General features: G+C 41.2%; 8 protein-coding genes across 13 annotated transcripts in view; 5 read left to right on the plus strand and 3 right to left on the minus strand.

The window, feature by feature from the left end:
• The first annotated feature begins 2,719 nt into the window (after positions 1–2,719).
• arhgap17a (Rho GTPase activating protein 17a) lies at positions 2,720–36,545 on the plus strand. Of its 2 annotated transcripts, XM_085361265.1 has the most exons (21): positions 2,720–3,230; positions 11,572–11,611; positions 19,291–19,395; positions 19,601–19,633; positions 20,062–20,138; positions 21,121–21,232; positions 21,800–21,876; positions 22,048–22,165; positions 22,840–22,908; positions 23,083–23,164; positions 24,738–24,865; positions 27,158–27,269; positions 27,554–27,635; positions 28,044–28,124; positions 28,217–28,330; positions 28,542–28,633; positions 29,918–30,065; positions 30,269–30,547; positions 31,369–31,514; positions 31,988–32,527; positions 34,179–36,545. In XM_085361265.1, exons 1-21 carry the CDS (start codon positions 3,178–3,180, stop codon positions 34,340–34,342), a joined length of 2,652 nt encoding a protein of 883 aa, XP_085217391.1. In that variant the 5' UTR covers positions 2,720–3,177; the 3' UTR covers positions 34,343–36,545. The 2 variants fall into 2 exon arrangements, with proteins under 2 accessions (XP_085217391.1, XP_085217392.1); XM_085361266.1 differs by lacking the exon at positions 30,269–30,547.
• Positions 36,546–40,099: 3,554 nt separating this feature from the next.
• Positions 40,100–75,458, minus strand: grid2ipb (glutamate receptor, ionotropic, delta 2 (Grid2) interacting protein, b). 3 transcript variants are annotated; one of them, XM_085360483.1, is made up of 26 exons: positions 75,374–75,458; positions 74,454–74,707; positions 73,964–74,293; positions 71,215–71,369; positions 59,977–60,258; positions 57,052–57,137; positions 55,427–55,496; positions 52,469–52,621; positions 52,181–52,336; positions 51,598–51,749; positions 51,311–51,445; positions 50,195–50,280; positions 49,810–49,933; positions 49,024–49,325; positions 48,162–48,206; positions 46,389–47,132; positions 45,235–45,387; positions 44,747–44,834; positions 44,212–44,301; positions 42,672–42,868; positions 42,432–42,587; positions 42,261–42,347; positions 42,046–42,175; positions 41,779–41,897; positions 40,540–40,704; positions 40,100–40,239 (listed from the first exon to the last, which is right to left on the minus strand). In XM_085360483.1, the coding sequence occupies exons 1-26, from the start codon at positions 75,456–75,458 to the stop codon at positions 40,168–40,170; spliced, it is 4,416 nt and encodes a 1,471-aa protein (XP_085216609.1). In that variant the 3' UTR covers positions 40,100–40,167. The 3 variants fall into 3 exon arrangements, with proteins under 3 accessions (XP_085216609.1, XP_085216611.1, XP_085216610.1); XM_085360485.1 differs by lacking the exons at positions 74,454–74,707; positions 75,374–75,458 and having other exon boundaries at positions 44,212–44,289; XM_085360484.1 differs by lacking the exons at positions 48,162–48,206; positions 74,454–74,707; positions 75,374–75,458 and having other exon boundaries at positions 44,212–44,289.
• A 3,957-nt stretch (positions 75,459–79,415) lies between these two features.
• On the plus strand, positions 79,416–81,399 carry zdhhc4 (zDHHC palmitoyltransferase 4). Of its 2 annotated transcripts, none has more exons than XM_085360486.1 (7): positions 79,416–79,536; positions 79,802–79,931; positions 80,071–80,144; positions 80,225–80,403; positions 80,494–80,619; positions 80,720–80,964; positions 81,062–81,399. In XM_085360486.1, the coding sequence occupies exons 2-7, from the start codon at positions 79,809–79,811 to the stop codon at positions 81,359–81,361; spliced, it is 1,047 nt and encodes a 348-aa protein (XP_085216612.1). In that variant the 5' UTR covers positions 79,416–79,536; positions 79,802–79,808; the 3' UTR covers positions 81,362–81,399. The 2 variants fall into 2 exon arrangements, with proteins under 2 accessions (XP_085216612.1, XP_085216613.1); XM_085360487.1 differs by having other exon boundaries at positions 79,416–79,531.
• A 24,837-nt stretch (positions 81,400–106,236) lies between these two features.
• On the plus strand, positions 106,237–108,355 carry pgp (phosphoglycolate phosphatase). Its single transcript, XM_085360489.1, has 2 exons — positions 106,237–107,025; positions 107,335–108,355. Exons 1-2 carry the CDS (start codon positions 106,431–106,433, stop codon positions 107,658–107,660), a joined length of 921 nt encoding a protein of 306 aa, XP_085216615.1. The 5' UTR covers positions 106,237–106,430; the 3' UTR covers positions 107,661–108,355.
• A 1,935-nt stretch (positions 108,356–110,290) lies between these two features.
• Positions 110,291–113,636, plus strand: bricd5 (BRICHOS domain containing 5). The gene is made up of 6 exons (XM_085360490.1): positions 110,291–110,344; positions 110,538–110,675; positions 110,753–110,902; positions 110,995–111,102; positions 112,272–112,422; positions 113,542–113,636. Exons 1-6 carry the CDS (start codon positions 110,291–110,293, stop codon positions 113,634–113,636), a joined length of 696 nt encoding a protein of 231 aa, XP_085216616.1.
• A 421-nt stretch (positions 113,637–114,057) lies between these two features.
• mlst8 (MTOR associated protein, LST8 homolog (S. cerevisiae)) lies at positions 114,058–117,545 on the minus strand. 2 transcript variants are annotated; one of them, XM_085360492.1, is made up of 9 exons: positions 117,433–117,545; positions 117,107–117,254; positions 116,108–116,159; positions 115,855–116,017; positions 115,700–115,775; positions 115,444–115,596; positions 115,203–115,327; positions 114,955–115,118; positions 114,058–114,629 (listed from the first exon to the last, which is right to left on the minus strand). In XM_085360492.1, exons 1-9 carry the CDS (start codon positions 117,543–117,545, stop codon positions 114,511–114,513), a joined length of 1,113 nt encoding a protein of 370 aa, XP_085216618.1. In that variant the 3' UTR covers positions 114,058–114,510. The 2 variants fall into 2 exon arrangements, with proteins under 2 accessions (XP_085216618.1, XP_085216617.1); XM_085360491.1 differs by lacking the exon at positions 117,433–117,545 and adding an exon at positions 117,350–117,416.
• Positions 117,546–120,463: 2,918 nt separating this feature from the next.
• LOC146626373 (voltage-dependent T-type calcium channel subunit alpha-1I-like) lies at positions 120,464–137,486 on the plus strand. The gene is made up of 32 exons (XM_085360493.1): positions 120,464–120,600; positions 120,793–120,895; positions 121,898–122,034; positions 122,210–122,298; positions 123,793–123,952; positions 124,816–125,101; positions 125,304–125,396; positions 125,595–125,752; positions 126,022–126,064; positions 126,155–126,280; positions 126,513–126,661; positions 126,989–127,174; positions 127,766–127,883; positions 128,318–128,473; positions 128,587–128,661; positions 128,783–128,899; positions 129,009–129,094; positions 130,031–130,154; positions 130,582–130,650; positions 130,801–130,985; positions 131,131–131,257; positions 131,473–131,598; positions 132,079–132,168; positions 133,021–133,186; positions 133,323–133,471; positions 133,598–133,707; positions 133,798–133,931; positions 134,046–134,104; positions 134,246–134,324; positions 134,587–134,708; positions 134,861–135,019; positions 137,379–137,486. Exons 1-32 carry the CDS (start codon positions 120,464–120,466, stop codon positions 137,484–137,486), a joined length of 4,026 nt encoding a protein of 1,341 aa, XP_085216619.1.
• Positions 137,487–142,264: 4,778 nt separating this feature from the next.
• meiob (meiosis specific with OB-fold) overlaps positions 142,265–142,675 on the minus strand; it is a 6,962-nt gene continuing 6,551 nt past the window's right edge. Inside the window, exons 13-14 of the mRNA XM_085360494.1 lie at positions 142,462–142,548; positions 142,265–142,381 (exon numbers count right to left, since the gene is read on the minus strand). Coding sequence (XP_085216620.1) covers positions 142,265–142,381; positions 142,462–142,548 — 204 coding nt within the window. The remainder of the gene's footprint in view (positions 142,382–142,461; positions 142,549–142,675) is intronic.

Below are 142,675 nucleotides of genomic sequence, written 5' to 3' on the forward strand. Positions count from 1 at the left end.
CCACGTTAAAGTCAGTCTCACTGAGGACACCGAATGTCACTCAGATGATCAGACAATTAATCCTTTTGAATTCTGCACAGGAAGATAACAAAGTGTACAGCTGCTGAGATCATGAGACAAAGACTGTAATAAGCAGCTGTGAGGTTTGCATTAAACAGTCTGATACTGTCAGAGTGATTTCCGAACAATCCACATGACTGCATTAATGAACAGCTGAGTGGCAAATCTTTAAAATCCACAGTTTCGATCTTACAGAAGCGTAATGCATTTGGCTCTTGGCATAAGTCTTTTGGAGCCATTTCACTGGTGTCGGTTACTTGAGTTGAATGGCATTAAGGGTGAATATATAGCCTTTTTTATTGCTGCATAGCAAAAAGGATGTGGGCTCCATTCCCAGACTTGGTGATGCCAATGCTTCCTGTAAAATCCATCTCTTTCTGTGTATTGTCATTGCTTTCGTTTTATTTATTTATTTATTAGAAAGAACATCTTTTGTGTTCATTCTTGGTGGGTTTGACATAAATTTGAGATCATTAAACCCTGGAAGCCACGTTAAAAGAGTAGATCTTTATCAGTTGAATGAAATTCCTAATTATTATTAACATAAAGCCACATAAAAAGTCTGTAATATCAACAGCTTTGAAAGTGTCTTTTGCAGCAGCTGCATACCCTGCTCCCATTTTTTTCACTTCCAAGCTGTTTAGTCACTGGTCTTTGTGGAAAGTCCCATCTTTACTTGCATTTTTTCCTTATCTTTTTGTTTTATAATGTGCCTAATTTCTTTTGTTTCAGGTCAGTGAAACTTTTTTATTGTATTTTTGACTGGCTTAGGTCAGAATATATTCAAATGGTAATATGTTTTTTTCTTTAGATTTTAGTGACTTGTCGTTTAGGAAAGCAGCAAACCAAAGGCTCTTATCTGTCCTGCCAGTTTAAATTAAGTCTTTTTTTCCTTTGCTTAAATACAATGAGTCTGGAGACTTTTATTAGATTTTGCATAGTGAATTTTTGGTGGTGTGACTGTAGTTAATGATGTGGTCCATCTTCATGTTAAAGAAAAGGAACATTACTGGAGTCAAAGTTCATTACTGGAACTTAAAACAAATTCCTATAGTTTTAAGTTTTACAGTAGAACAAATTATCGGCCAAAAAAATACACTGCGTGAATGAGCATATAGAGGGCTTTCAAGCCTGCAGGAAACATAAAGCAGGAAATATTTACAAATTCACAAACAAGCTAACAAAGTTAAATCTACAGTTGTGTGAAACAAAGAAGGTTTTTAAGCACACCCTCAACTACTTCTGTTGGAATTAAGAGGGTCAGAAGGAGCCAGCTGCTAATGCACTTGATTCATTGGCCATTAGCAAGTGTGAGCACCTCTGTTTTGGCAGTTTGTAGGTCTGGAGCATTCAGGTGCATTAACATAATACCACAAGAGAGCACATTTACTCCGAGGTCAAACCGTGCAATGCTCAGAGAAACTGAAAAACAAAAACCCTTGAGCTACATCTTAGACTCTGCAGGCTTCAGTAACTCATTAAATATTAAAGTTCATGACAGTACAATTAGAAAAAAACAAGTATGACTTGTTTGGAAAGGTTGCCATGAGCCCTTTCTACCCCCCCCCCCCCCAAGAAAACAAACAAACAAACAAACATGGAAGCATGGTTTAGGTTTCCAAAGTTGCATCTGAACAAACCACAAGACTTTTGGAACAAGGCAAGAACAAAGTGGAGATGTCTGGCCATAATGCACAGTGCCGTGTTTGGCAAAACCCGAACAAGCACAAAAACACCTCAGACCAGCTTTCAAGCACGGTGGTGGAGGGGCGATTTGGGCTTGTTTTATAGACACAGGATCTGGGAGCCTTGCAGTCATTTAGTCGGCCGTGAACTCCTCTGTACATGCAAATATCTGGAGTCAAATATGAGCTCCAACAGAAAGACTGAAACAGGAAGGAAAGGTGCTGCAATCACTCAGCCTGACTGAAGTGCTGTGGCGGGATCTCAAGAGAGCTGAGCATAAGAAACAGCCTGCAAACCTCAATAAACTGAAACAACACTGTAAAGAGGTTTGGGCCAAACCTCCCCAACAAATATGCAAGAGACTGATAAACTCACACAGAAAGCAAACACCTGAAATTACTGCTCCTAAAGGTAGCTCTACAAGCTACCTTTACAATCACTTGCACTTAGTTTTTCACAGAACTGACTGAAGAAAGAAAGCTTCCTTTTTCACACCACTGTAGATACTATTTTTTAAACCATTTTAAGCTGCTGGGAAGAGGAAAGAAGGTTGAACAAAATGAATGTGGTTCTATGTGGAAACCCTGTGAGCAAACTCCTAGATGCTTTATATTAACTAGATCCACAAGGTTTAAGTGCATTCAACCCATTTGAGCTAAAACCAAAAATGTGTCTGTTTTTTTTAATTTTCACTATATTAGTGATATTATATGATAGTGATAAATATATTGCTAGAAGCCCTTTGTACCCCCCCTTCCCCCATTTTCCACTATACTAATATTAGTGATAGAAATGAAAAACAAAAACAAACAAACATCCTGGTGTTTTAGTTTAGGAGGGCATTGTTTTGAGTAGGTTTCTCCTGGCAGTGTCCAGGTGGAGGTGGTGCTGCCTGGCAGATGCTGGCCGTGCACTTACGTTACTTCCTGCCGCTGTGTGTGTGTGTGTTGGCAGTGGCAGAGGTGAGGTGCTGCTGCTGCGCATTCAGCTCTCAGTCATCTGCTGTGCTCTGGTGGAAAAAAGCGGCCGACGGATTATCCAGCTCCCCTAACAGTGTTAGCTATTCGGCTAACAGACAAGCCAGCAACCGAGAGGAGCCATGAAAAGCCGCCGGAGCCGGTGAAAGTTAGCCACGGGTTACTTTGGGACTTTAATGCACGCAAGGATACCAAAAAGGAGGTTCGCGGGTCATGCCGTCGCCCCCAGCGGGAACTTTTGCCTAGAATTTCCACTTGGGAAGGGCTAGCTCGGGGGGCTAGCTCGGCTACGAACTATTTTTAATTGGCTTTGGGCTCAATGGCTCTCGCTTGTTTTTCCCTGTCATAGCGACAGCTTGGAAAATTGGGAGAGGCCCCCTTGTGAAGTTCATGACAAACCAAAGGCCGGTTTTGAAGCTTAACTTCGGACGACTAAACTGGCAAGGGAGCGAAAATGAAGAAGCAGTTCAATCGGATGAAACAGCTCGCCAATCAAACAGTCGGCAGGCAAGTATTGTGTTCAGCTCCGAAGCTTTACAGGCGAACTAGCAGACACACTTTTCTTCTAGCTGTTCTGAGCAGCTTTCTAAAGCTTGTTGGACCGGAATTTAACTCTTAACCTTATTGTAAATTAACACCAACTTGTTTGGTAGCAGTTCTGACTGTGAAATTCAAAGAAAGAGAGTCACATGAACTGATATTAATTTAAAAAAACCTAATAAAAGGAAAGGCTACACTGGCAAGTAGAGCAGGTTTCATGAATGAATCGTTTGACAACCAGACTGAAGGATGAAAAACTCTTAAGGCTGAACTGATTTAGCAGCTTTTCAAATTGTTTTTTTGGTAAGTGCTTATGTAGAAGAGGGTGAAGATTTCAAACCTGGCCATTTATTATTAGAGCATTAAAAAACAGTTATAAAAGATACTGGGTTTCCTACCATATCAGCTGTTAGTCATATAAAATGATAAGAGTCTGTGTCTGATATCTCATGAACACTATACTGATTATGTCTGTGACAAAGGGGTTAAACCTTTGCTGTCTAGTCCATGTCTTTTCCTGCTTGCCCCCGTGCAGCTGAGTGTAGGCATCAAATTCAAGCGCTGTGCTGACTCTAAAGCCTATGAGACCGTGGCAGTGGCTTTATGTGCCGCCTCCACTTTTATTTTTGGGTTGTTTTACAGTTAAAAATAGCCCTCTTTTATTCTTGACGGAGCCCTTCACTCAATAATGGGTCTGAAAATCAGTGTTTTAGCTCATCTCTCTTTAACACAACGCTCTTCTGGTTGATTGGCTGACCCTTGCAAACAGAAAGTTTGAGCAGCTGCTTCAGCGCTGGCATCCAGAGCTGTGTGGCTGAGATCACTCCAGAAGTGATATCCTCAATTATTAAAACTGTCTGAAATGGAGCTTTAAAGCAGTCCAAAGCCTGAGATATGGTTTAATATTCACATCCGTCATTGTAATCATATATAAAGGAAAGAAAACAGAGAAGAGCATAGCAAATCTCCTTTCGTCATTCCTTTGAATTTGAGGCGTGCGGCAGTGTTGAGGCTAGATCCGTTCTTAGAAAAAATAAGTAAGGGTTTATTTTGTCGTGTGTGGACCTGTCGGCAAGTGCTTTTATGTTTCTGTGTGATGACACATGCTGTCCCTGTGTAACTGGATATCTAAAGCTGGCGATAAGCTCAGCCTTGTGAAAACATGAGGGTGAGACATGTCAAAGGATCTTTTCACCCTCAGAGGTTTTTCTCATGATGTCAGGTGTTATGGGTATGCACCTTAGGCAGATATTGGGCACAGCCAACAGTGGATGGTACCAGATAAAAGACCCTAACAGGTGGGTTCAAGGATTTTTTATTTTATTTTTTTACAATGGTTAACAGTGGTTTAAAAAATAGAATATATAAGTTGCAAAATCCAAACTCAAAGCGATTTAATTTCAGTTTTATTTCTATTGTACTGTTTTATATGATTTATATATCAGTCAGGCAGTGCAGATATAGGATGACAGATGTGTGTTATACACTTTGCCTAATTTAGAAATAATTTGTGTAGTTTGGACTTGTAACATTTATAAGTAATAAATCGACCAACTAATCAGCAGTAAATGAAAATGCACATGAGCAGACAGGGCTGGCAGAAAATAAGTTGTTGGCAGCTTTGTTAAGTTGCGGTTATTAGTGTGTTGATGCGCATTCTGTGTTTACTTTAGCAACAGCAGCACTGACATGGAGGTCTATGGAGATATTCTGCTCCTAAAGCCAAAAACTCAGGACCAGGAGAAGCAGGACAGCTGGAATACTCATAATTCCCTGTCTGCACTCAGCAGCAGTAAATTAGAAGTGGAGAGAGTGTAATGCAGAAAACAGACACGTGTGTGCATGCAGTAGTTACTTGCTCTTATGTATGCACAAGTAGGGTTAATCCCTCATACACTCATATGCACGGCCTTCTGAGTGAGTGGTCTGTCAGCGGTTGGATTTGGAGCAAAGCGAGCATGCTCTGTTTCGTCCATTATGTTTGTGGCTGCTTGAGTCTGCAAAAAGCCTGGGAGTGCAAAAGGCCGTCTCGGCCGGCCCCCCTGGGTTCCTGTGATTGTGCGAAGGCAGAACACTGTGTCCAGCGAGCAGCCGCTCTGAGGAAATCTCTCCTTCTACAAACAGGAAGCTGCGTCCCAGAGCCACGCTTTCTAAAGAAGAAGGAGAGAGAGTTTCGGGAGAACTGATGTTGAATCAAGACAGTGAAACAGAAAGATAGCGGCATGTGATTCATGTTGGGGATTTTATTTTCTCCTCTCCTTTTAGATTACTGTGGCTTGCTGTCAATGAACTTTCTGACCCTTTGTCTATCTTTGTTTGCGGCAGGTAATGTGCTCAGATAGTGACACCTTTGGAGGAGATAACTTGGCAATAGGAAGTTATAGACTATGACTGCTGTCTGCATTAAAATGAACGCTCACAGACCTTGAATGAAGTGAGAATTTTACTCCATATAACTTTCAGTTAATGGGGACTTCATATGCTTTTCCTATTTTTTTTTTTTGCCATACAGTTGATGATCTGCATATTAAACATGAACAAAGCCTCCGGTGAGTTAAAAGTTACAGCTTCAGGCTGCTCTAAACACTTTGTTTCAGATAGTTTTTCTGCTTGTGAGAGAGCGTATATCCTTAATATCTTAGGCACGCATCAAACCCACAAACCTGCCATTCAAAGTTGATGAAAGCATAGCTTAAGATAAGAATTATTTTGAATCGGAGATCTACTCTTGTTAGAGAATAAAGCATAAGGAGCTGGAAATGCACGTCACATGTCTTATCTGTGTTTCATGTCAGTAACTAGAGTGACAGTAACACTTTGGCAATAATGGGTGGTGCTGAAGTGTGAGACAAGCACATGTATGTGTGGGAACTCGGACATAGATGAACCAGAAAAACATCTCAAATGTTTAGAGTTTTTCAAGTTAAGCATGTTGGCACACCCCACTGCCTACCACCTCAACTAAATTTAGATGTGTGTGACATAATCTGGGTTGCAGAGGTAGATTGCCACAGTCACTTGCATCTCGTTTAATTATAGCTGCTTTGTTGTGTGCCTCTATTCTCCCAAGCGTGCGGTCAGCACATTGACAAATACTTTTAAATATCATCCTCTCAGCTTGCACTGTTTTCATCAACGCTTTTATCCTTCTCCCCCATTGTTAATAATTGACTGGCTTTATAAACAACAATATTATATAATCCTCTTTTGATGGTATATCTAACAACATAGCTGAGTGTTATGCAATTTAATCATGCATTGTATTTGAAAGTCCTTGATCGACTTGAAGAGAGGCTCAAGTTGAAAAGAAACTCTCCCTACAGGAATCAACAAAATGTCACCGTAGAGCTAACAAAGATAGGTGACTCTGGGCGTTCCCCCTCCACATTAACAATGGCATGTATCAGCTGGGATGCCTCTGTGGCACTGGTAAGCTATACGTGCAAGGTTAGGCTGCTGTTTCCAAGTGTTGCTTAAAACCAAGCGCTACATCTCAAAGACTGAAAATGACAGTGTACTAACAAGATCACTACCATGTGTCTCAATAATGGTTCCATCATAAAAAAAGTTCAAATAACTTAGAAAACTGCCTGTCACCAGGGGAAAAAACTGGTGGTTGTCAAGTGACTGCACTGAATATTTTTTGCATTTGGTGATTGACTAAAAGTATAGTTGCTTGCTTGGTTGAGTGTGGAGTCAATTCAATTCATATGTTGCCAAATCACAACAGCACTCACATCAAGGCACTTTATATTGAAAAATACAGACCATACAACTTTACAGTGAAAATCCCAACAATCAGACGTCCCTCTTTCAGCAAGCACTTGGCGACAGTGGTAAGGAAAACTCCCTGTTAACAGGATGAAACCTTTAGCAGAACCAGGCTTAGGGAGGATGCAGCCATGTGCCGTGACCAGTTGGGGGTGAGGGGAGGAAGAGATGACGAAATAAAAAGCACACTTTAGAGAGAGCCAGAGCCTAGTAATAACTAATGATTGAATGCAGAGTGGTGTATAAACGCATAATGAGTAAACAACCCAGCGTCCAATTTATCACAAGGTTGTCTGGTCGGAGGTCACCTGTCTCCACCCAGCTGCAGTCTGACTCACACTGATTGCTAATTTGCCGACGCGTTGCAGTCAATCTGAGCCAGTCTGCGCTGAAGAGCACATCTCGTGTGCACACGTGGCTTTGTAGCAGGTGACTCCATCTTATAGCAGTTTAATCGCCGCCTTGATGCACCACAGTCACTTTGAAGATGGCAGCTAATTATGAGTGGTTGCTGCAATTTCAAAGCAACCATTTCAAAGCCAATGAGATGGCACTTCATTGCACACAGCCACAGTAATTACTCTAATAGTAAACATGGAGCTTATTTAAGTTTCAGTTTGACAAAATAATTTTTAAAACTCATTTTCTGCAACTTTCTGTCATATTTGAGACTTTTGAATCAAGAAAATAATTGTTGTTTGCATCCCTTTTACGGTTTTGCACACTGGACTGTAGTTTAATTACCTAGTTATTATTAGAACATTTGGATATGAATATTGGTGGTTAGCTTTATCTTGATCTGTCTCTATACATCTTTGCTGTTCATCCCCATCTTATGCTTCAGGTTAATTTATCGGCTTACGTAATCAGCCACATTAGATGCGCCGTATGAGCTGAGTCACTCCATTATACCTCCAGCTCCTTTCATCTAGGCCCAGTATCCATTACCGTATGCCTTAAGCTGCCAACTGTTGCTGCTGTAAGTGCAGACCCTTTTTGGCTCCTGAGTTTAGTGACTGTGTTGAGTGGCCGGTAACAGCCGCTGTATTGTGTTCACGGCTTTACTTAATCGCTTTCTGCGTTCATAGTAGATCACCATGGTTACCATTCTGAACAAGCAGCATCCACGGCCGTGCAGCGAGGCGCTCTTGTTGTTAAGAAGTCACATGCAGCGCACAGTTGACACACTTTTCTCCAGAGGCTGCTGCTTCAGTGAGGCACGTCGGGGTCAGCTCTATTCACTGTCAGTCAGCTGATGCTGGCAAAACAATTATTGTTTTGTTTGTTGTTTGTCCTCTGATCTGGCTGCACACAGCCTATTTTTGACTCTGTGACACTGCATTTAAAGGTTTAAAGTGTTGCTTTCAGGTGAAATACCAGCGTCTCCACGATTGGGCACGTCATAAACACACCTCACCAGGTTCCTTTGTTCACATCAGCATCAGGAAGCTTAGCTCAGGGATACCAGTCAACTTCTTGTGTTTCTCTTGGCTTGTAAATGGTTTAGTCTGGTTTCGATTCAGCTCATAAATCACACATGTCATTAATTGGGCCAGTTGCAAAATGGATTTAAATGGCATGAATATGGCAGTGAGTTTTTTAAGTGCCTTTCCCGCAGTTTTTGTTGAGGTACCCTAGAAGTGTGGCTACTTCTTATTTTTTATTATTAATATGATCCTTTCTGTTAGCAATCAGAAATATGATGCATATTCTTTCAACCAGCTACATTTAGGCCAGCAACTGGAAATTGCTGATGCAATCGCAGGGCTGTGAGTGCAACACCTCAACCTTTGCATTCATTCAGGTTTTGCAACAGAAAAACAATAAAATGATATATTTAGGGGTTTTTTGTTTCAAAACAGGCAAGGGACCTAAACCAAGGGTGTCTTGCAGCATCTACATGAACAATTGAACAAACTGGTTGGATAGTATGCCCTGTTTAATGATCTGTGAAACTGTAGCGCCACTTGGCCAGCTTAGGCCTCAATCACACAGGCCTGTATTTTCCAACTGGTTGGCAAGTGTTTTCTGGAGGTTGCTGTCAGTCACTGGTTGGAATCAGACACAAAGAGGGTACTGCTCTCAAAACCTCCTTATGATTTCTTTGGTTGCTAACATATTTAATCTAAAATTAAATTAATTAAAATGATTCTAGACATAATCAAGTGGCACAAGGGTGTGATCTGTAGTGTTGCAATGAAGGGAAAAGTACTTGATTTTTAAGATCAGGACCACACCAAGAGCACTCCAGCATGTACACTAGACCAAAACATGGATTGCATATTGTGGTTTTGTAATCACTTTTTGCATGTGTGCACATTACTGTGTGTGTGTGGGGGGGGCGTTTGCATTTTTCCACATCTATGTTGAAGTCTTGTCTGTAGGTTTCTGTGGGTTATTAGATGTTTTACTGTGGCTTTCTTCTGGAGAGCATCTTTCCATTCATCTCAGATTCCAGATTATTCTGGTTTGGAGTCTTTAACTCCCCTAATGAGTCTTTCCTTCGGACCCCAAACCTATGGTCCCTTCTCTGTCAGTCTGTTTCTCCTTGCTCCCTGCCTCTGTGTGGTAACTGAAAGCAGCTGTGTGGAGGTTACCATAGTTCATAGAGAGCAGTTTTTGGAGGAGGGCCCAGGATTTGTTTAGAGCTCAAATCTCCCAAAATTCAGGCAAATGACCGTCTTCAGGTTCTCTCAGTTGGAGGACTGAACCTGCACTTGGAAAAGTTTGCACAATAATTGGGCACAACTGCATCAGTGTAGACTACTTAAATGTCATGCCTCCCTTGCTTGACTCACAACTAGGGATGGGTATCGTTTAGGTTTTATCCGATACCAGTACCAAACCGGTACTTTTGAAATGGTGCCGGTGCTTAAACGGTGCTCGAACCGGTGCTTAAAGAATGGAGAACACACACTTTGTCCAAAAACCTCTCATGTTCAGCTGTTTTTTTTGTAAAAAAAAACAAACAAAAAACAAAAACAATGTTAGCCTTTTCTGCAGCTATAGGGGATTTATGGCATCACTCTTGGCTGGAAGCAGTGCTTAAACAATGGAAACAACACAAACTTTGTCCAAAAACCTCTCATGTTTAGCTGTTTTCCACTTTTTCTTTGGTCATTTTAGCCTTTTTGGCCAGGGTGAAGGGAGCATCTGCCATCAAACAAGAAGACAGCCGCATGTAACTACGACGGTGTTTGCTAGTTCACCTTACGTGCATTAATGTAATAACGTGGTTAGCCTACTCAATGTAAATTACACAGGGACAACATTAAGCTACTCACGCAGAGAAGAACGGCTGCTGCGGCCATCATCATCCGTCGTCATTTCTGCTACACTGGCAGGGCTAGGGGCCAGGACTCTCCTCTTCGGGTTTTGGGGGGATGTTGCTAACTCCGGGTCTGATAACAGACACCACACTCGCAGTAGATGTGCACGGTGTGAGGTCTCGCAGCAATCTATCAAATACAGTGCATTTCTTGGCTTTTAAAAAAAATGCTATGCATCGCCAGGTGTTTCATTGGATTTGAGGTGTTACCTCCTTTGCACAATATCACCTTAAAGCACTTGTTGCAGGCTGCTGAGTTTGCATCTTTTGCTGTGAAGTACAGCCAGACTTTTGGGCATTTTTAATCTGTAGCTCTGCTCTAAAAGAACGTATGTACCTGGGTCCGCCTACTATCCTCGGAAACACAAAATGATTGGCTAGAATTCAAAGTGTATCACAGCTCAGGAAAAAAAAGCACCGAAATAAAGCACCGAAATGTGCGCTGCTTTTTGGTCTGGTTACTACCGTTTATGTCAGAACCATACCGGTACCCATCCCTACTCACAACCATTTATTAGTTCATCCCTAGAAATTCAGATGTTGGCTAAAATACAGCACTTATTCATTGGAAGTATTGCTTGTATGAGCTTAATATAACTATGGCACACAAGGAAAAAAAATAACAATACAGCAGGCAGTAAACTGTCCCTTCTCTCTAACAAGAAGCCACCACCCCGTGTGAAGGCATTAACAAGCAGTCTGAGGTGTGCCTGTGTTTTCCCAGCCTTCTCTCTTTAAGTGAATCTAATCTGTCTGACCTCTTCAAGTCCAACTATTAGTTTGCTATTAATAGTTCAGGCAGAGCAGGGCTGCATGCTGTGCGCATGAAGACATGAGTCTGAGCTCTTGCAGCTTAAGGAAATCAAGGCTTGTTGAGCAAACAAGAAAGAAACTGAAAGAGTAAACAGAAACACACCTTCTGTATTGTTGCTCGTTTTATTCACTTTAAGGACACACTGAAGTTTGAAGAGAAACATGACTTGCTTGACTGCTTGAGCCATGGAAACAAACTAAAAAGATCAACACACTCTTTCAACATTCCCACAGATTCCAAGGGCACAGCTTTGATTTTAATTTAACTGTGGAAGCCAGCGTTTCAGGGTTAACGTCATTTCCCTCAGATATTTTTCAAAGTGTATTGAACCACTTGTCTGCCGTCATCTGTCAGTGCTAATTTGTGCTCTCTTGTTTATTTTTTCTCACCCACAGAGCAGAGAAAACAGAAGTTCTCAGTGATGACCTCCTGCAGGTAAATCATTAACCGGACACTGTAGAGCTCTGACCAGCTCTCAATGTGGGCGTATGTGTCAAGCAGGGGTTGTAGCTGGTTGTGCCATTGTGTCTGTGTTTTGTATGAAATCAGTTTTTATTTACATCTCTACAATTAAAATATTTGGAACAGGTTAATTGATGACATGTTCCTCAATAAGGAACCAGGAGTGCTCTCAAATGCACTGAGTATTGAATCCAGCACTCCACTGTGGTGCTGACACTGAGCTTGAGCTTATCGTCTACTGAAATTTCTAAAGTATTGTGTAGTAGTGTATAACTGATTGTCATTAGTATTAGATGTACAATGCTGTGGAAAAGTCTTGAGTCACTCCTCATTTCTTTATGTTTGACTATAAAAATAAACAATACATGCAGTGCTTTGTTGAAATATCTGATGTATAAGGCTGCTGCCGATTGGGAACCAAAAATTTCCCTTTTGAGTTCATCACCTCTTGCTACCGACTTTAAGTCCTTGAGCCTTTTCTCCCTGTTTCCCTTCCCCACAAATGGCTTCTTGACAGCCAAACTAAAATTGATACCATTTCAGATTCTGCTTTAGCAAACAGTAACTGGATCAACTGAAGGTCCAGATGCCTTTCAGGTCCTCTGTCATTTCTTTGCTGGATTTTGTTCTGTCTCTCAAGGACATGAATTTGCTCTAGATGGTTTTTTACACCTGCCAACTTGTGCAACAAGTTGAAAAAAAAATATGTATCTGAAAATGGGCATCTACAAGGACTGGATAGAAAATGACTGAAACCAAACCAGAAACACTGCAAAACTTTCAGAGGGGCTGGAGAACAGTTGCTTAAGACTTTCTCAGCTTCAGCAGATTAATACTATAAATTTGCCATTCTGTTGCTGCTTCATGCGACAGTTACAGCCACAGTGTAGGACGGATCGCTGTCGTAGGAACTCGATCTCAACAGCAGTCAGACTGTACAATATCCACACAAGATAAATGCTGTATAAAAGCACATGTATATTTTATCATTCCCACTGCACTTTATGTACATTATAAAAAAAAATATTGGTGTATTCTGGCTTTTCTTTTTTTCTATTTAAATTTTTCTAATATAGCTCTAATTCGCCCTTTCTTCCTGTCGCTTGTGCAGCTGTAACAAGTGAATTTCCTCAGTGTGGGATTAAATAAAGTCTATGTTTATGCCAGTTACTTGTCTTGTCTTCTAGGGTAGTCACTGGGAGCACTTTGCTGTTGACTTCTCGGTACTATGAAGTGACGAGCCAGGACATGAATTTCAACCACGGAAGCGTTAATTTTTAACTTAAAGAGTGACTTCACTGAGTACTGTAAAATTTAGCAAAGAGTTGTCATGACAAGTGCTGGGTGAATAACGGTATATCAGTGCATTCATTTGAGTAGTACTTGTGTAACTCATGTGGCTGTTGCTGGTACAGGTGAGAGTCACCAGGCACTCTGAGACACAATATTGTGATTTTTAACATTTTGAGATATGCCGAGTATTGAATAACATATATTATAACATCTGTAGTACTGAATATTGTAATAACGTATATTGCAATTTATCACCTTTTTAAAAACTGCTTTGTCTATATCTGTTTTAAACGATAAGATACAATCATCTCACTTTGGCTAATTTTTGCTGCAAGATAAGATTGTCAAGCACGCCATCACTGTCCATAAATGTCAGTCAGTCTGCAATTGAATGTTGCAGTCGAGTTGGCAATTACATGCAGTCTATTTCTGATAATATAGCAATTAACTGTGATAAGTCTTGAAAATCACGTATCTGTTGCTGCCTACAGAGACAGAAGTTCACAACACCCTCACATTCCAGACACAAGCTGCAGTCGGTCACAGAATATGTAAAAATTCTGTGCAGCCACTGATTTTTGTAGATGCAAGGAGGTTGCTGTCTTGTTTTTACTCATGTGACTGAACAGGTAGGAGACAGCTTTGTTAGGCTAAGTTTGTCCAGTGTTGAATGGTGTTATGATTAAGCTGATTTAATGTTTACTTGGGTAACGTTAATGTGAACGTGCTTGAGATGAGCTCTCTTGTTTGTAATATTTAATTTATTTCATAAAAAAAATTCAAATACTACATTGATACAATATCACCATGCTAAACATTGCGATACTATGATCTATCAATTTCTTTCCACCACCTCATTGCTAGAAAAGTGCTGTGAAGCACATGCAAAGTACTTCTGAACTCTGCGTGCAGAGCAGCAGATATATCTGTCTGCTGCCTCTGAGCTGATCTGAGGCAGACAGCAGGTGGGGCTGGGGCAGAATACTGGCTGCTCAGCAAAGACATTCCAGCAGTGAACATGGTCTCTGTTTTAATGGGAGATGAATATAAACTGTCAAGGAAGCTCGGCTGCCTTTGCGCTACTTCCTGCAAAGAGATGCAATGTCCATCACCCTCCATTATTTTCATTGGTCTCTGCACTGTCACCTTATATTGCTGATTATCTAAACCAACAGTAAATGAGAGATGATGGACGTGAAAATGAAGTGAGCCTCATATGGACAAAATGCACATTTGAGTGACAGCTAGAACATCAGATTCAGAGCCAGCTGGACTTACTATAATTCAAGTGGACAACAGTGGTGACTTTAACCGCTTGGGGTGCTTTTTCACTGAAGAAAGGAAGTTATATTTTTCTGACAATTGACTTTGACCGCTCCTCAAAGACACTGTTGTTCTACGTCTGTCTGGAAATCAGCTGTTGTTTTCCTGGAATCAGTCTCTAGGATCTTTCTGATAAAGAAAAATGGAGTGAGTCACTCAGAGATGGCGACTCAATCACCTTTAATTTCTCCGAAGGCTGCTTTCACTTCTTGTCTTGAAATAGGAATTCTCTGTTTGTTTCTTAGTAAACTTTTGTGTTGTTCTAATGTTTTTGCAGAAGACAGTTTAATTTGTTGTGGTACATCTTCTGTTAATACCCAGTGATAATGTATAATTTCCAAAAATGCTTTTAATCCCACCTACTGTATAGCCACTACAGCAACAAATACTCTGCTTTGGCAGTAGATGTGTTGAGTATTGTTAATTTCTCATTTCTCTCAAGGGCCTTCTGAGCATGACTTAAAACGCTAGTAAGATACATTAGCTAACATAATGATTGTCTATACACTTAATTAATATCCACTGAGGTTCTAATACATACCCTCATAAAAAAACAACAACTTTGTTTGGATGTACTGTATAGAGGTAAGTGTGGCCACATCAAAGCAGTAAGAAAATCCTCATTGCATCTTTGTATCCAAGCAGTGAGTCGAAAGAATTCTCATTCATGTTTTTGTTTTTTTATACTGTCATGTTGCACACCTTGGTGCCCATTTGCAACCACTGTAACTCACTCAAAATGCCACTGGTAGAATATGGATGAACAACAAGTAAAGATAAACCAGTGCTCCAGTTTTTTAGATCCTTAAATAGCTTCCAGTTAAATATCGAGTTTAAGTCTCATTATAGATAGATGTCATAGATGTGTTTGCTTAGTACATCCCCAATAGGAACAAGGACCAGTGATAACAATAATGACCACTGTAAGTCCAGGCAAGTATTCTTAGTAGTTTATTTTGCTCCTGTCCACTCATAAAATCCAGTTAAAGCCTGCATGTTGGCATGGTAACCCATTAGTGTTGACTCAAACCTACATTAGACGAAGGTGGACAGTTTGTTCCTGAGTGTCTGGCTAGAGATAATCGAATTCCCTACGTAATCACTGCTTACTATTAATCTGCTATTGTGCCTATGTTCATGTTTTACTTATTTGTGTCTTTATTAAGTTTGTCTGTAATATATTTGGTTTTAATTAATGGCACTTTGATTAATCTCTTTATGTAATAAGGGATGATGGAAGTACTGTCTGAGAAGCAGCTTAGATTAGAACAAAATAGAATAGAAAAGAATAGCTCTTTATTCGTTATACATGTAGAACAAAATTGTGGTTGCTCAATGCCAACTATGCAGGAATAAAATATAAATGATAAGACAGCAGGCAAAAATAACAAACAGGGGAAATGTACAGAATCAAGAAGAATATATGCAAAGCAAGAGAAAGGCGCAGAATGCAGAACAAAGTGCAGTCAGGTTCAAAAAGTATTTGAGCAAAGACACAATCTTTTTTTTTGCCTCTGTACACCACCACAGTGAGTTTGAAATGAAACATGGTGCGATTGAATTGCAGACTTTCAGAACCATTTTTATATGTAGACCCACATTTCAAAGGCTTCGGATGGATAAAATTCCTTTGGAGTCTGTGACTGTCTGAAGTCAAGAGCCCATGGACGTCACTAAATGCTGTATTTCCTCTCTTGGGATGCTCTGCCAGGTCCTCAGCTGCTGCTTATTTGTGGGCCTTTCTCCATTCTGTTTTGTATTTAATAACTGGAAAGCATGCGCTGTTGGACTGAGATCACATGACTCAGTTGGCTATTGAAAAGAACCCACTTCTTTTCCTTGAGAAACTCTTGCTTTTGCTGTAAGCTTTGGGTCATTACCCATTTGCACTCTGAAGTGTTGTCCAAGCAGTTTTCAGGATTTGAAAGCTGAGCAGAGAGTACAACCCTGTGCACTTCACAATACATCCTGCTACTTCTATCAGCAGTCACATTATCAGTATATCTTAGTGACGTAGTTCCAGTGGCAGCCTTACATGCCTCCACTATGTTTGACAGGTGTTGTGCTATGCTTCAGATCATGAGCTGTTTCTCTCCTTTTCCATCTTTTCAGTTGTCAGTCCAGTACTTGTGGAAACTAACCAACTCTTTACAGTCAGCTTCTTTCTTAGCTCGATTGCCTCAAAGCGGTCCTCTGCTTGATCCTCCGAGGTGGGAAAGAGTCAGCCAGCATTCCTGTGCCAGCTGCCTGCCCATTTCTTCTTCTCTGTATATAGCATCAGTCCACATGGGTACTGCAGAAGTACTTCAGAAATATCGTGTTGCCAGTGTAATAAGTTCGGAGCCACCTGTTTGAACACTTCTCTCATTGATCCCTCCTGCAAACAAAGAATATTTTGTTTCCCATCCAAGGCTTACAGAATAATTCCACCCTTAATGCGTCATCTCAAGCTATTTTTTGCTCTTTCAGGACATGTTCAGACATGTTAACATCATTTCTCTTAGGAACCAATAAATAAACACATCCACTGTCTGTCTTTTTCCTCCCTGTCTGTCCTACATATTATTGGGATTCCCTTTCCTATGACGCATCATGGGATTGACCAAGTATTGACCTCATCACACGGCAGGAGGGGAAAAAAACACGCCCCGCTGCTTTTCAGCTTCTTTTCGGATCTGCCGAGACTCCTCAGGATAATTTATTCTTTCTCTGGCCCCACTTTCTAACAATGTAAGGAAGAAAGTTCCTGCCATGTAATCCAAACATTTCCCATACACCCACACAGGAATTTAGGCCCTTCTAGAGCATAGGGAGGGGAATCCCCTGAATGTTTTTGTACCAGGCACTAAATGAACTGGGTCTAATCACTGTTCCCAAGCCTATAACGCGTGTATCCTTGTGTTCATGTGTGTGTTTTGGTTAGATTGTATTTAAGCCAGCTGTTTTAGGAATGCCGGGGGCCACCATGGGTCGGTACTGACGTAAGAGCACAAGGAGAGGGGAGGGAAGGGGCGGCACACGGAGGCGGATATCTGCTGTGCAGTTCCTGCGTTCCGACTCCGTTCTGTTTTTGGAACACAATTGTGCGGTATTTGGTTTATCCTCCTCCTGAAGTCGCCTCCCTCCATTTCTGCTCGTGTTACCGTCTAGATCTCACTGTTCCCCTTTATAATTTGAACATCTCGTAAGTGCATGTTTAGCGCTTTGAGACATTTATAGAGTTCTGATTTCTCACTTCAGTAGAAACCTGTTCTGTGAAGTTGCTTTCCCATTTTTCACAAGTAAGGCCAACTTTAACCAATCCCTTGCGTTGTCACGCTGTGTTCACCAGGCTTCTAAGTACATGTGAACAGTAACTCGCCATCAGCCCTTCCATTCCATAGCGACAGTCGGCCTAATGTTGACGCTGACCATCGCAGTCAGACACCTGGCACGACAAGCACAGTGAATAGTGACCCTGGGGCATTTCAGTTGGCCTCTGTCCTTCAGCCTGAATAGCTGTAACTTCAATCAATGACAGTATTATATCTGGTGTCAGGCTAAAGGCACAGAGTGGATCTGTGGAGTCAACTGAGTAAACAGGAGAAAGTCTGTGTAATCAAAAAAGCCTTTTCAAAGCCAAAGAGCTGCTCGCCATGGGTCACATCTCGGTGGGCGCTGCTGGGAAGACATTTCCGATGAGTCACGTGTTTCGAAGATAACATTCCAGCGTTGCTCCGCAGGAGCAGGCCTTATCAGTCACGCTTGAACTTTGACCCCTGACCCTGACAAGGCCATCACAAATCATATTTCTGCATGGAGCTGGAGCTCATTAGCCCTCAGCTGGGCGCTCTGCCATGTTGGGTTGTGATGACAAGTTAGTGGGGTTGATGAGATTAATCTAAAGTTCTTTAAAGAGGCTGGTTACACTTTTCCTTTTACAGTGGTTGACACTAGCGTAGTTGATACTACGTTTAGTTTTTGCATAGGCCAGTACAGACAATAACATCAGTGACAGCACTATTAAATTGTCTAACACAGTGGTGGACGTACAGTAACATAAGTGTAATGTATTTGTGACACAGTTCAATGTTCTCTTAGGTAGTGCAGAGACGAGGAAAATAGTTTTGTTGTCTGAGGTCGTGCTGTGCTTCTGGTTACTTGGCATCATATTTCCACGCTATCAGAGGTTGGCTCCGACTGCTTGTCTAGCCGCTGATAGACTTCCTCAGCTTCAGTCTGGGATTTTAACAGAAAACGACACAAATAACTGCTAATCGGTTGAGTTGACAGGTTATGGGCAGGATTCATCACTTTTGCTGCCTAACTGCTGCATAATTATTCTGTTATTAGCCACAGCGGCTATCGGGTATAGTGAATGTTTAGCATTTAACATGTGCACTTTCCAAGTTACCTTAAAGTGTTGCTCAGTGTTGTAAACATACGCTACTTCAGCTGCTAGTGGGGGGCAGAGCTGTGTCAAGTTGTGTATCAACTGCATTTTCTCTCTGTAATCTTCATTGCTGCGTTCCAGTTACCTTGGAAGTTGGGTGTCGGTCACTTCTGAGTTATTTAGCTTGTGGCTCTATATAATGTTAGTGACAGCTAATATCCCTCTCATTGGTTCTGACTGTGATCACTGCAGACCCACCCAGCTGCTGTTTAAACCTTCTGTTTGGGATGGGCAGCCAATCAGAAGATAAATGAAATGTAGGCAGGTAGAGGATGACGTGGTGGCTATGAGTCATGTGAAGTACTCTAAAGGAGTGCCTGAGCCTGGTTCTGCTGGATGTTTCTCCTTCCCACTGTCACCAAACTGCTTGCTCATTGTGTTTTTCTCTGTTGCGTTATTGTACGGTCTACCTTACAATACAAAGCGCCTTGACACGACTGTTGTGGTGATTTGGCGCTTTATAAATAAAAATATGGTTGTCTCCTTTTCTAATTGTGATAAAGTATAACATTTCTTGGGTGTTTGTGTTCTCAGTGTGCTCTTTCTACCTCAGCAAAAAGCTCTTTATTTGCCTAAAATCTCTTCTTGTATGTCTTGTGCACAGATTGAACGGCGCATGGAGCTGGTACGCGTGGTGTCCCACAACACACACAAAAAGATGGTGTCGTGTCTACAGGGACACATCGGTGCAGAGGCAGAGAAGAGACATGTAAGCCATCAAGCTTGTGGCTATAAAACCTGTTAAAGCAAATCAAGCAGCTGTTGCAGGATTTAGCTGTTCCTCCCACACACGTCGGGTTCTTTTTTATTTATATATATTTTTTCCTTGAATGTGTCCACAGTAGGAAGCACAATCTATAATTTCTCTTTTGTTTTGTTTTTCTACCCTACACCACCCAAAATATCCACCTCAGTCTGTACCACGCCTCTATACAGGAAATGGTCAGGTAAAAGCACTTATTCCACTTCTCCAATCCTCAGCACCACTTGCTCCATTTCCCATTTCCAGCATCTGTCATCTTCATTCACTATGCATGACACACTCGGCTTTGGGGATTCTCTCGATTAAAAACAGGATGCTGCACACACATCAGTGTTTATTCGCTGATGTAAATCATATAACTGTAAAAATAAGCTGTCATTTAGCAGAAGTGTCACTTCCTTAGTTTTCGTCTTAAATTGTATTCATGGTCTATTTTTTTCCCTCTTCTGCTCAAAAAGCTCGCTTCCTCTTTCTGAATTTACGCTTGATATGTTCAATGGAAAGTCCTAAACCAGTTTTCCATTGGCTTGACCTTGTATGCATAAGTTCATGTGTTTGTGCACCCGCATCTAATCACTGTTTGCATTTTTTCCTCCACTAAACACACAACAGAAAAAGCTTCCCCTTACGGCACTGTCCCAGGCAATGACTGAAGGTGGAAGCCAGTTGGGAGAAGACTCCTTAATAGGGTGAGTGTGTGATTGATTGACACACCAGAAATCTAATTGCCTTGTCTGGGCAACGGTTGCCGATATAGAGCAGAAGCACCCCAGAGAGTGTGAAATGCAAGGTCTCACATTCAGGGTAAGCGGCCTTCCCGGTTCTGTTTGTCTGTCAGGGGCTTTCAGCAGTTCCCTTACAGAAGAATCAGATCAGCTATTCTGGCGCTCATACGCAGAGTAGTTGAGGATCTAGAAAGTAGATGTCTACAAATCTACACTGCAGCTATGAGTCTGTCTGGAAAGAATAAGGAAGGGGAAGTATGAGAGTCTGCTTGCACATGTGATTCAATCATGCCAACAGTTTTATTGATATCTGGAACTCGCTGTTTCTCGTGTCAAGGCTTATAGGTTTCATATCTGGGAAAACTGCAGCTCAAAACTGATTCACTCGTAGATAAAGTGTCACTAGGTCACTTTGTGCTCCTGGCTTTGAGCGGCTACAAATGATGACATCAGTGACCTGGTTTTGTTCTCAGCTGTTGGCTGTGGACAGATGAAGGCCTGGTTACGCAGACTGTGGTCCTTCTGTGTTGTTATGTAAATTCCATTTTGCAAAGAACACGTGTGATTACACTGGTTACAGAAGACCTAACATCCACATCTGTTAGTGCGGATATGTTAATGAGGCAGGGATAGCTCAGTAGGTAAAGTGGTCGCCCCATGATCGGAAGGTCGGCGGTTCGAATCCACTTAACGGCTACCCTGAGGTACCCCTGAGCAAGGTACCGTCCCTACACACTGCTCCCCGGGCGCCTGCTTAGTGGGCTGCCCACTGCTTCACAGAGTGAATGGGTCAAATGCAGAGAAAAACAAGTAATTTCCCCATGGGGATCAATAAAGTATCCATTATTATTATTATTATTATTATTATTATTATTATTATTATATGTGTGACTTTGCTTGATTTTAACAGGCCTGTCTCGCTCTCTCTTCATGTGCTTGTCAATAGGAAAATGATGGAGGTGTGCGGAGATGCAGAGAATCGTCTGGCATCAGAGCTGATGCAACATGAGCTGCAGATAGAGAAGGACGTTCTGGATCCACTTAGCCAGTTAGCCGAGGTCAGAAACCCTACGCATTAATATTAACTTAATATAAAGGAACTGCTTTTTGAATGGCTAAAATATCAGCTGCACCCATTTCTCCACTTTAACTGGTGTCATTTATACTTTATATGATTAATTTTCTCTTGCTTTGTGCTGCCCAACTCCAAATGAACGAAAGCTTTTTAGTAAAAAGCAGCTAGTTGCTAGAGCAGTGACCCATTATGGTGATTGTCCTGTGTTTTTCGAAACATCCCAGCCCTCATAACACTAGCCAAAGTATCCTTGTCCTAGATACTGAACCCCGAGTTGCTCCTGATCAATTCACTAGAGTGTGAATGTTGGATAGTAAGCACTTAGGCATAGAAAAAGTGCTTGTGTGGATGAGTGAATGAGACGTTTTTTAAAGCTGTTCTGAGTTAGTAACTAGAGTACAATAGTGCTATATAAGAACCAGTCCATTTAACAATTACCATATTTTATTAAACCTCCAATAGTCATGCAGGAAAATCAGTGGCAGTGCCTTGCAGGTCTTCTTCAGAGGTATATTTTCTTAAGCTTGGTGTGTTTTAACCATTCATTTAGGTGGAAATCCCTAACATCCTGAAGCAGAGGAAACAGCTGGCCAAACTGGTGTTGGACTATGATTCTGCCAGAGCAAGGTGTGTCTGAATGTCTTTCTGCTTGTTAGGCGATGCATTCTAAAATACCTGGAACTGCTAACACAGTAGCATAAATCACATTTATTCACAGGCATTAACTTTTTTACAGTGCCCACATTTCAGATTGCCGTCTGCATTTCCTGCTTTTTCCTCTTTTCTTTCCGTATTCAGATGGTTGCAGGCAACCAAGTCAATAATCTCAGGAACAAACACTCAAGCACTGACGGCCAAGGCTGACTTACTCAAGGAAGAGGTGGATGAGGCCATGAACAAAGTGGAGCTTTGCAAGGTAATCTTTATGTGCAAACATACTGATTCATTTCTGCAAGTCTATATCAAGGCAAACTACCAGTCATGTCAAATCATCAAATCAGGACCGTATCGAAGAAATGCCACTTGCAAGGTCATGACCTGATTGATAATGTAACTCAACTGATGCCATTAAATGTAGACTACTTTATTCATGGCTACTTGTTGTGTTTAAGACTACTTAGGCTTAAAAGCAATCACATAGCAGAGTTAAAGTGATCTGAGTAAAAGAAACTGGAAATAGGCCTGGGAGTAAACTCATTAGAGCAACAACTGGACATTCCAAGACCCTTGGAATGGCCGGTTTGCTGACGCATGCAAACTGACTCTGTCCTGTCAGCTCTCTGTGTGTTTGTGTGAATCTACTGAACTGAGTCACTGGTGACTTTAGTGTCATGACTCCATGACGTGTGTTTCTGTCCAGGAAGTACAGAACTTTCTGTAAAACTTAGGATTTATGAGTCGTGCGAAGCTTAACCGGCCACTGACACCTGAACTTGTGCCACCTGAAGCACTTTTCCATTCGAGGGATGACATTAGTAGATATGATCCTCTTTAATAGCCTCACTAATTCCCCTGTTTTCCCTTATAAATGATAACTTAACATCATCTTTATATATCTAACATCATGCCTTTTTGTTTCTTCTACAACAGGATCAGCTTGCTGCCGACATGTACAGTTTTTTCTCAAAAGAAGGCGACTATGCCCACTATTTCGTAACGGTGAGTTCACTGTGTCAACAAGCCAGCGCTGTTGTTGCATGACTTTCCGTGGGAACATTCACAGCTGCAGAGTAGCTGTGGGGCGGATGCTTGGCAAGCTGTTTGTATTTACTTTGCTGTCATGTACTTTACTGCTCTTATTATTCTGCTGTGTGTGTCTCTCTGTTTCTGTAGCTCTTAGAAGCTCAGGCAGATTACCACAGAAAGTCTCTCACTGTTCTGGAGACTGTCTTGCCAACCATCCAGGCTCAGCAAGGTATAAGATATGCAAACATGCTTTAAGCACACACACCTGTTTAGCACAAAATAGTGCAACGTTGTTATGGGGAAAATAAAAGTCACTTTCCCATGCATAACATGTGACGTGACCCTTTTGCTTATTTCTTGGAGGAACCTCCTGTACCTCCTTCCCAGCAGCAACCTCTGTTTTACCCGTTTTTTTGGCTCCCCCTTTTAAATATCTACTTTACATGGAAATTCACTCATATGTGTCCTGACTTGCAATGAGGAGAATCAAGTTTTCATTCTCAGCTGACTCTAGAAATCCAAAACCGCTGCTTTCAGTTACATCCCGCCAATCTCTTTTTCTTCCCCACGTTTTGACATTGTTAAAGGTACAGCGTGTAAAATATCACCACTAGATGGTCAATAGATTACAGATTGCAGTCAACTGAATTCTGTCTTCTTACCTTGTCAGATTCGAGTGCATAATCTTAACGACGCTGGCTGCTCTAGGACAATCACTTGGCCCTGTTTCTATTACTATTTATTATAACATAGTTGAATATTATCAACACTTAGCAATAAATCAGGAATAAAATGAAAATGGATATGTGTTAATTAAATATTTTGGAGTATTTTGCATATTAACTCCATGCCTCTAGCTACGGTGGCCGTTTTAGGACAAACAACTCTGGCTGCCGTTCATCTGTAGTGTGTAGGCGGTCAGTGCGCTGTTTACCTCAGCTGCTCATCCTCGTCTATTCACGGGGAGAGGAGGAGACTGCAAAACTTTGAAAAAGGTATCCAATGCAGTGTGATGAGTCAGGAACGCTCACTTAGCTGTTGTTGTTGAAGATGGCGGGGCTTCCACCAGTCTGTGCCCGCTCCTTTGTATATTTAATGGGTTAATTCTAAGTTCAGTTTTTTGGAAAATGTAATAAATAATCATATTTATGAGTACGGTATTTTTCTTTTCTATTAAATAAACTCTAAAAATGACTGACTATACCTTTAAAGGGGTCCTGACATTAAACAACAGTCCTCGACTCTGAGAATTTTAGGATTGTGATGTCTCCTCTCAGTTTGTTTTCATCTTACGTGCACTCTTTAGCTGTGTCTTGTTCAAGGAGTTTGTTTTTTCTGCATTAAACACACGTGGTCTTACACAGACTAGCCTGGTCTCCCAGCATGTGGCAATGACTCATGAGCTCCACACACACCCACCTGGTTTTGGAGCGCCCCACACCACCCCAAAATTCTTTCCCCGGCCCTCCCTCCTTACTTGCCTTTAAGCTCACGTGCTCACACTCGCTCATAAACACATAAAGATTACAGAACAGTCACTTCTGTTGGCTGAGAGCCTGTGGTTATTATTTGGCGACACCTTGTAGGGGGAGTTTTTTTTTGTTTTGTTTTGTTTTTTTTTAACAAAATGGCCCAAAGGGAAGTTTTTGACCCAGATATCTACCATCCAAACCAGTAACAGGCCTTACTCACACTTATATGTATTTTACAATTATAATAATCTGGTCTTTCATGTGTTTCTAATTCCACTCTTTGCTCCTTTCTTCTCCTCTCTATTTATTATTAACTCTCTTTACATTCAGATTCATGGACGGAAAAGCCGGCGTTTGGCACTGGTTTGGATGAACACCTGAAAAGGAGTGGGAGGGAGATCGCCCTGCCAATAGAGGCTTGTGTCATGATGCTTCTAGAGACGGGCATGAAGGAAGAGGTATGGAAGTTATAGATTGTGGCAGGGAGTGAAGACGAGATACTGATTGAAATTTAAGTGCTTTGGATCATCGAAGTAAGATATACGGTCACCAGATCCTTTCAGTTAAACCTTATTAGTAAGTGGTTGCTTTATGGCCGAGATTCAGTAAGGTGCTCGCAACCTTCCTCAAAGATTTTGGTTCATATTGACATGATAGCATCACATAGTTGCTGCAGATTTCTTGGCTGTGCATCCATGATATGAATCTCCCATTAAACAACATCCCAAACGTGCTCCATTAGATTGCGATCTGGTGACTGTGGGGGTTATTTGAGTACAGTGAAGTCATTGTCACGTTCAAGAAACCAGTTTGACATGATTTGAACTTTGTGGCGTGGAGCATTATCCTGCTGGAAGCAGCTAACAGAAAATGGGTACACCGTGTTCATAAAGGAAGGTCAGCAACAATACTCAAGCTGTGGCATTTAAACAATGTTCAGCTGTACTAAGTGGCCCAAAAATATCCCTCAAACATTACACCACCATCCTGAAACAATGTTTTTTACATCCGATTCACCATCCAAATGTTGCAATAGAAAACAAGACTCATTGGACCAGGCCATGTTTTTCTCTTATGAAATGTAGCCTCTGTGTCCTGTTCTTAGCTGACAGGGGTGGTGCCGAGTGTGGCTTTCTGCAGCTGTAGCTCATCGGGTTCAAGGTTCAGAGATGCTCTTCTGCATGGAGTGGTTGTAATGAGTGGTTATTTGAGTTACTGTTGCTTCTCTGTTAGCATGGTTGTGTCATTCGACTTGTGGCACTGTGGTGGAAAATGCCAGCAGATCAGCAGTTTGTGAAATACTCAGACCAGCCCATCTGCCACTTAAACTGCCTTGATGCTTCATTTGACCTTCAGCGGGTCATCTTAATCATGTCTATGCACATAAATTAATTCATTTGCTGACTTATGATTAGATATTTGCCTTAAGGGGCAGTTGAACAGTGTATAAGGGAGCAGCCCAAAGCAGCTTTAGAAGAATTTCCATTTTTGTCTTGTTGCTGTTTTGCTTGTTTAAAATGTGCTCGTCCGTTTGTTAATATCAGTTGGAAATAGTGCAATAAGGGAGTTGTCATCTAGCATGTAGCATGTATCAGCTGCATAACTACGGTGATTAGTGCTTTGCTGTCTCATAGGGTTGCCAAGTGGCAGCATGCATAATGAGAACAGTAACTGATCGAGACAACTGCCCGTGCAGAACCACAGGAAGTGTTACGACTGTTTGACAGCTGATCTCCAAAGGTGCTGATATGTGATCTAAACCACTCAAGAACGTTATTGGAAAAACGTAGACGCACTGCTCCAGAGAGTGAGCGAGGATTTTGGGATCGGTCTTGTCAACAGCTGCACTTAAGCCAAATAAATAAGAACAGCAATCTTATTAGCATCATACCGCAGTGAACACTTACTATGGTGAGGGCAGTTTCTGTGCTCTTTATCAGACTGGAACCTATCAGGGATGACATATCGCTTTAAGAAAGCACAGACTTCCATGTTGTTCTGCATTTACTCAGTGTGCTCCCGCCAAAGTTTGATTTCTATAAGAGGTTTTAGTACAGCCTCTTTTTAATGCTTTTGATAGGTTGTCGATGCTCGTTTTAGAAATCAATTCTTATCTAGTTTGATGAGCTTATTGGCTTTTACTTTATTACTCGTTTTAACCAGTGAACTAAAAGTAATGCTGGCATTTTAATTAGAAGTGGCATAAACGGCTCGACTGGTCATTGAGAAAATTGAAACTAAGCTTTTAATTGTTTGTTTACACGAACATCTAAGGAGATGGGCAAATTGCAAATGATTTTCCGTAACGCTGTTCCAGAGAAATGGTCGCCATGTTATGATGAACGCGAATAGACATGAAATGTTTACGTCTCTCCACCCTGATACAAATTTAGAATACAATGTGCTGGGACGTGGTCGTCTCCTGTCCATAAATCAGAAGGTTTTGTTTCCCCTGTGATTGTGTAAAAAGGGAGGGAGGAAAGAGGGCAAGTGTTAACTCCAAAGCACATTATTTGTTTCCTGATTCATTCCTCTGTGAGCCCAGTCTGTGTCATTATGGTGTGAAGACAGCCTTTGTTTATGTGTAAAGTAAATAGCTCGCTATGCTGTGACTGGTGGGTGTGTTTGTTTGCCTGCTTTAAGGTTTCATTGTGTGCAGCTGGCAGAGGGAGTATACGTAGTGGATACAGAGTCCGTCTGTAACTGTGTGTGTGTGTGTGTGTGTGTGTGTGTGTGTGTGTGTGTGTCAGGGTCTATTCAGAATTGCAGCAGGGGCATCCAAGTTAAAGAAGCTAAAGGCGGCGCTCGACTGTTCCACTTCACAGCTGGAGGAGTTCTACTCTGACCCCCACGCTGTCGCTGGTACGTTCCAAACCGGCACCGTTCTTCAGCTGTTGTATCTCTTAGTGTAAAATTTGGACCAAAATCTAAAAAGCAAGCAAATATTTGCTGTTTATTATAATTAATGTTTCTTTCAAACTTTGTCTTTTCTTCTTCATATTTCAGTGACAAACTCAGGGATAGTTCAATTTCACTCTTCACGATTCTAACTGATAAATGGCGTAGCGGCTCGATTTTATTTCATCTACATTTTTGCCTGTAATAGTGTTTTTAAATAAAACTATTGTGCACATGTGTGGTTACAGGAGCACTAAAGTCCTACCTGAGGGAACTCCCTGAACCTCTAATGACCTTCCAGCTTTATGATGAATGGATCCAGGCATCCAGGCAAGGCTCTAAATAGTCCTGCTCAATCTATCTTTGCACAGCACATGACAGATTCAAGTTTTACTTGCCATCTGGAGATTACACCAGCAATTATAAAGGACGGAAACTTCAAAAGTTGATAAATAAACATGTAATCAAAGGTTTTTAATATGCTTCTTTAAGTTTCCTGTATAATGTGAGAAGTGAGAATGATGACAAAAACTCTCAAATGAATTTGATTAAAATAAAAGCAGGGTAGTTTATATAAACAATTTTAAATTTGCCATGTGAAACCTATAAATAATTAAATTTTAATGCTTTATTTTGGTGGATTTGAAATACATATTTTTATGTATATTTTTGGCTTCTTATGTCTTCCATAAATAATGAGCTGTGCTGTTATTTATCTACTTTCTTCTATCATTCTAGTGTGTCAGACCCAGACAAACGGCTCCAGGCGCTCTGGGTTGTATGTGATAAACTACCAAAGAACAACAAAAACAACCTGAGGTCAGTCGCTGAAACCTACATAGGGACTGATTTTGCTTTTGTCTGTCACGCAAGACTATTCTCAGCTCTCTGCCCTCCGTGTTTTCTTTTAGGTATCTGGTGAAGTTTTTAGCCAAACTGGCTCAGGAGAGCGAGCAGAACAAAATGACCCCTAGCAACATTTCCATTGTCCTGGGACCCAATTTGCTCTGGGCCAAGACTGAAGGGTGAGCGGGCAAGACAGAATAATCTGTTGCAGCTTACTTGTCAGTCATGTTTAAAACAAGGGAGATGTAACAGTGTCTGGGAGGTCAGAGCCTAGTCTAGGGTGGTGAAGAAAACGTAGAAACGATAGTCTGTTATTTAAGCTTATTTCAGTTCATCCCTCATTATGTCAGAAAGCATCTAATTTTTGCACATCTATGTATGCACACCCAGGAGTCTGGCTGAGATGGCTGCAGCTACCTCTGTGCACGTGGTGGCCATTGTTGAGCCCATTATCCAACATGCTGACTGGTTCTTTCCTGAGGGTAGGTCTTGGGTTTCCTCTATAGCTGCTTATTTTCAGTCTGACCTTATTTACCTTCTTTGAAGCCATTAGTCCTATCAGTATATAAGGCAGTCATGGGGAAGGCAGCTGATATTGATTGCCTTGCAAGGCCGATAATCAGGAGTGAAAGGGGACTGAGATAAGATGACCAAGGTCAAACAGTTTTCGTACTTTAGAGGCTGGCTGGAAGATGTCTTATACATACAAGTTGCTTTAAACACTCACCAAATCCAGTGAACTGAAGAACTAAATGAAAGTAAAACTCCCTCTTACTGTTAATATGTAACAGAGTCAGTAGTTTACATGCTGGGTTAAATAAACACACACGCCCCCACTAATATCTTAGAGAGTCACACCTCGACCAGGTGCTTTTGGTGGATTCCAGAAAATCCCAAAGACTTGTTCATCCAATTCTTGTTTTTTAAAGTCATTAAGGATGGATGGTGTGCATTCATTGCATCCTGGAAAAAAACTGTTTAACAAAATCATGAAAAGCCAGAAATACCATGACATCCATACTGATGTTGGATGTATGTAAAGTTCTGAGGCAGCTGCATATTTGTCTGGGTTGCACAGGCAGGTTAGTTAAAGCCTCTCTTATAGTCTCTGTTGAGGGCCTGTATCTTAGGCAGAGATGATATATTACTAGTGTTGCCATAATTGAGCATCTCTGGTGCACATACAGAGAGGGATGATGAGACAGTGGGAGCTATCACCTCACAATAATAAGGACTTTGGTAAATTGCTGACTCTGTTTGTGGAAACTCCTTTCACAGTCTGTAGACAAACACTTTCAGGCAAATCTTTGATTCTTAATTTCGTTCAGTTAAATTTGAATTGTCTTTTTGAGCAGCTTATGAGAGGTTTTTGGAGCATTCCAGCCTAATGTAAACTGAATAATAGGCTAATGTTTGTGTCAGAATAAACAAAGTAAACATCTGTCATCTGGCAACATCTGCTTCTTCTTACACATAAAAATGAGTGTTTTCTGTGTTTCAGTCTAACAAGCTTGGATAACGACCCGAGACCTCCATGGTCTTGTTCAGTTAGGTTCTCCCTCTATCACAGGTCACAAGCTAGCGTAAAGTAAAGAATGCAAACATGGATTGATTGAACATTCTGTGCATTACAGTGAATAACGTTAAATTTACGTTAAATTGTTCGTTTGCTGTTTTTTTTTTTAACCAAAAGAGGGCGCTATAACACCCACCTGCACTCTTTCTTTATACAGTTTAACCTGTTTTTCTTAACTGTGTTTTTATAGACGTGGAGTTCAATGTTTCTGGCATGTTTGTGATGCCCACACCTGCATCCAACCACAACAATCACTTAGATTATGACTCCGGCACCATTGAAAGGAAGAGACCTGGCAGCATGGTGGGACCAGAGAACGACACAGGACGCAAAGACAAGTAATCCTCCAGAAGTTGCTCGCTGATCACTCTGATTCATTTGTGCCTTTTAATCCAGCTGCTTTCTTATGCTTCTAGATAATGTTGGTGTAAATAATCCGGTCACTTTTCTCGTTATGCTGTGGTGATTCTGCCCTAATCATGAATCTCTTTTGGTGGTTTTTGTTTCTCTCCTTCACCGTCTCCCTGCTATCCCTGTGTAGTACCACTAACAAGCACTCGGACCACACCCTTCGTAGAGGCAGTAACACTTTAGGTAGAAAGCAGCACACTTCACCTGCTTTCCAGCCTCCTTTACCCCCCGTGGAGGCTCAGGGACAGGGACACGGGGCTGGGCAGGTTCCCCAGGCCTCGGCTGAGCCCCAGTCACAAGCTTCACCTGGGGGTTCAGGGTCTGATCCTTTCCAGCAAAGTTTGGCACAGGGTCTTGCTGCTCTTGCAGCTGCTCAGCAGCTTCTAGCCCAGCACACAGAGGAGCTCAGGTAAGAGGTGTTTCCCTGCATCTCTGCTGCTGGTGGCAAAAACGTAGCATGCCTTACAAGCACACATGCATGCTTTTATGTTTTCAGGGTTCGAACTGCAGGAAGACATTAGTGAATTGTCGGTAAACGCACAACGTCAATCTGATTAGTTGCATAAAGTGGAGAGGTTTATTAATGCATGGCTCACTGGCACCTCATAGACATCAGCTCTTCTCTTGGTCACCTTAGTTCAGCTGGTGGTTTCTCTAACAAAACCACAAGTTTTCTTACGCCACCACCAGTTGCAGCTATGCAGACGACTCTAAAATCAGCCCACTGAAATGGCACAACAATGGCCTCTGTCATTCCACTAACAGTCGCTCTCAGGGCCTCTTGACTTCCCATCCCTCTGCTTTCCTCCCCAAATCACTAGAATCAGCAGGAAACTCACACTAACTGGCTCAAACTGCTTTGAAAAGCCTGGACATTGGCGCCTGTTATGCAAAGACTGAACGAGTGTCTTTGATTTAGTTGCTGAAAAGACAACATTCATTTTCAGACAGATGACACTATTCAGCTCAGCTTTTTTGGCTCTACAGACTCCACTGGGAAAGCAAATTTAGATGAGCCTCCCAGATTATATTTGTGGCACATACTATGCAGCACATGAGAGGGGTTTGCTACTACTAAAATAAATCTGATTCTACTTTAATAGCTCTTAAAAACATTCAAGGCTGGATGCTGTTGCATATGTGCTACTCAGTTTCGGCCAACTTGATGGTTTAAAGCTTCTTCTTTTTTTTCTTTTTTTTTGGTGTGTGTGTGTTCTTTCTCTTAAGCAGCCCAAAGCTACGTGACTCTACATCCACCCCAACCCCTGCGCTCCAGAGGAATGGCTCTGGAGGAGGCAGCCAGGCTGCTGGCCAGCTGGGCACTGGAACCCCTGCGGCTGGATCCATGGGGCCCAGTCCACATATGATGCGCAGAGGTAAGAATCTACACCCTAAAGTGGTGCAATAAGTCAGTCATTCATTGCTTAGAAATACTAATTAAATAAAGATCTAAATATGTTTAGGACATCAGTACAGCTTCTGCATGGGTTGAATTCCCATAATTCCTCCCTCTGAATAGCCAGACCCATGCAAACAGACTTTAGGGTGGGACCATCACTGTTTGCATGGCTCTTGGAGATGGTATGAGATTGATGGCTAGTGAAAAATTAAGCCAGTACCCAAGTCCCAAAAAAATACAGTTCCTCTAATGGTCACTTCAGGTTCCAGCAGCTACTCACAATTGATCAGGGAATGCACGTCTTTCCCTCGTGACCTGTGGTTGGCAGAAGGTGCCTAGGCCTGTGGGACTGGGGCCTAGATTTTCTTATACAGATGGATATCGTATGTATACTTTTGGACTTTTATTTATGTTTCCCACCAATAATGGCAGTTTACCTTTTGCTTCCAGGTACCAAGAAGCAGGCTCCTGCTCCTCCCAAACCCACAAACCCTCCACCCAGTCAGCCCTGTAATTCTGTAAACCACTCCTCATCCTCTGTCTCCTCCCAGACTTTCAGTTCCACCCCCAGACCCCTGTCTAGCAACTCGTCCACCTCTGTAACCTCCCCCACCTCACATCCAAGTGCCACACATCGGCGCCATTCGAGTAACCAGCCCCCGATCCAGGCGCCGAGCCATCCACCCCCAGAACCTCCGACGCAGGCCAATCCCTCTGTGCAGCCCACATCCCTCGGCCAGCCCAGCGGAGACCAGCACAGCGCCGACCCCTCACCCCCGGGAACCCCAACCCCTCCAGACACCCCTCCACCCTGCACTAACAGCCAGGATGCAGTTACCCCTCCATCCCCATCTCCATCTCCCTACCAGTCGGGCTCGCTTCCCCGGCCGCGGCCTGTCCCCAAACCACGGAACAGACCCAACATCCCCCCGCCGCCCCAACCCACCACAGTGACCAATGAGACCAACGGGATCTGCACCAAGATGATGGGTGGGTACCGTTTCTTATGTGAAGTGTGTGTAACAGTGTCATTACTAACCTAATACTAATGTACTGTAATTCTAACACTCTTCACTGTAATACCTCTGCAGGTTAAAGACACACTTGTGAGGTTTGTTGATAATTGACACTTGCAGTAGCACTTTTTTTTTTCCTTTTAAATACATATCATCATCACAGCCTGCCGGCTCTTTCACATCCTTTTTTTTTTTTAAACTTTGATGCACGACTGTCCCATGATGTGTGATGGATTTTAGTGAGAAACCCACTTCTGATGTGAAAAGCAGATATTTGATACGGTTGCACTTGCTGCTTCCAGTCGAATGATGAGGAAGAAATCTGCAGATAATATTTGTTCCTCTTGAGATCTTTAAAAAAAGAAAAGAAGAAAATGCTGTGTTTTTAAACACTCAAACTTCAATTCATCAGTTGAGTTGCAAAGTATAGAGGGAATATAGCCTCACTGATCTTTACCCACTTATAGTGGGCCATTCATTCGAGTCATTGAGACACATTTCACCCCATGTTTTCTAAGCACCTCCCACAGGTTGGATTGGATTAATGTCCTCTTCTTCTGTACCATACAGACTTTGCTAGCTACTCCATTATATAAAGAAATACCTGAAGGTGAAACACGAATCATTAAAATCTTTCCACCGAATTTTTTGGCTTATGTTTGTTCACTAACTTTAAAAATGTTGTGTTTTTTCCATTAACACGGAAAGACACCTGAGAGCTTCACACTGATGGACTCGATTAAACTGTTCACTTTATCTTCCACTGCTTCTCAAAAACATGTTTCTAGAAGTGAATGTCTCACTACAGGTAATACGGCAGTCTGGCATCAGAGCTGTCATTGCTCACGAGTCATTTTCATCGGCTGTCACTGTGTAATCACAAACAAAGGGGTTTGAAACTCTGATCAGCTCTTAGCGAGGCTTTCAAACCCTTCACTGTCCGGGAAACTTCAGATTTTCAGAAATATGAAGTGATCCGTGTTGTGGAGTTTTTAAGCTTTTGTATTTTTTTAACTCATGTGCACCTCTAACATGCATGTTTGTGTTTCCAGTATTCAGAATCATGTCCACCCCTCCACCCACCCCCAAAACAGTGTAATGCCCTAGTTTTAATAATTGCATTCAAATGCAAATGAGTTTTCCAGCTAAAATTAAACAGAAACATCTTTCCGGACTTTACATTTTCTCTCTGCTTTCACTGGTTTGTTGCACTGCTGCTTGTCAGTCTCTGTTGCACAGCGCCACCTGCTGGCTGGAGAACTCCTCACTTGCCAAACCTCTGCTCCAGTTTAGTTTTAATCTGCGGAAAATGTGACACAGTTTGACTGCTCTGCAGCAGCTTTAAGTGTTTTCATACGTCGGGCACGTGTTTGCCATTATGGCTGCTGTTTGTCATGTGGGCATTTATCTTTTTGGGATGTTTATGTAGCGTTTTATATGAATTCCTACATGCATGGGAAACCCATTTGCAGTCCCTTGCTAACATAAACAGTAAGTGGAATTATCTGCTTCAGCTGTTACCACACACATCTCCTTTTATCTAAAGATTATTTGCTATTGTGACTAAGCTTACGTGTTTCCTCACCGCAACTAATCTGTCTTCCATGATGTGTCCCGCTTTGTAGATCCGGTGATTCCTTTCAAAGGTTTGAGTCGAGCTTTGGTCCCTGACCTCACGGCAGTAGACCAGCAGCTGCCGACTGCCACCGCCTTCTCCTCCTCCTCCTCCTCCTCCTCGCCGCCTCTTCCTAAAGACTGTGACCTGGAGAGCGAGAGCACTGTCCTATAAGGAGGCGCCTGCCCATATCTGCAGCCCTCGTATAAAAGATGAACCTCTCCAACTGTGCCTGGTCATGAAGGACAACAAACTAATGGTGGCCATCATGGAGGTCAAACAGCTTCCTGTCAGCAAAATACATAAAACATTTCTCCAGTCACATGATTAATCTTTGACATGCTAGTTTATTATATGCGAGCTCTATTAGTATTTTTACCCACTACTACACACACATTTTAACATCACATTATTATAGGGGGTAAGCTAGATGAGTGGCAGTGTGTCTTAGAGCGTTACTACTGGTTGTCTTCACTTTTATAAATGCCATAAGTACAGCTTACAGTCAGTATAGTTATTGATTATATAACACATCTTTAAGCTAAAAGGGGTAAAACATCACTATAAATTAACAGAACTGAGCTGATCCCAGCTCACATCAGCTAAAGGATCTCACACGCAAGCCGCTTTGCAACCCCCAGCTCCTTCGCTTCATTCTGTTTTTAATTTAATTCATACGTGTGAAACAGTGTACTAGGAAATCTAGGAGTGATAGTCATGTAAATGCCAAATTTTTGGTTTATAGTCCACATGCAATTGGTGTTTTCCACTGTTTCTACTGTTGTTTAGTGCAGTTCGTGTGTCTCAGCTGTCATCGGCACTCGCTTCCCGACAGTCTTTTCGACCTCCATGATGTTGCCAGATGTGATTTTTGCAGGGAGACTCGTGATACAAAGCCTTCACCCTGCGACATGTACCGGCCCCTCTGTCTTTACACCGCACTCCCTGCAGATCAAGCTCCAGACAATCGTCAAAGAAGAGCTTAGCAGAAACGAAGGGCAGATGTTGGATCAGCACTGCTGTTAGAGACGGTGTTACGGCAATATAAAAGAACACGGTGGGGTAATGTGGGGCAGCTGCCAAACTACGGACTGATAGGACTCAGTTGTATTTGGTGTGAGGTGGGGGTTTTCTGTGTGTGAGTATTTTTCAGTGTTGAACATGGCCTTAGATCAAGAAATAAATAAGTTGTATTTTTAAAAGGTGGATGGAATAGAAACCAAAACAGTTGAAGTGTAGCTGTGACTGCAGGTTTCCAGTCGTCTCAACACTTAACTTTCCCTTTTCTCCCCCTTTATACTTTTATTTCTTTTTCCTCCTGCCTGTATTTATTTACCAATTTAAAACAAAAATACATTCCCTAGTGGCTTGACATCTTTAATGCAGTCTTTAAATATGCACCATGCCTTATTGGTTCCTCCCAGAACTATGAAATACGCATTTACTGTATGGAGGGGGGGTATTCCCTTCTAGTACCACAGTATTTCTAAGAAGCTGTGTCGGTAGCGGGTATATTTCAGGCCGTGTCCGATAAGAAACTGTGCGCGTCTGCATTGTTCTGCAGAAGTTGTGTATTTAAATATATTTTGGGTTTTCTAAGCAGACGTAGCAGGGGTCGACCTGACCCTCCCAGCCTGAATGCAGTCAGTATTTTTTGCCTTTCTGTTTCTCCAGTCTATCTTAGTGTGCTCTCCGGCGTTCGCCAGGGCATTACACACAGCGGGGCTGAGCGTGAGCGAATGTAGTGAAACATCACCCTGAGCAGAAAGATGCATAAAGAGCTGATTTTGCACTTGAGCGCAGGCCAGACTCATTGAGTGGTTTTCTAGTGAACTCGGTTATAGAGGGCTTGGGTTTTTTCCCCTCTCTCTCTGTCTTTCCCACTGAGCTGAGTGAACACGGTGCTGTGATATCTCAGTAGTGATGTGGTGTTAGATTTTTGCCCGGTCTGTTGTTTTTGGATTTTTTTTTTATTTTAAATGGCTTTGTTGTATTTTCTGTGTAAACTTTGCTTTATTGTTATTATTATTTTTTTGGCCTCTGATAAATGCAGATTTTGGTTCTTAGAGAGCTGACCCAACATGGTACCAGGTGAGAAGGTCTTGGATGCTGGAGTTGCCCTGAAAAGAAGTTGAGTTGTTTTTCAGAGACAATCAAAGCATTATGATCCCCTCCTTTCTCTCTCTGTGCACTCTTGTACCTTGCTGCCTTATCCTTGTGCGTTGAGAGAACAAACAAATGCCATTAAACTAGAAATGATGATAATGATGCTGCATTTTTAAGTTCCATAGTTTTATATGTATGCTGTCTGGTGAGCTTAAATATGGGGGGAAAAAACATGTAATATGAATGCTTTCCTTTCCAAAGAAAATAAAGTATATGAAGAAACTATTTAAATCTGCTCCAGGTTGATTGTCTTGTGCCTCGACTCTTGTCCTGTAACAGCCTTAAAGAATGAGGGTTAAAATATTCCTGTAATATGATTTTAAAAAGGGTGACAAATTGCTAATGTCACTGATTAAAAAGCTTTTTTTTTTTTTGAAATTGCATTAACAAAATGTTACCTATAAACATTTGTTCCTGTTGCCACTGAAGGGCTATATGCAATTATGCTAAAACAATCAGGTTAAACTGAAATAAGATTATTTGGGTCATTAAAATATTTCAGTTGACTGTAGACTGAGCTGTTCACATGACGACCATCCACGCTTTCCACGAGGAGGGTAAGCCACAGAAGCCTGGCCCTTCAGAGTGCTGCCACAGAGGATATTAATGGAAAGATGACTGGAAGGGGAAAGGGTGCACAAGCAACAGGGATGACTGCAGCCCTGAGAGGATTGTTGGAAAAAGTCGATTCAAGAACTTGGGAGACCTTCACGAGGAGTGGATTAGAGCTGGTGTAAGTGCACCAAGAGCCTCCGTCATGCTGCTGTCACGTCCCTAATCTCAAGCCACCAAAGACCAACCAGATGAAGTGTTTTACGTGGGCTAACAAAACCAAACTGTCGCTAAGTTGTTCCCTTTTCAGATGAAAGTACATTTTAAATTGACTAAAGTCTGGAGTAAGAGTGGAGAGGGTACTGTTTCCACAGTCACGTCAGGTGCTGCTGCTGGTGGCGCTCTGTGTTTTATCACGTCCAGAGTAACAGCTGTATATCAGCAGGTCGATTTATGATACTTGATATGCTTTCTTCCTTTTACTGCAGATTAGAATTCAGCAGAGATTTGCACATGGACTGATTCATGTTGATACTTATATATCTGCTATCAGCTGATAATAATGGGCGTTCAACACGTGGGTCACTCTAAACCTATCACCTGAAAGCACAGATAAATCAAACGGCGTTACTTTCAGGCATTTGTTTTTATTTAAAACATTTTAAACATATCCTCCATCTGAAAGCAAACAGAAAGGTAAAATGATCACAAAACATTAGCAACTTTTCATGAAAACATATAAAACAGTTATAAAAGAGAACCAATAAGTTAACCTAGCTAGACTAACAGAAGTGTATTTAAACCTAAATATCCAGGGAGGGTAAATGCTACCAGCTGCACAGCTTTTATACATTAACTGCACCGACATGCAAATGACGGGGACGAGAAACACCGTTACTAGACCTGTAGCAGCTAGGAGTGTATTTTTACAAGGTCACAGTCACCTCGTGAGCCTGACTAAAGCTATGCATTAAGAATAAATAAAACGGTAATTTCCTGGTGACACACTTGGATAAGAAAGTGAACTGGGACTTGGAGGACAGGGGAATACAATTTTTAAAAAAAAGAAAAAAAGAAAGAAATGAGCAGTGCATAGCAAAAAACAATGAATTTACAATTTCAATAGTTCATAAACAGAAATACAACACAGCTACAGGTACACTGTACTGTAGAGGAGTCATGACATCACCATGACAACCAGAAATGCAGGAAATGTCCATTTACAGTGTGTTTTTCCTCCCCGCACCCCCTGTTGACGCGCATTCATCCAGAGGCCGCCCACTTGTTGGAGCAGAGATGCATTCAGAACACTAGAAAGACTCGACAAAGTGCACAACCATTAGCCGTTTGCCAGAAGCAAACAGCTCACGCTTCACAACGAAGCTGGCTTTCACCTTTGAGTACAGCCAACAACAAAAAAGGACACTAATCACCCACATGCTCTGAAACTACAGAATTTGACGATGTGCCGATGGCGGGCCGTAAAAGGTGCAGCATTGTTTGCAAAACGTCACTCAGAACCCTCAAAACAAATGTGCAAATGAATGTGGATTTCACCGAGTCCTCACAGGGAGAACAGCAGTGATGCTGGATGAATACGAGCGGACGTTCACAGGCTTTAGTTCGGGTGCAAATGGGCTGCATTTACTCAGTTGCAGTGACCAGCTGCTGAGGAGTCACAAGGAGACTGCAATTGTTTGGAGACCGGTTGCCTGGTGGGAGGCAACATGTCTCCAAACAATTGCAGTCTGCATCTAATTTATAAACGCAGACAGATTGCATGTTACACTGACTCTGAGTCAGTCTACGCCAGTGTGCGCAACTCATCTGTGTGGTTTCTCTTTGCAGTAGGGAATTCAACTCAACAGTTTGCCAATTGGTTGTATTCTGTTTATCTTCCTGTAAGGTTGCCTAGCACCTATTTGATTTGCAGTTAAATCGCCAACCTGCAGCAACTACGTCACTAGTGGTGGAGGAATTTATGGGCTTCTGGCTGGACTGGGAATACAAGTGGTTAATTTTTGTTTTATGTGAATTTTGACATCAACAGATTTCATGCGATTACCGGCTTGACCCCCTTCAATCGCAAACTGATAGCAGTCAGACTCCATCTTATTGCCGTTTTATTTCCATCCGAGTCTTCAACGCAACAATTCAAAGGCAAAAAATTGATTGCGAGCTGTCATGGTAGAGTGTTTACACTTGACTGACATAACAATGTAACCTTAAAGGATGCAGGCCAAAGAATCCTCTTCAGATCTGTTTGTTTGTTCAAATGACAAATTTGATTTTATCACTGCAAGATGAGTTTTGACATTTTGAGTTATTTTAACACATTTTATAATAATAATAATAATAACAAGAAGAAGAAAAATTAAAATATTAATAAAACTTAAATTTGTAAATTTCTACAATCTTTACGGCCTTGCTTTGCTTCCATAGACATCAGATCCTCAACACTTTAGGACCAGAGCTGGGTGTGTGTGACGTTAACTCGCCTCTATCAGAAGAGAAAAGAAAAAGGATTTTCATCATAGATGTCACAGTAAAGGAAATAAATATGACTACAAGTCATACAATTCATGTTCTAGATTCACAATTTGGACATAAATTGTTTAAAAACTCCTACCGTCTACTATTTCTGAATGTTTAAAATATATCCTGCAGTATGGGAGGCAGTGAGCGCACCATCAAACACTAACACTGAACTACACCTGTCAGTCATCTTGAGTCCAGATAACTGTCATCAGCCTACATTTATGCTTCGTCTTTACAATTTTCAAATATGATCTGATAGAAAATATAAACTTTATATAGTCGTATAATAAACATGTAAATAGTCATACCAGTTGTTGTCGTTGCTTAAACCTCACTTTAATGCAGCATCACAATCAACGGCCTTGAAAGGCTTCCTTCTAACAATCTTTACAAATTTACCAATTAATGCGCATTAAAAAGAGATGTAAATAACGTTGCTAAGTGGCGGGAGTATTGCGTGTGTGCTGTGGAGTTCCTATTGATCTGTGGACACCTGAATAGTCCTGCTCTACCAGCACCTGAAGTAATAGCACTGCTGCACACGGGGCACTCGTTAACTTGTGGTTTATCTACATACAGATACAGCGCATTTCCATTGTGTTTGCTATAGATGACGTGGTCTCTGTTCCCGTTGGTTTGAGTGTCTGTGTGTGATCTTGGCACTTTGGTTATGGAGAGCAGAGTGAAAACTGAGCCAGCCGGCCTTTTCGGTTTGGCCCGACATCTGCCCGCATTTCTTGCTTCTACCAGGCCAAAGGGGAAGACAGTCTGGGGCTTCTGGGGTTTTCCGGAGTCTGGATCTCACTGAGAGCTCTCTGCAAAAGAAAAACCATAATCTCCTCTTATTTATACTCATTTTACCCCATTATTTTCAGATTTAGAGCACATTCATTTATTCCATAAACAGGGCCGCTTTGCAGCTTAATCAGTTTATAGCTGCAGGCAGCCGGTCTGTGTGAGAGCACTGTTTGAATGCCTCATTGTTTAGTAGGTTTGAGTCTGTCACACGCCTGCTGAATATATCCAAAATATGACTGTCACCTTCTGGAACAAGTCAAATTTAGCCTTGCTCATCTATCAACACCTTGACAGAGAACAGTGGAGTAATAGCTCACCTCAAACTTGGATACGAACTCTGAAAAAATGCCAAAGAAGGTCTCTGTGCTGGAGGACTTGCTGTCCTCTCCAAAGTAGGAGGCCACCTTGGAGAATTCCTCCATGGCTCTGGTCTGCAAAGATTCAAGAGACTGGATCGCAGGGTGGCTGTTCTCCAGGAAAGTCTGTGGGCACAAACATACAAATATACAGGGGCTCTTAATGAATGGTGCAACTGGGTGAAGATTTAGAAAACAATTAGTGATGCTGCCATGATGCCCTGATTTCTCTTGTCTCTATATTTACACTCCTCCATGATAATGGATGGGTGCTACAAAATTGTTTGAGGCAAAGCAAGGTGCCACCACCTGTACACTAACAACTCTTTTACTGAAGTAGTCCTGGTTTGGAAATGTTATTGATATCTATTGAGAGTCCAAACAAATATGTCTGGACTTTCCTCTTATACTCCTGGTTACTGACACCTAATAACACGAGCACAGGGAATGTATCGTATTGTTTCTTTGTTGTTTTTCTCCAAATACCCTGCTTTCCTCCCACAGACCGAGGAGCTTGCTTGTTAAATTCGGATTAAATGATGAACTAACCATAGCTGTAGATGTCAGACAGATACAGTGCACAAATAAATGTTTGAATGAGTAGCTTTGTGGTCAATTAGACTGTTGAAGTGCAACATTATCATATTATTTGTGTTTGTGTTACTATCCTAAACAACCAGGAAACGGTTAGCTTAGCAGTGCGAAACGGGCAAGTCATTATGTCGCTTGTTTCAACAATATGGAACCCAGACAACAAAACCAGCTGATTTTGTCAAGTTTTTCCTGAGCTTTTATAATATTTTTTACACTTATATTATAACCTGTATGGTAGTAAACATCAGAGTGCTTGTATTCGATGAGAACTGGACAGGGCCAGCCAAGTGATTCCTTTGCTAAGCTGAAACTGCAAAGACACAAGAGTGTCTCTTTAACTCTTAACCGTTGATAAACATCATTCATTTATTTACAGATTTTACTGTAGGGGTGCATGGTGGAACAGCGGTTAACACTGTCACCTCTCAGTATAAGGGTTCAACCCTGCTGCCCACCTGGGCCTTTGTGTGCATGTTCTCCCTATGACATTAATCTGAGTGTCGTTCCTACTGTTTCAGCTTTGTGATAACATGCAAACTACCCATTGTACACCCTGCGTGTGCTGGAATAGGCTCCAGCCTTGAAAATGGATGGGTTTTATCGTACACTCATGACTGAAGTGAAGTGATCGTCAGGGGTAGACTGGATCTTCTGACAGGCCGCCCTGATGTCCTGCACGGTGGAGTGAAGGTCACTCAGCTCTGTTGTAATGGCCCTCTGGTTCACTGTCACAGGGAAATATTGGAGATGAGGTAACAAACCCATTGAAACTCAAAGGAAATATGCAAATCAAACTGTAACAACAGCATAAAATATGCAAAAGAAGCACACCTGATTCTACTGTATATTAACTATTAACTAAGAGCATTGTACCTTTAGCTGCCAGAGGCACTGTTGTGAGGTCTCTGGGAAAGCTGAGCAGATCTGGGAAGTGTTGGCACAAAGACTTGGCCAAAATGTGGAGAAAGGTGGATTTCCCGTCGACTGTTTTGGTTGTGCTTAGCTAAGAGACAGAAGGAGAAGCGCATGAGCGACTAAACACTGAACTCGAGCTTACCGTGTTGAAGGCACAGACATCCGTGCTGTACCTCAGTTAGGAAGTTGATCTTAAAACTGGTCGTCCTGTTGCTCTTCGGCTGCCCGTTGTTCAGGTAATTTCCCATTGCAAGAACAAACTGTTGGTAAAGTAAAGCCGTAAGTATTCACTGCTAACACAGATATTCACAGATTTATTTTCATTTCGACTGCTCATTTCATACCTCCAGGATCTTGGCTAATTTCTTGCTGCTCCTGAGCTCCACTGAAGCCTTGTAGATGTAATCGTACGCGATCTTCATCTCCTCCGTCCTCTCCTGTAGGGTCGTTTTAAAGTAGAGGCTCCGCAGGCGAGTCTTATAATCAGGCACCATTAGCATCTGAAACACAGACAATGTTAAATCATTTAGTTTTACTCTTTAAAACATGTCTGATCATCTCTGACATTTTTCCCTCACAGTCACCTGGAAAATGAACTGGTCCGGCTCGCTCAGCTTGCCCGGGTCCTGATCAAACTGTTCGTACTGTTTCACCTCTTCTTCGTCTGGGGCATACAGCAGCAGCTGCTTGATGTGGGCCGGCTCCAGCCTGTCGGTGGTCATGTTCATCAACACCTGACGCAGCTCTTCGGGGGAGATTTTCAGATGGGCGATGAGGATGGCTGCAGGGAGGAGGAGGAGGGTGAGTAGGCGGGGGAAAATGTGGAGAATTTATGTACCAAAGAGGATCACTGTGTTCCCGCTCTGCTGACAAACCCTTCATCTGCGTGTCTTTCACTCACATTTATTACCATGTGTCTGTAACATGTAGCTCTGAAACCCAGAGTCACATCATAAACCCGCTAATTAACAGTGAATTAGCAGTGCCGTGACAGAAGACAGAAGTTGCTGTGCCAAAGAGTCCAATCTGGATAACTGCAGAGAAGCAAGGCATCATTTTTAGACTTTTCATTGTCTTGCTATATTGCTACACTGGCCTCTATTGTTACACTGACGTAAGATGACTCTTTGTAATTCTTTGATCAAATTTGGCCAAATCTGATCCACGATCTAAGAAGAACATAAATATACATGTCTTTTTCTTCTTGTAGAGACTCACTCTTTTTCCTTGTGAATGAAACATGAACGACCTGTTGGTACTGTTAGGTTTGCCTACTTCGTGACTTGCTTGCTGTGTAATTATATTGTCCTCAACGTTCCAGCGAATAGGTTCAAGCTACAAACCTATCAGGTACCAGTTAGCACAAAGCAAATCTAGAGAAAAATCAGTCAGAAGGTATAAGGAGAGAGCAATGATCTGTGGCCAAATCCATTTTCTTTAAGGGAGTTATCTCGCTGCTACTTCTGCAGTGCACTTGTTTTCACCTTCATTCCAACCAAGGGAGGTGAAATGGACTCATGATGGTTTATAACTGATATTCCTGAACTTTAACTCACTTGGATCATCCAGTGTTCCTTTAATTTACTTGAACAGTGTAACTGTATCCATTACGGTGGCCCTGAGAGGTCAAATGCAACTTAAAATGCAAGCAGGTAAAAAAAAATGCTGCAAAAGCACAGAGCACACATGGGAAGCTGAATAAGTAGTAGCAGAAGTTTAACAGCTGCAGAGTCAGTGGTAATTTTCAACTCTTGATTCTGTTCCATTATCCTTGTTATGCTAATATATATGTCTGAGTGCGCTCTCACCTGAACCCTGCCCTTCGATGCAGCGTTACTACTTCAGGCTAACATGTTTTTATCAGGTTAATCACTTTATCAGTTAATTTTCATCAAGTTTATCAGCTATATATTATCTTGTGGGCACAATGTGGATTTGATACCTTGTCTAAATAGTGTCTATAATTCCTCTTCCACATCAGTTACGCAGAAAATGTTTGGCCTTCGTTAAGTGATGTTCTTTGTCTTCTACTTGTGCAACGTTTTTGTAACTATAAAAGGTATTTTTGCTGCAGTCTCACATCCTTGATCCTCGACCCTTGTGTCGTGTTTGTGTGGCACTCACAGGCATTGTAGGCTTTCTTATGAGACAGAATCTCCACCACGTCTTTCTTTTTTAAGTTCTCTGGCTGGAAGGCTGGCTCTGGAGGAGAGACTGATAATTTTAACAAACAGTGTAAGGATGCGTTCTCCTGGCACCAGGGGTCAATACGCAAACTAAGTCTAAGAGGCTGAACGTGGCGGGTTGGTGGGTTAATAACACACTCTGCCATTAGAGGCCAATAAAATGATTTTTAATCGGTAACAGCAAGTTGTGTGGTTTGTTTTTTACATAGGCAGATCTGTGTTATTACTGATAATCATGACAGAAAACAAGAGGGGGATATGGTGCCGTATGGAGAATGGATTTGAGGTGCAGGTGAATGAAGCAGCTCCAATGGAGAACATAACTGTGAAGGTACAAACACAACAGGCGACGTCAATAAAGACACACATATATTCAGATGCAATGCAAATGTATCGTTTTAGACACAAAGAGGTTAAGATGACTTGATGTGTATGAATTGATGAAGACGTGACAAAGTTACAAAATCACTCACTGGATCTGCGTTGAGTCCCAAAGTGCAGGTCCAGGTCTAAGTGCTTCACCATGTCGGTGAGCTTGTCATACTCTGAATCCTCCCCGAGCTAAACACAGACAAGGACACACTGTACTCTCCGAAGGCACAGTCAAAATCAGCTTTTTTAACTTATTTCTTTTATGGATGGTGTTCAGATTTTATTCATGTCTGATAGGAATATATGCTGGGATCAAAAAGGCTCAACGTTTTAACATCTAAAAGCAGATCAAGTCTGGCACAGCCTCTGTTTACAAAAACAACATTGTTGCCTTGATGACTCATCGGAGACACATAAGGAGGTTTTTCCAAATATGGATGGAGATATGTAGGAGTAGTGAGAAAACTCACAGTCCGAGTGGGTAGATTCACATGTTGTTTTCTTTTTTTACCGACAGAGCCATACATATACGTATCCGTACAGCCTCTAACCACAGGGTAATGCAAGATAACTGGAGATCACCACTCACCTGACCCCATATTGTTCCCTCAGAGTTCTCCACCTGCTCCCAGCGGAGCCTCTTTACACTCATGTGGTTAACGTCTGAGGCTTGCTGGCCCGGCTTGGGCAGCGGAGGTGGGTCACAAGGAGGAGGTAATGGTGGAGGAGGTGGTGGTGGAGCCTTGAAGATGGAAAAACAGTTACTTAACACTTAAGCCATAGTGTTCTAGTTCAGCACAAAGACAGCAGTTCTCACTACTGAATCATATTCCCACTGTGCGCATGGACCTCACAAGTTTCTTGTATACTCTTTAGCAGTTGTAGACAAAGAAATTATTACTGCTATTATTAGTTATTTAGGGTATGGGTCTGTCGTGGAAAGCAACAGCAAAACCGGGGACAGAGCACGAGGTTAAGCTAGAAAGAGCATGGCAGGAAGTACTGGGGTTGAGATGGGTTGCAAAGTGGCTTACAGCACACTGTGGACAGGATAAAGAAGATTAAAACAAAATAAATAGATTTCCCACTCAGGTCTATAGGAGAATATCAGCTGAACTGTGTTGCAATGAGATCATGTGACCTATCGGGATGAAGTTGATGGTCTGCCTGAATGCTGTTCTCGAGTAATGAAGTCCAATTAAAATCTGGAATCATGTTAAATTCACGAACAGTGTTGGGGGAATTTGGGGTTTTGGTGGAAGAATACAGTCTCAGACTGGTCATGTAGTCCTTTTATTTCTCCTTATCCTCTGACGTCCCACAGGTCAAACCACACAGAGTCAAGGTTGGGCTACACTTAACATACTGAAGGCGTTAACTTTCAAATCAAGCCTCTTAAGTGGTTTTTGGCCTAATAGATCTTCTGTCATAAAAGGCACATTTGGGGATGAAATAGATTTTAAAAAGTTGATTATAGATCAGACGGTACATCAAATCCGAAACTGGCTGCTGGCAAACATGAGCGATGTTAAAAGGTTAAAATGGGGCAAATGATGCAGAATCTTGATTAGCACCAGAGTGTTTAAGTGCTAGTTTGCACCTCTGTTGCTAAGCGCTCTTGGTTGCAGCACTGATGGAGTGAACCTCTTTGTGTTTTCATTTTCTATTTCTGTGTGCTGATGTCTTATTTGTACTTCAAGTAACAAGACAAAAAACAAACAAACCACAAAGTGCAGATGTTACCTGTTTGGAGGTGTGGTGTTCCTGCCTTGTGGTTTCCAAGGTCTTCATGTGACTGGGGAGGGTGGAGTGAGAGGTTGGAGGCTGCGAGAGCAGCGAGGAGCCCGCGTGGCCCTGGCTTTGACATTGGGATGGGCTGTGCTCCTGGAGGGACGGCGGCAGTGGGCCCTGGTAGCTGTGTTGGTGGTGGAGCTGGTGGTGCCTCTGCAGGACGAGCTGGCTCGGCCTCAGCAGCTGCGGGGAGGGCTGCGGGGAGGGCTGGCGGATAGGCTGAGGCTGGCTGAACTGTCGTGGGAGGTAGGTGGGGCGGGAGCGCAAGGTTTTGGTGGAGGTCAGGGTTGTGTGGCCGAGGCGGGTGGTGGGTTGGAAGCGCTGGAGAGTCTTCTCATTTTCGTCTCTGCTTGGGTGCTTTTTGTGTAGGGGAGAGCGGCTGGACAGGATGGTCCTCGGAGGGGGTGGAGGAGGAGGGATGATGGGGTGGTGCGGTTGGAAGGGCATCCGGCTGCGGGGCACGTGCTCGGGTGAGAAGCGCACTGGTGGGAGAGGGTCGGTAAACGGAATGGGAGGGGGTATGAGAGCCTGCAAGGGCGGAGGAGGCGGGGGGCTTTGGGTGGGAGGTGGTGGGATCGGTTCGGATCCAGAGGAGTAGCAGGGAGAGGAGGCCTCGTCGCTGCTGCTGTGATCCTCACTGCCGCTGCTGAGCTGCCGGGGCATGAAGCCGATTTCCTGGTCCTCCTGGAAGCTCATCTGGAGGGAGGAGGAGTGCACCATCAGCCCCGAGAACCACCTTCACCTCCACATAGTCTAGTAAACGGCTAATAAACAGCTTCTACGTTTTAAAATCCAGTCTATTCAAGCTGATTAGGTTATTATTAGGTTCATTACGGCTTTGACGTTTGCTTGAAATGTTGTACTGAAACTTACTCCACTGCCTGTTTATATTTGAACAGAAAAAGCGACACGGGGTGCGATCAGAATGTTTTGGAACTCTGACAATTTATTTTAAAGAAAGGTTTTGTCTTTGTGCACCTCTGGACTACTTCTAATAGTGCTGCTTTTTACGTCCCATTCATCTGTGATTTCTATCTAGACCACAAACGTTGGCTAAAAGCCGACATCTGTGTCAGACTGACCCAGCTTTAATGTCCTGAACCATCTGTGCTGGTGAGAGGTGGGTGTCCGGCTACCACCAGCGAACCAAAAAGCAGTTTTCAGTACATAAAGTCCAAGCTTGCTCAGGAAGGTCAGACTGTTCACACAAACTTCTACTTCAGCTCCATGCAGATCTGGCTCCCTACAACTCTATCTTTTCCCCAGAAATAAAGTTAAAGTTAACTAGTTCACTAAAATCAATGCAGAGGTGCACGAAGATGCAATCTTGAAGGGGTGACTAGCCAAATTCAAGTTTGCTTGTTTAAAAAGGAGATTTTAATTTACAGGTGTAATCCCAAAATATATTTATCACACTTCATAGCAAGTTCAGAAATTCTGCTTTTTTTTTTCTCTCTTTTTGACTTTTAGAATAGAAAATATCTACAAAATAACATCAAATCAAAGTGCTGATCTACAGAATTTAAAACCCATGCACTTAAATATCTCCAAACCTCTATATAAAAACTATGAAAATAACAATACAATATATTATAATATAACATAATGTGAATGGAAAAGAACCGTGACAATGCTATAAAAAGCCCAGTACTTATTCTAAATACAGATTACTAAACAGAAACATGTAGATAAAACTATGATATAACTGAGTATCGTTTTACTTACAGGCACAACTCTTCTTCTGAAACCATGACAACCACCTTGATATATCTGTTCGTGTGACACAAGTGTTCATTGTAGCGTACATTAGAGGTGCTCTAATGTAAACATGCAACACTACAACGTTAATACTTCTCTAAATGTTCAACTTGCTTACTGTTTATTAAGGAGCAAATGCACAAACAACAGATTTTCTCCTTATCATGCTAAATATATAAATCGAGATCACGGTGGTCTAACAGCTTCCACGCCGCAGCGGCGCACATTCTGTGCAACTGAGTCAGACAGGATGACATTTTCCCGTCTGGCCCAATCAATATTGTGGCAGTGAAAGTGAAAGTATGACCAGCATTAGCTTTTATTACAGCATTACTCGCACTCTGCATTGAAATTTAAACTCACTTGTAATTTAAAAGTAATGAATGTAGCAGCTTTAAATGTGAAATATAGACAATAATAATAATCCTGTGATGCATGACGCACGTTAATTGCAGGCACGGCTTCCAGTTATTCCTCTCACTGAACCAGCACCTACAAGAGTCTGAAGGTTTAATCAATGGAGATTTTATACTTGTAGAATGTAAACATTACAGAAGCTAGCTCCTTCTGCATAGGCTGCTGTAGGCTGAATAGTAAGTCACTCACTCTTAAGGTTAGGTCCATAAATTGTTAGACAAGTCTGGTTTAAAATCCACTGTGGGCTAGGGGTCAGGGCTCAACAATGAGAGCGTTCCACTTTTTCTGCTCCTGCTCCAAATAAAGGTAAAACACTTGTAGCATAGTTCTGCCTCTCACAGCTGGCAGCTCAGCGGTGGAATAACTGAAAATCACGTCTTAAGAAACAATAACGCCTGTTTTTCTTCCTCACCTCCTCGTAGTCGTTCTCCCCGGGCACGAAGTCATCCACCAGAGTGACCCGGTGGCCCAGCTGCTCGCTCAGGGAGTCCAGGAACTTGTCTGTGTCTCGGCTGCGTGGCGGCCGGGAGAAGGTGAACAGTTTTTTGCGGTGGGTCAGCACGTTGTGGCCGCTGTCTGAGTGATGAGGGGAGGCCGGGGGGCTCTCCAGACTGACATAAGGGTTGGAGTCTATGCTGCTTTGATGGTGGATTTCATACACGGGAGTGGGAAGAGGCTCCTTCCAAGACAGGGACAGGCCAGATTTACGATTACCTGTAGAGACGCACATTAAAAACGATGGCCTCGATTTATATTTAGGCCACCTTGACGTGAGGATCTTTCCTCTTAGTAAATATCTGACATTCTAGACCATGTAGTCACCAGGAGGATTATTTCTTCTGAGAGGTAACCATTGCAAAATAAATAAAAAAATAAACTGAAAGCTTGTGTGTTTGAGTGGTTGCCATGCCATGTTCACATCAGACTGGCAAAAAAATAGCATCACTTAGCAGCAATTCTGCTTGTTTGCCACCTATAAGGACACATCGTCCACCACAACCCCCCAAATCTCATCATGATGTAAACATGGCATCAGTCACGTGCCACCAAGGCCCAAAACTGATCGGCTTCTATCACTTTGCATGTCATTTTATCTGTTCATTATGCAAATATGGGACCCTGGTGGCTTAAAACAGCAAGATGAAAGCATGTATCTGAAAGCGTGTGGATGCGGTGAGTTTTTAGGAACCCAGAATACCTGTGAGGGTGGGGAGTGTGAGGGGAGAGAGAGGGCTCTCGGGCTCTGGTGAGGAGCCGCACTGCAGTGGAGGCACACTCTTTCCTGCGTACACGTTCTCCAGCTCCGTATACACACCTGTCATCTACAGATGAAGGCATGATCATCTCATTAGCACATTATTGCTGGGCACATTTTCTTTGAAGGTCTGCTGCTTATTAGTGTTTTAATATTTTTTTTTTTTCGGTTAAGCTGCAGACTCACATCTGACCAATTATCAAAGTAATAGTAATGATCAGCAAACCTTCAAATCAAGTGAGACCAGAGAGCACAGAGATCATAGCTAGCGTTCCGTAAATGCCAGTCGCTGAGGAGCTAGGCGCGGGAAAGCTGCGGGTATACCTACATGATTGAGGTCAGGGGACTCGGGGAAGGAGGTTCCATCTCCTGATTGCCTCTCCTCCGGGCTCCCGGATTCATCGATATGAATTCCTAAAGCACAATAAAGCATGAACAGTGACACGTGTTCATCCACCATCCACCTCCAGCCTGGGAGGAGAGCGGATGAAGCAGAGCAGAACAGCGCAGAAGGAGCAAAAAAAGCTCAGGGGGTTAGCAATGGTAATGGAAAACTGGGGAAAAGTAAAGTACCTGAAGCCTGAAACAGCCAGGAAATAAACACTGTTTCAAACTGAGAGGTTGGGGAAGTTTTTAAAAGCAAACGGATGCTGAGAAATGGATGTAATGTATGACCTGGTGATGACTTTTTTTCTTTTTGTTAGTAGCAGTCCTATGTGAGCTCAAACACTTACACACATTCCCACCTGGGACTTGGCCACTGCAAATAAAGCCTCATTACTTATCTCTGATAAGACCTGGATCAATGGGAATTTAGGTAGCGGCGGGTGAATAGTACAGTAACTTCATCAGGAATCCCCATTTACTGTCTCATCGTCGATTTCTCTTGTATGAGTTGTGTTATAACGATGGGAACACAGATTTAAATAAGCACACAGCTTATTAGCAATAACAACCCCATTTAAATCCCTCTTGCTTTACAGATTTCATTAAAGCGGCATTAACATTCTGTGTTGGTCACCTGGGGCAAACAACCTTGTTACGACACCATTTCAGTTCATCCAGCAGTGACGAAGCAACGTTCCCACTCAAGTCTCTCTTTTTTTGCCTCCCGAGGGAAAAAAATCTTCATCTTCATCAGCTAAGTGTTCACCGGCTCTACCTTTAATTGCTAACTTTGTCTTCCAGCTGTCTTTGCGCTGTAGCCTACAGTGGCTTATTAAAGCTTTTACATCAAAGAAAGGTTGCCCGACGACAAGATAAATTGCTTAAAGTGGTTATATTGTAGCAGATGTGTTGCAGGAAGGAGCTCGAAGGCTTTTTAAAACCTTTGTATCAAACCCAGCTGAACAATTTCTGGAATTATAATGATTTTGTGCTAAAGGACAACAGGCTCTCATTGAACATGTTTATCCCGCTGGGACGTTGCCGTGCATAAGCGTACCCATTCCTAGGTGAGTCCCGATGATGCAGTCATCGGAGCTCCTCTCTCGGGCGTTGTTGCGGTACGACGACCCCGTCACCCGCATGGAGCTGCTGCGCCGGTGGTGCTCTGGACCGTTGTCAGGCTCTAATAATGCTGCAAAACACACACACACACACACACACACACACACACACACACAGGGTCAGATTGGCTCTACTTTGCTATTTATATAAAAAGCACGATAAACATCGATAGTACATCATGATAAAAATCCAATTCAACTTCTCATTCGTTTCATGCCTCACCGTTGCTCTTGTAGCCAAGGAAACGAGACAGCTTGCCCTGGCAGCGCTCCTGTTCATCGTAGGTCAGCAGCTGGTAGATGAACTTCCAGATCAGCTGCTTGGCTGGAGTGTCCAACACTGGAAACACGTCCACGATCAGGGTGTCCACGTTCCTGCAAACACACGTGCTCCATATCCACTCACTGTCTTCTTTATATAATTCCTGCTCATGGCTGACTATCATTCAGTGCAAGGGTTTATTTTATATTCTTTGTACCATGTAAAGCTGAAAAAGAGACGCTGGGAGAGAGCAATGAAAAGGGTGGGAGGATAACAAAGATGTCACTTATGGTATGATTTATGTTGTTGGGTGTACGCTGTATGCATATAGAGTTGAATAACAGTGGTATTTTAATCCTGCTGCCTCACATGTTTGCATCATGTGCTGAGCTAATTCATCATCCCGTATCAGAACCTAACTTAAGCTGTAACTTCCTGCTTCCGCTGCTAACCCTTCATTTGCTCAATAATCCATGTCTTCTTTTGCTAACAGATTCCTCTGTAACCCTGTAACCCTCTGCTCCCTGTCCCTTCGCTCACTGACCTGTGCTGGAAGAATGTCTCTAAAGCTTTGCAGACACTGTATCTCTCCTGGATGGTCAGCAGGTGCTCCAGCTGCTGGCTGAAAGTCCGCCCGTGGACTTTGATGCTCGGTGGAAGAATCTCTGCAACCCACTGCAGAGAACTGAGACCAGGAGACCTGGACAGCATGTATGGAGGAAACCAAACATTAATTTTTCCATTCCTACTTACTGAACTAATCCTTCTCCTTCATTCAAAACTAATACACTGCTACAGGCTAGGTCTAGTGTCAGATTTTTGGTGTGCTAACCTAGAGCGTGGCAATGTGGTGGGGGCCAGACTAGAGGATTCATCTGCATCTGTTTGGTCTGAAGAAAAGTCAGATGGACCCTCCTCCACCACGAGAGTGGGCACTGCCCCGCTGCCCTGCAGCATAGACACCACCTTCTCATGGGAGCAGTTCCTAAAGCAAGGGGAACAAAAAGGAGAGACGATGGCTGTTAGCTGTATAATAGAAGGACTGAAGCAATGTGCACAAACCAGCAGAATCACTGTGTTATTATGTAATACTAAGATAAGTATTGAAATTGAAAAATTATGTAAGCAGACATACATAAAAACTACATTTAACAGGATTATATAATAAAAAATATTTTGTTTCAGTCTGCCCAGAAACACTGCTGCTGCTCTAAGACACCTTGCAAGCCACGAGAAGCTTCCCACACTTACTTCTATATTTTGGTACAATATGTGAGAGCATCTTGTTCTTTATGTGATGTACACAGACACTATGAATCCAAATATAAGCCCTGGTAATCACGTACTGCAAAGTTTTAACAAATACACGTTGTTTTTTTTTTACCTTAAAGGTATGAGGACTGCAAAAATAATTGTTTCCATCATTATAACAAATATATCATTTTCCACATTGTTGCAGACGCTTTGTAAACACTAGACTGTAACGTCCAAATCTCTTGTACTTTCTTTTCCTCCTTCTTGCTGGCGAGCACCTCCCACTGTTTTCCTGATCACCTCCTACGGCTGCAGCAGCATGTTATCAGGGAGAGCAGCGAAATTATACATTGCCAATCAAATGAGTACATCAAGCAGCCTGGGAGATGCGCTGTGACTCTTCTTTCACATGGTTATCAGGGTGACAGGATAAGTAGTGCTGTTTCCTCACATGGAAATACTGTCTGATGTATTGCTTGGTATAGTGTATTTGCTGAGCTCGCACATGTACAGTTCAAATTCAGATTTCTTATGTGCACTCCCACACTCACTCACGAGAAGGAGAAGGTCAAGAAGTTGTCAAGTCTACAGAAGAACTACAGTGACTCCCACGAGGAAAGTTCAGTTTACATAAAGGCTGTGATCACGTTCATCAGCCCATGCGCGCATAGGGCACCTGCACACGTGTCAAGGTATGTGAAGGAGCGCTTCATTCACATACCCCTCAGGATGGGCTGTAAGAACCCATTTTTCCTGGAGATGTAATTACTTGAAAATGTGGAGATCTGATTGTCAAATATCCAATAAAAAAGAGCTGAGTACTGTGCAAAAGTCTTGAACCACCAGTCATATTATCATATTTTGCTTAGAAAATGCGAATAGGTACATCATTTTGTTTGCACAGTTTTAATTAGCTTTAAAGTCAATATTTGGTATAACCACGTTTTTAATAAAATCCGACTTTACTTTTCGGTGCTCATTATTAGATCCCCTACTGCAGCTGTAAACATGACAGTCTCCACTGTGTTTTACAGATGGCTACAGACATTCACTCCAGCATCTTGCTTCTGACGTTCTCTACATACTGGCCAAAATCTGATCCAGACCTGTCAAATTTCATCACTCAGACCTGTTACCACTGCTTTTCAGACCAGTTCTTGTCTAATTTGGTATACTTCTGCATTTTCTCCCTGTTTCCCTTCCTTGAGAATGGCTTCTTGACAGCCACCTTTCTTATTATCTTATCTTATCTTATCTTATCTTTCCACTGAGAACCCTTCTGATTGGACATTATGTGTTTTTGTAACAGGCTGCTAGTAACAAAATATCTAAAGATACAATTTAAAATGGATTCTTTGCTTAGTGTAGACACAACACTGATTCATCCCTTCAGTTAGATGGTTTTTTTTAATGCTTGAATGACTCATAGGTCCGTGTTAAGTGGTTCAACATGAAAAAAGTCCCCAAGACCACAAAGAAAATCTGGCTCATTGGCAGCAAAATATAAAGAATGAGGACTGACTCAAGGCTTTTGCTGAGGGCTGATAAAACGTGCTGGTGTAAAAAAAATGCTATCTTTGTGGGTTTTTCAAAACACTAAAAATTCTGCTCATATATAAAGATAACAGGCGATAGATAGTAACAGATATAGTTATGGTACACATCCCTGAACTAAATAATGACTCTAACGAAAACACTGCTGTACGTCCTGACATTGAACTTAATGCCAGAATTTAGCCTGAAAACGGTCACTGTGTAACAAATTTAACAGTAACACCATCATTCGTGCTGTGAGTTGTAGAAATGAAAGATTTCCTGTAAGGTCTTGACTCGTCTTATCTTGTGTTGACTGATCAATAAAGTTAGTGCTGCTGTGCAATATGTAAAAATGCAGGCAACTCCCTCAGAGTGGGGATACTCATATGGATCCTGCTGCTTTAGATCGTTTTATGAAACTCCAGGTAAATCAGAGGAAGAAATCCTGTAAACAGCTGAAAGCAATAAACACTGTTCTCTTACAGACAGCACTCAAGCATGTCTAGGGCTTTCTGTGTTTTCTTTGATATACATATGTTGATTTGCATCAAAGTAAAGAGTCTGATAACTAGACTTTAAATTGTGTGCCAAAAAAACTGTCTATTTAATGTGAGATTTGTTTGGGTAGTGATGAACAGTTACTAAAACCTATGGTCTTGCAGTGCACAGCTGAAGACACAGTCCACAAACTGTTTCTATGATGAAAATCTCATAAAATTCAGCACAGAAACTATGAGCGTCATGTGCTTGTGAAAATATCGAGGAGAATCTACGTCAGAAAAAAATCAGAAGGGTTATGTGTTTGTGATGGATTATCTGGCTCAGTGAGAGCTGTTTTTCAAACTGAGGCAGAATAAATGGCAGCAGATGGCTTCTGCTGGAGAAAGACAAGTGCTGATGTCTAAATATACTGTGTAAGGTCAAGAACTCGGGCAGCAGGGAAAGGCAAAATACTACAAACTACTACTGCTGCTAACAATAATTTCCATTAAAGACAAACCTCATGTCCAGTCCGTTGAGAAAGAGGATACGGTCGCCTGTTTTCAGTCCACATTCCTCGGCAGGACTATCTGAGAGGTCGACAAAGATGGCAGAAAATCAAACATCAATCAGAGACTGAAAAAACCCCCTGAAACCAATCCTTCCAGCTAACGAGGTGCACAGAACAGACGGGCACAACGGGGGGAGAGATGGTGACTAATGTGATGCTGTCAATCTGTGTATGAGATCCAACAAAGCCCATCAACAAACAAGATGAGCTCCATGCTAAATCTTATTACGTAAGGAAACAGTGCTGTCAAAACAATCCCTGGCAGAATAAGTTCTGACTGCACTGTACCCATCGCCTCCTCATCTGTCAGCACACTGCGGATGAGGAGCTGTCATGTCATTTGTTTTTTTTTCTTGTTCTTTTGGATGCAGTAAAGTCTTAATGGGGAAACGGGGTTGTGGCTTCCGGGCTATCGGCAAAGAATCTGTGGTCAGATCACGATGAGAACTATGCCACCCACCTCCACAAGGGCCCACTGAGTCAGTCCGCTCTGGCTGTTTCAGCACATGTTGGTGGGGGATGATGGTGGGCGGGAGCAGTGCCGTCATCGTCAAACACACACACAACGCACACGCACACCGCCTTCCTCACCAAGGAACCTGGCAAATTCCCTCAGCAGTAGCTTCACAGCCTCCTTGTCTGCTAGTTTTGCTTCAAAAAGCAATAACTGTGAATTAAATAACCTTTTACTGCGGGAAACTTAAGAAAGTAATTATGAATATTTCACATAAGCTCTAAGTGGAAATTAGATTTAAAAGCTAGCTTTAATAAAACAAGCAAAAACCACCTGTGAGAGTCGTTCAGCCTTATAGTCACCCTATATGTTGATGCAAGTCTATAAAGGAAAAACATATTAAACCACGGCTGCTTGTAGAAATAGTCGACAATAAGAAAAAGAACAAATGGGAAATCAGCCTAATTGCATGTTTGGCCAGAGTTAGACAAGGAGATCAACAGCTAGGCTGGCTAGATTGCTATCAGGCATTTAACTGCCCACAAAACCCCAAGCTGACAGCTCTAAGATGACGTTTTCTGCATGGCTTAAATATTAACGATGAAACCTGTTGGTAAGTAAGCTCTAGAAGAGATGATTACCACAGCAAGCTGTTTTGTCTTGTCCTCAGTCCCAGAAGCATTTGAGTGCCCTTCATTTGTAAGTATATGACACTAATATATTTGCAGTATGACTTGATGTACAAAGGATTTACTCCTCCACCCTATGACCAGTTAAACTGCACAGGAAGAGCAATAAACAGAATATAAAGTACATCTGTGCGGCACTGACTGACCACAGGTGTACCTGCTGCCGCACAGCACAGCCTGTTAGCATTTCACTAGTGAGTCAGATAAGTCCACTTCCGACAACACTCACAGTCTCTCACACACACACAAACGCCTCCTGATCACCTTCGGCCCCGAGCGGCTGGCACCACAACAGCCTCACCCGCGTAAAATACATCTGCCCCCCTCACCGCCCACAACGCAGAACGGCGCACGAGTGAAAAGCCGCCACACAAAGAGAGGAGGCGTCAGTCAGGACTGCACTGTACTTGGTTTCATTATAGAAGCAGTACCTGGGATGACGGAGTCGACGCAGACGGGAGCGTGACCCCGCAGCGTGAAGCCAAAGTTCTTCTTCCCCCTGTAGACACGGACGATCCTGAGGAAGGGATGCAGGCAGGAAGTGAGATGAGCAGTTCATTCATTCGGATTTAGAGCTCTCTGAAAAACCTTCGTGACTAAATGTTTCTAACAATGAAAAGCTTTGTGCCTGTCTACTGGCCTTCAACTTTCAAAGAGGGTGACACAAACTCTACATGAAGCAGAGCGCATTCATGGCATTTATGTCCAAAGCATTTTTCCTTTGTTCTGAACACTTTCAGCCGACGCTCTCTGCTGAATCACATTTTCGAATTTCTTGTGTTTGCGTGAATCCATCCTCCAAAAGCAGCACCTTTAACTGACTTAAAAACTTTCAATTTGAGCAGTAACCAAAACCTGTAATTTATTTTTTGGGCTTTTTTGATTCCCTCATCACCCATTTAGCCAAAATCTGAACAGTCTAAAACGCAAACAAAGGAAGAAAAAGCTGGAAGTGGAAAATGTGTGGAATTTGTAAAAGTGATCAGTCAAACAAAATCGGACGAGCGAGTTCTCAGTGTTGCTCGTGACGTCATTTAACAGCATTGATGGCTGTGAATGAATGAATGGGAAGCCCAGCTGTCCCTGGAGTGAGCACTCACTCGCTGTTGTTTACAATCCTGCCTGCGCTTCGTTTTTGCTTTTGTCACTTCCTGTAAGTGGGAGTCTGAACAAGCACAGACGTGACCCTCTGTTTGCCTCGATCCAAGCTGACATTTTTCTAACGTAACCCAAATCAGTCCTGCTTGAATGCCAGACATTGTTTTTTGTTTCCGGCTTTAATAAAAAAAATTTGGGACATGTTCAGAATAGCTTTGACATTTTGCTGAATGCGGGGCTCCTCTCTCTCATTCACCCCAGTCGGAAGAATATGCGTCGGAAAACCTCCCGGTGTATCAAAGATGAGGCTCGTTTAGTCTATCCGTGGAGCGTTGCCATGGAGATAACTAAAGGCAACGCTGCTTTGGTATATAAACAGGAGGAAGGCAAAAAAGACAACAAGAGAAAAGAGACAAACCTATTCTTTGATAGCCGTGGTTATACGCTCTTATGTAAGCCAAGCTAAATGCAGAAAGGCACACTGGGTGCTGAATGTGGATTTGTGTGTGTGTTTGAGGGCTGAATAGAAAAAAAGAAGCATCAGCTCTGAGCACACTTGACAAACTAAGTGTCTGTGACTATCAGGCTGCTTGAGGCCTCTCCTCATTCCCTCCGGGCTACACCAGCAGAGCTTCATACACTTATGTATAATTTCACATGACCTCAGCTGAATGCACTCTGAAAAGGTATCAGTCAGTCTGCTGGTACATCAACAACCGTCACATTGTACACACACTATGCAGACAGCTACCACACTATAGTGCTTGATTTTGTGTATCAATAGTCAGTAGAACATTTTGTACAACAATACATCTGGGGGTGGATTTACCCGAAATGTTATGTCGACATCTCTCTCCACCTGTATCCCACTGGTCTATCGATCCCTTTCTCCATCTCCCTACCGAAATGTCACCATGTTTCTCGGTCTATTTCTATCTCCCTGCCTTCAGCCATCTGTCTGTCACTGTTTCTTCACCTCTGCCAATCAGCTTTTGTGGTCGGTTTGTTTGTCTGGCAGGATTACTAATGAAGTTATGGACAGTTTGGCGCAACTTAGAAGCAACTAACTTTCACAGTCTATCTAGATCCACATCCAAAATCTAGTGTTTTTGAAGGGTTTTTTTTGACAACTCCTTAGTATTGCCAGATAACTGGAAATGGGGAAAACTGGGGGACATTGTCCTGATGATGTCAGGAAACCTAAATAATCTCTTGGATTCAGAGGCTCACTTTAATTTATGCAGATTTTCAGTTTTCAGTTATGCAGTCTCTTGAATTCTCTCGTTCCTATATGTTTTATCTATATTTATTTCCTTCTGTCTATATTATTTCGTCTAGATATAGATATATAGACTGCATCTATATCATCACCTCATATCACTCTTTATCACTCCGTTTACCTGTATTCCCCATCTCTCTATTCTCATTGCCATCGATCTCCATCTCTACATCTGTTTACTCCTTACTTCTGTTCGTCTCTTTTTCTGTTGATATCTATATCTATCTCTCTGTTCCCACCTCTAGCTCTGTCTCTCGCTCTCTCTCACTGCTCTATGCATATTTCCAGTTACTGTGGAGACACAACAGTGTTACACAACAGTCTTTTGGGTTTATTCAGTGCATGGAAGGCACCAGCAATGCAGCGCGACTTCTTACTGACACATGATGCCCCTTTAACACAATCAGCTCACTTCCTGCTGCATTGTGCCCGGCCTGTATGATCACATTTGTCATAAAGGGCCACATGTTTTTTAAGACCTCCTGTTGCTGAATACTCAAAGACCCCAGGATTTTATTAGTTAGCTCGCTACAGAGATTTACTGCCACAGTCCTGTGCTGCACCATGTCCACTGTGGTGTTATTAACTGGACAGTCGTGTAATCAAGTGTGTTAGTGGGTGGAGGAAAAGTGTCAAATGGTTAGGGGGGGGGGGGGGTCTACCCCATGTAGGATGGTTGCCAAGAAACAACCAAGAAGATGGTAGAAGATGGTTACAATGTGATGTTTTGTTAAATGAAACAAATACGCAGCTGTGTGTGAACATCTTCGTGCATGCACAGACTTGCTCTAAGTGCAGCTTTATAAAACTCTGAGGAAGAGGAGTTTTAGCACACGTTAACAGATAAAGCAGTCCCTGGATTCTGCTATAATTTTTAAAAGGGACTTCTCGGCTCTTGAATTATGAATTAACAGTTAACAACACTTAAAACAGAGCGAAAGGACTCGTGAAACCTGCTGTGTTTGATATGTGTGCTTACCTCTGATTGGGTCCAATGGGGGGATGCACGGGTATCCCTGAGACGGACTTCCTTAAGCCCCTGTCTCTCTCTGCTTCTCCCCTCCCTCCGGGTTCTCCTCCATCCCTTGGCACTGAGCTGGCCCGTTTGGACCCGCGGTGGCGGTCGGAGTGATCCTCGCTCCGACTGCGACGGATTCTGCCATGCGGCTCGCTGATGCTCTTGCTGCGGCAGAGTCGGTTGATCACGTTCTGGGAGACGGTGTCGTCGAAGCGCTGCCGGTGCTTCTTGGGAATGAAGATTCTGGCCAACATGGCAGCATATGAGGAAAACAAATTGGTTGGTGTTAACTGTTTTTCCATAAGAGTTCCTCTACGAAAAGCAAAGAGATGGGTAGAGGATGGATCTACATCACAGATCCACCTCGATCCATTTTAAAGACACAAATTCCACAATCACGACTCTGAGAGCGATGACAGCCAGTGTTGGAAGAGATTAAAAGTTATGATATACTTCAAACTCTACTGAGAAAATGTTCACAGTCCTAGTCGGCACAGATTCGGCTCAACAGGCTTCCATCTTCATGTCTCAGATCTGAAGAAAAGATGAAAAGGTTTTGACTGAATGGAGAGTCTTTCCCCTGACTGAAAAAGAAAAGAAGTTGAATTTGATGCAATCTTTCTCTGAGGAAATAGACGGTGAAGAAATCGTGGCGTCACTCACTGCTTGCTGGAGTCTTACTGCTGCAGCAGGGGTACCAGAGCCAGAATACAGCATGAGAAAAAGATGTGGGAGTGAGTGAGCAAGGGATTTCTCCTCTCTCTCTCTCTCTCCATACAGCAACTGATTCTCGGTCTTTCCTACACTTCCGTCTACACATCACCTACAACTGAGGCAGGAAGCTGTCATTTCATCCACCTAGGCCCTGACAAGGAAACGCAAAGTGTAACGCACTGGGATAAAATAGGAGCAGGGGCATCAATTACAGTGAAATACTGAGTTAAACTGTATGAAATCACAATGTTTTTTTATTTTGTAATCCAATGTGATTTCCTACTAAACACCTACTGTTTTCATTTAAATATCAATATACAGCTATGACATCGATAAAAGTTATTTTCCTGAAGTCTTACTTTGAGAAAAGTCAAACACTTGAAATGTTATGCTTGTAATATAACATTTTAAACATAAGCAGTCACAGTGACTGATATGTTATAGCAGCTGAACATTGGTAGGGTTAGTCGTCATCACTCATGAGTGATGAGTAACTATCCCCTGTGGAGCCTACAGTTGGTTGCTGGGGTGCTGAAGGGTTTCAAACAGTAGCCGTGCTGGCTTGTCAGATGGAGGGGTGGGACATGCAGCTGGCATCGAGAGTGGGAGCATTTATCTGGTTTATGCTGTAAAAACAATAAGACACATTGCAACAATCCAGAGGGCATGAATTCATTATTTTAACCGCTTACAAACGATGTATCTAACAATGGAATGTTTTTTACATAACCCTAGCCCTAATCCTAGCCAATCAGAATTGAGATTTAATGGTATTATTCTCCCAGAACAAAGAAAATAATCTAATAATCTAAAACTATACATCTGTTTTTCTCCCCCCAAAGAGTTAGGTTTTGCCTTTCTCTAGGGTTATGATCTATGACGACCGATATCGAAAGCTACGTTATCCACACACAATAATAGAAATAAACATTGTGTAACACTTATGAATTAATGTGCATTTAATGAGGTATAAGTATTTGATCACATTTGTTACTTGGTGGAGTAACCATCCTTAGCAAGCACAGCTTTTAGATATTTCTTATAGCTATTGCTAGGTTTGAGCTAAGTTTTCAGATCTCCTCTTTCCTGATCTTCTCCAAATTCTTAATGCTACTTCACCTCGAGACTATGATGTGCTTCTTCTTCTCGAGGGACTCCTTTGTTGTCTTGGCATATGCTTTGGATCAGTGTCCTACTGGACCTGCCCATGATGCGTTTGTCGGGCCCCGGCTGAGTGAAGGAGATTCTTGTCCAAGATTTGTCCATCTTTCCAATTGAGCGATACAGTCATCGTGTAGCTTTGGCAGAAAAACATCCTCAGAGCACAAAGCTTCCACCACCATGACAGTAGGGATGCTGTTCTTTGGGTCACATTCACCCTTCTCTTCACTCCAAACACAATGAGTGGATTGATACAAACCAAGTCAATTTTGTTCTCATGTAACCACATCACATTCTCAGAAGTCTCACCTGAATCATTCAGGTGTTTCTTTGGGGGTTTGTGTTCTTTTTTTTCTTTTTTCTTTTTACAAGTTTGTAAGAATTTGACAATTTTTGCTACGTAGCGTTACAGATACTTTTCGCTGGTACCGAAAACATGTAGAGGTTCTCTTGCTCGTCTTTCTGAGCAGACTGGGAACAAACTAAATATCAAAGAGGGGGATAAGAGTGAACTGTACATGCTGTTTCTTATGGAGTGCTGCAAACAATAGCAGTGACTAAGAGACAAAACAAAACAAGCCCCCACTCACCAGCAAACAAACACACACACACACACACACACACACACACACACACACACACACACACACACACACACACACACACACCAGAAAACAACTATTCATTCAAAAGATTAGAACTGCTGCCAGGAGACAAGACAGCCACCCACACACACATACATGCACACACACTTTCTGGAACTATATTTCTTAAATGTAGATGATCTAACATTAAATGACTGATCATCAGGTTTTATGATATGCATAGCTCCAAAATAAAAAAAACAGTTGGAAAAGTCAATTATCCTAATATTAGGTATACAAAGTAAACAAAGTATCCAAGAAAACTGGAGTAACAGGAACCCCCCTCCCATGTTTATGTGGTTATTCCGATCATTTCTACCTTATAATAGCAGTTGAGCTTAGATTACATACTGAACACGGTGGGAGAAACAGCTCGCATAGCACCGTCCACTCGTTTAAAGTGGATTTTCTATTCATTTCCTTTTTTTTTTTTTCATTAATAGATAATTACATGCTCATACATTTAGGGCGAGAGGTGGGGTACACCCTGGGCAGATCGCCAGTCTGTCACAGGGCTAACGCAGAGACACACAATCATTCACACCTATGTCAGTTAGATTGGATATTCTTAATATGGTGGTCATCACAGATACATACGTTTGTAGCTGTGAGCACAAAAGTTCCTTCAGCTTTTTCTTTACGAGGGGCAGAAAACTGAAATGTAGGGAGTGGGGTAGCTTTTTTTAGTAGATGAATTTAGGGATCCCTCAAAGTCCTTGTATAGAGTCTGACTGTTTGTCTATATAGATAGTTATTTATCCCCACATGAATTCGAGGAGATCTAATTCTATAAGTATGCTAAGGCTACTTTCAGGTTGTCACAGGAGGTTGTCACAGCAGATAGGCTCTGCCTTTTTGATTTGGCAGATTGTTTTAAGCTGATGCCCTTCCTTATGCAACTCCCAGGGGACTTTTGTCTCCCACCACTGGCAGGAATCTATCATTTGTTAGGTGAGTGTGTAAACCACTACACTGTGGAGCTACTCCTTTCAGTACACCAAACCAGCTCATGAGCGGTGAGAACTGGAAAAAACCCCAAAAGAAATCACGCCACCTCTGAGAATTTATTAGCACAAGCACATACTGCCACAAGAAGGCAGCAGCCTACACATCCTGAAAACAATGCATGCTGTATAAAGTCTATTAACACTACGCTTTTTCTCTACTTCTCAAGGACCACATGTGAAGGACGTGTAGAAAATTCAAAGAGCACCAAAAACAACAGCTACCACTGTTCATGTCCACGCGGAGCTAATTAAGCTGCAGCAACAATTCTGACAGCTAAATAAAGCAATTAGGACACTCGTTGGACAGAGAGAGAAGCAACTTCACAGCAGATGTGACTTTTCGCCAGCGTGCATTTAATTATCCATGGCTGCTGAAGTGCTTTATTAGGAGGTATTCAGGAAAATATGCAGCACCTTCAGCCCTGTTCTGTACTTGTAAGTGAGGCAAATAATGAAGACTCACTCACATCCAGAACCTACCGGTCACAGCTGCTGTTAACAACTTGTCAACTAATGAAGAGCTTGTTTTTGAAAAACCTGCCCAAAACATTTTCACTCTTTATAAGCTGTAGAAACAGGCCTGTAGAGATAACAATGATGTCATTAGAGCCTGAACCATTGTCCTTCTGGCCAGTGGTGGTATTTGACACTGTAATAACTACAAAACAGCAGCTGATGTTGACAACCAGTATAAACCCATCAGGCACATTTCAGCGGCAGTCTTTAATGACAGCAGCCGCCTCCAGCAGGAGACGCCACAATCTTCCAAGGTCACAAATAACAACACCAAAAGCATCTACTACCAACGTCCCACTGCAGCTATAGGTGTGGTGTTTGTGCCCCAACCTGTCACAGCTGTTTTGCCAGCATGCACAGGGAGTACACAATCTTATACTAAAGGTAAAATAACTATTTAAGTAGTCTTCAGGAGTAATTTTCCAGGCCTCTTGAAGGACTTTTTGGATGTTTGCTGCTTTCTGATCTCTTCTCTATGTCAAGATGATCCCACACTGCTTCATTAATGCTCAGGTACAGGCTCTGAGGAGGTCAATCCATGACTGATACTCTTCCGCTGCGTGTTTTTCTATCCAGGTACGGTTTTACTGCATTGGTAGTGTTTTCTGGGAGCACTGTCATTGTCAAAGATGGTGCTGGGAAGGGCACGCTCTACTCCATCCGCCAACCAACATCTCTAGGCAGGCTCTCAGGTGGAACCCTCAAGGCGAAAGAGAGGCTGCCCAAGAAACACCTGGAGATGAGACCTCGAGGCAGAAGTAAAAAAGATGGAGCCAACTAGAAAGAATGGCTCAGGACAGAAATCTCTGGAGATCTATCTTTGGCTGCCCTTACCCTGGCAGGGGTGATAGACAGTAGTCGTAGTAGTCATGCTGAAAAATGAAGCTGTTTCCAGACACCTTTCAGATTGCATTGCATGATCTGAAGGCATTTTTTTGCATTCATAATTCCATCAATTTTAACATGAGCTCCAACAATACTGGCTGAAATGCAGCCCCAAACCATGACACAGCCTCCACCATGTTTTACAGATGGGTGTACCCAGGGGTAGGCAACTCCAGGCCTCAAATGCCGGTGTCCTGCAGGTTTTAGGTGTGTGCTTGAACCAACACAGCAGGTTCAAATTGTTAAATTACCTCCTCAACATCTCTTGAAGTTCCCCAGAGGCCTGATAATGAACTAATCATTTGATTCAGGTGTGTTGACCCAGAGTGAGATCTAAAACCTGCAGGACACTGGCACTCGAGGCCTGGAGTTGCCTACCCCTGGTATAGACATTCAGCATTCCTCTCTCCGTACATCCAGTATTAATGATCTGAAGGAATTTGTCAAGGTTTTTGCACAAAAATACACACCAAGATACAACTGTTTTAAACTAAGTGGGCAGGCCGTGTGGGGCCTTGGTAATTCAAACAATTAGCATCTTTTTTCTAGACGCTTCTGTACAAATGCATAAAGAATTCAGACATTTCCAACTTGGTCCAGTGGTTACCTTGCAAAATTTCCCGGGAAAATCGAACCACAACTCCCATTTAAACTGGAGGTTTCTTCCTGTAAGAAGGGACTTTTTACTTCCCACTGTCACCAAGTGCTTGCTCACAGTCTGACTGTTGGAGTTTTTGTGCAGTCTTTACCTCACAATATTAAGCACCTTGAAGCGACTGTTGTTGTCATTTAGCACCACATAAAAAAAAACTGAATTGAATTGGAAAAAATTATTTTTTTTCCCGATTTCAAGGGTGTCACAGAACACATAAGAATAGAGTGATCAGATGAAATCAGCAAAACAAATATTGTACTTCTGACAGCGACATATGTGAAATTTTAAGTGTCAGCTCCTTCCTATAAGCTCTTTGGTCTTTGGTCAGCTGATAGCTGATGCTGTGGAGAAAATGACACTGACTGTGTCATGGCGATGATATCATGTTGTCACTGTGCCTGTGTGGATGCATGTTAACAAGCTAACTGGGAGTTTTAAATTGACTATAGGTGTGACTGCGAGTGTGAATGACTGATTCGTCTCTTTGTTACCCCTCTTTGTAACGGACTGCCCTGAATCTCGCCCAATGACAGCTGACACAAGCTCCAGTCTAGGTTAAAAAAAAGTGGATGGATGGATACTAATTCGCTAAATCGTTAAAACGCTAACAAGCTGCATTATGGGAAATGTGAAATACAAGGTTTAGAGTATGTGAACCATAAAAGTCAGGATTACCTAAGCTCTACTGTATAAGCTTTGAGGTTTTTCCAACATTGCTAAACAACATAGTTTACAGGTGTAATTTTGCACCCATCTGAAACCACACCCAAAAGTGATGTCAAAGTCCACAGGCATGCCTGAGAGTACACTCCCCCATCATCACAGCAAAGTGGGAAATTAAACAGCTGCAGATGCGCAAGATCAATGTTTTCTGGGTGTTTTGAGGTACAGGGCAAAATATTCACAGAAATAGTCTCACCAAAGAAGTTTAAATAAATATGACTTTTCAGAAATATTACTTTTTCCCCTCTAATATAACCTGCCATTTGCAGAAAACTGCACAATCGTGCTTCCAAAAATGTCTTAATCATCAGCCAGGCTCCAGGTTTAGCAACATTATTTTTAAAGGCTTAAAAATCCACATGCTGCAACTTTAAGCGACCTGCCATCCTACACCATTTGTTAAATCTTCTTTGAGGTTTTTTCCTATCTCTTGTTTTAGAGAAGCTTTTAAGCGCTGGTGTGTACCGTCTCTTTGAAACAAATCTGCTCAGTTAAAGATATAGGACACATATTCTTAGCCCGCTGTCACTGTCTCTGCAGACTTTGATCAGGCTGAGGTGTGGATGTATCTGCAGCCTGAGACAGTGTTGCCTGAGCACAGACTACTGGCTACAATAAGCAGACTCCCTAGATATAAATAAATGTTCTCTTAGTGCCGTAGGTGTAGCAGCCCACACAGCCCTTCTCTGCTCTCTGTGCCCGCCTGCTATTTGCCATTTATTCACATCACAGCACTATTATGCCCTCCCATCTCTCACACAGAGATGTGGTACCTGTCTACGCAAGGCTAATCTCTGTTGGTGTGTAGCTGTGGCTATTAGCATCTTTTTATATATATGCAGCTGTTTACCCACCATATAAACACAGCTATCTGTTGCAAACAACAACAACATAATCAAAAGAAGTTTTCCGCGTCAACTCTTGGAAACTAAATGAGCGCTCTGATTTGACCTCATTTATAAAGAACGGAGATCTATAATTATCTGAAGGAGGGTTGTGGAGGAGGAAGCAAGCTGGGAGGAAGGGACAGATTTCTCAGAAGGGAGGAATGACAAGCAGAAAACTACAAAGACCTCATTTCATTTTGAGTGTCCAGATGTGACTCTGATGCAGAGAAGGAAGTTTGGTGCAAAGCCTAAATACATATAGGTTGGATAAGTAAGATGGGCAGATGATGTGATCTGTTAAAGTTAGCAGAGCATCTGCCCTTCTGACCTTTTGAGGGCAGATCATTAAAAACACTGCAGTTTAAAATTAAAGTGTTGCAATCAAACTATGACCACAGTGATGAAAGAAATAGCAATTCCAGATAATTAATATAACATAAATTATTTACAAGGGATATACACTCACCAGCCACTTTATTAGGTATGCCTGTTCAGCTGCTTATAAATAAATACCCAATCAGCCAATCACATGGTAGGAACTCATTACATTTAGGAATGTAGAAATATATTGAATAAGGAACAAATTAGGACATTAGGAAGTAAACTTAGTCTTTGTCATCTTATAAAAACAAAGAGTCTATCTTGGACAATCACTCTAGCACCTCTGCGAGGCTGTTCCTGAGCAGAAATCGCGCTTTAATATCCTCTCACGCTCGAGGTGACGGCGCTAACGCACTAATTCAGCAGGTTCGTGGTAGCATATGTCCGCTATCCAGATAGTGTGTTTGCCATCAAACTGACTGGATAGTCTGAACATAAAAAAGTGAGTGATGATTCAGAGCACAGAAAATAAATGTTGTAAAAGGATCAGAAACTTAATTTAACTTATAATTTCCACGAGGCAAAAAAAAAAAACACACAAAAAGGAAAAAGGCTGCTAGAAAAAAGGCCGTATTTAAAAATACTGCAGAATCCCCCAGAGCCTGCAAGCTGTGCATAAAGGACAAGGCTCAGAAATGCATGAAGACTAATACTCACTGTTCTAGTCGCACAGAAATGCTATCGTGATACACAACGTGGTTCAGAAAAATGCGTGACACTTGTTCATTGATGATCTGGGTTTGCCGTGATTAACAAGGCTGGCCCTGTCAGGGGCCTCGGGGGTCTTATAAAGGCCATCTGCAATGTATGCAGTTCTTAACTGATTATTTCTTTCATGCAAAGAAAACTCTTTCTTTGGTGCCTTTCAGAGGACTTCCTGCATGATACTGAACCGTCGCCCTGCTACAGAAGACCACAGAGACACCAAAGACTCGGGTACTATGTTAAAGAGACTTGAAAGACCACCATCATTCCTTTTTAACCTGTGGAGAATCTGTGAAGCAATCACACTCAGAAAATCTAAAGGTCAGACAGTATACCCTGAGGCAGCTGCTTGCTTGGAAGGCAACTGTCATCCTCAGCTGGATGGTGGTTGAAGTGATATCAAAGAAGTTCATTTAGCGAGAAAAGCTTTCTCTAAACTGAAGAACATTCTGTCATAAAAAAATATAACAGACATCTGTTCATTACGATCACCTGGATCTCTCCAAATAATCAAATGCCATCTGCATTTTGTTTTGTCCCGCAGCTATTTTCATACTATAACATATTTATTGAGTATCGATCTTCTCCGGCAGACTGTTCTGGAGGAACAAACACATTCTGCAAGTGCTTAATCATTTGGAACAAGGTTTACACTAATAGAAGGAGGCAACTTGTTCCACTCTTGACTGTACCCACTTTGTACTTTGTGTTCACTTCATTGAAGACGCTGTACAAGGCTCCTGTGAGGAGCTTTTTTTTTTTTTCATGTACAGAGTACAGTGCAGCAGTAGCTCGGGAATCGTTAGAAACAAGCTCCAGCCTCTGATTCCTGCAGTCAGAACTAAACACCATCATTATCAGCACCACTAACAAAGCAAGATTTGTGCTCAGTGTGCAGCATGATGAGGCAGACTACTGCCTGCGACCACATCTGGATAATTGTTTTTAATGTCTGAATGGCTACAAATGAGAGATTTTTTGACTGATTTATACATTTAGCCGTTAAAAAAATAATAAACAACATAATAAATATTTTCAACTGATTATTTACATAATCTCAGAGTCAAAACGATGGTCCAATTCTAGCACACAGACATTAACTGAACCACACCCTCTGCTCATACATGTGAAAAGAGAGTACACCTTAAAAGCAGAGACTTAGTGATCCTAAGAACACCCAGTCACTTCATACACAGACACGAAAGCGTTGCATTGTTAACTGTGTTGTTAACCACAAACAGTTTTTATCAACCCAAGTGAGACTGCATTACATCAAACTATATGAATAAACTGCCAATGGTCCAAATGAGATTTGTTATCCCCGAAATCAGGGGGATAATGAATTTAAAATCTATCAAACATCAGCAGCAGCTGCAGCAGCAGCCTGTCCTATACTTTAAGGACTGCATTAAACATCCACTCAAGCTCTCACATTATTACACCTGCACAGCCACCAGCAGATGGGAGGTGATAAAAATTCACAACGTCTGCAAAAACACACAAAGAAGCCACATTTCACACAACACTGGAGAATATCAGCAATGAGAGGAGGATATACTCACCCCAGGCAGTTCATTGCTTTAGCTGTCAGCCATAGCTCAATAATCAGCTAAACGTCTGCACAAGTCTAAAAGCAGCAGTGAGCAGAATACTGGGCTCGTGCACTGCTCCTGAGCTGCTCCTCTGTGGGGGATAAAAGGTCTTCTGGGACCTCGGTGCGGCCAGGAGGCCGTCTTCACCAAGTGTCAAGAAAAAAATGGTCACCGCACAGAGAAAGCAGGGAAACAGTCTGAGCGGTATAATGAGAGGACAATCTATCAGTGCTAAACACAAACACCCCTTAAGAGAGAGGGAGAGTGAGGTAAGAGAGCTGGGAGACGGGCAAGGATGGAAGTCCACAGAGAGATGCTATTAATGCTGGTATCGGTCCTTGTAGCAGATAGGAGTGTCCCTCATTGCACAAATACCAACTCTCAGCTTTGGATTATTCATGCCTAATTGAAGGCACTAAAAATCTTGTTGCCTATCTCAGCAGTGACCTCATACAAATGGAAACCCTTCTTACGGTATATTAATATCACGAAAGAGAGTTGAAAGTGGTGTAGTAGTACTGGAGGAAGGAAGCCAGCGTAGTAACAGAATAAAAGCTTCAATTGGCTGGACTTGTGGATGGAGAGGAATCTGTGGACACACTGTCTGGGGATTTATTTTGGCACACAGACAGCCCATAACTAAAGAGTTGTTCACATTTGGTTACCTGGCACAATTCTGTCTGGTAGAAAGCCACCTCCACGCATCTTCAAAAAAGAAAAAAAAACCTGCTGGATGTAGCTCCAGATTTTATTTTAATTTTTTTTTTTTATTTGAAAGGGCTGCAGAGACAGAGAGAGCAGCATGGCTACCAGTAGTTCCACGAAGCGAGTACTCTACTAAATCTGTGAGTGGCTCATCATCACAGGCACCTCCATGCAGTGAATGCAGAACACTTTGCCAATCCTCATTTCCCCCCTAAAACTCTAAGCTCCCAGTTATAGACCCGTCCTTGTCAGTTTAGTCTCTCAGTTTCTCTTTAAATGAAAGTTTAAGAAACTCGGGTGGGTCACTGTGGATTTACCATGTGTTGCAGATGGAACCCACACATTTCTCTAATCTGCAACCAAATGTGCAGGAAAATCCAGTTTACAGTCATCATGAATTCAATCCATGCAGATTATTTCAGTCTCACTAGGACCAAACACGTGCAAATCTCTGTGATGCAACACAAAGAGATGGCCTAGTATGGTAGCGTACTTTAGAGAGCATTTGACGTTTACAGCTCACTCACAAATTGCTTGCATTGTTTGCATCTTTTTGCATCTTCTCCAATGAAGACTAATCTACTTCCTACCTGTGCAATGTGAGCTCAAACCTCTGTCCCCTACCTGATGCTGGAGATGAGCTGTCGATGTTCGTCAGTGGTGAGTATGTCCGGCAGGACAGAAGCTAACCACTCAACTTTCTTCTCTGCGGCGTACTGCTTCAGCACAGCAAAGAGTCTCTCTTTCACTTCGGGATCGTCACCTAAAATCTGGTCGACCTGTTGGAGATTCAAAAGAGGGTAGCTTCTGGTAGAGAGGAGGGTAGTCAGTAAAAGAGGAAAAGCTATGACCTCACTGTTTTTAGCATAGTACCAAACAGAAGTATTTATTTTTGTGTATATTTTATGCTGTAATTTTCATTTCTCTTGTCATTATTTAACCAAAAAGCAGCGTATGAAAAACTAGTACACCCCATGATTCAGTAGCTTGTAGAACCACCTTTAGTAGCAATAAGTTGAAGTAATCATTTACTGTATGATTATCGTTGTGGCATTCATTCATGCATAGCTCTGTTAACTACAGCACTTTTCAGCCAAGATTTTGTAGAGTAAGGGAGATCATTGTTTTTTTGCATGACCCAGTTTGAGACAAGTTTTAGGTGCTGGACAGATGGCCTCACCTTTGACTCTAGAACACTTGTGCTATACAAAGTTCATGGTTGACTCAGTGATTGCAAAGTACGTAGGTCCTGTAGCTGCAAAATAGGCCCAAACCATCACCTGTCCATCACCGTGTTTTGCAGTTGGTATGTGGTGTTTGTACCAATATGTTGTGTTTGTGACGCTATACATTATAGCCAAACATCTCCACTTTGGTCTCTTCTGTCCAAAGCACATTTTTCCAGAAGTCTTATGGTTTGTTGCAGGAGTACTGACAGGGACAAGAAAGCAAGCCTTCAGCTTTCAGGCCAGTCTTCTGTGGAACCAGCTCCAAGTTTGGATTCAGGAGACAGACACAGTCTCTGCTTTTAAGATTAGGTTTGAAACATAGTTAGACTTTGATCATAAACCCTCCCTTAGTTATACTGCAGTAAGCCTAGGCTACTGCAGGCTTCACTGGGTGTTTCTTCTTCACTCACCTTTTTCACTCACTCTGTGTTTATACACTTCTTTGCATTTAATTACTAGTTACTATGAAGTTCTGGCTCTTTTCCACAATGTGTCTTTTGTCCTGACTCCCTCCACTGAACCCCAACTGGTGCTGGGAGATTTTCCTGTTAAATGGAAGTGCTTGCTTATAGGGGAATCAGATTGTTGGAGTTTTCTCTGTATTATTGTGGGGTCTTTACCTTACAATGTAAAGCTTCTTGAGGCAACTGTTGTTGAGATTTGGCGCTAAAGTGAAATTGAATTCAAATGCAACTTTGCAAACTTAAACCATGCTGCCATGTTCTTTTTAGAGACAAGAGGTTTACTCCTCGCAACCCTTCCAAACAAGTCACATTTGTTCAGTCTTAAGTTTAAGATTTAACATGATAAGTGAACCCCGAAGAGTCTGAGATTCCTCTGACCTTGGGGTAAATTTACTGGGATGTCCAATCCTGGGAACTGGCAACTGTCCTGAATGTTCTGTACTTTTGAACAATCTTTCTCGCTGTAGAATTATGTACTTCAAATGCAATGGCCTTATAACCCCTCACAGACTAATGGGTAGCAGCAATTTCTTCTGTTGAGCACCACATTTCACACAACTAGAGCATTCAGGTGTGTTATAACAGACAAGCTACCAAATCTTTTGCTTTTATAGAGGTGTTCATTCTTGCTGATGACTATTTACATCTTTATACTTAGTGAAGCAGTAGAGTACTTAGTTTTTCACACACTGATTCTGGATTTGTTTTTCTTAAACTAATAACAGCATGGTGTAATATTTTATGTGCTGCTTTTTTATTTTAAGTTATGTTTAAATAATTTGATAACCTGGTACAAACCAGAATAATATTTTCATAGTGACCTGACACATAAAGCCTTCAAATTGAAAGAGGGTGTGTTTTCTTTTCCACATGACTGTAAACAGAACGTTGTTGAATTTTGAGTGATTTTATAGAGTTACTATCTGGCCTGTCATAAGAAGGTGGATAACTATAGACTTTCATTCATTCTGGTCTCAAAAACATGTCGACATTCTACATTCGATTACATTAAATATTCATGAAATAGGCACTAAAAACACATACAACTTAAAATTTAAAAAACAAACATTGTTACATGACATCCCCGACCTCATCTGAAGTGTGTACAATTGATTAGTATATATATAAAATGTTGGCAAGTATATAAAAGTAATCCCTTTTAACCCAAAGCTCATATTCTGTTGAGCACCAGGCTTCTCTGATCTTTGACTGTCTAAAGCACTCTGATGATACAAATTTCTTTATATGGTTATCTGCAGTAAGCACACAATATACAGACAGTACAGCTCAGAAGCACTGGGTGCTGCCCTTCATGTGGCTTCTGGAGGTTGGCCAATCATAAGAAAGACAGGTTTTAGTAAGGGAAACCTTGAAAATAAAGGCGCTTGTTTCAGACACGGGACAAATTGAGGGACTTAAGGATAAATAAGGATTTTATTTTAACCATGAATCATGCAAAATTATTCCAGTAGAGGCACAGAAGAAATAAACAGCAACCATAATAGGTCCTTAAATTCATATAAGGTTTTGCAAAACTCTGCTTGGTGCACAGAAATACTTGTTTATTTTTTTGTCAAATAAGCCCTGCCCTCTCCAAAACAGTTGCATGGGAACAAAAAAAACAGCTTAGGCAGAGAATGTTGTCTTTAATTAGAAAATACCTTTTAATGCGAAACCTACCTTCCTGTTGAACTCCAGAGCCTTGTGTTTGCGGTCCAGTCTCGCCCCCTCTCCACCCATCTGACTGTCCTCTATGCTGATGCTCCATTTGTGCCTTGGCCCAAGGCACAGCACTCCCAGGCGGAGTGTCCTCCCCTGGGATGCCTTGATTAGTGCTGCAGCCATCTCGTGCTGCCTGACTGGGATACCGTTCACTTCCATGACATAATCCCCAGCCCTCAGGCCTGCACGGCCAGCTGGAGAACAAGGAGAGCAGTCCTCCACCAGTAGGGGGCAGTCTCCCACAATGGTAAACCCAAAACGACCATCTGGACCTGGCGTGATGTCCATCTGTACGAGACATTTGCCTCAGTGTTTGACCACAGAACATATCCCCCAACAGGTATCCACAATAGTGCAGATCTACTGCTTACTATATTATGACATGCATTTCCACACCCATTAACCTACGCATGCAGTATAGATCTGAAGGATTTGAGAGCTGCATGACCTGCTGTATGCGGGACACCACTCCAATGCTGGGAGGGATGTTCTTCTGAGTCTGGGCGATGGCGATGACAGCTTGAGGACCTAGCGTCGACACATTGTGGCCTTCGATCTCCAGGACCTGGTCCCCTGCCTGCAACCCTGCCAGGTGGGCACTGCTGCCTTCCTCCACTGACAAGATGTAGCTAGGTCCAGCCCCACCAAGGTGGAAGCCAAAATCCTCAGGCCAGCCCTGGTTGGATGTCGGCATGCTGAGGACTTTTAGAAACAGGGAGAAAAGGACAGTGAGGTTTGCTTCAATATGGAGTCTCGTGGTACTTAAAAATACTTACCCACTGTAGCCAGTGGATTCAAGTTCAGCGACATCGCAAGAAAACTCTATGATACAGTCTTTTGTTTTAAAGATATTCAGTTTGTTCTCTGTCTCCTTCCCTGTCTTAGCTGTACATCAAGTGTGGCTCTGTAACCCTCTATGCTGAACCATGACACACTCAGCAGTCCCTGACCTGGTTCATAAACTCTTTCACAGCCAATCAAATTAAAGCATTGAAAGATTGTGACCTTAATTAGCTCAGGAGACAGAAGTTCCTCTTGCTATTTTTTGCACTCAGAGCACATGCATGTCTCTCCTGTCGAACGGTAATTGAATGGAAAAGCAATAACGCGACAGAGCACACCACTGGCTGCATGGATGAACAGGTAAGAGGTTGAATAACAGGATTATTTCCAACCAAATGGGAAAATAGCAGGAAATATAAGGCTTTCAGAACCACCTCTAATGGAACAAGTACAAATTTCACAGCAATGAATTGCTATAAACCCTGTAGCTCAGCTGTAGGCTAATGATGTGCTGCACAGCTTTCCAAAAGCCACAGCGCAGCAGAATTCACAGAGCTGACGAAGACGAAGGTTATAAAGACTTACAGAAATCTTTGGCTGGATACCGAGAGCCCCGTTTGCTCTGGCGGAAAGAGTATCTGCCCTTTTTGTTTTGCAAAAATTTCTTCATCTTGAATGTCAGATACCCGGTGGCCTGCTAGGAGGCTGTTATCCAGTCTTCTCAAGTGTAGTGTTTTTTAAAAAATAATATCCCCACCACCCACAACCCAAAGTCAAAGAGAAAAGGTGACAAACTCAAAATACTGCCCCATTCCTCCTCCCTGAAACCACAGCAGTCTCCTCATGAGCAAAGGGTGAGTGTGCATGAAAAGCAAGTGCAGTCTCTTCCTGTGAGTATGTCAAGGAGTTGGTCCTGCATCTCATCCCTGATTCATCCTAGGGCCAGCCTGCTTGCACAGTGTTAATCAGAAAACTGGGACGCGTGCACCCGCGCACCTCGGTTCCTTAATAATTCTCTCTCCAAAAAGGGTATTGTAAGGCCTCATTTTTCTATAAATACACCCATGTGTCTTTTCCTCCTCCCCCTCCTCTCTTGGCAAGGTGGCTCTCCGTGGGACCGCTCCTGGCCCAGAATCACTCTGCGTCGATGCGAGAAAGCCCGAGGAGCTCTAATTGGAGCGTCTGCATGCCTGTGATTCTCTGCGTACTCTGAAATGGTCGGTCCATTGATAAGGAGCGGGGGCAATTTAAGACTTTAGCCTGTGGGATTAGTGGGATTATCAGCTGAATCTGCTCTCCTCCACCCCCTTGTTATTAATACTGTAGGAACACATGCTCCCCTCCCATATTAGATATTTAGAGTGCCTCTATTGAAGTTTATTTTAGCACTGTGCACACTTTTAGACGTGTATTTATGATGAAATAGGCTAAATGCTGCTCTAGTTCAATTCAATTCAATTGTATTTATATAGAGCCAGATCAGAGCTGAAAACTAAAACTTAAAACTGAAAATTTATGGCGTCAGTGTGCTGATTAAAAATTAGCCCGGTGGATTTATCAGCAGATATCAGCTATTTGCCAACATATCAATATCAACATCAAGAAGGAAAAACCCTTCAACCATGCTATGAGTGCTGATGTTGTGATCTGCAACTTCCCTGTTGGCAACACACGTTTACCAGCAGAGTCGAGCAGAGCATGAAGATCTTGTTGTGACGGTAAAACATGACTATTTTTTAAACTGCAATGCTTTATCTTCTTAGTAAGGACTAATGAATCAATACACATAACAATTGCTAATCCATTTATGTATGTGCGTCTGAAAGAAAAAAAACATATCAGCCAATATATCAGATTTTTTAAATCACCAAATGTTGGCATAGGTCTTAAAAATCCTATATCGAGCAGACTCTAAGCTGCACGTGTGACTATCTGCTTATATCCTTGAACTGAAGCTCACATCAAGTTTTACTTTTACAGTATTACACGTATTTTTTAACTGACATGCATAACAGCTGGAGAGGAAGCTGAGGAAGCGCGCAGGTGGGCTTATTGGAGTGTAAACTGTCATTAGTGCCAAAGCGCACAATAAGGAACAAACAGTTCAGTGCAAACTGAATAATTAAACACAAATGACTGCATCTCCAAACACACTTTTCACTTCAATCAAACTCTCCTCTTACACTTACAGTCTTAAAGACGATTGAGTCGTCTATGACAAGATGCCTGACAGAAAAACTTTAAACCACCTGAAACAATTTATCTTTTGACAAAGAAAATTGTCATTTCAGGTATAAAGCTGCAATTTTGATTTCAAACTGTAACAGCAGATACGCTCGTGGCACTGTAACTTGATTTATCCGACATAAGAGACAATAAAAAATGATTAAGGCCCCCAGCACAGCACATCCAAACATTCAGTACCTGTTTAAGCAGCATTCGGAGATGAGCCTGCGCAGCTCCCGAGTAATGCTCCCCTCTGCAGCTCTGTGAGCTGTAATATGAGTGTTGGGCCATGTCCGCAACAGTATCCACTGACTGGTGTCCTGTGGTGCCTTGATGCATTGTGTGGAGGACTGGATTGCAGAGACAAACAGCAAACAGTTAATGATTTTATTCAGGCACCAAAGTCAAACACTATAGGCCTATATTAACCTCGATGGCGGGTATCAGTCTATAATCAAACCAGATGACAGTAGCTGATATTTGTTTGTCATTGTCGGATCAATTTTTGAACAAAATACATGTTCAAAGCTAGTGTAATGAAGAGTTGAAAGACATTTCTTCATGTCTCTGGCACAAAGGGTGGGATAAAAGCATTGCTCACAGCACTGTAACTTGATTTATCTTATATAACAGTCAATAAAAGATGATTAAAGCACCAGCACAGCGCATCCAGGCATTCAATAAACAAAAGGAAGTTAACTGTTGTTATACTGAAATTATATATTTAAAATTCTCCTTTTTGAAGTTTGTGTGCTAACTTTTAGACAAAACCTTTTATGCTTCAATGCATGTTTTGAAGTCCCAAAAAAGAGAGAGAGAAAGTATAAAATACTCTAATTACTCACATGTATTTTGGACACAGGAAACAAAACATTACTGTTGATGCTATCTCACACTGGATTCCTCAGGTAGCAAAGCTCCAGACATCACCTCTCTCTTTCTTGAACTATAGAAACTGCAGGCAGAAATTCTCTCAATGAAATAGTGAATTAACCAGTAACACATTTAACAGTAAAATCAAGAGTAATGCATTTATAAAACACGTGTATTATTGGCTCTGGCAAAGGCCTCAAAACTTCCAGTTTATACACTGACCAGTCACTTCGTTAAGTACACCTTGGACACCCGTTTGCCTTCAGGGCTGCCTTCATTCTTTGTGGCACACATTCAATATTCCTCCCTTGACACTGCACATGATCCAGCTAGAAGCAGCCATCGTAGAGAGATGCACATGGTTGGCAATAATACTCAGGTGGGATGTGGAATTTAAATTATGCCCATTTGGTAAAGGGGCCTAAAGTGTGCCAAAAAATGCCCCACACACCATTACACCAGCAGCAGCAGCAGCCTGAACCATTAACACAAAGCAGGATGAATCCCTGCTTCATGGTTTTTACTCCAAATTCCAACCTTAACAATTACATGTCAAAGCAGGCTCCAGGCAACATTTTTCCAGTCTTCTGTCCAAGTTTGGTGAGCCTGTGAGAATTCTAGCCTCAGTTTCTTGATCTTAGCTGAGATGGCACCTGGTGTGGTCGCTGCTGTAGCCCATTTTCTTCAAGTGTTGATGTGTTTTGAGTTTAGAGTAACTCTGTGATGAGTTATTTGAGTTTTTATTGCCTTCCTGTTAGCTTTTTCTTTGACATCTAGCATCAACAAGACATTTTCACCCAGAGAACTGATGCTCACCGGATATTGACTCTTTTTTGGTACCATCCTCTGGAAACCCTAGAGATGCTTGTGTGGTGGAAAATCACAGTCAACCAGCAGTTTCTGAAATGCTTGGACCAGCCTGTCCAGCCCCAACAGCAATGCCACATTCATAGTCACTTAAATCACCTTTCACCCTTTTCTGATGCTCAGTTTAGTGAACTTCAGCAGGTCGTCTTGGCTACATCTGCATGGGTAAATGCACTGAGCTGCTGCCATAGGCTGATTTAACATCTGTGTTGACAATGTAGTAACCAGTGAGTGTATGTGGGTAGTGATGTGCATCATAGCTCTCTCTTCTTTTTTAAATAGAAGATGTTTAAGCAAACTTTAGAAATGTCTGAAGCCTGTTTTAGATATTGGGATGGGGATGTAAACTGTCGAAAAATAACAGGATTTTCAATAAAAGAAAGAGCTGGCTGAATGCACTTGTCTTGCACACCTCCTTGTATGGCTATTAATACACGTTTATAACAGGAGACAGGGACTTTTAACGCAAAGTATACTTACAACTTTTAAAATTAATAATCCCCTCTCTTAATCAGCCGAAAAAAACCCAAAAAAACAAAACACACTGTTCATTTATATCAATGTAAAGTAAAAAGGAGTAGGACACATTTCCACTGTCCTCTCACAGCGGGGAGGCTTCGACGTTAGCCCAGCCCATTAGCGATGCTAAGGAAGTAGCATTGTTTACAGGGGCAGGACGTGAGCATGGAGCAAAAGTAAAACTAGAAGCCTCCTAAACCGACTCTGTTGACTTGAGACAAACACTAAAAGGCAGCTATGTGTAACCTCGACTAGATGGTAAGGTGAGAGCGAGCATGAAAATGGGTTTACAAGGAGAAGAAACGAAGACTTGGTTCAGTTTTGCTAACGCTGCAGTGTGGGTACTGAGAGGTTTCAGCGGATGCTAATGTAACTTGTTCACCTGAGTCTTTAACGCGTTTAAAGGAAGTAACTATGACTGAAATTTAACTGTAACAAAGCCTAATTGTTTCTTTTTAAGCTTGCTACCTGCTGTCGGTGAGTTTGTACCGTAAACACCTGTTGTTTGCCTCTCTGCGATGCTGCCAGGTGAGATATGGATTTCCTGACGCTGTTTGGCATTTACGTTGTGGTGGTGCTCACATGCATAGCTCTAGTGTGCAGATACTCCGGCCAGCAACACAGCCCCCTTAATTCACTCTACAGCTTTGCATTAAAGGTAAGAAAAGAGCAGAAACGGGATGAGTATGAAGCTTTTCTTTTCATGCAATTCCAAAGACCGACACTCTGTGGCGCTGTTGTCTCAATATAAAGAAAACGTATCCACTTCACTTACAACTATGTGCTTTTTTTCACAGAGACTTTCATCGATTACTCCAAAGTGGCTGCAGACGTTTTCACAGTGGACTTTGCACAGACTGTTCCATCAGAGGTTTGTAGTTCTCTCTTAGCGTTTACAGAGTTTAATGTTTATTTGAGGCTTGATTCAGTGTTATTTGAATTTGACTGCAGGAGCAACGCGTTCATATACCTGCACATCCTGCTGGAGGGCGCCGTGTATGCAGAGTTCACTTACGAGGTGTTTGGCTTCTGTAGGGAGATGGACACCACTCTGATCAGCCTATCTGTGCCTTATATCCTGTTGGCCATCAAGACCTTCTTCTTCTACCTCTGCATCAAGACAGACCCAGGTTCATTTTAGTTTGACCACATCTTGTTTAAATGTGCGGTGGTGGTGTCAGCAATGGCAGTGTGTTATCTCACTTCTCTCCATCTGTCAGGCACAGTGACAAAGAAGAAAGTTGCCGGTCAGCTGCACATCTATTCGTACGATAGGAGGTTGTTTCACCCGGGAATCATATGTTCGACTTGCCAGCTTGTCAAACCAGCCCGCTCGAAACACTGTAGTGAGTGCTTTTTAATTTGTCAATGTCAGCACCTGAGGTACTGGGAGAAAAAGAAAGGTAGCGTGTCTCAGTGCTGACTGTAACTCCTCCTGTGATTCAGGGGTCTGCAACAGGTGTGTGCAGCGTTTCGACCACCACTGCGTCTGGGTGAACAACTGCATCGGTGCTCAGAACACACGTTACTTCCTGCTTTACCTCTTCAGCATCTGTGCCATGGCGTGCGACATCGCCCTGTTAACGGTGGACATGCTGCTTCATGTCGTGCTGCGCACAGGGCTCCTGGGGGCCAGTTACTTAGATGAGAATGGCCAACGGCAGCCAGCAGGATTTCTGTTTGTCGTGCAGGTACTGCTGACACACTGAATATTGCACACAGCTGTTTTTGATTCTAACTGAAATTGAATTTTAATCATCCGCCCCTCCTCCCACTTTTTTCTTCCAGCATCTCTTCCTTACTTTTCCCCGAATTGTCTTCATGCTGGGCTTCTTACTCTTTGTATTCTTCCTCCTGGCGGGTTACACCATGTTCCATTCCTTTCTTGCTGTTGTGAACCAGACCTCCAATGAGTGGTACAAAAGTCGAGGCTACGTTTGCCAGCACTGCCACCCATCTACAGCGGCCGATATTCTCTGTAGCCCCATCCCAGATCACTCTAAAAGATACTACTACAGCAGGGGGGTCCTCCGAAATCTGAGGGAGATTGTCTTCCCTCCACGGCTTGTTCAGAAAAAAGACAATTGATTGGTTCCATTTACTGTCTACCATAACTACTGTCAACACTACTGGAAAATAAAGTTTATTGGTTTCTTTATGGCCTCTGGTTTGTGAATTGAAGATTGTTTTAATTAACTGTTGCAGCTACAAGTTTACCAAATCAAACACTTAGAGGTAGCTTCTATGATTATGTTTAATCTCAAAGTAGCTGCTGCTTGTGGGATTAATGGGGATGTATTTACACAAGTTATTTTGATGGCTGAGGAGGGTTTTTTTTTTTATGTTATTACATTTAAAAAGAAGTCTTTACATTTAAAGAAAGGAGAAAAAAATGGAATGTAAACTTCAGACCATGAAGAAACAAAAAGTCTTGCAAGTAAAGCTTAATGAAGCACTGCACAGAAATGTTTCACGATGAAAGTCTCATAAACCAGCAAGACGAAGAAAATAAAAATACACAAAACCTGCCCGGTGTAGATATTGTAAATAAGGGCTGGGAAATAATCTTTATTGAAGATCCGCAGCATATTGCAAGCCTGATGACAACAAACAAGCAGAACTGCGACCAGTTAAGAAAAATGTCCTACCAGCTTCAACAAACAGAAGCTATTAATCAGGAGCTCTATGGGAATCTCAAAGACACTGAGAACAAGAATCTGCAGCTTCACCTAAAACTTGATGAAGCCCTGGAGAAAAACAAAGAGTTTCTTCAAGAGAAACAGCAACAGGAAAAAATGCAGAAAAAGACACAAGTTATTCTCCAAGACTTAGAAAGGAAAAATCTACAGCTACACGCATGTTCTAATGAAATGAAGGAGAAAATCATGGAACTAGAAGGAGAAAGGGAAAAACTGATAAAACAACACTCAGGCGCGCAGCACATTTGCAATGAAATGCTAAGCAAGAACTCAGAGCTTGTGGAACTTTCTAACATCATAAAATACAAAATTGATGAAATCCTGAGAAAGAACACAGAGCTCGAGGGACAGAATAAGAACTTAAACTACAAATACAGTGAACTCCTAAAAAAGAGCACAGAGCTTGAGGAACTTCATAACAACTTAAAATACAAAAAGAAGAAAATGCTCAAGGAAAACACAGAGCTCGAGGAAATTAATAACAACTTAAAATACAAAAACAAGAAAATTCTCAGGGAAAACACAGAGCTCGAGGAAATTAATAACAACTTAAAATACAAAAACAAGAAAATGCTCAAGGAAAACACAGAGCTCGAGGAAATTAATAACAACTTAAAATACAAAAACAAGAAAATGCTCAGGGAAAACAGAACTTAATAACAACTTGATGTCCATACCAAGTGCTTCTACTCCAACTGCCTGCAAAATTATTATTTAAAATTATTTGGACAGTTTAAGTGTATTAGTTGACATCAAAGTGACTCTTTAAATTGGCTAACAACAAACGATTCAAACAAGCTAATTTATTTCACATCCAATGAGTCACTTTAAAAATCCCACGACCGGTCGAGGCAGATGGCCGTCCCTCACTGAGCCTGGTTCTGCCGGAGGTTTCTTGCTTTTAAAAGAAAGTTTTTCCTCCCCACTGTCGCCGAGTGCTTGCTCAGGGAATTGTCAGATTATTGGGGTTTTATTTATTTTTTGTCAACTAATACACAACTCGAGGCTCGCAAAATCTCTAGCCCGACGTCCCGGAGCTAGCGATATCTCCGGTCGGGCGACCAAAATCTATCTCAGCCCCGGCGATTTTGCGAGCCCTGCGATCTTATTGGGCATTCCAAATTGATTTTTTTTTTATTCATTAATAAAGTCCTACAAAGATTATATTGTGAATATTGCATTTTTTCATTGTCACACAAATGTGTACATTTTCAGCCTACACTGAACATGTGTGTTTGTCTTCTATTCAAAATCAAACATTTTAGTAGCAACTACTGTATTAAAATATGGCAGAGGTTTTACTCTGATTACACAAACTTTATGTAGGAGTAGGTTATTTGTAAATTTGACCTCTGACCTCACAGAGACACAGGATGACAGGATATGTGATATCAGAATCCACATATATTGGTATATAATCTCCTAAATGTTGCCAATGGCAGTAAGGAACATAGCTCTAAATAACATTATCATCTTTTTGACCCTCACTATCCGGTCGTTCAGTCTGACGTCACTAGCAGTGTCTGGACCTAAACTCCGCTGCAGGTCCATATATCAAACGATCACTATGGCATTACTGAGAGTTGAAAAACTGTCTAAAGTCTTTCATCTTTAATTAAATGATCAGCGTTCTGCTCTACCAGGTGTAACAATTGAGTTTGGCATCCAGGCATCCATGAAAACGGAATTTATGACATTTAACGGAGTTAGCAGGGAGTTAGCTCGCTAGCTTCTATCTAAATACAATATAGCATGTCCTGACTGCGGGGTTTTGGAAACAAATTAAAACTTACAGCTCTGTTATCACTTCCAACATAAATGAAGACAGAAAACATTAGCTTGAAGCTCAAGGTCGTCATTTTATTTCATTTCTTTTTCTGGGCTTACAAACAGGACACACAACATTTAGATAACCATTACACTGAATCTTGGGTCTGTGTTGAGTCTTCCAGCTGCTGACTACAGAAGCTAGATTGACCTTTCAGCATGTTTATAGCGGCTGTGGCTATGTGCTGGTAATGTTACCGTGTGTGAGCAGTCACATTGGCAGCAGACATGTTTCAACAAACTAGTCATATCCCGGCCCTACATTAGCTTGTTTAATAGTTAAGACACTGCAGGTACCACTGTAACCAATACGTCTACTCACCAAAGAATGAGTGAAGCAATATGGATAACAGCAGAGGACAATTTATTTAGGGTCTGATGGCAATTTACCATCGGTGTCCAGCACTTTAAAGGATTGATGGACTGGAGCACATCTGTCCTTAACATACCCTCTTAAACATCAGCTTGACACTGATATATCAAAGGAAACTTAACTGACTTTAAGTGCAAATGTTTCAACCTGAACAACTTAAAACTTCTCTGGGATACAATGTAAACAAAGACAAGAAGAAGAAAAATATTTCCATCAATAGTCACTTCTCCTAACCAGGAGACAAGTGAATATATTATGTAAAGAGTCCTTTTTCTCAGTCCTGGGGTTGTAACACCACAACCTCCTCAGTCCGTAATCAGAGAGTGTCTATTTGACAATAACCAAAATGTCTTTGGATAGTCTTTGTGAATGCAAACAAAAAAAAAAAACCAAGGGTATTAGCTGGCCAGCAAAATAAAGAGAGTGTATGGCACCGAGTGCGGGCGTGTGTGTGAGTACTTCGGTCCAAATAACCAAGGTCCGGATGGATGAAGGGATGGCAGCCGCTTGTCCTTTAATGGCACCAGCGAGACAGCACAGCAGTAAGGCAGCACAGCAGCGAGGCCTCTGGCAGGAGAACGAACAATAGTCTTTTTTTAAGGCTACTGCAGGAGATATTCCCCGCTAGCTCACCCAAGCTTGCTCTCTGGCACAGCTACAAGCCACGTGAGCTCATAACCCTATAGTGACATACGAACTTGGCTACTAACGTCCGCTTAGCATGGCGGCTAATTGTCGAGCTTGCTAGCTTAGCCTCGATTAGCACCTTAATAACCATTACTACACATCACATCATAGCAAACACACGATAACACATGGAATACTATAATATACATACGAAACAGATTTTTACCTGGCAGGAGAATGAACAATAGTCTTTTTTTAAGGCTACTGCAGAAGGAGATATTCCCCGCTAGCTCACCCAAGCTTGCTCTCTGGCAAAGCTACAAGCCATGTGAGCTCATAGCCCCTCCCGCTAGGATGTACTACCACAGTCGACTGTCGTAAAGCAGCCGCAAACCAATAGCAATTAAAAAAACAAAAACAACAACCTCAAAATCATTGAAGAACATTTTATAACACCCAATATAGATATATACATATATACTGAATATCACACAATATCAGATAACCAAATTAACACTGGGTTACACCACCACTTACTACAGACACCGATGCATGTTTGTAATAGTCTGTTAATTTAGACTGAAAGAATATACAAACAATATTAACTCACATTATATATGTTAATTACTAATTTGCTTATCACATAATTTCGGTTACCATTAGCTGACTGGAGCCTAACATTGGCCTTTCATGGTTTTCGATAAACAGCCCACATACCTGTAAAATAACAACACCCCAGTAAAAGTCCACATATATAAAGGGTCTAAACTCTTTCTCACTGGTGTGTTAGCTTTAAAATCGTATTTACTTTCAACTGTAAAACTCCAGATGATAGTAGATTTTCCAAAGCGAGAAACAAAATGGCGGACAGTGCAGCCGATTTTTCCTTTCCAGGGGGCGGAGCTTGAGGAGAAAACGCGACTAACATGTGAGTGAGCGCTTTGTTTAGACCCCAAAATGGCGGATCGGGCCAAAATCCTTTCCACGCCCACCCCCGTGACATCACGCTCCAAAGCCCTATGACATCATATAGATCAAAGGCATGTGATCCATTCAAAAGGTATAAATAGGGGTGAGAACTGCAAACTTTTAGTCAGTTTATTCGCAGCACTCATGTTCGCAGCATTCAAACATAAACCTGAGAAACATTTTGAAACAGTTGGATCATTTACACAGTTGTTTTACTAAGATTCCAACATGTCTCAGAGAAAACACAGCAAAAAACAACAAGCTTACGCTGGCCCTCTGCTCGAGGGTCCATCCATCCAAAGGGCATTAGCTGAAAGTAGGCAGGAAAACCAAAATCTACACAACATGATTGAACAAATCCAGGCAGAGAAAATTCAGCTTGTAGAGAAGTGCAGACACATGGAGGCCCTAAATAACCAGTTGGAAGAAAGGCATAATGAATTTGTCAAGAACCAACGAGAAAAAGAAAATAATCGAAGGCAGCCCAATGTGGATAATATAAATGAGGGCTGGAAAATACTATTTAATCGAGCACAGGAGAAGATTTTAAACTTGATGACAGAAAACAAACACAACCGTGCTGAATTAAGACAAATGTCCCACCTGCTCGAAGAAAAAGAAGATATTAATCAGGAGCTCTGTGGGAAACTCGAAGACACTGAGTTTAAGAACCTGGAGATGGAAGCAAAACTTGATAAAGCCCAGGAAAAAAACAAAGAGTTGCTTCAAGAGAAGAAACAACAGGAAAGAAAGGAGAAAAAAATGGAATGTAAACTTCAGACCATGAAGAAACAAAACAAAGTCTTGCAAGTAAAGCTTAATGAAGCACTGCACAGAAATGCAGAAATGTTTCACGATGAAAGTCTCATAAACCAGCAAGACGAAGAAAATAAAAATACACAAAACCTGCCCAGTGTAGATATTGTAAATAAGGGCTGGGAAATAATCTTTATTGAAGATCCGCAGCATATTGCAAGCCTGATGACAACAAACAAGCAGAACTGCGACCAGTTAAGAAAAATGTCCTACCAGCTTCAACAAACAGAAGCTATTAATCAGGAGCTCTATGGGAATCTCAAAGACACTGAGAACAAGAATCTGCAGCTTCACCTAAAACTTGATGAAGCCCTGGAGAAAAACAAAGAGTTTCTTCAAGAGAAACAGCAACAGGAAAAAATGCAGAAAAAGACACAAGTTATTCTCCAAGACTTAGAAAGGAAAAATCTACAGCTACACGCATGTTCTAATGAAATGAAGGAGAAAATCATGGAACTAGAAGGAGAAAGGGAAAAACTGATAAAACAACACTCAGGCGCGCAGCACATTTGCAATGAAATGCTAAGCAAGAACTCAGAGCTTGTGGAACTTTCTAACATCATAAAATACAAAATTGATGAAATCCTGAGAAAGAACACAGAGCTCGAGGGACAGAATAAGAACTTAAACTACAAATACAGTGAACTCCTAAAAAAGAGCACAGAGCTTGAGGAACTTCATAACAACTTAAAATACAAAAACAAGAAAATGCTCAAGGAAAACACAGAGCTCGAGGAAATTAATAACAACTTAAAATACAAAAAGAAGAAAATGCTCAAGGAAAACACAGAGCTCGAGGAAATTAATAACAACTTAAAATACAAAAAGAAGAAAATGCTCAAGGAAAACACAGAGCTCGAGGAAATTAATAACAACTTAAAATACAAAAAGAAGAAAATGCTCAAGGAAAACACAGAGCTCGAGGAAATTAATAACAACTTAAAATACAAAAAGAAGAAAATGCTCAAGGAAAACACAGAGCTCGAGGAAATTAATAACAACTTAAAATACAAAAAGAAGAAAATGCTCAAGGAAAACAAAGAGCTCGAGGAAATTAATAAGACTTTAAAGTGCAAAAACAATGAAATGCTCAGGGAAAACAAAGAGCTTGAGAAACTTAATAACAACTTAAAGTGCAAAAAAAAATGAAATTCTCAGGAAAAACAGAACTTAATAACAACTTGATGTCCATACCAAGTGCTTCTGACCACTCCAACTGCCTGCAAAATTATTATTTAAAATTATTTGGACAGTTTAAGTGTATTAGTTGACATCAAAGTGACTCTTTAAATTGGCTAACAACAAACGATTCAAACAAGCTAATTTATTTCACATCCAATGAGTCACTTTAAAAATCCCACGACCGGTCGAGGCAGATGGCCGTCCCTCACTGAGCCTGGTTCTGCCGGAGGTTTCTTGCTTTTAAAAGAAAGTTTTTCCTCCCCACTGTCGCCGAGTGCTTGCTCAGAGGGAATTGTCAGATTATTGGGGTTTTATTTATTTATTTGTCAACTAATACACAACTCGAGGCTCGCAAAATCTCTAGCCCGACGTCCCGGAGCTAGCGATATCTCCGGTCGGGCGACCAAAATCTATCTCAGCCCCGGCGATTTTGCGAGCCCTGCGATCTTATTGGGCATTCCAAATTGATTTTTTTTTTATTCATTAATAAAGTCCTAAAAAGATTATATTGTGAATATTGCATGTTTTCATTGTCACACAAATGTGTACATTTTCAGCCTACACTGAAAACAAACTAATCAGTGGGATAAACATAAAAAAATTATTGTAATCGGTTGCACGAAATTAAGTTATGTTTGGTTAACCTTAGTTTTTATGTTATACCTGCACACATTTTTCTGGTAACATGAACATGACTTTGTTATGTTGTTGTTATGTTTTTCATTCCGGTCAAATATTTATAGAAACCACTTGTTTATCAGACATGAACTTTTTGTGTTAATTGTATTGGACTACTATGTGGTATAGTGACAAGATTATTTTATGGTAAGCTTATTTTATTTTATAACAAATTTCTAATATATAATATATAATCTAATATATAATTGAGTGTTCAATAAATAAAACTAAATTAAGGCTGATCTTACTGTATGTACTGTACACTTTCTCTTCAATCAAAGAAATAAGCAAAACATTTTTGAACAATGACCTGTATCTTTGAAAATACTACACAGTTGTAACAATGGACTTTCAATTCAGGCTTCCAAAATATACATGAGTCATATTTGTACAATGCATCTCTTGAAAAACATTCCACAACATTCCTCAAAGTTATCTGCTGTAACCTGAATTCAACATTGTGGGGCCTTATGACATCGCGCTTATGTAAAAAATAGTTTTTTAAATGTAAGAGCCATAAGGTAATATGGCAACAGGGGTGTAATTATTAAAGTGACACAAAGAAGAGACTTAAAATAACATTATAACCCACAGGCACACAACCAAGAGACCTAAACTGATTAGTATTGGCTTGCTTCTATCACTAAACATCACAATCACTATACTAGACGATGCAATCTGTTTGTAGCGGTGCACCTTGGGAAAAAAATTGCAAACTGGTGAAATTGGTGCAAGGCACCATTTCCATTGAGAAAAATGGACATTCAAAGTTTGAATTTTTTTTTTAAACGAGCCATGGCTTGAAAAGTGAAAACTTTACCAGTGCTGGCTTAAAAGAAAGGATGGCACATATTCGAAGAGGTAAACATGTTGTTCCCACATCATAACTGGAAAACTGTTCAATCGTACAGTCTGGTCCTGAAAACCTGGGCCTTCTTTGAAAGGCTGTTCCTTTTGAGCTCCATAACCAGTTTCTATAATACCTCGAAGGTATACTTTTCCAGTGGGTAGGTGAGGTTCAAAGTGTACATTAGTCCAAACAGCATTGCAGCTGCTAGGGTATAGTTATCCAAATCCTGCCAGACTCTCTGACCTTCAAGGATTATCCCGATGTCCTCAGGGGATAATCCTGCCATCTCTTGACTTTATGATGTAAATTCCCATGGTTGTTTCCTTATTAGATCGTTGGATAATGGCTTCATCTGTGGCCTAGAAAATGCAGAATTCCGAAATTTAATTAAACAGAACACCAGTCAAAGAACATTATACCAAATCTTATTTTAATCTGTGTCACTATTCCAAAAAATGTTAACATTAACACATTAGGTGAACAAAAATGGATTCATTACAGCAACTGATTTGAGTCCTCAGAATGCTTAAAAAGGTAATGCATGAAGTGAAATCTCCATGCAAAGAAGCAGAATACTGTCAGAGCATAGAGAGGTGTTCAACTATGAACTCCACACACAGTTCTAATGCAGGTAAAAGAAAAAAAAAAAAAAAACGCACCCATGGTAAATTGTGAAAATCCCAGGTGATTTTCAACATACTCCTGGCATAGAGTGACAAGCAGCATTTTGTTAAAATTATTATTTTCCCTAAAGTGTATACACAAATTAATTTTTTTCTTACCTGGGCCATGGGCTCCAGAATGTTCTGAAGTCTTCTTCCTATTTGTCCTCCTCGCCTTTTGAAGACCTTTATTAGTTTGTCAGATAGCACATCTATCTGCGAGAGTAATCTGGACTGCAGTGGCATGGTGGTAATGCGCTTAAACTCTGCATTTATCTAAAAAGAGAAGTTGTCACATAAAAATGCTGTCAAAATGTCAAATCTCACAAGGTTACATCCACACAAAGTTGTTATTTTTTGTCATATTACTATTTATTAGCTATGGGTCCCATGTTGCTGAGCAGTTCCATAGTTGCCCTTACTTCCATACCACCCAAAGCCTGTTTGCAACCACAGCAGTTGCCTCCTTCTGGCCATTTTGCAGTTCTGCCAAATGACCCAGAAACTACATCTATTATTGTCATATACACATCGAAGTCTTTCATTAATACTTAGTTAAATTAGTTAATTTGACCTTTCCAGAAAATTTACCTTACAGAATGTGAGATAACATATGCAAATCTTCACTAGTAAATAAAATAATGTTATTAAAACCTTAACTGTAACACCTCTACGTAACAGCGCTAGAGAATTGTTCTGAAGCAACACCAATCTGCCCTTCAGCAGGGATAAGCACCATATACCGATACAGAAAAAATAAATTTAACATATTTATATTGTCATTATTTTTATCTCTTTAAGCCCTCCTCTCAGTCTGTCTATAAATCAGTTAAAATAATTTGTTTTTGTGTGTACAGTACATTACATTCACTGCCCCAGAACATGAAATAAAGCCCCACGTCATGCACTTCCTCTCCTAATGAGTACTGCATAGGTGTCATGCCCTAAATAGACCCACTTTAGACCCACTTACTGTTTTCTGTTATTTTGATATGACTGGTTTTAAAAAACTGAACATCCTTCTAAAACAAGTGAAAGGCGTGAGACTTAATTATGTTTAGACCAAAAATATAAATGATTCATGTTGGATATATTTACTGTATTTTTACTAATTTAACAACCTCATCATTGCATTAGTCGCTTTATGCTATAGCATTACGCTTACATTAGCTTGAAGCTCAAGGTCGTCATTTTATTTAATTTCTTTTTCTGGGCTTACAAACAGGACACACAACATTTAGATAACCGTTACACTGAATCTTGGGTCTGTGTTGAGTCTTCCAGCTGCTGACTACAGAAGCTAGACTGACCTTTCAGCATGTTTATAGCGGCTGTGGCTATGTGCTGGTAATGTTACCGTGTGTGAGCAGTCACATTGGCAGCAGACATGTTTCAACAAACTAGTCATATCCCGGCCCTACATTAGCTTGTTTAATGGTTAAGACACTGCAGGTACCACCACTTACTACAGACACCGATGCAAGTTTGTAATAGTCTGTTAATTTAGACTGAAAGAATATACAAACAATATTAACTCACATTATATATGTTAATTACTAATTTGCTTATCGCATAATTTCGGTTACCATTTGCTAACTGGAGCCTAACATTGGCCTTTCATGGTTTTTGATAAACAGCCCAGTAAAAGTCCACATATATAAAGGGTCTACACTCTTTCTCACTGGTGTGTTAGCTTTAAAATCTTATTTACCTTCAACTGTAAAACTCCAGATGATAGTAGATTTTCCAAAGCGAGAAACAAAATGGCGGACAGTGCAGCCGATTTTTCCTTTCCAGGGGGCGGAGCTTGAGGATAAAACACGACTAACATGTGAGTGAGCGCTTTGTTTAGACCCCCAAAATGGCGGATCGGGCCAAAATCCTTTCCACGCCCACCCCCGTGACATCACACTCCAAAGCCCTATGACATCATATAGCGTGCATGCAGATCAAAGGCATGTGATCCATTCGAAAGGTATAAATAGGGGTGAGAACTGCAAACTTTTAGTCAGTTTATTCGCAGCACTCATGTTCGCAGCATTCAAACATAAACCTGAGAAACATTTTGAAACAGTTGGATCATTTACACAGTTGTTTTACTAAGATTCCAACATGTCTCAGAGAAAACACAGCAAAAAACAACAAGCTTACGCTGGCCCTCTGCTCGAGGGTCCATCCATCCAAAGGGCATTAGCTGAAAGTAGGCAGGAAAACCAAAATCTACACAACATGATTGAACAAATCCAGGCAGAGAAAATTCAGCTTGTAGAGAAGTGCAGACACATGGAGGCCCTAAATAACCAGTTGGAAGAAAGGCATAATGAATTTGTCAAGAACCAACGAGAAAAAGAAAATAATCGAAGGCAGCCCAATGTGGATAATATAAATGAGGGCTGGAAAATACTATTTAATCGAGCACAGGAGAAGATTTTAAACTTGATGACAGAAAACAAACACAACCGTGCTGAATTAAGACAAATGTCCCACCTGCTCGAAGAAAAAGAAGATATTAATCAGGAGCTCTGTGGGAAACTCGAAGACACTGAGTTTAAGAACCTGGAGATGGAAGCAAAACTTGATAAAGCCCAGGAAAAAAACAAAGAGTTGCTTCAAGAGAAGAAACAACAGGAAAGAAAGGAGAAAAAAATGGAATGTAAACTTCAGACCATGAAGAAACAAAACAAAGTCTTGCAAGTAAAGCTTAATGAAGCACTGCACAGAAATGCAGAAATGTTTCACGATGAAAGTCTCATAAACCAGCAAGACGAAGAAAATAAAAATACACAAAACCTGCCCAGTGTAGATATTGTAAATAAGGGCTGGGAAATAATCTTTATTGAAGATCCGCAGCATATTGCAAGCCTGATGACAACAAACAAGCAGAACTGCGACCAGTTAAGAAAAATGTCCTACCAGCTTCAACAAACAGAAGCTATTAATCAGGAGCTCTATGGGAATCTCAAAGACACTGAGAACAAGAATCTGCAGCTTCACCTAAAACTTGATGAAGCCCTGGAGAAAAACAAAGAGTTTCTTCAAGAGAAACAGCAACAGGAAAAAATGCAGAAAAAGACACAAGTTATTCTCCAAGACTTAGAAAGGAAAAATCTACAGCTACACGCATGTTCTAATGAAATGAAGGAGAAAATCATGGAACTAGAAGGAGAAAGGGAAAAACTGATAAAACAACACTCAGGCGCGCAGCACATTTGCAATGAAATGCTAAGCAAGAACTCAGAGCTTGTGGAACTTTCTAACATCATAAAATACAAAATTGATGAAATCCTGAGAAAGAACACAGAGCTCGAGGGACAGAATAAGAACTTAAACTACAAATACAGTGAACTCCTAAAAAAGAGCACAGAGCTTGAGGAACTTCATAACAACTTAAAATACAAAAACAAGAAAATGCTCAAGGAAAACACAGAGCTCGAGGAAATTAATAACAACTTAAAATACAAAAAGAAGAAAATGCTCAGGGAAAACACAGAGCTCGAGGAAATTAATAACAACTTAAAATACAAAAAGAAGAAAATGCTCAAGGAAAACACAGAGCTCGAGGAAATTAATAACAACTTAAAATACAAAAACAAGAAAATGCTCAAGGAAAACACAGAGCTCGAGGAAATTAATAACAACTTAAAATACAAAAAGAAGAAAATGCTCAAGGAAAACACAGAGCTCGAGGAAATTAATAACAACTTAAAATACAAAAAGAAGAAAATGCTCAAGGAAAACACAGAGCTCGAGGAAATTAATAACAACTTAAAATACAAAAAGAAGAAAATGCTCAAGGAAAACAAAGAGCTCGAGGAAATTAATAAGACTTTAAAGTGCAAAAACAATGAAATGCTCAGGGAAAACAAAGAGCTTGAGAAACTTAATAACAACTTAAAGTGCAAAAAAAAATGAAATTCTCAGGAAAAACAGAACTTAATAACAACTTGATGTCCATACCAAGTGCTTCTGACCACTCCAACTGCCTGCAAAATTATTATTTAAAATTATTTGGACAGTTTAAGTGTATTAGTTGACATCAAAGTGACTCTTTAAATTGGCTAACAACAAACGATTCAAACAAGCTAATTTATTTCACATCCAATGAGTCACTTTAAAAATCCCACGACCGGTCGAGGCAGATGGCCGTCCCTCACTGAGCCTGGTTCTGCCGGAGGTTTCTTGCTTTTAAAAGAAAGTTTTTCCTCCCCACTGTCGCCGAGTGCTTGCTCAGAGGGAATTGTCAGATTATTGGGGTTTTATTTATTTATTTGTCAACTAATACACAACTCGAGGCTCGCAAAATCTCTAGCCCGACGTCCCGGAGCTAGCGATATCTCCGGTCGGGCGACCAAAATCTATCTCAGCCCCGGCGATTTTGCGAGCCCTGCGATCTTATTGGGCATTCCAAATTGATTTTTTTTTTATTCATTAATAAAGTCCTAAAAAGATTATATTGTGAATATTGCATGTTTTCATTGTCACACAAATGTGTACATTTTCAGCCTACACTGAAAACAAACTAATCAGTGGGATAAACATAAAAAAATTATTGTAATCGGTTGCACGAAATTAAGTTATGTTTGGTTAACCTTAGTTTTTATGTTATACCTGCACACATTTTTCTGGTAACATGAACATGACTTTGTTATGTTGTTGTTATGTTTTTCATTCCGGTCAAATATTTATAGAAACCACTTGTTTATCAGACATGAACTTTTTGTGTTAATTGTATTGGACTACTATGTGGTATAGTGACAAGATTATTTTATGGTAAGCTTATTTTATTTTATAACAAATTTCTAATATATAATATATAATCTAATATATAATTGAGTGTTCAATAAATAAAACTAAATTAAGGCTGATCTTACTGTATGTACTGTACACTTTCTCTTCAATCAAAGAAATAAGCAAAACATTTTTGAACAATGACCTGTATCTTTGAAAATACTACACAGTTGTAACAATGGACTTTCAATTCAGGCTTCCAAAATATACATGAGTCATATTTGTACAATGCATCTCTTGAAAAACATTCCACAACATTCCTCAAAGTTATCTGCTGTAACCTGAATTCAACATTGTGGGGCCTTATGACATCGCGCTTATGTAAAAAATAGTTTTTTAAATGTAAGAGCCATAAGGTAATATGGCAACAGGGGTGTAATTATTAAAGTGACACAAAGAAGAGACTTAAAATAACATTATAACCCACAGGCACACAACCAAGAGACCTAAACTGATTAGTATTGGCTTGCTTCTATCACTAAACATCACAATCACTATACTAGACGATGCAATCTGTTTGTAGCGGTGCACCTTGGGAAAAAAATTGCAAACTGGTGAAATTGGTGCAAGGCACCATTTCCATTGAGAAAAATGGACATTCAAAGTTTGAATTTTTTTTTTAAACGAGCCATGGCTTGAAAAGTGAAAACTTTACCAGTGCTGGCTTAAAAGAAAGGATGGCACATATTCGAAGAGGTAAACATGTTGTTCCCACATCATAACTGGAAAACTGTTCAATCGTACAGTCTGGTCCTGAAAACCTGGGCCTTCTTTGAAAGGCTGTTCCTTTTGAGCTCCATAACCAGTTTCTATAATACCTCGAAGGTATACTTTTCCAGTGGGTAGGTGAGGTTCAAAGTGTACATTAGTCCAAACAGCATTGCAGCTGCTAGGGTATAGTTATCCAAATCCTGCCAGACTCTCTGACCTTCAAGGATTATCCCGATGTCCTCAGGGGATAATCCTGCCATCTCTTGACTTTATGATGTAAATTCCCATGGTTGTTTCCTTATTAGATCGTTGGATAATGGCTTCATCTGTGGCCTAGAAAATGCAGAATTCCGAAATTTAATTAAACAGAACACCAGTCAAAGAACATTATACCAAATCTTATTTTAATCTGTGTCACTATTCCAAAAAATGTTAACATTAACACATTAGGTGAACAAAAATGGATTCATTACAGCAACTGATTTGAGTCCTCAGAATGCTTAAAAAGGTAATGCATGAAGTGAAATCTCCATGCAAAGAAGCAGAATACTGTCAGAGCATAGAGAGGTGTTCAACTATGAACTCCACACACAGTTCTAATGCAGGTAAAAGAAAAAAAAAAAAACGCACCCATGGTAAATTGTGAAAATCCCAGGTGATTTTCAACATACTCCTGGCATAGAGTGACAAGCAGCATTTTGTTAAAATTATTATTTTCCCTAAAGTGTATACACAAATTAATTTTTTTCTTACCTGGGCCGTGGGCTCCAGAATGTTCTGAAGTCTTCTTCCTATTTGTCCTCCTCGCCTTTTGAAGACCTTTATTAGTTTGTCAGATAGCACATCTATCTGCGAGAGTAATCTGGACTGCAGTGGCATGGTGGTAATGCGCTTAAACTCTGCATTTATCTAAAAAGAGAAGTTGTCACATAAAAATGCTGTCAAAATGTCAAATCTCACAAGGTTACATCCACACAAAGTTGTTATTTTTTGTCATATTACTATTTATTAGCTATGGGTCCCATGTTGCTGAGCAGTTCCATAGTTGCCCTTACTTCCATACCACCCAAAGCCTGTTTGCAACCACAGCAGTTGCCTCCTTCTGGCCATTTTGCAGTTCTGCCAAATGACCCAGAAACTACATCTATTATTGTCATATACACATCGAAGTCTTTCATTAATACTTAGTTAAATTAGTTAATTTGACCTTTCCAGAAAATTTACCTTACAGAATGTGAGATAACATATGCAAATCTTCACTAGTAAATAAAATAATGTTATTAAAACCTTAACTGTAACACCTCTACGTAACAGCGCTAGAGAATTGTTCTGAAGCAACACCAATCTGCCCTTCAGCAGGGATAAGCACCATATACCGATACAGAAAAAATAAATTTAACATATTTATATTGTCATTATTTTTATCTCTTTAAGCCCTCCTCTCAGTCTGTCTATAAATCAGTTAAAATAATTTGTTTTTGTGTGTACAGTACATTACATTCACTGCCCCAGAACATGAAATAAAGCCCCACGTCATGCACTTCCTCTCCTAATGAGTACTGCATAGGTGTCATGCCCTAAATAGACCCACTTTAGACCCACTTACTGTTTTCTGTTATTTTGATATGACTGGTTTTAAAAAACTGAACATCCTTCTAAAACAAGTGAAAGGCGTGAGACTTAATTATGTTTAGACCAAAAATATAAATGATTCATGTTGGATATATTTACTGTATTTTTACTAATTTAACAACCTCATCATTGCATTAGTCGCTTTATGCTATAGCATTACGCTTACATTAGCTTGAAGCTCAAGGTCGTCATTTTATTTAATTTCTTTTTCTGGGCTTACAAACAGGACACACAACATTTAGATAACCGTTACACTGAATCTTGGGTCTGTGTTGAGTCTTCCAGCTGCTGACTACAGAAGCTAGACTGACCTTTCAGCATGTTTATAGCGGCTGTGGCTATGTGCTGGTAATGTTACCGTGTGTGAGCAGTCACATTGGCAGCAGACATGTTTCAACAAACTAGTCATATCCCGGCCCTACATTAGCTTGTTTAATGGTTAAGACACTGCAGGTACCACCACTTACTACAGACACCGATGCAAGTTTGTAATAGTCTGTTAATTTAGACTGAAAGAATATACAAACAATATTAACTCACATTATATATGTTAATTACTAATTTGCTTATCGCATAATTTCGGTTACCATTTGCTAACTGGAGCCTAACATTGGCCTTTCATGGTTTTTGATAAACAGCCCAGTAAAAGTCCACATATATAAAGGGTCTACACTCTTTCTCACTGGTGTGTTAGCTTTAAAATCTTATTTACCTTCAACTGTAAAACTCCAGATGATAGTAGATTTTCCAAAGCGAGAAACAAAATGGCGGACAGTGCAGCCGATTTTTCCTTTCCAGGGGGCGGAGCTTGAGGATAAAACACGACTAACATGTGAGTGAGCGCTTTGTTTAGACCCCCAAAATGGCGGATCGGGCCAAAATCCTTTCCACGCCCACCCCCGTGACATCACACTCCAAAGCCCTATGACATCATATAGCGTGCATGCAGATCAAAGGCATGTGATCCATTCGAAAGGTATAAATAGGGGTGAGAACTGCAAACTTTTAGTCAGTTTATTCGCAGCACTCATGTTCGCAGCATTCAAACATAAACCTGAGAAACATTTTGAAACAGTTGGATCATTTACACAGTTGTTTTACTAAGATTCCAACATGTCTCAGAGAAAACACAGCAAAAAACAACAAGCTTACGCTGGCCCTCTGCTCGAGGGTCCATCCATCCAAAGGGCATTAGCTGAAAGTAGGCAGGAAAACCAAAATCTACACAACATGATTGAACAAATCCAGGCAGAGAAAATTCAGCTTGTAGAGAAGTGCAGACACATGGAGGCCCTAAATAACCAGTTGGAAGAAAGGCATAATGAATTTGTCAAGAACCAACGAGAAAAAGAAAATAATCGAAGGCAGCCCAATGTGGATAATATAAATGAGGGCTGGAAAATACTATTTAATCGAGCACAGGAGAAGATTTTAAACTTGATGACAGAAAACAAACACAACCGTGCTGAATTAAGACAAATGTCCCACCTGCTCGAAGAAAAAGAAGATATTAATCAGGAGCTCTGTGGGAAACTCGAAGACACTGAGTTTAAGAACCTGGAGATGGAAGCAAAACTTGATAAAGCCCAGGAAAAAAACAAAGAGTTGCTTCAAGAGAAGAAACAACAGGAAAGAAAGGAGAAAAAAATGGAATGTAAACTTCAGACCATGAAGAAACAAAACAAAGTCTTGCAAGTAAAGCTTAATGAAGCACTGCACAGAAATGCAGAAATGTTTCACGATGAAAGTCTCATAAACCAGCAAGACGAAGAAAATAAAAATACACAAAACCTGCCCAGTGTAGATATTGTAAATAAGGGCTGGGAAATAATCTTTATTGAAGATCCGCAGCATATTGCAAGCCTGATGACAACAAACAAGCAGAACTGCGACCAGTTAAGAAAAATGTCCTACCAGCTTCAACAAACAGAAGCTATTAATCAGGAGCTCTATGGGAATCTCAAAGACACTGAGAACAAGAATCTGCAGCTTCACCTAAAACTTGATGAAGCCCTGGAGAAAAACAAAGAGTTTCTTCAAGAGAAACAGCAACAGGAAAAAATGCAGAAAAAGACACAAGTTATTCTCCAAGACTTAGAAAGGAAAAATCTACAGCTACACGCATGTTCTAATGAAATGAAGGAGAAAATCATGGAACTAGAAGGAGAAAGGGAAAAACTGATAAAACAACACTCAGGCGCGCAGCACATTTGCAATGAAATGCTAAGCAAGAACTCAGAGCTTGTGGAACTTTCTAACATCATAAAATACAAAATTGATGAAATCCTGAGAAAGAACACAGAGCTCGAGGGACAGAATAAGAACTTAAACTACAAATACAGTGAACTCCTAAAAAAGAGCACAGAGCTTGAGGAACTTCATAACAACTTAAAATACAAAAACAAGAAAATGCTCAAGGAAAACACAGAGCTCGAGGAAATTAATAACAACTTAAAATACAAAAAGAAGAAAATGCTCAGGGAAAACACAGAGCTCGAGGAAATTAATAACAACTTAAAATACAAAAAGAAGAAAATGCTCAAGGAAAACACAGAGCTCGAGGAAATTAATAACAACTTAAAATACAAAAAGAAGAAAATGCTCAAGGAAAACAAAGAGCTCGAGGAAATTAATAACAACTTAAAATACAAAAAGAAGAAAATGCTCAAGGAAAACACAGAGCTCGAGGAAATTAATAACAACTTAAAATACAAAAAGAAGAAAATGCTCAAGGAAAACAAAGAGCTCGAGGAAATTAATAAGACTTTAAAGTGCAAAAACAATGAAATGCTCAGGGAAAACAAAGAGCTTGAGAAACTTAATAACAACTTAAAGTGCAAAAAAAAATGAAATTCTCAGGAAAAACAGAACTTAATAACAACTTGATGTCCATACCAAGTGCTTCTGACCACTCCAACTGCCTGCAAAATTATTATTTAAAATTATTTGGACAGTTTAAGTGTATTAGTTGACATCAAAGTGACTCTTTAAATTGGCTAACAACAAACGATTCAAACAAGCTAATTTATTTCACATCCAATGAGTCACTTTAAAAATCCCACGACCGGTCGAGGCAGATGGCCGTCCCTCACTGAGCCTGGTTCTGCCGGAGGTTTCTTGCTTTTAAAAGAAAGTTTTTCCTCCCCACTGTCGCCGAGTGCTTGCTCAGAGGGAATTGTCAGATTATTGGGGTTTTATTTATTTATTTGTCAACTAATACACAACTCGAGGCTCGCAAAATCTCTAGCCCGACGTCCCGGAGCTAGCGATATCTCCGGTCGGGCGACCAAAATCTATCTCAGCCCCGCCCGTCGGGTTATCATATAGCCCGACGGGCGATTTTGCGAGCCCTGCGATCTTATTGGGCATTCCAAATTGATTTTTTTTTTATTCATTAATAAAGTCCTAAAAAGATTATATTGTGAATATTGCATGTTTTCATTGTCACACAAATGTGTACATTTTCAGCCTACACTGAAAACAAACTAATCAGTGGGATAAACATAAAAAAATTATTGTAATCGGTTGCACGAAATTAAGTTATGTTTGGTTAACCTTAGTTTTTATGTTATACCTGCACACATTTTTCTGGTAACATGAACATGACTTTGTTTGTACATTTTCAGCCTACACTGAACATGTGTGTTTGTCTTCTATTCAAAATCAAACATTTTAGTAGCAACTACTGTATTAAAATATGGCAGATGTTTTACTCTGATTACACAAACTTTATGTAGGAGTAGGTTATTTGTAAATTTGACCTCTGACCTCACAGAGATACAGGATGACAGGATATGTGATATTAGAATCCACATATATTGGTATATAATCTCCTAAATGTTGCCAATGGCAGTAAGGAACATAGCTCTAAATAACATTATCATCTTTTTGACCCTCACTATCCGGTCGTTCAGTCTGAGGTCACTAGCCGTGTCTGGACCTAAACTCCGCTGCAGGTCCATATATCAAGCGATCACTATGGCATTACTGAGAGTTGAAAAACTGTCTGTAATGGGGACCAGGGGTTCCATTACCTGGTTGGTATTGTTAATAATAAATTGTTGGATTGGGAATTTAAAATGGGGTAATAAAGAAAACACATTAGTTCTTATGGAGTCTTTTATTAGGTTATTTGACATACAATTAAATTGACAGCTTGTAACAGAAAAGAGACAGTGGGACTGGCCATTAGTGATGGGACGTTCTGTATCGAGGCTTCGGAGCGTGTGTCGAGTAATGGAGGGGGCGTTTCCGCGAAGCGCGTATCGAGGCTTGCTTCATTTATGGGAGGAGCTGAAAATGATGACGTCCGAAGCCTCGCTGCCCGGCTGTACCACGTGACTGGTTCATGAAGTGGTTCGAACTTTGCCGCGAGATATGACAGCGATATAAACCCCTCAGACTTCATTCAAAAATGTGGGTGTTTGATGGAGAGTTGCGGTTAGTGAGAGTTTGGAGACAGTTTGGAGGTTTATGAGAGTGAGGAGAGAAAGTCAGGAGAGAATGGAGCCAGCTAAGAAGAGGAGGATGTCCTCCCCTGTGTGGGAACATTTTGATCTTATTCCTCCCAACAAGGTATGTAAATTTCTACAGAAGATGTATTTTCATGATACTGATGGTGCAATACAATTTATGTTAAGCTGTCTGTACTTTTGTACAAGGTGAAGTGTTTGCTATGTGCCAGGGAGCTGGGATATAACAACAACACCTCATCCATGCTTAGGCACTACAGAGCTTTGCATGAGAATAAGGGGAACACCGATTGTGGAGCAAGACCAGGTGAGCCATCAAATGCAATGATAATATAGCATGCAGTAATGTTACTAAATGATATAACAATATTATACAACTGTTATAAGTTACGTGTGTGATATTTATATTTGTGCTTTATCTTTATTGTCTTTCCTCAGGAGAACAATCTCAAATAGATGAAGACCTGGTTAGCATGGTGATTGAGGACTCCCAGCCATTTAGCATTGTGGAGGACAAAGGATTCAAAAGATTTGTTAAATCATTAAATCCTAGCTATGTTCTCCCCACTAAAAAGGACGTAAAAGCAGTGAAAATTTAGTTTTTACAGAATAAAATGTGAACGGGCAGGACTGAGGCTCAAAGCCTCAGTGTGTAGCTGTCCATACCTCAACGTTACAAAAGCACAACTACTGTCCACACCCCAACCACACCTCACCTCACAGTAAATGATCATTTCCATTTTAAGCATTTCCAAATAATCATTTCCCATACTGCCAGTATAAATATACACAGTATACTTCCATCACTACAATATACATGTTTTACACACTCCTTTTGTTGTTGACATTTACAGGCTGTGTGCAAAATGCCACACTCTTCAAATTCATGCCAGCTATTATTTTTACGTCCAGTAGGTGTCCTGCTAGAGCAAATGAAGCTTCATGAAGCTTCGCGTTGGGGTGAACCAATTGGATGAAAAGCTTCAGTTAGTGATGTGTCCTGTGTGTCGAAGCTTCGAATCGTGCGTCGGGTAATCGCGGGGGCGTTTTTCTGAAGCGCGTATCGAGGCTTGCTTTGATTACGTAGGCAGTGACGTTCGAGGCCTCGCGGGCAGTCCGTACCACGTGACTGATTCAGGGACTGGTTCACCGGTTCGCGCCAGATTCGAAATAACATGGGCAGGAAAACAGCTGATTCCCCATCACACCGTGTTGTGGAATTGGATTACGTACGTGCTACATAGTTACTTGTGCATTTCTTCTTCGATGGAACCAGCAAGGAAGAGATGTTTTTTTTTTTTTTAAATTTTGTCTCTCCTAATAAAGTATGCACACAGTAATAAATATCACAAATGATAAACACCAAAATATAAATAAACAACACTACACATCCTATAATCTGATTTCTGTCTTTTAGTTTATTAAAAAGTGAAGCACCAAACACTAGTTTGTGTCATTATCCAGATGTACATAAGGTTTACACATCATTATAATCAAAGAGCCCGCTTCACTTGAATTGTCCACTTGATGGCGCAGTAGAGCAAATGAATCATCACAATGCTTCGAACCATGAGTCGACCAATTGGATGGAAAGCTTCAGTTCATCATGAGGCTTCATCTCACCATCACTAGCTTCAGTGCTTCATGGGGCTTCATCTGCCCATCACTACTGGCCATCCTACCTGTGTCGGAGAAGAGCCAAAGTTAGAGCTGCTTGCAGTTATCATTTATCAATAACCTAAACATATGTGAAATGAGAACTTGTAAAGGTACTCACCTGTCCTGGTTGCTTCTTGCAGGATGTGGAGCAAAAGAGTGAAAGCGGCTCAATCACCTGTTTAAGAGCTCTTGGAACAGACCAGTGTGCCGGGTTAGGGAGTGTGGTTAAAGAGGGTTTTAATTTAGATAGAAATGGGTGAAGCTTATGTTATTGGTTTGTTTATAGTATGTGTTGGAAATATGTATATGTTTGTGATGTGCTTTAATGTTATTGTACGTGTGTTTGTGTGGAGGGTTATGTGTTCATTTTGATTAGTTAACCCCCATACTTGGGCTATTCCAGATGCTCACCTGAAAAGGTAGAGTATAAAAGGAAGCCATTTTGTTTAGTTGTAGTCAGTGTTTGTGCTGTTATCATGCTCCTTCTTTAATAAAGTGCCAATCCGTCGATGTCTTTTACTCCAGTCTCGCGTCATATTATTGGACAGAACCTATGACCGCCGGCCAAAACTGACACTGTCTAAAGTCTTTCATCTTTAATAAAATGATCAGCGTTCTGCTCTACCAGGTGTAACAACTGAGTTTGGCATCCAGGCATCCATGAAAACGGAATTTATGACATTTAACGGAGTTAGAAGTTAGCAGGGAGTTAGCTCGCTAGCTTCTATCTAAATACAATATAGCATGTCCTGACTGCGGGGTTTTGGAAACAAATTAAAATGTACAGCTCTGTTATCACTTCCAGCATAAATGAAGACAGAAAACTAAACAGCAGTGACGTTTGTAGGGTTACTGAAGTTGGGCTAGCTGGTATATAATGATGTGTTACGTGACCGCTAGCGACACAGCTATGTTAGCATAATATAAACAAGCTAACTTTTTTTCCACTCGATAAAAGTTAACGTGAGTGTTCTCGGTGGTCATGAACAAATGTAATCGCATGGCAGGATGCTGTAAAAGAACCAAACTTCAGCCAGGAGAACAACTGAGATAATCCATCCACAATACGGGGTTAGTCATTCATATACTGCTGCATGGGCTGGGCTGTAGTTACATCCTAAGGTTTTAAAAACTGAGCTTAAATAAATGATTAGCGGTAATAAAAGCCGAGGGAGGTCAACAGTGATCACTGACTGTTTTAGGAGCTTTTTGAGATCAAATAGAAGAAAATACATAACATTAAACATGTTAACAACACAAAAGCCATATTAAACGCAGACTACTTTAGACCCGGAAGTAGGATTCGTCGCGTCATCACTGAACAACCGGATAGTCTGTATGACAAGTCAGAACAAAAGGTCGGAGGTCAAATGTGGCATCAAATCCTAATGCGGTACATTCTTATGTTGACAATATACACCACACTTGTAAGAAAGTTATAAGTTAAATTATAAGGCTTTTTATAAGGTCTTTCTCTATGAAAGCAGTTAAGATCATTATGCAAATACATAGCCTCAGTATATTGGGGTCTGGAATAAAACTAGAATGAATTAAAAATGTGTAATTAATTATTTAAAAATAGAAATACAGAGCATTTTAAACTAAGTCAATGTATATTTTAATTACTTATTTATATATCTAGTGAACTATTTCCTGACATATTCAGTTATTTTGCTACTCATCAGCAGCAGTGCTGTGCATCTTGCAAATTTCGTTATCGAGTAAATTAAGAGCAGTATTGCAGATACCGATACTTTTAACCTATAAAGGGAGCTTATGTAGGGGAGAGCAGTGTGTTATTATTTATGAGCTGAATCATCGTACATTTGCCAAGTTCGGAACACATTTTCATGAACACCAACACAACAATGTTGTAAGTTTAACAACCCACAGTAATATACTAGTTAACACAGTTTTCTTGTGTATTGATACTGTGGATTTTTAGAGACCTGAAATGTAAATGTGCTGTCTTTAAAGGAGTTTGGGTCAGCTTCTGTTGTGTAAGTTTGTTATAGGCTATAAAGACTTGGAATGAAAATATTTTTTAATAAAAAACAAGATTCAATTAAATTATCAACAAAAATTGAATGGACTCTTTGGTGGCTGAAACTCACCGCGCGTGATCACTTGTAATGTAAAGACAGACATGTGACCATTCTGTATCTGCAGGTGAATCAGTGAAGCTACATAAACATTTACATTAGCATAGCTTTCCAGCCATCATGGAAAACCCGGTAAGAACACAGTGGGGGGGTCGCTTGACATTCTAACTTTAAACCGAGGATTTTAAAAGTGTTTGGTGTAGGTTAAAGCAGTGCACCAGTAGGCTACATGTTTGACATCCACCACACAACTTTCACTGAATCACAACAACTGTGGATCGTCATTGATCGTCAGCATCCAGTGTTTTGATTTTTTTTTCTTAAACTTTATTTTATTTATTTATTTATTTATTGTCATTGTCAAGAACAATGAAATTGCGTTTGGGGCTTCCATACAACCCAAAAAAAAGAAGAAAATAATAAATACCCCTTAAAACCCAAGTGTACATATTTAACCCAGTGTGACTCCAATGCAATAAGACAATCCTTAGCAATAATGTTCGTAGAAATTCAGACAAAGACCTGAGAAACATGACAAAATACAACAATGCAACCCATTCAATATTATTGTACTGTGAGATATGATATCAGATATGATAGTTATCTATTTAAGAAAGGGGGAGGGGGGGGCAGGAGGGGGAAGAGAATAAAGATATGATGCACCAATGCAGACCACGATACAAAGTAACATAGCAATTAAAAAAAAATCAGAAGGTGGGTTAGAAAACAAATGTGTTTGCTGATTAAGTTATTCACACCATCATAAAGCACCTGTTCTTCTCATTAAAAAAGAAAAAGAAAAAATATTTTATTACTTTAATTTTATCAAAGCGGAAGTTTGACCGGACTTCTTAGTGTGTGGCTCCTGTCACTTTAAGCCGGTGCGGAAGTAGTCGTTGCATTGATGCAACACTCGGCGGTCAGAAGGTCAGCCTGCCTCTCCGGAGCTCCTCACACAGCACACCAAAACCGGTTGTTTTGACCGGTTATTAACGGTTAACATTTACAACTCGCCTCTTTGACTCCTGACATAGCGCTACTACTTTACTTGAGTAAGTAAGCTTCCCGTTTTTACATTTCTTCACGCTCCGTTCACCGCAGTCTTCCCCGATGTCTGTGTCAAAATGCACCCGGCTGAGTGGAGCTCTGGTGAAGCAGCTACTGGACTCTGTGGACAGCATCCTGTTCGACTGCGACGGCGTCATCTGGCGGGGGGACCAGGCCATTCCCGGAGCGCCTCAAGTCATAAACCTTCTCAAGGAAAAGGGCAAGAGGGTGTTTTTCGTCACTAACAACAGCACCAAGTCCAGGAAAATGTACGCCGATAAAATGACCGCACTCGGCTTCGACGTGACGGAAGATGAAGTGTTCGGGACCGCGTACTGCTGCGCTATGTACCTGAAAACGGTCTGCGAGCTGGAGGGCAAAGTGTACCTGATAGGAAGCAACGCGATGAGGCAGGAGCTGGAGGCGGTGGGGATCCAGCAGACCGGGGTGGGACCCGACCACATCTGCGGAAAGCCGATTGACTGGGCCAACGTGACCTTGGACCCCGAGGTGAAGGCGGTGGTGGTCGGTTTCGATGAGCATTTCAGTTACATGAAATTGAACCGAGCCATGCAGTATCTGACCCAGCAGGGCTGTCTGTTTGTGGGGACCAACAGGGACACCAGGCTGCCCCTGGAAGGAGGCAAGGCCGTCGCAGGTAAACAGTTACTCTGCACTTTGTTCCATTTAACGCATTTTTAAAACCTTTTATTTGCTTTTATTTAGGCCAGATAATCCACAGAACTGTTTTCAGGGTGATGTCAGCACAAGGGATTTATTGTTCAGCCGTGTTTAACCCTAAACAGATGTTAGAACACCTGAATAGAGGCAGTACAGAGGCTTTTAAGTGTATTGGCAACAATTTATTTTCAATTTTTGACTTTCCTGTCAATCTGAACAGACCTGTTCTGTTGGATTAAAGAGTAAACTGTCACCTCACCTACTGACTGTCACTCTTAACCCTCAGGTACCGGCTGTCTGCTTCAGGCCGTTGAGACGGCAGCCCAGCGTGAGGCCCGGACTGTTGGGAAGCCCAACCACTTCATGTTCGACTGTGTGGCCTCCCAGTTTGGTGTGAAAGCCGACCGTTGCCTGATGGTCGGCGACCGTCTGGACACTGACATCTTGCTGGGCTCCAACTGCGGCCTGAAGACCCTTCTAACCCTCACGGGGGTCAGCACTGTGGCAGATGCCGAAGCCCATCAGAAAAGTGGCTGCCCAGAGAGGCAGGGGATGGTGCCGGATTACTATGTGGAGAGCATCGCGGACCTCCTTCCAGCTCTGCAGGGATGAGACTGAGAAACCTGCACAACACTCAGGATCCAGTGTTTTTTGTTTTGTTTTTTTCTTTTAAAAAGGGAATTTTTTTGTTTTGTGTTGTTTTCTGCTGCTTCAGCACTGTAACAGCACTTACCTGCTTGGACAGGAGACTAAAGCTATATATATCTATATTTTATTTTATCTGCTAAACCTAATTTTAATATGTTTTAAGTGATTATTAACAGCGTGAGAACAATAATCCTCAGTATTTTTTCAATGTATTTAAGCGTTGAGTTACGCTGCAAAAATGAGTGTGTTCCTTTTCTTTTTTAAAAAAGAAGATGTCAGTGAACTATAAAGGCCCTCACCAGATATGCAATGTAACCTCTTGAGCAACTACAAGTCAAACTTTGGAAGAGAGGTGAGCACACATGAAGTGTCAACAGTTTAGTAATAAGGTTTACATCATTGTTCCAACGGACAAAAGCAGACTGAAAGGCGCTGAACTTGAGCTTTGTTTGTTCTGTATTCTAAGACCTCAACACAATGTTCCGATATCTGCATTTAGATTCAAGGGATTGTGCAAGAGTAATATTTGGATCCGTCATGTTATTTATTACTTCATAAAACAATCACATTAACATTTTAAAAAAATGTCTGACTTTCCTTAAGGGTAAGTATCATATACAAAAAACACATGTTAAACTCAAAAATAAACTATTTTTACATGATCTACCATACCCTCTGCCTGGTTCATGTTTCTTGTTTTTCAACACATTCACTGATTTCCTGATTATTACTTTTAAAGTTGTTGAAACTTCTTATTTTTGGGTGGTTTTAATTTTCATATAGAAGATACTACAGCAAAATTCATCAGCTTGATAGACTATTGACCAGGACATGTCCTTCAGTGTTCATAGTAAACACGAATTGTTTTCATGCATTTGCACAACATCTCTAAAATGCATGCACAGGGACTAGAAAGAGAGCATATTTCTCCTATCACTGGCTTGAATAATCAGGCCTTATCTTTTGTTGAAGACTTCATAGTACTGTATCACCCCAGTAGAGCACTTCACTCAGACTGGTAGCCTACTTGTGGCTATTTAGAGATAGAATAGGAGGCAGAGCCTCCAACTTCCCGTTTGGGCTCGTGAGATAGACACCCACTCTGCTTTTAAGATTAGACTTAAAACCTTTTTTGATAAAGCTTATAGTTGGGGCTGGATAAGGTGACCCTGAACCCTCCTTTAATTATGCTGCAGTGGTCTAGGCTGCTGGGGGCTCCCATGATGCACTGAGCGTTTCTTTTTCACTCAATGTGTTTATAAATCTTTATTTCACCATTAGTTATTATTAATCTCTGGCTCTCTTTTGCAGTGTGTCAAACTCACAGTGTGTCAACAAAGAACACGTTTTACATGCTGTTTTTAATCTAGGCCTGAACATCAAGTCCATTTATTCTGGCCACTTGTGTGTTCTTTTTTTATTCACTTACGATTTGAATCCTGTTACTGGTTAACATATAAATACAGAAAAATATTTTTTATCATCTTTCTGCACATAGGTTTTCTGTTGTTTTTAACACTGATAATGCCTTTCCCCTTCCCTGGACAGCCATGTAAATTCAATTGTGCATTCTTTTAATGATCACTGTTTTAAATAAGGTAGCTCCTTTTAAAACCAGAAATGCCCCCTCTGCTAAATCCTTACCCTGGATGAGTAACAGTATTAATAATTGATAGCATTCAACAGTGGAACGTTTGGACCAGGCAGACGGTGCGGTAGATGCCTTGATTATTATAATTTACTGCCTTGGCTGACAGCTGGTGTCATTAGTCACAATCTCTGTTCAGTGAGGATTGTGCACAGCTGATATAGATAGACTCCTTTACTCCTGAACCTAACTCCTGTGGATGCTGTTCATACCTTTGAAAAGAAACTCAAGAACCACCTGTGATGGCATGCCTTTAGTTAGTTGTATCTGTTTGTAGCATTTTAGTTGTTGTATCTTATTCTGTAAATCACTTTGTGACCTTGCTTCCTGTAAAGCTCTATATAAACAAACCTTACATACTTACTTCCTCGTTGCTTTAGGTTTAGAGCTTCTCTCAAAGTCCTCAGTCACCTTGAGCTGTCATCGGCTGGATGCAGCACCAGCGGCAGCATATCACCCCTCACCTGACGAGAGAGGCTTCCCAGCCCGTGCCTGCCTTACCTCTTTGTCCATTGTTTGGACTGTTGGGGAGAAGCCAGTTCCTCTCGTGTAAGTGTATGTTGGAGCAAGGGGGAAAAGGAGTGGGGGGACAGGGGCAATAAAGAGATGGATCATGTTAAAGAGGCGTATTAAGCCACATTAGAGAAGACATAAAAAAAAAATGAAGGTAATTTCTGGAAGGCAAAACTTGGAAATTGAGTTTGGCGAGGTTAGGAAGTTTTGGGTGAAGCGTGACTTTTTTTCCCCCGGTTTTTGGGGGGAGGGAATCTGTGAGACCTGAGGAGGGGATGAGGGGAGGGGGAGGTGTGAGGTTTGTGAGGACAAAGAAAAGAGAAGCCGCTCAGGTGTGCCGAGTCTCAGTCCAGTGCTGGTCATGACCACCGCTCCATGCCGGTAGCTACGAGAAGGGAGCAGACCGAGTGAGGAGCCGCCAAGGGACACAGCGATGGTGAGGTGCTGGAAGCGTTCAGAAAACTGCCTGGAGGAAGAAGAGTGCACGGTAAGCGCGTTACAGACAAGATGGAAGATTTGAAATAGCTGGGATATGTTGGTTACTTACAGACCCCACTTTTGTTGTATTACAAGTTTATTGCTGGGTGGGTTCCTGTTCTGCCACAGCCTGGGATTTAAATACCCCAAATAACCATCCAATAGGTTTTTTTAAAGCCTGTTGCTGGTTCATGTGTTCTCAGGATGGGGGCCCTGAGGAGTCCCCTTTGTTCCACTTCCCGCACAAGGCATTCTGGGTCAGCCTCTCAGCCTGCCTGCTCCTGGCCATCCTCGCCCTGGGTTTGACGGGGCACTTCGGGAGGTCTCAGCCTCACACTCAGGTATGACACACACCTTCCCTTATCATGCCCTGGTTTACATTTTCCAACTTCTGATTTACAAATCTCTGTTTTTTCAGCCTTTGCAGACTGTGAGGTTCACTGTTTCAGATCAGACTGGCGCACTTATCAACCAGTCAGCAGTTGTTGACCAGCAGAATGACTTGGTGACCTTCTCTGTGACCTCGTCGCTGAATCAGACGTCCACTGTGCTCTTTGATATAAAACATGTATGTCCAGATGACTTGAATTACTCTGAATAATTAGAAAAAAGGGGGAACATCTGCGAGTTATGATGGGTAAATGTGTTTCTGTGTTTCAGAGTCTGATCTGCTACAAGCCCGTCAGCCAGGAGAGCTGCTTCCTGAGAAAGATGGAGCAGTCAGACTACAAGAATGTGAACTCCGTCCTCCACGAGTCGGCACGCAAGGTAGCGGGCAGGGGATATGTTACATAGTATGGTCTTCCCCACTGCATTACTGCATTACATCAAAGTGCACCAGGCATATTAAGAAAAAGTTGCCCTTTTAGCTCTGCCAGGTGTTTCTAAGGTAGCAGCCGCACTAATGTGTGAACTGGCATTTCAGTGCACTGCACCACTGAGCCAGGACTTGGTGGTTTTGCATGACTTTGTTGGGTACGCTGCACAAAGAGAGAGGTGAAGCGTACAGGGCCTTGAAGAGCCTCATAGTCTGTCTCTGTTACTCCGATGGCTGAATTCCTCAGCACATCTGATCCCCTCAGCCCCCTCGGCGTGCCCGAGGATATTCTTACAGGAGGTTACGGCAGCGAGCCCGAGCCCTGGCCTGGGCACAATGGCCGCTCTGTGTGAGGGCTTTTCAACTTTTAAGGCGCTTCTTTTTGGATTAAAATACAGGTTGATGCATTAAAGGGCCAGCGTGTATCTGCTTGTTGACAAATGCCTGGATCTTGAACACTGACATCCAGTCTTTAAAAAGTTTTCATCTGTGTCATTATCTGATTCTTAATTATGAATTGACAATATGATCAGGTGAATGGTGCTGGCCCTGGCTGAATGGAGACCTTGAGATGAGTTGTGGGACCTTGGAGGTAAACTGAGAGGGACTTCTTATCATCTTTTTACACAATACCCAAGTTCCTCGTCTCAGAAGCTGCTTTTCTGTGATCCTGTCTCATGGTGTCACATATCTCATACAGGCTCTGTGTATTCAAACGTAGCTGCTGTAGCCATTTAATCTATGATATTGGGGCTAGCAGACGTGGCTTGTTTGTGCTGAGGCACAATGGTCTTATTGGTTCTTTTTAACAGAAAAGGAAAACTGGTTGCTGTGTGAGCTACTCGAGCACAACAGGACTTTAAGCGGTTTGTTATCAGAGCCAATCAGAGTTGTAAGAGGCGCAATTACGCACAGTGTTTGGGGTGAATGCGAGCACAAATTCAAAGTTGGCCTCATCAGTGCAGATATCAGGCTAATAGGAGCTCAAGTTTCCATCTTTTTTTCTCGCTTTTTCTCCTTTATGAGTTTAATATGATTCCTCACAGTAATTAAAATACTTTCCGCTGAAAATAAGAACTCTTTGTTGTGGATATTGATACTGCGGTGCTGTCCTCGGCAGAACCAGTTCCAGCTGTCTGGGAATGAGACCCAGAGGCAGATGGAGTTCCTGGGAGTCCTGGCAGCCAGTCAGGTGAATGTGTCCTCGCTGGAGGAGCCTCTCCAGGCCCTGTGTCAGGACAGGTCGGTCCACTGGACCAGGAGGACCGAGGGTGAGGGGGCTGCTTTGGCTCAAACGTCAAATGTTGAGTTAAAAAAGGTTTACAATTATTCTGATAAGGTTTAGAAAACAAAGTTAAACTAGTGAAAAAACAAAGCTGATATATTTTGAATTTTACCTGTTGTCAACAAATCCTCATGTTTTCACTGTGTGACATCTTTTTGCATTATTAGAGGTGGGATATCAATAGTATCAGTATCAATACATCCAAATATCAATAGTATCGATACCAGCTTTAGTATCGGTACTGGATTGATACTTTGTTTCTATCCTATCCTCTATCCTCTCAGTATGTAGCTCACTGAATTGTGGTGAGAAAAGTATTTTTGGGGGATATGAAAGAATATACCTCAAACATGCACCATGAAAAATGTCTGAACCGGTTTGTGTTGACTGTCACACACAGCAACAACAGAAGGTGACCTAAAGTGCTTTAGGAACAGGTACATTTCAAAATACATGACCACGCTCTGGATTTTTGATGAAATGTGTCTTTATTTGGAACAAATAAAAACTGGTTTCACAAGCGCTTCAGATTCGGCTTAAAAAGCAATTTCTGATGCTGTTTGACAAAGCTGCACCAAAGAGCACCGCGGCGTCTTCTACTCTGATGATGATCCCCTTAAATATTCAGAAAACAGTGGAATTTTCTATAACCACCCCAGAACTGTTCCCTACTAGTTTCATAGACTCATTTATGAATCGATTCTTTTTTCCAGACACCTGAGTCACAAATTGGGAGAACAGAACAGAAATTATGCTGAAGTTTTCACACAAGGGCTCATTTGTCAGGGTCACCGGAGCCTGCGCGCAGAGAGGTTTTTCAATTAGCCCTGCGGCCGCTCCTCAACGCTGCAGCGTGTCAGGCTGAAACCTGATTCGTGGCCTAATGTGACCTTTCCACGGGGTGAAAGTCTTTTTATGTACTTTACTGTGTGCTCCCTCAACAGCATGTACGTGAGCCCATTCTGAACACCAAACTAAATCTGGCTGCTTTTAAACCATGAATGATTCATGCAAATGACTGCATTTCTAAATGATTTGTTTTCAAGTGACACTTGAATCTAAATGTGTATTTTTTAATGAGTCACATGACCTCTCATTTTCTCAGGCCCAGGCAAACAGAGGTTGGTCTACTTCTGCATCGACATCTGCTTCCCCAGCAACATCTGCGTGTCCGTGTGCTTCTACTACCTTCCAGAGTGACTCTGCATTCTCTCTCGATCCTCCCGGCAAAAGATCAGGGAAACAAAGTTGTCCTTTTTTTTTTTTTTTTTTTGGCTCCCTCTTCAAGAACAAAAGCAAGCTTTGACTGTTTCCTTTGTGCCATACAGCCACCAGTAAACCATTTTCTTCCTTCCGAGAAAGAATTGAGCTGGAGACGGGCTGTCACAGTTATCGCCAAATCCCCATCATCACTCTCTTCATGTATAATACCCTCTCTGGTGGCACGCTTCAGAGATTAAAGAAGAAAGAACCCCCGCTCCCCCTTTTGTGTTGTAAATGCCTCTAACTGTATGTCCTGTAACGGACTGCTGTGTGTAACCGTTCCTGTTACAACGTGACTGTTTTGTTCTGAGAATAAAAGACACAACCTGTTGGGTATAAAGACATTTCTGTACACCATTTATTCAGCAGTCCTCCTCCACATGACAAAGAACAGAACAGCTATTCAAATAAATCATACATAGCACATGTAAGAGATTAAACAAGTCTGCTGCACACACAAAGCACCTGCGATTAATGTGGTCTTTTTTACAATAAATACAGCGCTCTGTAAAAACAGAGTTTTGCAATTTGAATAAAAAAAAACAAACTATTATGTCTGCCTCGTCATTGACAGATTTCTTTCTGTACGTCTGTGGAAACAAAATAGGTCCATTAAAACAGATTTTAGCTTTACAGATTTTTATTTTGGCTGTGTCGCTCGGCATATGTGCCAGAGATGGCCACTGTGCCCGCTTCCCCGAGTCGATTGTTGTACTGGCGCTGACATACGCGACATGAGTGGCATCCTCATAAGAGTCTTTAGTTCCTGTCTGACAACCTATTATCTCTTCCTTCTGCTTCCTCCTCCTTCTCAGCCGAGCACGCTGTCATTAAAGGCCAGACACACCACGGCCTTCTGGTGGCCGCTGTATTCCCTTTTGATCTCACCAGTTTCCACGCACCACAGGCGAGCCAGGTTGTCTGAGGAGGCTGTGGAGTGAGTGAAAAAGTAGAATTAAAACAAAGCAATGTCTAGCCTTACATGAAAGTGTCTAAAAGTTTAAAAAAAAAATCATAATCTGAGAACAAACTTACAGCCATGTTTAAACCATTTTAAACCCCTTTTACATAATTCCAGATGTAATGGCAGGGCAGGGGTTAGTATGACAAATGAGGACAAAATCAGAAATGAGACGTCCTTTTTATCTTAAAAACAGCCACATTTCAAATCTGCAGCCCTCAGACTGCAATGTTTTACTTTAACAACTCTTATTCAGTTTAGAGATCTGGTGTTGCTGTGTGCTGCTGTATGGACCTGTAACAATATACTGCGAGTCTCCGGAGAAGGCGCAGTCCCACATCCAGCCTCTGGATGTTTCTCCCGGATTATTGCTCTTGATGCTGAGCTCCGTCATCAGTGAGAAATTGGACGTCCTCCAGATCTTACACGTCTGGTCTGCCGAGCAGGTGGCCAGCAGCCTGGAAGCGACGACGAATGCAAAATGTCAAGTCGTATTTTCGGTGGGGAAATGAGGGGTAAATGGGAGAAAAAGGTTCACTCACGTGGAATCGGGGCTGAACTTGCAGCGGAGGGAATAGCGTTTGTGTGCAGGGATCTTGGTCTTGGGAATGAGCTGAGTCACTTCATCCCCGATGCCTCCAGCGAGGTTCCACACATAACAGTTTCCCTGTAAAAGACAGCCGGGGGACGGACGGACAAGGTTTTCATTAATATAACATGCTATAAAAGAGTGAATGTATTATCCTGCGCCACATGTTCTGCAGATTCTTTTAGGCAACTGACCGAGCTGTTGACTGCTGCCATGTAACTCGCATCTGGGTCAATGTGAACTGAATTGATTGAGACCTCCGGCTCTGGAATCAGCTGCTCATTATGGTCTGTCTTCAGATCCCAGATATGGATCACTCCACTCTGGTCTCCAACTATCAACTCTGCCTAAAAAAACATAATGAAATCTTCGGCATTAAGTGCAAATGGGCCAGATAGTAACCAAGAGTACAGCCTCACCTGATTCATCTGTGTGTACTGAGTGTCTCACCTGGTTAGGATGCAAGCACACGCAGTTGATTGGAGCGTTTACTTGGAAGATCCTCTGACACTGCAGATTTCTTGACCTACAAGGCAGGGCAGGGATCAGAGTTTAGTTTGCTGATCATTAAATAAACAAAGACCAGTGAGCTTGTCCTTCAGTACCTCAGATCCCATATGCGAGCCATGCAGTCCTCTCCTCCTGTGTACATCCAGCGTCCATCTTCGTGGAAGCCCACAGATGTGATGTTCTTGCTAACTCCATCGTAATTGATGACCGGGTTGGGGTTGTTGGAGTTCAAGTCGTACATGCGGATATGCTGATAACCTTGAAAGCACAATGCAAACATTACTATGAAGCAAAGTAACATTAAGGTGAGAAATGAGAAAAAGGATTGTGGGGAAAATTGTAACCAACCTGCAGCTGCAATCATACTTCTGTCAGGTGTGACCTCGAGGGAATTTACTTGCTGAGAGTAAATGTTAAGGAAGTGGACAATGTAGGTTGCTGCAATAATATTTTACAGCTCATCAAATTTAAAGGTCAGGGTACTACTGTCAGGTGAACAGATGACATCAGAACGGAGTCTCTGTGGACTATGATGTTCACAGACAAGGTTGTGATCTGTAGTTAAATAAGTGGAAGAGTGTCTGGAGAGAGGAAGAATGAAAGTCAGCAGAAGCAAGACAGAATACATGTGTGAATGAGAGAGAGACAGCCATAACAGTGAAGGTAGCTGAGTTTAGATACCTGAAGTCAACCAACTAAAGTAAAAGACAGTCCACAAGAGATGACAAAGAGTGAGCAGGCAGGCTGGAGAATGTGGGGATGAGTGTCAGAAGGTGGCAAGAGTGAAAGTGAAGGTTTATAAGATGGTAGTGAGACCTGCTATGATGTGTGGTTTAGTGATGGTGACACTGACAAAAAGACATGAGACAGAGCTGGATGTGGCAGAAATGAAGATTTCAAGATTCATTCGGAGTAAAGACAGCGGTTTGGAGACAGGTTAGAGGCAAGGCTGAAATGGTTTGGACATATGCAGAAGAGAGATAGTGTAAAGGAGACCTGTGTAGTGTGAATATGGAGCTGCCAGGCAGGAGGAAAACAAGAAGACCACAGAAGAGATTCTTGGACATGCAGAGGGTTGGTGTGACAAAACAGGAGGCCAGGGACAATGTGAGATGAAGGCAATTAACCCACTGTGGCAAACCCTAAAGGGTTTATAGAAGATCTATAAACACAGAACTAAAACAAAAGCACTTTTTGCGTTCACGTGGATTTTTGTGAGAAGCTATAGATAACATCTGATTAACTTTGAACTTAAAACCTGAGATTTATAAATGGTCATAACCTATAATTATTCAAATATGACAGTACACATTCTGCGTAAGCCTCCATATATCAGGGTAAGGATACTGAGTCCTGGTGCTGGACCGTCCTGGTGCAGATCCCGCTGTGGGCCTGCCAGAAGCGGACAGTGTGGTCGTATCCAGCCGTGGCCAGAATGACCGGGTCGCTACCCACCGTCCCCTGATTCACATTCATGACGAACTCCTGGCGGATACTGCAGGGAAATTCAATTTGCAACAATTAAAGTAAAATACAAAACACAGCTAAAGCACAAAAAACGGTTAAACTGTTAACGTATCATAAGCTAACCTTAGCAAAAGAGGCTAGCCAAACTTATAAGCTGTGCAATAAACAATAAACGCTTCTAGTATGAAACCATTAGATCCCTTAACTGTAACAACACAGCAATAAAATTAAAAGGACAAATTTCTTTAGTTCCCTTTGTTGTTGTTAGTGTTGAAGTCAACCAAGAAGTACGTCTCTTTAACTCGTCCCTTAGAAACATAATAGTGTTTCAAGAGTTCCGGTTTAATCACTAGATCAGTATTGCCCTCTGCTGGTGTGTCCACGAGGAATAGACATGCTGCAATTAAATACAATGATTTTCAAAGAAGTGTACACCAATAATTCATAATATTAATTATGACTAAGCGGATCTCATTATGTAATGTTGCAACATCTTTTAATTTCAGCTTTATCAGCATCGTCTGGAAAGTTGCTTGTGTCAATATGGTGACATCTCAGTCCTAATACTCGGTACTAAAGTAAAAGAAAGTAAATAATAGAAAGTTGAAAAATGCCATTGAGTCAATAGGATTTAAGATGATCGCTTCTATCACTGTATCCTGTGTTATTCTAAGTACTACTAAACTTTTCGTACATTTCAAATGGCAAGGGTTGAATAGAAACATAGCTGGATGTATAGAAACGTGCCAATATGGATACACGATTGTTGCTTAACTAGTAAGGGTTTTTTTCGGTTTATAAAAAATTACACTCCAACCTCGTGACATCATCCTCTGTATGTCCAACCAGTTTCTAGAACCGCTCAGAAAACCCTCACAAATACTGTACTCTGTACCACAATCAACAATAGCTGTAACAGGTATTAACTACACATCTAGTATCAACTTGACAGTTATGAAAGACTCATTATTAACAATGTAAAAACCAAAATGAAACAAAAACTATTGCAAAATGATATAAAACTAAAGACATTATAAATCAAAAATCGTCATGGTATATTGTCATATGATCTACCGTCTGGAATGCATTGATGTACAAAATATAAAATTATTAAGATTGAATTAAGATTGATCATTATCTAAAAATAAAAAAACAAACAACAACATAAAAACTCAGGTGATTAAAAAAAAAATAAACATGAGGCACAATCAACATGCTTACTATTTGTTTTTGTCCTAGTTTAGTATTTATTCCTAATTTTTGCGTCAATTTTTGGTGTTTCTTTGGGGCAGATCTGGTTAGAAAAGTGTTGCCAGTTAAGCAACATTTTGTACAAAAAGTTTAGGTGCTGTAAACTTAAGCTTCAGTCTCCACCTTTTCAGCCAGTACTTTAATGATTAAAATATTAGCTTCAACACACCCGCTATCAATAGTTTCTTGGGCACACATTAAAATATTATAAGATACATTCTAAGAATAAAAAAACTTAAAGGGATGAAATTACTGTTTAATAAAACAGTTCTTGCTCTTCATTGTCATCATCCGGTTTCAGAATGGTTGCTGTTGGTTACAGCTTCACGTCAGAGTTTGGCTCATTTACCTTTGATTGGCCGAAGTGAAGGTGAAGAGGAGAATTCACAATCAGAAACCTGTGAGTCTGTTTGGGGGGAAAATGTAACTTAAGTGTTTTTGAAAATGTAAAAATGAACATTTTCAGAGTTAAGTGTAATAAAGTAGTTTTAAATTTGTTTAAAATAAATTGTAGTACCATAATTAGGGTACAGAAATGTCCCCAAAGCATTGTTGGATTTTCTGTTGATTGATTGATTAATTGATTGATTGAGCTAAATTAGGAAAGGGTTTTCCAAGTTTTACTATTGTATGTTTACTGCTGAACCTGAGGGTAACATGTTTGCAAACTGTTAAATGTTTGTCTCCAGTGCCTATAGTTATTATTTAAAAGAGGCTAGTTAGTTAGCTAGCTAATGCCATACGCAACTCTTTTATCCAAAACCAGTTAGCTAATCCAACCAAATTTGGATAAGTAGAAAACAAATTGAGAGTTTATGATTGTGTGTCGCCTATTCATGTCTATGACAGTGTCATACTAACAGCCCCATCATGTAGCCTCCAATGACTGTAGCTTTAGGCTAATGCGAAGTCACTAAAATGTTAGCATGTCGTCTAAATAAGGTACACTTAAGGTTAATGTGTTGAGTCACTGCTCTTCCGGACATACAACTTAAAACAGTCAAAAGTTGTCAATTCATTTCAGTGAGAACTACAATCATTTTTTTTTTTTTTTTTTACATTTATTTGACAGCTTTCCTAACTCATTGGTTCTGACATGTTGCTAACACTCAGCTATCATTACCCAGGTTGATACTTTACACTTATTTTACATTTCACAGTAACTGGTACAGGTGTCATGCCAAACATTAATCCTATGATTTTATGTGCGCGCGATTATTAGTTTTATTATTATTTGTCTAATATTTTTATTATATTTCCAATTATTAATATAATTAATTAATTCTCCATCTAACACACTGTAAGCACTGTAATAGATTTTTACTGATTAACGTGTTTTGAAAGGATCCTTGCAAATGGCTGTGCGCTATTTCATCTACTCTGTATTCTACATTATAATCAATACAGATCCTTTTGGCCACTGGATTTCTGCTGCACCCTCTGCATTTTTTTATAACTTTCTTCAAAGAGATTTCAAGACATTTTTAATGTCAATGGAAGTTTTTACCTGGATGATATATAAAAGTCACTTTGACAGAAACTGATTGCAGATATGTCTGAGAGCAACAGTTTCTGAAATACTCAGACCAGCTCCTCTGGGGTCAACAATTAGCCACATTCAAAATCACTTAAATCCCCTTTGTTCTCTATTATGATAATCAGTTTAAATTTCCACTGTTATTCTTGACCATGCTTGCATTAATAAATCCACTGAGTTGCTGCCATGTGATTGTCTGATTAAGTATTTGACTTAAGGAGCAGTTGAACAGGTGTAATGAAATGTATCCAAACATTTAACAGAAATCCATATAAAGCCAACTCTATTAGTGTGGGACTACTTAACCTTTTTATGCAAGAGAACACCTCGCCATGCTCTTCATACTCTGAAAAATTATGCAGGAAGTTGTTTCTCCAAATAGATCTGTATATCATGGTTTTCTTTACCCCTTTTTCCTGACCTCTCTCAGATGCGGTTCTGGTTTCATTATGCATGAAATCCATGAGAGATGTAGAGGCATCGTTGTAGAGGAGCAGCTTCCCTTCCCAGAGGTGGCGCCTGTGTGCTTCAGACTAAAGCAGACGAGTAGACCCCGCAAATGGTTCCTCAAAATAGTCTCTGGCCCATATCCTTTCTGTACTGAATGAAGTAAGAATGTCATTAACTCAATTTCAAACCTTTTTATTTATTTTTATGTTTTTTTTTCTCTTGTATACCACTCAATATGTCCACGTAAAATACTTTTAGTATGAAAGCTTCATCTGTTGTTGATGAATTTTTTTGAATGTGTTTAGACCTTAACCTCTTCTTCTTCTACATGGTTGGATTATTTGTCCATACTGGTGGTCCTGCTCAGCTGCGTGAATGACGGCATGTACCAGCCTTGTGTAGAGGTGGAAGAGGAGAGCTTCACCCGAGAGGTTGTTATAATGAGCTGAGCGTCAGAAGAAGAGACTAGCAGACTAGAAGTGTTTACTAGAGACCTGCTTATGTTTTAGTCCAATGCTTATCACTGTGCAGAAGAAATTATGCATCTTCATCTTCATCATCTTTGGTTGGCTGTTCTAGTTCTGTAGAAAAAAATGTAAATTTTGGGAATCATGAATATTTTGCTAATATTACTACGGCTGAACTTCAAATCATAGCAATTTAGATGAAGATGGCACAACAGGTCCAACAGAAAGTATACAAATGTACAACACGTGAACTGTCCCTTTAAAGACTAATGATAAGCTGTAGTTTATAACACACTTCGTAAACTCTCTCATTTGTTAGTACCATAATGTGCTTGTGTAATCTTGATTCTTGGCTTCATGATGTCCCCGCTGAAAAATCCTGAAGTGCTTTGTCAAGGACAGGTTTTAAGTTTAAAATGTGAGTTTTTGTACCATATATGATACTAACAGTGCTAGTCCTACACTTAATATTTCAATTCTGCAGCTGCTTTTTAAATGTTCTTCTTTAAAAACTGACAGGATTACTGACATCATTTAAAAGATTTGTTGGTTTGTCTTATTTGTGGCCAAAAACAGATTTAACACAGAAAGAGAGAATTTTGAATGACATACATGTATTTCATTTCCACATATTTCTGTTGAATGACTTTAATTAAAATGGTTATCTCTTTTTTCTTAACCTGACATAAGTCAGCATTAACTGCGTCAGAACAGTCACTTAACAATATGTCATCTTAAAGTGGAGGTAACTTATTGTAATAAGTCAAATTAAACAGTAAAATCTTGTAGGAATGGATCAGAGCCCATAGCCTGACCCCAAGACCCCCTTAAAAGCTCAGATGCAGCATCTGGATATAGTATGTTATATCTGTGCTACTGCCGTTGTTACCAGTGATTGTATGTTAACAGTATGCCTTGTATGTTTTGATATTTGATATGACGTTGTTTTTCGTTCTCTGTATACAGATTTTGGGTTCTCTCGTCTTTCTTTACTTCATCATGGAAATGCTCATTAAGACAATAGCCCTGGGATTCATCGGCCATAAAGGAAGCTACCTGAGCAGCCACTGGAACAAGTTTGATCTTTTCATCATCTTTGCAGAGTTAGTATCCATGTGTCTATATCTATGTGTCTCTAGAATTTAGTTTCAGTTTAAAAACTTTTGCAGGGCAACTCCAAAAAGATGCAGTTTTACATTATTGGAAGGCACACTTATTTTTATGAATGAAAGAAAGTAAAGCTCTTCTTCTCGTTTGTGTCTGTAACTGCCCCCTCAGGCTAATGGATTATACGTTTAGATTCTTTAATCTCCACGTAGAAGCATCTCATGCCATCAAGCCAGTGAGACTAATCAGCCGAGTACCAAGTAAGTCGATATTTACAGAGTTTGGATAGAACAGAGGCCTGATGATTGTCATTATTTAGATTAGTATGGTTATTTTGAATGTACACTACATTGTTTAGACTGGAGGGCTAAACAAGGAGAGTTTTAAAAGGCAGGCGAGCATGTAGCATGGTCATCCAAGTTTGTGAATTTGATAACTCAAGTACAAAGTGATGTATGAGTTTCAGTACATCACCTATGATATCATAGATGTATTTACTAAAAATCTTGGACTAGTTCAAATCTCAGTGACCTTGACCTCAAGCTCAAGTTCTCTGAAAATCTTGTGATTGCGATAATTCGAGAATAAGGTGACGTAGGATTTTGTAATTGAATCCATAGGTGTGTCTACTGGGAGGTTGAGGGGTAGCAGTGTTTTTTCTTTGTTAAAATCAGATTTAGTTTAAAATGTTGAAGCACTCCAGTTAAACGACAGTAACAAAGATTTTTGCTCCACAGGTTGTTTATTTGTAACTGAATACTGTGAATAAAGGTATTTGCTAATTTATATGTGATTATAAAGGGGAAAATTTAACATTTCATCACTGCATTGTAACCGTTGTAACAAATCTCCCTGAAGTATACAACGTCAATAAAGTATCTTTTAAATATTTAAGATTTCACAGTAAGTAATGTAAGTAATTAAATTCTGAGACGTTTTTCGTGGAATCTTTTCAAAACAATAAGAAAACAATGTAATAAGAAATTAGTGAAATTTCTCACTTTCGGATTTATTTCTTCAGGATGTTTGGTTGATTTTCTGTCCCTCTCCAGTAAAATGAAATAACCATATGTCACGAAGTGGGATGGACTCAAGCGCATACTTCACAAAAAACACAGCACACCAGCAAGCCCGCACACCAAGGGTTCCAGGGAAACGGAATTCCTGTTTACAGACAACAAGTGATAAATCCAAAGGGTCAGTGATACGAAAAGGCAACAAGAGACTAGTACTTCGGAGCTTACTACCGAGGTTACTCAATAGTCCAGCGACGACATGTTTCCAGCCACTGCCTTAAGTAGTGGATGAGTTCAGGCGATGAGCCACAGGTGTGTGATTAACTTCAGGTGCGAGGGCCAGGGGCGGGAGCCCGCAATGAGCTCCGCCCCGGCGAGACACGGCAAGCGTGAGAGAGGTAGATGTAAACAAGAAACATATGTAGCCAACCTGAGTCAGCCGGGCAGACACGGGGACCATGACACCATAAGACCACAGAGAGCAAACTTACAATTTCAGGAGGGGATCAAATAATTATTTCCCCCAGTGTATGGATTCGTTGTTTGGTCATCGTCGAGCATATGGAATGCAGTAATTGAGTTTCTGTTAAGCTTTTTACTATGATCTATACAATTACACAGTACCTGCTGGATCCAAGGAGAAGGGTTTTAGTCCAGAATTACAAAACAAATTAAAGTTTTCAGAGAAAGTCGAACTATTATTCACGTAAGCTACCATTTTCTTGCTCATTTGTGTAGGTATGCGGATATTGGTGACAATACTCCTTGAAACGGCCCCCATGCTTGGTAATGTTCTCATCCTCTACGCGTTTGTCATCCACATCTTCGGAGTCATTGGAGTTCAGATGTGGGCGGGGAAGTTGCGCAACCGCTGCTTCCTGGGCGACGACATCCTGACGTATGTAAACTGCTTCATCTGCTCTTCTAAGACTTTCATGTTTTTTCTTTTCTCTCTGGGCAGCACAAGCTTCTAACAAACTTTAACCAATTATTTAATCCAACTCTCTGCCTATAGCAAATAATGTCTGTAAGTATTAAATTTATCAAATGCCTTCCATCCATTTTCTACTGCCTATTGGGGGCAGGGTCGTGGGTGCAACAACCTAAGCATAAAACCCAAACCTCCCACACCCCAGCTTATCCAGTGGAACACCATCTGACAGATGTAATCTCTTCAGTTTGTCTTGGGTCTATCCTGGGACCTCCTCCCGGTGGGGACTGCTTGGATCACCTCACCCAGGAGGCATTCCAGTCAGATGCCTGAACCATCTCATCTGGCTGCTTTCGATGTGGAGGACTAATGGCTCTACTAGTGAACTCCTCAATCTATCTTTAAGGAAGAAGCCACCCTTTGGAGAAGTCCCATACACTCAAAGTACCCCCACAGGATACTCAAAAGGACGCCGTCAAATGCCTCATTTAAAAACTGTGTTCTTTATTTAATGTGGTCATTTCTGTCTAATAGTAAGTGTAACAAATATGCAAAAAATGAACAAATCGGGAAGGGGCATACATTTTCATGACATTGCAAAAACCCTACAATATTAGACAGAAAACCTCAACATCTGACATGAGCAAGTACCAGATGACTGTGGGACAGAAAAAAAAACATTCTTACAGAAAGAAACATCTGGCAGAGCCAGGCTCAGGGAGGGGTTGCCATATACAGCAGCTTCTCATACATACAACACTGAAATGATTGACTATATTTAAATGATTGTTTTACATAATATGTGCACATTGTTATCTGTTTCTATCTAGAATTTATAACGTGTCTCTGAGTCCATACTTTGTGCCCATCTTTGGTGGACGGTCCTCGTTCATCTGTTCACCTGACGACAAGGGTGGAGGACGCTTTTGCCGTGATGTGCCGCCCTACCAGGAGCATGGCAAAATCTGCACACTGGCAGCAGACGAGCCGATCCAAGCCAGCCAATGTGTAAACTGGAACATGTACTACAATGTATGCCGTGCTGGGGACCACAACCCTGACTTGGGAGTTATTAACTTTGATAACATCGGCTATGCCTGGATAACCATTTTCCAGGTAAGAAATTGTTGATATGCACAGAAAAACATCTGGATTATGTCGACCTCTGTATGGCAGTTCATTCAAAGATTCAAAATTCATAAAACAAATGCATTTTCTTTGGCATATAGTGCAGTTTATCTGTTCATCTGCCTGCTGTTTTGCCATCTGTAATGTAGAGGGATAGTATTTATGTCTCTCTGTGTCTCCCTGCTCCCAGGTTGTGACACTTGAAGGATGGACCAATATCATGTATTATGTTATGGACTCTTATTCCTTCTGGAGTTTTGTGTTTTTCATACTTGTCACTATTGTAAGTACCCACACCTGTTAAATCATTTTTATTATGTATTCAATAACAAGTATTGACGTGCCCTTCTGGAAACCAAAACTACTAAATCAGAGGATGCTGAACTTTTTGTTTCTTATGTGTAGATTTCAACAACCCTTCATAGTTGGTTGTGCAATTTCCCCAGAAACTCTATAGCTAATTCTTCATCTCCTCAACTAGATTGGCTCCTTTATCATAATGAATGTGTGTGCAGTCATCATTGCAACCCAGTTCTCAGAGAACTTCGCAAGAGTCACAACAGAGCAGCATGCTGGTCCTCTGTCTTTTAAAACTCTCTTCAGGAAGTTTGTTTCCTTCCTGAAGATGATGACCACCAGGTAAGAAAAGTACTGTGGCTTTAAAATCTAGACTTTGTTGTGTTTGAGGTCAGATTTGTAGTTTACAGGGTGCTAAAGTATGTAAGACTGTGTCAGGAATGTAGTTTTAAAAGTATTAGTCATGTCAGCTAGGTAAAAAACAAACAAACAAAGTTGAGCTTTCTTTACAAATGGAAGTAAAAAGAAGAAATATTTAAGAATAAGAATACAGAAAGTACTAGAAGAACATAGGCCACAGCTTAGGTCAATGTGTGTTTACATCATAACAGGGTGCAGCCCGTCAAGAGCTCAACACATGTCAAACCCACACTGGTAAGACCAGTTTGCAACTGGGTGCAGTAACATCAGTCATAATAGCGTTAGCTGTTTGTGATTCGCCTAACCAACTGTCTCATCTTCCAGCATCAGGTCTGGATCCCTTTCAAGGAAAAGTTTAACATTCTCATCAACACTAAATTCTTTAATCGAATCATCATTATTGCTATTTTCATCACTATTGTTACCATGGCGATGGAGCACTACAACCAGGTGAGACATGTTTGCGATTATTTATCACATAAATTTGATCTCAGTGATATAAGAAGCTTGCGCTGTTAGATTAAGAGTAAGAAGAGATAAGAGGCGTCATTAAAAAAATCCATATTTACTTTTGCATCTAATGATGACTCTTCCCTTACGTTCATGCATTTAAATGATTCTTATTTCTCTTGTCTGTGTGTGATTCTGTTTTCTTATTTATTTCCATTTTCTCCTCCTGCAGCCTCAGGAGTTGACGCGAGTATTAATTGTCAGTAACATAATTATTACCATTATATTTGTGGTGGAGATGATAATAAAGCTGATCGCCCTCTCGTGGATGTACTTTGCGGACCTTGACAACATCTTCGACTTTGTGGTTGTTCTCACCAGGTATAAACCTTTATCCTTTGACTTTGAAACTTTGCTTATTGTTTTATTGTGTCACATTCGCAAACATTTCTTTGTTTCTTTAGGGGTTTCTCAAGTTTAAATAAATGTAACTTTATTCTCGCTCTTCTTACTTTTGTCATTTTTATTTTTCTTATAAATATTTCTGAAGCCACATCCTAGTGTTTGTATCATGTTAGATGTATTTCCAACAGGTCAGACTAATGATATCAGTATAATAAAGCATCATCTCAGCATACGGTTATTAGTCATTGTGGACAAAGTGATCTGACAGAGCTGCACGTTAATGTGTTTGTTTGTGGTTTTCAGTTTATGGGAATTAGGCTCCAAAGCTGATGGCAAGCTGTCAGTTGTGCGAGCATTTTATGTGCTGCGCTTCGTGAGGGTGTTTCACTTCCTCCCGTACCTGAAGAGGCAACTGCTGGTCCTGAAGAGGACGATTAGAGAGGCATCCACTCTGTGCTGGTTAATGCTGTTTGTCATTTTCATTTTTAGGTATGTATCCACACACCAAGAGTCTCGGTGTACACATTTGTGAGCTCTAAGATGTTATATTCATAGACTGTATATAAACGATAGACGTTGTTTACTGGGCTGAAAAGTAAAGCCAATACCAAAGTTCCTTTAAATTACATTCTGCCTAACAGCCACCAGGGGGCGACTCCTCTAGCGTCAAGGTTTTTTGGACGTTTATGGGTCTGTGAGTGAGCCTACTCGCATCAGTAAATAATCTCCTGATATAGACATTATTTAAAATTCTTAATACATTGTGGTGCTAATTTGATAAATTATGAAAAGTAATGATGGAGAAAAATGATTTTAAAGCATTGATACTTTGCGCCTGCCAAGTGATTTACATATGAGCATGCGGTGTCCTTCACTCCACAGTCAGAGCTACTAGTTACAATTTAAAAAAACTTGATGAATAAATAAATATATTTAAGAATTTGCACAAGTTGAGGCTTCAAAATGACTGTTTGCTTCTTTAAATACAGTTCCTGATTTAGTTGTTATATTTTCTGTCACCCTTCAGATGCCATATTTACATACATGTGATTCTCACTGCAGCTTGCTGTTTGTTTGCAGCATTGTGGGCATGCACCTCTTTGGATGCAAATTCCACTTCAGGTCAATATATAATGAAACCGCTGATGATCGAAAAAACTTTGACAGCCTGCTGTGGTCCATGGTCACTGTGTTCCAGGTGAGGTTTTGACTTTGGGATGTGTGTTGTTTCATTGTCATGTGCACTCAATGGGCGCTTTATTAGGAACATGTGTCACCATCAATAGAAACCTCCGGGATGTGGGGGATCATAAAGTGTCCAGTGAGTGTATGGCCGGACTCTTTATGCATGGAAAATGATGTGCTATGTGTTAATAGATAATCTTTTATTATACTACATATTATCAAAGAACTTCTAAATATTCAAGAACATGGAAAACACAATGAAAATGAGGCTGTAGTGTAGGATGTGGGGGAATGTCATCAATGTCATTGATGTACAGCTGACAAATCTGCAGCCCCTCTGGCCATGTGATGCTCTCATGTCAATTTGGACCAAAATCTCCAAGCTGTGTTTCCAGCACCTTGTTGAATCTGTGCCACAAAGAATGAAAGTTTTGTTAATCTATCTAGATTCTGACTCAGGACGACTGGAACGTGGTGCTTTATAATGCCGTGGCTGCCACCTCCCCGTGGGCAGCTATCTACTTTATTGCCATCATTGTGTTTGGAAAAAATGTTCTTCTTAATGTACTGGTGGGCATAGGGGTTGACAGCTTCCAGGCCAGGGTAAGAACTGTTTCAGTTTTCTTGAGTTTAATGTTAAGTTACGATAACATTAAAGGTGTGTGTGTGCACACACACCGCTGCCGATCTCTGTTTCCTGATGTACCTTCTGACAGCCCAGTGAAAACATTCATCAAGACTCCTCTCGCTGTCCCAGCTTGGCATGTGAGGCCGAAAGCTCCCTTGAGGAGGTACTGAGAAGGCTTTTAATTGACTTTGCTATTTGCTGATTTATAAATCCAGCAACTGGCTGAAGGTGCCTTTGTTCAAACATTCACACTGCCACTCACACCTTTGCTCATGTTATTCCAGGGCCCCAGAACAATCACAGGAGAATATTCTGTTCCTGCCACTGAGCCCAGCAGACCCAGTGGGAGTGCCTCAGCCTCTGAGATTCCCTCCACACAGACAAAAAACAACAGTTTCACTGTAAGTATAAAAATGATTGTTTTTAAGGTCTAGGTTGGCTTTTTTTCAGTATTTTATTTATGCTTTGGATAAAGAGGAGTGACCGATGTGTGACCGTTGACTCCTGCAGAGATTTTTGAATAGGATTCAGAAAGTGCTGCTGTGGTGCCAACAGCATAAAGACTGGTCATTGTACATGCTGTCCCCACAGAGCAGGTAAGTGATTCACACACAACAAGGGACACACACTTCATACTTAGTTTCATGAGATTTTTTACTCTGTACTTTATTACGTTTGACTGGACAGAGCTCCACTGACTTTTACGTTTTTACTAGCTGAGATTTCCTTAACACTGAAGCTCATTCAGGTCCACTAAACTAGTTAATAGTTACTCAGAACTTAGAAAGACTTTTCCTGTGCGGCTCTACACATCTATAATTTACTTGGATACAAATCAACAGTCATTTAAATTGTATTTAATCCGCCTTCGCTCCTGTCCTATCTGTTGCTGGCATTAACGCTCTGGAGTCACCGAACACGGCAGCACTTTCAGATCATTCACACGTTAGCAGCAAGACGCTGAGTCTTTGTTTCAACTGGTGTTTGAACAAGTTTTAATCCTAACAGTGCAGCTATGTGGATGTTAATGGCACTTTGATGCAAATAAGTCCTACACCATGAAAATAGATTGACGCTAATAAGATAACCATGCTTACAGTATGATGAAAGTGGCCTCAGAGGGCTAACAGCAGCATGTTTAGCTGGATAGACAAAGTCCTAATGACGGTACCTGAATAGTGTATTTACTGTCCATGTCCTGTTTGTTATGAACTGCACAGGTTCTCCCTGATTTCCTTGACCTTGTAAGACAAATCAATATTTTATAGAAATAAAGGTAAAAGTATAAAATTCTACACTTCTGAGGACCAACTGGATTCAAACATATACATATTTTACCTGTATATTCGATGAAAGGTGAATTTGTGCATACACATACCTAAGTTTAAAATTAGTTATCTAAAATATTCAAATGGTTTTACAGAACAGTGAGAGGAATCCTCGGGACATTTCAAGCCTCATGTTTTTCTGACCTTAATTGTGTTTGTTTCGTTCTTAAACGACTGTAATTACAGTGTTGGTGTTTGTTTTAGGTTGCGTAGATTTTGCCAGCGTTTGATGTCTCACAAGGTGTTTGACCATGTGATTCTCTTCTTCATTCTGCTGAACTGTGTCACCATTGCTATGGAGAGGCCCAGTATAAACCCTAAAAGCATGGTGAGACCCACATCTGGAGCAGTTACAGATATACTCAGTCAGAGAAGCACAAATATATAGACACATTTCAGATGTGGCATCTGTGTGGAGTTACATGCTGCCAAGCTGGGTGATGAACACTTCAAGCCTCTGTGCAGTCCTGTAAAAAAAACGTAAAAAGATTTAGCCTGTAGAGTCTGAGGTCTTTGAGTCTCGCACGGTCTGACTTTGGGGCGAACTTGCTCCTGAGAAGATTGTGGCATTGTGTTAACACTCACTCGAACTTCCCAGACCAGCAAACGGACAGTACTTTTGCTTCTATAGAGGTTTTCACACTTGCACGTAATGTGTGAAACTTCTTTAGTATACCTAATGAAGTGTCAAGTGAGCGTATGTTTCTAAAAGAAAACACATGTAGGTTACAAGTGAATGTCGCTCTGCTCTAAAGGAACGCTTGATCCTGAATGCATCCTGTTCTGTTTTTACTGCCGTCTTCCTGATCGAGATGGTTATTAAGGTAAACACCAGATTTGCTTTTATTTATTTTTTCAAAATAATGTTCTTCAGTTTTGATCAAACATTTTCAACCTCAGATTGTGAGTACTTTCAGCTTTGGGAATCAGGAATGTTTTGAATTTATACTGTTGATTTATTGCTTTAACACAAGGTTATAGCTCTTGGCTTGGTGATCGGGAAGGGCAGCTACTGCCGGTCATTCTGGAATCTCATGGACGGCTTTTTGGTGATTCTGTCCTCAACCAACTTTATTATCACTTTGGTCACTTCTGACAAAAAGAACATGCTCAGCATCCTCAAAGTTTTTCGGCTGCTAAGAACACTTCGCACGCTGAGGTACCGTGTGTACACACACGCTGTGTAAATAGATGTTTGTTGTCATATGCAGCACCTCATTTGAGATTTGTCTTACTTTTCTCTGTATATGTCTGTGTGTAGATGTGCTGGCGTTAATACATACATGTATGTTTGTGTGTCCCAGGATGATCAAGCAAACCCCAAAACTGAAGCTGGCTGTCAAAGCTCTTATTGCCTCTGCTAAACCAATTGGGAACATTGTCCTGATTTGCTGTGTCCTCTTCTTTTTCTTTGGGATCCTTGGGGTTCAGGTTAGCCCCCACCCCCTCCCAAACACACCACACACACACACACACACACACACAGACTTTTTGAACAAAATTACAGCATGACTGCTTGTTAGCTTTTAGCCAAAAATTCACAGTTAACACCCAAGAGTGTGTACTCCTTTTGGCATCAACAGTGTAATAACCTGACATCACAATAAACCCTCTGCCTCTGTCTTTATTTCACACTCACGCTGCAGCTGTTCAAAGGAAAGTTCTTCTACTGTGAGGGTGAAAACACTTCAAACATCACCAATAAGGCCGAATGTCTCTCTGCTAATTATACGTGGGTTCGGAAGGAGTACAACTTTGACAACTTTCCTCAGGTACGGACTAGTTCCACATTGTTGTTAAGTACAAGTATAGAAACGATCAACAGCTCCATATTTAACACAACTTGTCCATCATGTCCACATTCCCCCCTCTACACATGTCCAAATCATCTCGGCCTTCCATCTCTACCTTTGTCTCTAAATCAAGTTTCATATTTAAGTCAACCTTCCCCTTCCCCCTCTCGTCCTACTTTGTCTTCGGCTAACAGTAGCATGGTTTCCACTGGATCTGTTGCCCAACAGCACTGTAGCCATTGTTAACAGTTAACCCTCCCCTTTTATCTGAGGTTGAGATAGGTACAATAGGTACAGCCTCTCTGTGGCTGAGTTTAAAACATTTCATCTCAGAAGTAGGATTCAAACTCAGACCTCCAGAGGAGACTGTGACTTGTTAATATTAATGTTCAATTAATATTGGCACCCGGAAAATAAATGTATGTCAACTTAACAGCTGTTTCTGTGTTTCTTATTCAGGCTCTGATAGCCTTGTTTGTGATGTACTCTAAGGACGGCTGGATGAACATCATGTATGATGGACTGGATGCTGTGGGAGTAGATCAACAGGTAGTTTTGCTACCAGTACTTTAATGTATGTTTTGCATTGTTGCTAACACACATTATGAAGTAAAAGGATTGTGATTATATGGGATGATGTAACTAAGTTCATGGTTTGAATTTACTTTTTTTGTTTTTCAAGCAAGTTTCATGGGTTTGCTAACTGAGTTCTTAGGATCCAGGAAATAAATGAAGGTCTGAAGGACATAATAAAAAACCCATCAACAAATTCATGTAGAAGAAGTAAGGGTGCCCTTAGTTTTTCACATACTATTTTTACATTTTTGTTTAGTTTTTGTAAATTAATAGTAACACAGACTAATGCTTGATGTGCTGTTGTTCATCTGAGGATATATTTATGCCATTTTAAGACCTGGTGGTGTCATGATCTATGAAAATTTGAAAATTTGACATCCACCAAGGTCTTCAAGGTCACCTCAATAATTTAAAGGTCAAAACACTGTAACTTAGAAACTACAGTTCCTAAGACTGTGGTGTTTGTTGTCAACATATAGAAAGTACCATACAAAAAATTAAAATATCATGTCACATGACCTCTGCAATATTTGTATTGCAATATTTTCACTGCACTCCAAACTTTTTTGCAATACATTTAAAAATAACAAAGAAAACAATGAATATATACAAAATACAACACTATTACTGTTACTATTACAAGTAAATACCTCCCACAGAGTGAGGTGCCCTGACAGAGGTTTGCTCTCTGAGCGCTTCTTTATATGTTTCCAGTCCTTCACACACTCTAATGTCCAGTCTAATGTCACTATAGAACGATTATTAAAGTCCGATTATTTAGTTCTTAAATTTCTCACAGACTTTCCTCTTGTGTTTCTTTTTCAGCCTGTGAAGAACTATAACGAATGGATGCTCATTTATTTCATCTCCTTCATGGTAATGAGTTTTTTCCTCCTCGACATGTATATCGGCGTCATGGTGGAGACCTTCCACGTGTGCCGGCAGCAGCAAAAACAATCGCTGCAGAGAGGAGGAAACTCACGGGATAAAAGTAAAGTTGATGAAAATAAAGCATCGTTGGGCAAGATACTGAACTCTGAGACTTCCTCTCGATGCACCTATCAGAGTGTAGATGTTGGTGGATGTTTAAATACCTGTACCCTTACATGTGTGCATGTCTCTTCCAGGTAGAGAGGAGAATTATTTCAGGCACTACTCCCTCGTGCGTCGCCGTATCTATGACCTGAGTACCAGCAGATTCCTCGAGTTATTCATGACAGTAGTCGTCTTCATTAATGTCGTGTTGATGGCTTCGGAACACTATAATCAGCCTTTGGTAATGCAAATCCACACACACACACACACACACACACACACACACACACACACACACACACACACACACACACAATCCTTTCAAAAAATGCACATGTATCTATGATAGAAATGTGTGTGTGTTCAGTATGTAGATCAGATGATAGAGTACTCCTTCTATGTGTTCACTGTCCTCCTGGTCCTGGAAATCATGCTAAAGGTTGTGGCGTTTGGCGTACAGAGGTTCATAAAAAACAGGTAACACAATTATGCCCAAGAATTTAACTTACGTGGTTTGTTGGGTTTTGTAAAGGCCTGATTGACTGCATGATGTGTGTTTGTCTTTAGTTGGAATATGCTGGACATCGCTATAGTCTTGGTTTCCTTCATCGTTATCATTTTCACCAAGATGAATATGGAACACCGTCTTCCCATTAATCCCAGCATCCTGAGCGTCACTAGAGTGCTCAGACTAGCACAAGGTACACACACACAAACACACACTTGACAATATGAGATCTTTTTTATTACTAAGGCATTTGTGTGTTCTACACATCTACAAACACTTTGAAGACAACACTTGTTTCCCTTTTCAGTGCTGAAGGCCAAGAAGATCAGAGTTCTGCTGAGAACCATTACTAAGACACTGTCACAGGTAAACACCCAGAATAAACTCACTAAGACCAGCTGATTTTACTTTCCATGCTTAGAAGTCTTTAAAACAAACCAAAAGTAGGATATATAAATATATACATTCAAATCTTCAAAGAGGATTTCACAGGCATTTTGGTTCCAGGTTGGAAACCTCTGTCTGCTCTTTATGTTCTTCTTTTTCATCTACGCTGCACTGGGAGTGGAGCTCTTTGGCAACCTCGGTCAGTCAAACTACTATCATAACAGTCACACACACACATAAATGTATTGTGCATGATGCAAAGGAACCTGATAGATGATTTATTTTATTTGCACTGCATCTACGTTGTTAAGTAGAAAAACAAGGAAGGGAGATATTTGCGTAAGTTGTACAGCAGTTTGGTCAACTGAGGTTGTTAGAAATGTGCTAAACTGAATTATTGCATTTATCAAGGAGGCAGTGCAGAAAAATCACTGTGTGTGTGTGTGTGTGTGTGTTGTCAGAATGCACCCCAGACTATCCATGTGAAGGCATAAATCAGTACGCTAACTTTAAGAACTTCGGGATGGCGCTGCTCACACTGTACAAAGTGTGCACAGGGGACAACTGGAGTGGCATTTTGAAGGTACGCTTGTACTCATTCACCCATGCACACAAACTCTGCACATGTTGTCTTTTAAACAGTGAAGTCCAAAACCTGTAAGTAAGGAATAATCAACACTTGAATCTCCAGTCAGGGTTTTGTGGTTCATTTATACCTGCTCTGTGTGTCTAAAGGACACATTACGCCCATGCCGTCCCAATGATAAAGCCTGTCCCAGCTACCTGTGGTGGGCCTCGCCAATCTGCTTCGCCACCTTTGTGGTCTTGGTTCATTTTGTTCTGGCAAACCTGGTGGTGGCAGCTGTCGTGCAAGCATTGGAGGAAAGCAAAGAGGTAGTGTTGCTACATGTGAACAGACTTAGAGAGCCCACAATCATGCAGGTATTCACCAATAAGAAGATCTGGTTTTGAAACCAGGATCACGCTGATAACCAGTTGTTCTCTTTTAAAGCTCACTCACAGTAACACCAACTCCTCCATATAAGCTGGAACAGTGGGCATAAGCTGCTCAGCAGGTTCTTGATAAGAGGACATCAATTTCCTGTTATATAGATCCTATTCCTGCCCCATCATCCTTTGCTGTGAACCAGTTAATAGACAACCTGGTTGGTGCATTTGGTATCTGTCAGCTTTGATGGCAAATCACCACTCAAACACTAGGTCACTTTATGTGCTAGAGCGGTAACTACATACACAATGCCTCACCAGAGCTTTTGTGATTGTCCCCCCCAGAGGTTTGAAGGAGAAGTGCGAGTTGAAATTTGTTTTTAGGAAAGAACACACCTTCCATCTGTAATCTAACAGTACAGGCTAAACTTTAGCTGTTGTCAAGCTAGTATATATATGGCCAAAGGTTTATGCATATTCATGAATGTAGGCATGAATGTCATAATAATTTGAGGATTTTATTGATTTCTTTGAACAGTTTATTGATATAGAGTACAATTATTCTAATGCCTTGAAAAACAAGACTTTGTTCCTTGGGTTTGCAATTATTGTACACCTAAGTCACGCCTTAAATAGAATAGCCATCAATAAGCTCGTGCTAAAATTATTGCTGGACATTTGCTGAAGGTAATTCTTGGCAGAATTGATAGAATCAATTTAAACTGTTTGGTTTGTTGGCACAGACCCAGATTTCAAGCATAAATCACAAATTTTCAACATGTTGTGGCCGGAGGCTTTGGGAAGGCCATCCTAGAAGCTTAATGGGCCATTTCTAAGCAGTGTCATCCAGAGTCGTCAGTTTAAACAATTATGCAAACGTACAATTTAATATAATTATTTGGATATGTCACCATTTTGGCAACTGTCACCCTCAGATGAGGGAAAATTGGTTAGTGGGTAGTCATTACAGGAAGTGGCTTTTGAATGGCAAGCCATCTAGGCCATAAAAATTTACAAATCATTTAAGAAACAATGGAAAAATCAACATTTATTAAGTCAGGACACTGTAAAAGTTGGTGAAAACTCCACGCTAGTAAGTGGAGTTTTGAACCTCTTCTTCTGAGTCATTGAATGCCGCTTTGTACATCACACTCAACGTTTATGAGCACTGGAAAAAGTGTGCTTTTTCCAGTGCTCAGTGACAGCAGCGATGGTGCTTTCTTAAATTATGCAGGGCCCTACCCATTGTTTTCTCATCCACTTAAGTTAAACTTTGATCACCTGGAAAAGAAGAAGTGCAGACTACACCAATTCATCATGGAATTTAAATTAAGTGGATGAGAAAACCATGGGTAGGGCCCTGCATAATTTAAGAAAACGCTGTCAGAGCTGTCACTGAGCGCTGGAAAAAGCATGCTCAGTGCTCCAAAAATGCCATTTTCCCCACCACTCAGAAGGAGGCGTTCAAAAAGCCACTCGCTGGCATAAAATATGGTGTTCTGGCGGGGTTTTCCCCAACTTACGGCATCCTGACTTATTAAACTTTTTAAATCATTTCTTAACCAGATGGGTTGTAAAAGTGTTGATTTATGGCCTTTTGAAACCTGAAAACACTGACAGCTGTTAAGCATGGTGGTGGTACCATCATGCTCCGGTGCTATATTACTACCAGTGGTTTCGGTACATAAAAAGTAGGTGGAATAATCAAAAAGGGTGACTACCTCAAAAGTCTTCAACTTCACCTCAAGTCAACTGCCAGACAACTGAATTTTGGACACAGGTGTTTAACAGGATGATGATCGTAAACATCAGAAACTATGTTTGAAATAGATAAGGCAGGCTAAGATTAAGCTTCTAGAATGGCCTCAACCCAATAGAACACTTTTGGGATGAATTAGAGCGGAGACTGCGAGCAAGGCCATCACAAATAAAGATTCCCATGAACACACTTCTAAACCTGGTGGAAAGCATTCTCAGAAGAGAAGAAGCTGTTGTAGCTGCAAATGGCAATATAGTGCATGAATGTCTCAGAGCATAGCCTCTATTTTTCAAATATAATAAATCATTACAACACAGGAATCTCTGACGTTAATTATATAGTTCATTTTAAAAAGGTATTTAGTGGCGAACGTGTATAGTATCCTATAATATCGGAAAAATGCTAATAAAATACCTTGAAAACTGTTTTGTTGACCATGGATTATCCAGTATTAATTCTGCCACATAATAATAATCTAAACAAATCTTGGATTTCTCACGCTTAAAATGAAATAAAATCTTACACAACAATATTTAAATATTTCAGAAAAGGCCTAAGACTGAATCCTCAGACATCATGCAGCAACTCCAGGAGTCTCCAGGCGAACCCGTCATATCCAGCTCAGCTGGTACCACCGAAGGAGTCCACTTGTAAATCACTTCATACCTTAGACTTGTTTTTGTTTATACTTCTCTGTTACTGTGACATTTTCTGATATCCTGTAAATGTTAAAATTTTTATGCCTATGTACTTTTATCTTACTGTAAACATTTTTAACGAAATTCACTTAAATGTTAACAGTTCCTTTGTTAATAGTTGTTTATATAAACTATAGGTAAACACTATATATAGATAAATACTACAGACATACACACGTTGTTTACAATTAGTAGTATTATAGTAACTGCATTACAGGTGTGTTTAAACACCAAGATCCATGATCTTATGCACTCTTTTAAATGATCAAACCTTTAAAATGTAAAGGAATAAACTTCTTATAAAAAGTAGCTGAACTGTCTTTATTCCAAAATTATTTCGAAATGAATTAAGATTTTTATAGATTTATCACCACACAAACACACACTCATGGTTTACGGTATAAGTGCTTTCACTGTATAATTAAGCAGTGTCTACATCATGGCTCATTCTAATTTAAACGAGGTGTGAAAATGAGTTGAAATTATAAAACACATTGATGACTAATATCACTGAGACAACAAACTGATCCAATCAATAAAAGTCACTTTTGGACGTTGACGGACTAGTTACACAATATGGGATCAACAAGAAAAGATTTTTAGAATATCAACAAATTAAATCCATAGTAAAAAAGAAATTTAAACCGGGTCAAGTTGAACTACAAACACCACCAAGTGTGGTTCAATTTCTTACTCTTAAACCCCCCAAATTACTATCCAAAATATACAGAATGCTTTCTAAAACAGATGAATCAATATCACTTCCTATTGCAAAATGGGAAGCGGATTTATCAGTTAACTTAGACCTAAACTTCTGGTCTCAGATTTGCTTAAAAACCTTTCATCTAATTAGAAATCCCAGTCTTCAATTAATTCAATACAAAATATTACATAGAGTGCACTATACAGGTCATCGGATGTTCAAGATGGGCTTTACGTCTACCAACAACTGCTCACACTGCCAAACCAATTCACCGGACAATTATATCCACGCTCTTTGGTTCTGTCCACCAGTTCAGAAGTTTTGGCGCGAGATATGTGAAGACTTATCGAAGTGTCTGAAATGTAACATTCCAACTTCCCCCTTAGTGTGTTTGTTGGGCAGCTTAGATAATGTCACTTCAGAAAAGAATATCGCCCATATGGTTTTCACTGCCCTATGCATAGCCAAGAAAACAGTCCTCATGAACTGGAAAAATAAAAATAATCTTAATTCTAACCAATATAGAAATTATCTATTAGATTACATTAGTCTTGATACAGCCTCTGCCACCACATCAGATCAATTGCTCTGGGCTCCTTTGATCAGCTCCATCACCTAGTGGGGGTGGGGGGTCATAGTTTGGTCCCGCCTTCACTGTTGTGATTGGTGTGGGGGTAGGGACAGGCTTAGGGCGTCGGGGGGTTCCCCGGAGGCATCTTCCTTGGGGGGCTCAACCCGGGGTAGCGGTCATGTCCGGTTAGGGGCTCTGTTGGCTCTCAGGTGACTGTTTCCTCGCGGCTGCGTGCAGCGGGGCTAGGGGAGGGTCTGTGCTGACGGATGTGGGTTACTGACCTGGTAGCCTGGCTGCCCCTGGGTGGGTCCGGGATGGGCGTGAGGTTCTGGGGGCGCTCCGTCTCTGGGCTGGGACCCGGACCGGGCCTCGGGGGCTTGGGTCCTGGTTGGTGTGTTGCCGGGGTTGTGGGCGGGTGGGTGCATGGGGGCCCAGCCCTGGAGCAGGGTGCCGCCGGTGCGTCGAGCCACCTGGGGGGCTCTTCAACTGGTGGGGGAGATTGTCACATCTTGCAGGAGCTTTCCTCTCCTCAGGAGCTCCCTCTGCAGGAGGGGGAGATACAGGAGAGGTGGAGGAAGATCTCAGCCTGGGTGTTTATTGTCTTATGTAGTCTGGAAGATGAGTGGATGGTGGGGTGGGTGCAGTTTTCTCTGTGGTGGGGTTGGGTGGACTGTCCCGGGCTCTGTGGGGCCGGGCGGCGCTGCTGCACTGGGCCCGGTCTGGATGGGCCTGGGCCCCCTTTCCCTAGCGGGTCGCGGAGTATGGGGGTGCCTACTGGGGTCAGCGGGGGAGCTGGCCCCCTCCCTTCCTTCCCTCCCCATCTCCAGCTGCCTCCCTCTTCCCGCTCCACCACAACCACCCACACATGCAGGGCCTTGGAGTAGGGGTATGTCACCAGGGTGCAGAGGAGGCTACCCCCCCCTCTGTCCCCTTCTGGCTGCCTCTGCCTCAATTTTATCCCACAACTTAGACATTCACATTACTCACACTCTCATTACACATACATATAGGATCTTGGGGGTGGGCACGATACACGGAGTCCAAAGTACCATCAGGGTGTACACCCCACCCCTGGCATCGTTGCCCACCTCTCAATTTTAAATACACGTAGACATTGAGGGCTAGCAGGAGGGACCATGCGCTTACCTGCTGCTCTCTGGCAGGTAGCTCCAAGCCCTCCTGGGTTTTAAATGCACCTTAGAACACACATGCATCAACATTACAATGAGCGGGTGGAGGTAGGTTTGGAGTCTTCTCTCACCCCCATTCTCTGCGACCTGCTGGAGCAGGGGGGCTAGGACTAGGAGGAGGAGTTGGCCGTCCGACTGCGGTCTGGAGTGTGGAGCCTTCCTGCTGCTGCGGAGTCGGGGCGGTCTGCCTCCCCCCACCGCAGGGAAAAGGGAAACACCACCTGGGTCTGGGTGCAGTTCCCCCCTCCAGGGGCGGGGGCACCTAGACCCGGTTTGTAGAGTACGCTTGGGGAGTGTGATCGTGTGTACAACGTCTCTTTATGTCTGTCTCCACGTTGGTTGAGTGTGGAGTAAGTGCATATGAGAGCATGAGGGTGGGAATGGATGTTTGTATCTGTGTGTGCCTGTATGTCTGTGTCTATATGTCAGGTTGGGTGTCAGGCGCCACCTCTCTGGGGACATCTCAGGCCCTCCAAGGTTTGGAGGCCTATCTCCCCCTACCACCACTTCCCCTGCCAGTGGCGGACCCCCTCAGACATCGGTGCGTTGGTGGTTCTTTGTGTCCGGGGATGGGCGTCCAGGTACACACCGGCTCACTCCTTGGCGGCCGCTTATCGGGGCCTGGAGCCTGGGGCTCGCTCGGGCCACTTCGGAGGTGGGTTGCCCCCGGCCTCTCGGCCTGGGGCTCGGTCACTCAGGCGCAGCTGGCTGCCGGCGGAGCTCACGGGCGCGTCACTGCAACTCCCCCTGGCTTCTGCTCCGCGGCTGCTGAGTGAGCCCTCATCTGGGACTCTCCTCAGCTCTTTCCGGGACAGTGGCGCAGCTGCCCCTCTGTTGGTCTTCCTTGGTCTCTTGTGTTCTGGGGGCCTCTGGATGTCTGGAGTTTTGATCTCCTCCACACCTGCTTCACGCCCTGGAGGACGGGGCTGTGGCCCCCCCACACCCTCTAGCAGATTATTACATGAAGGAACCTTTTAAAAAACAAAAAACAAGCGCGTCCATGCTCACAGGTGTACACACGGGTGATCACACCCACAAACTACACCCTTTTTGGCTCCTACCTCAAAGCACACTGTGTTCTGTTGATCTTATGTGCTGCACAATAATGTTTAACATTTAGTATTTACTGTCATATTCCCATATATCATTGTGATGTTGTTTATTCTATTACTCTTGTTCTCTTCTGCTTGCTTTCTTTTTTCTTTCTCAGCAGGTGATCCAGGTGATTGATATATGCATTTTTTTTTCTCTGCCCGTTCTGTTGGTTTTTGTCTTTTGCCCTTCTCCCCCGTCCCTCTTCTCAGCTGTTTCTCTTTGCTTCTTTCTTTCTCCCCTTCTTTCCCCCAGTCAAGTCTGTCCCGTATTCAGTAAGTGAAAATAAAATAAACAATAAAAGGTGAATCAAATGGACCATTACGGCAAGGCTGGGATGGTCAGTTTGGTAAAGTAAATCCGTTGGGCATCTTTCTTTGCCTTTAGACAACAATTCTGATGGCAAAAGAGCCAAACGGGACAGGCCAAAAAAAAAAAAAAAAAAAAGTCACTTTTGGATCACTGGAGAGTTGGGTACAGATTATTGGTAATAGAACAGTACTGCCCTCTGCTGGTGTGCAGAAGTATGGCAATATTTCTTCTGCATGTTCATGCACCAAGTTTGGGTTTGATTGATTCCTTGTTTTGCAGTTTTTTAGAAAACTTGACAAATGAAGGCTAAAAAAAAGAAAACAAAAGACCAGAAAATCCATTATATTTTTATGACTCTTGGTCTGAAGAACAGAAAAACCTTTTCATCAACTAATGCATAAAATTCAGAGATTAAATGGTGTCAACTTGACTTAATTTTTTAAACAGAGCAGTACCTTATCTTTAAAAATGCCTCAAAAGTATGTATCACACACTTCTAGGGGCTCCAATGACTGAAGAACATGAAGAACACAGCTTATTGTCTAACTTGTGCATATTTGGAGATGTTTTGAACCCAGACTGCTCGTTAGCTTTCATATAATGGAACATAAAAGTTGCAGTGTAAAACATAACACATTAACATGGAGCTGATGAAGTTTAACAGCTTTAAAGTCAAACAACTTAGCAGCATGTTTATAAATAAATACTTTTACATAAATACATTAAATAATCTGGAGTCCTAATAAATAATTGGTAATAATTAAAACTCAAGGTGCACATGCATGAAAGCCTCTTGTTAACATGTGAGTCCAAAGACCAAACAGCAGGTGAGGCAGGAAGCTGAAACTTGTGAGTGAGGGTGCTGATCACAGGCGCTGCTGCAGCAGGGCAGACATGTGCTGCTTCACCTCTCCTGGATCTGCCAGCGAGCAGTCCAGGACCATGCCCCTGATTCCACTCTTCATCTTAGGAGAAGGAATGATCTACAGCACATGAGATTTTTTTCAACACTTTGTTTTTACAGCTAATAGCTTTTGCAGCTTGGTATCAAAAGCTAAGGTACCTTCACATATATTTTGCATCTCTCCAAAAGAAATTTCCACTTCATTGCAGTCCTCTCACCATCAGTCAAACTGATGAACTCCTCTGTCTGAATCAGATCAAACAGAAAAGGTGATGTGGCAAAGCTATCAACCACCGCCATTCATTTACTGGATTGTGGAGGTTCATCTGAGCAATAGCTACAAAATAAAGAATATTTACAGAATTTTGTAACT

This window comes from Diplotaxodon limnothrissa, linkage group LG8 (assembly GCF_057381915.1).
Source record: "Diplotaxodon limnothrissa isolate DT_005_m linkage group LG8, D_limnothrissa_male_GT1.1, whole genome shotgun sequence".
NCBI classification, from domain to species: domain Eukaryota; kingdom Metazoa; phylum Chordata; class Actinopteri; order Cichliformes; family Cichlidae; genus Diplotaxodon; species Diplotaxodon limnothrissa.

Bases quoted from the DNA above. Each gene is read 5' to 3' on its own strand.
- bricd5 (XM_085360490.1), top strand. From the start codon at position 110,291: ATGGTGAGGTGCTGGAAGCGTTCAGAAAACTGCCTGGAGGAAGAAGAG. The intron at 110,345-110,537 runs GTAAGCGCGTTA...ATGTGTTCTCAG, and splicing joins TGGAGGAAGAAGAGTGCACG to GATGGGGGCCCTGAGGAGTC. The intron at 112,423-113,541 runs GTGAGGGGGCTG...TCATTTTCTCAG, and splicing joins CTGGACCAGGAGGACCGAGG to GCCCAGGCAAACAGAGGTTG.
- LOC146626373 (XM_085360493.1), top strand. From the start codon at position 120,464: ATGCATGAAATCCATGAGAGATGTAGAGGCATCGTTGTAGAGGAGCAG. The intron at 125,753-126,021 runs GTAAGAAAAGTA...ACATCATAACAG, and splicing joins CTGAAGATGATGACCACCAG to GGTGCAGCCCGTCAAGAGCT. The intron at 133,472-133,597 runs GTAATGCAAATC...GTGTGTGTTCAG, and splicing joins AACACTATAATCAGCCTTTG to TATGTAGATCAGATGATAGA.
- mlst8 (XM_085360492.1), bottom strand. From the start codon at position 117,545: ATGTTTCTAAGGGACGAGTTAAAGAGACGTACTTCTTGGTTGACTTCA. The intron at 115,776-115,854 runs GTACTGAAGGAC...CCTGCCTTGTAG, and splicing joins GCTCGCATATGGGATCTGAG to GTCAAGAAATCTGCAGTGTC. The intron at 115,597-115,699 runs GTGAGACACTCA...ATGTTTTTTTAG, and splicing joins TGTGCTTGCATCCTAACCAG to GCAGAGTTGATAGTTGGAGA.
- pgp (XM_085360489.1), top strand. From the start codon at position 106,431: ATGTCTGTGTCAAAATGCACCCGGCTGAGTGGAGCTCTGGTGAAGCAG. The intron at 107,026-107,334 runs GTAAACAGTTAC...CTTAACCCTCAG, and splicing joins AGGAGGCAAGGCCGTCGCAG to GTACCGGCTGTCTGCTTCAG.
- zdhhc4 (XM_085360486.1), top strand. From the start codon at position 79,809: ATGGATTTCCTGACGCTGTTTGGCATTTACGTTGTGGTGGTGCTCACA. The intron at 80,404-80,493 runs GTTCATTTTAGT...TCCATCTGTCAG, and splicing joins CTGCATCAAGACAGACCCAG to GCACAGTGACAAAGAAGAAA. The intron at 80,620-80,719 runs GTGAGTGCTTTT...CCTGTGATTCAG, and splicing joins AGCCCGCTCGAAACACTGTA to GGGTCTGCAACAGGTGTGTG.
- arhgap17a (XM_085361265.1), top strand. From the start codon at position 3,178: ATGAAGAAGCAGTTCAATCGGATGAAACAGCTCGCCAATCAAACAGTC. The intron at 21,233-21,799 runs GTCAGAAACCCT...CCATTCATTTAG, and splicing joins CACTTAGCCAGTTAGCCGAG to GTGGAAATCCCTAACATCCT. The intron at 22,166-22,839 runs GTAATCTTTATG...CTTCTACAACAG, and splicing joins ACAAAGTGGAGCTTTGCAAG to GATCAGCTTGCTGCCGACAT.
- grid2ipb (XM_085360483.1), bottom strand. From the start codon at position 75,458: ATGAAGAAATTTTTGCAAAACAAAAAGGGCAGATACTCTTTCCGCCAG. The intron at 44,835-45,234 runs GTGAGTGGTGAT...GTCTGTGTTTAG, and splicing joins AGGGAACAATATGGGGTCAG to CTCGGGGAGGATTCAGAGTA. The intron at 42,348-42,431 runs GTATGAAATGAG...CTTTACCAACAG, and splicing joins AATTAGCCAAGATCCTGGAG to TTTGTTCTTGCAATGGGAAA.